Source organism: Atractosteus spatula, chromosome 26 (genome assembly GCF_055471065.1).
Source record: "Atractosteus spatula isolate fAtrSpa1 chromosome 26, fAtrSpa1.hap1, whole genome shotgun sequence".
NCBI lineage: Eukaryota > Metazoa > Chordata > Actinopteri > Semionotiformes > Lepisosteidae > Atractosteus > Atractosteus spatula.
In genome coordinates, this window is record NC_142731.1 from 10779285 (window position 1) to 10922183 (window position 142899).

The 142899-nt window shown below is 43.4% G+C and overlaps 6 protein-coding genes, 3 non-coding genes and 1 pseudogene across 11 annotated transcripts; 3 read left to right on the top strand and 7 right to left on the bottom strand.

The window, feature by feature from the left end:
• Nucleotides 1–1069: 1069 nt before the first annotated feature.
• Nucleotides 1070–27336, bottom strand: socs7 (suppressor of cytokine signaling 7). 3 transcript variants are annotated; one of them, XM_088906061.1, is made up of 10 exons: nucleotides 25158–27336; nucleotides 14430–14494; nucleotides 13329–13433; nucleotides 9528–9650; nucleotides 6787–6938; nucleotides 5933–6101; nucleotides 4468–4596; nucleotides 4040–4175; nucleotides 3453–3596; nucleotides 1070–2312 (listed from the first exon to the last, which is right to left on the bottom strand). In XM_088906061.1, the coding sequence occupies exons 1-9, from the start codon at nucleotides 26687–26689 to the stop codon at nucleotides 3476–3478; spliced, it is 2532 nt and encodes an 843-aa protein (XP_088762187.1). In that variant the 5' UTR covers nucleotides 26690–27336; the 3' UTR covers nucleotides 1070–2312; nucleotides 3453–3475. The 3 variants fall into 3 exon arrangements, with proteins under 3 accessions (XP_088762187.1, XP_088762189.1, XP_088762188.1); XM_088906062.1 differs by having other exon boundaries at nucleotides 1862–1895; nucleotides 25158–27333; XM_088906063.1 differs by lacking the exon at nucleotides 9528–9650 and having other exon boundaries at nucleotides 25158–27074.
• A 5961-nt stretch (nucleotides 27337–33297) lies between these two features.
• Nucleotides 33298–54291, top strand: gpr179 (G protein-coupled receptor 179). Its single transcript, XM_088906065.1, has 11 exons — nucleotides 33298–34268; nucleotides 39175–39283; nucleotides 40386–40476; nucleotides 40794–41017; nucleotides 42531–42599; nucleotides 44550–44659; nucleotides 45952–46190; nucleotides 46469–46607; nucleotides 47544–47646; nucleotides 47899–48045; nucleotides 49181–54291. The coding sequence occupies exons 1-11, from the start codon at nucleotides 33298–33300 to the stop codon at nucleotides 51842–51844; spliced, it is 4866 nt and encodes a 1621-aa protein (XP_088762191.1). The 3' UTR covers nucleotides 51845–54291.
• On the bottom strand, nucleotides 47192–47249 carry LOC148814873 (U7 small nuclear RNA). The gene has a single exon (XR_016086114.1). It is a non-coding gene; the product is annotated as a U7 small nuclear RNA (small nuclear RNA).
• Nucleotides 54292–54331: 40 nt separating the features above from the next.
• mrpl45 (mitochondrial ribosomal protein L45) lies at nucleotides 54332–59619 on the bottom strand. The gene is made up of 8 exons (XM_088906064.1): nucleotides 59552–59619; nucleotides 58726–58918; nucleotides 57991–58108; nucleotides 57504–57602; nucleotides 56519–56567; nucleotides 55829–55978; nucleotides 55149–55322; nucleotides 54332–54704 (listed from the first exon to the last, which is right to left on the bottom strand). The coding sequence occupies exons 1-8, from the start codon at nucleotides 59612–59614 to the stop codon at nucleotides 54606–54608; spliced, it is 945 nt and encodes a 314-aa protein (XP_088762190.1). The 5' UTR covers nucleotides 59615–59619; the 3' UTR covers nucleotides 54332–54605.
• A 3672-nt stretch (nucleotides 59620–63291) lies between these two features.
• On the bottom strand, nucleotides 63292–81101 carry kpnb1 (karyopherin (importin) beta 1). The gene is made up of 22 exons (XM_088906058.1): nucleotides 80846–81101; nucleotides 80030–80088; nucleotides 78415–78597; nucleotides 77868–78068; nucleotides 75998–76150; nucleotides 75101–75160; nucleotides 74555–74644; nucleotides 74237–74347; nucleotides 73610–73711; nucleotides 73023–73247; nucleotides 72401–72592; nucleotides 71698–71828; nucleotides 70726–70873; nucleotides 70285–70356; nucleotides 69339–69483; nucleotides 69159–69241; nucleotides 68441–68548; nucleotides 68081–68224; nucleotides 67675–67780; nucleotides 67116–67230; nucleotides 66139–66300; nucleotides 63292–65805 (listed from the first exon to the last, which is right to left on the bottom strand). Coding segments are annotated over exons 1-22 (2631 nt in total). The 5' UTR covers nucleotides 80886–81101; the 3' UTR covers nucleotides 63292–65804.
• On the bottom strand, nucleotides 67507–67645 carry LOC148814876 (small nucleolar RNA SNORA79). Its single transcript, XR_016086116.1, has one exon. It is a non-coding gene; the product is annotated as a small nucleolar RNA SNORA79 (small nucleolar RNA).
• Nucleotides 67884–68026, bottom strand: LOC148814877 (small nucleolar RNA SNORA79). Its single transcript, XR_016086115.1, has one exon. It is a non-coding gene; the product is annotated as a small nucleolar RNA SNORA79 (small nucleolar RNA).
• Nucleotides 81102–83244: 2143 nt separating the features above from the next.
• Nucleotides 83245–113003, bottom strand: npepps (aminopeptidase puromycin sensitive). The gene is made up of 23 exons (XM_088905925.1): nucleotides 112609–113003; nucleotides 109128–109212; nucleotides 105992–106069; nucleotides 104198–104319; nucleotides 103619–103726; nucleotides 102311–102511; nucleotides 101591–101687; nucleotides 101478–101511; nucleotides 101191–101305; nucleotides 100790–100954; nucleotides 98938–99042; nucleotides 97126–97186; nucleotides 96736–96845; nucleotides 96418–96481; nucleotides 96075–96214; nucleotides 94427–94561; nucleotides 93574–93793; nucleotides 92621–92763; nucleotides 92280–92336; nucleotides 91660–91767; nucleotides 91375–91530; nucleotides 90991–91038; nucleotides 83245–84587 (listed from the first exon to the last, which is right to left on the bottom strand). The coding sequence occupies exons 1-23, from the start codon at nucleotides 112906–112908 to the stop codon at nucleotides 84432–84434; spliced, it is 2808 nt and encodes a 935-aa protein (XP_088762051.1). The 5' UTR covers nucleotides 112909–113003; the 3' UTR covers nucleotides 83245–84431.
• A 20226-nt stretch (nucleotides 113004–133229) lies between these two features.
• LOC148814879 (uncharacterized) lies at nucleotides 133230–135589 on the top strand (annotated as a pseudogene).
• A 266-nt stretch (nucleotides 135590–135855) lies between these two features.
• On the top strand, nucleotides 135856–137873 carry LOC148814880 (uncharacterized). Its single transcript, XM_088905961.1, has 7 exons — nucleotides 135856–135936; nucleotides 136144–136278; nucleotides 136397–136531; nucleotides 136780–136845; nucleotides 137320–137413; nucleotides 137537–137659; nucleotides 137761–137873. The coding sequence occupies exons 1-7, from the start codon at nucleotides 135856–135858 to the stop codon at nucleotides 137871–137873; spliced, it is 747 nt and encodes a 248-aa protein (XP_088762087.1).
• Nucleotides 137874–142899: the final 5026 nt, after the last annotated feature.

A 142899-nucleotide genomic window follows, 5' to 3' on the forward strand; every position in this document is an offset into this window, starting at 1 on the left:
TTTTCCTCTCTGTCCCGAGGACTCCGATGTCCGCCGCATTTACACCGGCAGCCTTTACAGTTGTAAGAAGACGAAAACATGGAATAATAAACCAGGAAATGCCAAATTAATTTATGCATTTGTTTATTCTGTTCCGTATTGAAATAAATTGGCATCCGATGTGTTCGTCGTTCGCAATTGTATTGTATTTGAAATAAAAATACAGGTGAGAAAGACTGGACTATAAAGGACGATTCTCACTCCTCACAGTAATACCTTTTTTACCATTGCTTAATCATTCCATGTGCCTCTTGACTCTACAGCCTGCACACTAGCCCATCACAGGACACACACATTCAGACAATCCACTCAACATGTCACTGATGAGTATGATTAGTAGTATCCAAGCACCCAGTGAAAACCTGCACAAACTGAGGAAGACCGTGCAGGCTCCCCACAGAAAGGCCCCCAGGATGGAATCGAACCCAGTTGCCAGCATGCCTTCCTGACTCGGGCCTCCACGCCACCCCCTCAAGTGCCTCCTGGTCCCGTGTTCGTCAGGAAACTCCTGACAGGCACTGCTGTCAAAAACACAACTGGCTTGTTTGTTCTATTTCGTTTATAGTACTTGCTTACAGCAACTGCTGCAGTTCCCATGGCGTGTCGGACCCCCCCCCACTGTCACACGGAGCCTCCGCCCTCAGCCCGTTACCATGGGAACCGCTCTGCCTGCAGGAGCTGAAGGTCAGGATGAGAGAGGATGCCGGGGGATGTGGGAAAGGCGAGAGAGGATGAAGGAGCGCAGAGAGGTCAGGGGTGAGTGTTCAGAGTGCCGATGCGAGGGAGGGAGGAGCCTGTAGGTCTGAGCTGTTGTGAGCTCCCAGGACGTGTCCCCGATGGTCCGGCTCTGCTGCCTCCCTCCAGTGGGGGTGGGGGGGGGGGTGGCGTTGCCATGGCGACAGCAGGGAGCACTGCAGAGGAGCCAGCAGGAGCACAGCTGCAGTTCCTGCTTCCTCTCCCCCTCCAGCCCTATACTGAGCACGGACACACCAGCACACAGAAACGAAAAAAGGGACAACAAGCAAAGTCCTTTAAAACGGACTAACAAACCTGTTTTATTTGGAAATAAAACACGTGCATTGTCGCACAGCCACGTCTGTCATTTTGAATGTATTTATCAAAAAAGGAAAAAGTAGTTTTTAGCCTACTTTAGGCTATCAGAGAGATGTCCCCAGTGACAGGTGAGCTGCTGGGCGGTGCAGAGATGCTGACAGCTTCTTGTCTCACCCACGATGCTCTTCACACGCACTGCTGCCACGCCACCTCCCATCGCTGAACTGAGGTCCCCATCTTTCACTTTTTTTCTTCCTTTTTGGTTTCTTTAGAACAACTATTTACAGATCAGTCACCACAAAACAGAACAAGAAATAAATAAGAAAATAAATCTTCTAGACAGCAGACACTTACACAGCTCCATATCCCCCTCCTAGTACAGCAGGAGAAGTCCTTTGCATTTTATACAGTCAGGCCATAAGACACTGGGTACAGTAGAAGCACTTCTGAAACAGCTCCGCTCACACAGAACTACCTCTAAGCGTTAGCAAGAGACGTCAGGCATTCAGCACTGAGGTGAGACTGAGCTTCACATCGGACTCTTTTTACCCCCAAAAGAAGCAGGGTCCTACTCAGGAATTCAGGTTCATACCAGACGAGCTCACAGTGTCCTCTCTGAGAGCCCAGCTGTGGGAGGCAGGCCAGGTAGTGTCCCAGGGGGAGTGTGTCAGTGTTGCAAGCTGCCATAACCAGTCGGATGACAAGAGCTGTATTCACCCGAGAGACAGGAGTGAGCTCAGACAGGCGCAGTGCAGAGAGGAACCGCTGACCTCACCATGTCTCTCCTCTGCCCCTCGGAAACACTGAGGAGAGAAAGAAGTGCAGGGTGTCTAGAGCTCTGAATCATTTCAAAATCCACAGCAGTCCTGGGGTTTGTTTTCAACTCAGTTCTTTTTTTCTTTTTTTAATTCCAGTGTCCAAATCAGGATCCAGTGTGCATTCGCCAGTCACAGCACTCCAGTTCAGTAATACTCCAGTCTGGTGGCAGTGCCCCCTGCGCTGGTAAGAGAGAGGAGTCTCCCACCAGTGAACCCCCCCCTGCTCCCACAGTCCGGGGAAGAGGGGGGGTGTCCATCACCACAGCAGCAGTGCTGACCGCCAGCAGGGGGCAGGGTTGGGCTGCTAGTGGGAGACACGTCCCCGTCAGTAAGGGCTGGTGCTGCCCCCTGCTGTCAGATCACAGCCCAGCCTCGGTCACACTCTACAGCACAGCCTGAGATCTGGAGGAGACAGGAAACAGAACAGTAAAATTGCACACTGGCAGCACACAGGCCTGTCACTAATTTTAGAACTAGAGCCCAACATTAAGTGAATAAAAGCCAGCAACAGTGTGCTCACAAAACAAGTGCATCTGCGCCCTCTGGACCTGAATTAAAAGGGGAGCGACTGAAAATGACTAAATATAAAGAAATCTGCCTTCAGAGTGAGAGACCACTACCAGGACAGTCTGGCATTGGAGGGCTTGTTAGCAAAAAGTGTCAGCATGGCTCCACAGCAGTGAGCACCAGAGCACCCTGCTCCAGGAGCTGGGATCCTCCCTGGGTCCCCTCTACAAACGTGAGGAAACAAGAGATAACGTCCGAAATGGCCCGAGTCCCAGTCAGCAGGCTGACCGTCATAAATCCCCAACATGCGTCTGCTTCAGTCGCAGTGCAGAGACACAGCCAGCTCACACCCCCAGCTGGAGGCAGCAAGGTCTTTCTGTTGAAACCTCAGCCTCTCCATCACCCCCGAGCAGCAACGCTGTGGGAAGCCTGCCCAGACCACTGGTGCTCCAGCGGAGGAACCCCACTCTGGGGTTGGGAGAGAAGGACGCAGGCAGACATGATTCAGGGCCAGGATGGATGTGTTTCTGGAGGCATGTACTTCCCTCTCGGACTTTCTGGCACAGTCGGACACAACAGTCTCCTCTCTCCTGCCGGTGTCTTTATTATTATATTTATATAACATTATAATAATTATTATAAAATTGTCCTCCAGATATTTACACCCTCACACTTCCTCTAGGAACACCAACTTGTGAGCCACAAAAGCTAAGGACAGACACACTAGATTCAGGCATTCCTGTTTAGGACTCTAAGCTGCTCTAAATTGCAGGATCAGTGCTAAGGCCATGCTGAGTTGATTAAATATAAGAAGTCAGTATTTCAGACACATCAAGAAGATTAATTCTAGATGAATTACATTAAGGCTCCAATGACAATCCTGTGACACCATCTGCAATTTGCAGTTGAACACAATTAAGGTTTTATCCTGGTCTTACACATCATGCCCATCAAGTCAAGTATCTCCTGTGACAAACGTACTCCCCGCTGCTTGAATGAAGAGCTACAGTGGGTAACGGCCACATGGAAACTTACTTGAGCCAACATGGTTCCAGCAGCTACGTCTGAGACTCTGCCTCCTGCTCTGCCCTCAGGCTGCTGCGCGCTTCCTTGAGCGACAGGTACATCTCCTCCTCAGGGTCATAGTAGTAGAACTTCCGCAGGTATGTGATCAGGGGTCTGAGTGCAAAGGAGAACAGGATTCAGGCACAGAACAGGGTAACCCAGTGTCACAGGGCACAACTGCATGGCAGAGCTTGGCTCTCCTGTCGAGGTTGAGAGCAGACTATCTCAGTTAAGGTGTGCGCTGACTGTTGCAGTAATGTACAAACATCAACTTGGCCATGCATTTCCAATTCAAGACAAAGACCTGTTCAGATAGAACTCCTCATTGAGAGAATGCTCTCCGACAGGTTAACAGAGGCAGATCCACAGACAGGAAGCCTCAAATGAGTAAGAAGGATTAAAAGATGGAGGTGAAATCAGCCACAGACTGCAAGAGTAGCACAGTGAGAAATCAAAGGGAAAAGGAGAAGGACAGACTGTGTCCTTCTCGTCTTTCTGTCTGAGAGGCGGGCAGGAACGAGCCGGGAAGCACACAGAGAAAGAGAGAGGCGCGTTACTTGGGCAGGGGCAGCTCCTGGATGTGGTCGATTCGGACGAGCTGTCGAATGCGAAACCGACAGAGGTGCTGCAGAGACTTCACGTTACTGAACCGAGAGACGGGATACAGCAGCTGCACGGGAGTCGGAGGCAGCCCTGCGGAGACAGGTGGACAAGGATCAGTGAGGCGGGCTCGCCTCCACCTGGCTGCAGAGGAGAAGCATGGGGGAATCTCCTCAGACAAGACATCACAACCCTACCCTGCACATGTTTTGCTTAAGTGCATTAATGCACAGAGAAATTTAAAGCATTTTTCCTTGTTCCTGTGGTCTGTTGGTCTTGGACTTTTTAGACTGCTTTCACTTGGTCTGACTGTGAAATGGATTTACATGGTGTCCACTGGGGAAACAGCCGGGAGCTGGGGCAGAGCCCAGGCCAGCGCACTCACCAGGCACTCGGGAGCGCAGGAAGTAGAGGAACTTGCCGTTCTTTGAGTGCATGATGGCACGCTCGATGAATTCCACCACCGAGTGGCAGCGGTCCTCGAACTTTGGGTGACACCACAGACTGAAGGTCCCTGCAGGGAGGGAGCGACAAAGTTAGAGCAGCACTGGCTGAGCCACACACACAGAATGCTATAGAAGCAGAAAGATTTAGAATCAAATCTAAAATAAATGATACAGAAAAGATCAAATCTTACATGCAGTTCATGGGTTCTGTTTTTTAGAAGCTTCAGCCCATTTCTGTACATACAGCACAGATGCAAGCTGCAGTGTGTCATACCTCCTAGCCACAATCTGCTGGTTTACTTGGGGCTGACTAAACCTGACCTTACGCTGCTCAGCCATGCTGGCTGAAGGGCGACATCACTTCCTGGATAAGAATTACCATCCACTGCCAAACCTCAGGCCACAGGGGAGTGGAGTCATCAGCTCACAGCATCCCTGCAAACCCTCTCCAAATCACTTTTAGCCCGGTTCCCCCTTCCTCTATCAGCTCTGCAGTCTCTCTCTCTCAGTTCTGCCACCCCCTTTTCCTTCTCAGTGCTCTCCTGTCTCAGCTCGCTCTTCCTCAAAGACACGGCCTCTCTCTGCAGCCCAGCATCTGTTTCTGTTTTCATTTGCAGGTTTCGACTTCACACCTCTCTTCACCTCTCTGGACTCCCTCCTGCTCCCGCCTCCTCTACACTCCCAGCTTTTATTCTCCTATGCTATATGAGCTGCTGACTTCCCTGTCTTTCTCACACTCATAGAAGGCTCCACAGCCGAAACATTGCATTTCCTTTCTTCTCTTTTCAGCATGGAATAAACCTTTACTTGTTCATCTGTTTCTCTCTGCTGGTTGTGGCTTGACCATCCAGGTCAGGGGATGGGTTCACTGCAGGTGAGCCTGGGGTTTTCCCCACTGCTCAGTCCCTTGTCTCGCTGTGTGTGTGTGTGTGTGTGTCACTGTGTGTGTCACTGTGTGTGTCACTGTGTGTGTGTCTGTGTGTGTGTCTGTGTGTGTGTCTGTGTGTGTCTGTGTGTGTCTGTGTGTCTCTGTGTGTCTGTGTGTGTCTGTGTGTGTCTGTGTGTGTCTGTGTGTGTCTGTGTGTGTCTGTGTGTGTCTGTGTGTCTGTGTGTCTGTGTGTCTGTGTGTCTGTGTGTCTGTGTGTGTCTCTCTCTCAGAGCTGTCATTTCCTCTCGCATGGCTGTGGTTTGGGGCTGAGGTGGCCGGCAATGACAATGACCAGACCACCACGAGAAACAGTTTCCCGTAAGAGGAGAACCAAACTGGGTCAGCCTGCCCACAGGGACTCCTGACACTTCCCCTCAGCGCTCCTCTCAGTGGAACGTACCTGCTTGTTGTTTTTCAGAGAGCAGATAAAGGCCTCTGTTGGCCTGAGGCCCCAGCGCCCGGGAGCGCCCCCTCACCTCGGTAGTGCTCCATGCGCGTGTGGTGTGTGATGCTCTGGGAGCGGAAGCTCAGGCTCAGGATGTAGCGCGGGTCGGAGCTGTCGCGCACAAGGAACGACCCATCCGGCTTCCCCTTCAGCTTCATCTCCGCGTCCTCCCAGTTCATGGGCCCCCAGTACCAGCCGCACTGCGGGCATGGAAACAGGGTTAGGGCAGGGCAAGGGTGCACAGGGCGTGGGTCTCTGGAGTTTTCCTTCATACCCACACAGAATACAAAGCTTCGTGTATATTGTCAGCTGCCTTGGATAGGGGATCCACTGACCACATAAACAATAAAGAAAATAATACAGGCTTGTTTCCAGGGGATTCTCACTCTAAAAACCAGGACCCTTCAGCCTGTGACCCAGCAGTACTGGGTCCAAACCCTGATTCTGAACAAGGACACCCTGAGAGCGCAGTGCTCATTACATCTTTTCTGCAAGCAACACACTGAGGAAGGGGCACTCCTGTGCATGTGTCCATCAGGGTGTGCACAGTATGGGGGGTGCAGTTGTGTGTGCAGTGGGGGAAGTGGGGTGCGCAGTGGGGTGTGCGCAGTGGGGGTGAGCGCAGTGGGGGTGAGCGCAGTGGGGGTGAGCGCAGTGGGGGGAATGGGGTGCGCATTGGGGGTGTGTGGTTGTGTGTGTGGTGGGTTGTTCTCAGTGGGGTGAGCGCAGTGGAGCGAGTGCATTGGGAAGTGCAGTGGGGGTGTGCGCATTGGGGTGAGTGCAGTATAGGGTGCGCAGTGGGGCGTGCGCAGTGGGGCGTGCGCAGTGGGGGGTGCGCGCAGTGGGGGGTGCGCGCAGTGGGGGGTGCACGGCCGTCAGTCTCACCTTCTCCAGCTCCCTCAGGCTGGCAGCGAAGCTGCTGGCGTCCGGGCGGCTCAGGGGACACAGCAGGGACTGGGAGGTGGGGGCCGCTGCTGGCGGAGGGGGGGCTTCGGGCTGTGAGGGCGAGGAGCGAGGGAGCGCGCGGAGGAAGGTGTCTGAAACACAGAAAGACAGCACAGGCTTCAGTGCACAGCTGACGGCAGGAACCGGCGACTGAGCGCACAGGCACACACCACAGCAACACAGCGCTACTTGCCTGGGCATACAGGTGTGACCGTGCAACAGGTCATCAAGGGTGTCTTACATATTCATGACCCTCGCAGTCACACTGCCACACTGCCACACTGCCTCTGCCACTGTCACTGTCACTGTCACTGTCACTGTCACTGTCACAGTGCCTCTGCCACTGTCAATGTCACTGTCACACTGCCTCTGATACTGTCACAGTCACACTGTCTTTGACACTGCCTCTGACACTGTGCTGTCATACTGCCTCTGCCACTGTCACACTGCCTCTGACACTGTCACACTGCACTGTCACACCGCCTCTGACACTGTCACACTGCACTGTCACACTGCCTCTGACACTGTCACACTGCACTGTCACACCGCCTCTGACACTGTCACACTGCACTGTCACACAGTGTTGACACTGTGCAATATTCTCCTTGACATTGTCTCTGTGGAACCTTTTTTGAAGTACAACATTTACCCACCATTTTTTTAGAAAGTAACTGTAAAAGTTAATGGTGTAAACACCTCGTGATGCAATGCAGGTAAGAAAACAATAAATCACTAATGTAACTATCTAGCCTGGAGAAATATTGCAGTGCTGTCCCAGTGCCTCACACGAGAGCACAGTCTTTTTGTAGATATGATCCTGGGGTGCAGTAGCACAAAAACTGACTGTACATAAAATTAACACATGCATACACTGAAGTGAAACAGATTGCTCAGCTGCACACCAGACTACAACCAGTGGCACACCTGAGAAACCTACTCTCTGCACACTGCGGGGCAGGCTTTTGGCACAATATGATCCGAGCAATTGCATGTTGGAATATGAAAATGCAGGCTGAACAGTTTGAACTAGGATATGATGGGGGGGTTGCCGTGGCTCTATGACTAAGGATGGAAGGTTGCCGGTTCGTATCCCGCAGCTGCCAGAGGAATCCTACTCCGTTGGGCCCCTGAGCAAGGCCCTTAACCCCAACTGCTCCAGGGGTGCTGTATAAATGGCTAACACTGCGCTCTCACCCCAAGCTTCTCTCCCTGTCTGTGTGTCTCATGGAGAGCAAGCTGGGGTATGCGAAAAGACAAATTCCTAATACAAGAAATTGTATATGGCCAATAAAGTGATCTTAGCTTATCTTACTGCAGCTGTGGGACTTCCATTCATTACATGCAGAAAGAGATGATGAAGGAGAAACAGATTTTATTAATGGCCTTATCACACTCACTACTGCAACAGAACAAGAGCACAATTACTGCTAGTGCCGTACTGACATCTGTGACAGGATATGGTCAGGAGGTGACCAGATCTGAAAAGTCATGACTTTACAACCAACTAGACTGCTACCGCCTCCACACAATCCATTCAGCCGCATTGAGAGAGAGACTGATTGCAACACTCATGAACAACAGATGCTTAGCTGTTCAGGGAACCCCAGAGACTCTGCTGCTCCGCTCGGGGGAGCTGCCCCAGTGGGCAAGAGGTAGACTGGCTCGTGCCCTGGGAGCCCCAGCCTGGCCTCCACACTCCCAGCCTTGTGTCAGTGTGAGCCACGCCTGCAGAGCACCACCCTCTCCCACTTCCTCCTTTTAAAGGGATGAAACCTTAGCTTTCACTAAAGTTCAGATCGGATTTCCCTATGCTGCAGTGATTGTGGCATTTAAACTGTAAAACACAAGAAAGGCTACCTGTTCTATCCCGTGAAGACAACCTTGTCTATCAGGGAGACAGTCCTATCCTGCAGAGATACATCCCTTCACACAGACCTTTCCTTGTACCAGGTGCTTGACAGCACACTGCCCTTCTGCACAGAGTCACATGTCACAGGGACACCTTCAGCTTTGCCTGCGATTTGTCGTTTTTAGTACAGAATCAAACACCCAGAATACAGTCCAGTAGTACTCAACACTGCTGTACCAACACCAGCTAGTCCACAGTCCCAGTGTTAATCTTGAGTGTGCAGCCAGCACATGCCACTTGGAATCACTGTCTCTGTGTCCGACTCTGTTAGTCCAGCTCTGCCAACACATCTAAGTGACATGAACCTAGCACAGACCTCCAGATGCAAGTAAGCTGGAGTGCTCAGAGGTATAGACCACCCCAAGACAAGACATCTAAGAACGGAGCAGGACCTGGGCTAGTCCACCTGTCCCCTGTGGTTGTTCACTGCATAAAGACCTTGACTTGACAGCCACGGTGGATAAACTCTTTCATCGTAATATATTTAATTGAAAGTGCAATACCATAATCAGCTGCAATTCTCTACGCCAGCTCACTTCTGAACTTCCTTAACATTTGATATAGTAACAGACTCTTCTGCTTAAAGCAAATTATTAGCACTCTGCCAGCTTATCAAGGGAAACAGCTGTCCCCAAGGGGACCTGTACCAGTCCAATGCAAAGCAGTAGCAGGGTAAAACCCACAGGTGCAGCACAGCTGGACTCTGAGCAATGGTGTGCTTGCTCCGCTACTGCCCCCGTGCTCAGACCCCTGCGTTGGCGGCCGGTCTTACCATTCAGGCTGAGGCTATGCTGGATGGTGACATGGGGAGGAGGAGGAGGCAGAGGGAGGGACTGCAGGGAAGCCCCAACAACATTCACTAGGAAAGGCCCTGGCTGCGGCCCACTTATATCATCTGCAACAGAACAAGAGTGCACAGTTTCAAAGGCGGCCAGGTCAGGAGGTGATGCATGGTACAGCCAGCCGACCGCTGTGAAGGCCCAGACAGCGATGGGGCCCCTAGTCAATCAGCTGACCTTTCACCTTTTCTTGGCTGTTATGCTCCACTGGTGCAGAGCCCTGCCACATTAAAATGGTTCCGCCATCTAAGCACTGTGGATGTCTCAGTTTTCCCATAACACTCCCATAGAGTAATTAGGAGTATCATGTGGAAGTATCTGCATCAGGCCCTGCACGATGCTCAGGGTCGAGCTGTACCAGACAGTGCTGTCTGAAAATGATATTTTTCATTGCTCCTGACTTCTCCACTGCTGGCATAAGTGTTCTCTCTCTGTAAAAGCAGCCCATTTTCAAGCGGTGGGACTCTGTGTCTGTCTGTACTTTCTGCACAGGCATCAGCACTGACACACAGGCAGACAAACAAGAAGCAGTAGCAGGACAGAGCACAGTCTGCACTGGGCAGTCCACAGACACACAGACCACAATGCCACTACACAATCCACGCTCACGTCTGATCCCACAGCTGCACTCTGGGATTGTGGACTACAACCATGGTGTATTTTCAGCTATAAAATTACTTATACTCCCTCGCAAAGTTGCTTGAGAGCTGTTGTTGACTGCCTTGAACAAAAGCAAAAGCAGTGTAAGTCTCAGTATTTTTTATGAGTTGGTCTACGATACCTAATTAACACTCCTTTCTTCAAATAAGGCACTAAACAAGCCTGATTCAACAACTTTGGAATGAGATAAGGGCAGTTGACAAATAAAGGCCTGTGGTCAAAACACGCACTTCAGCTCTACAGAGACAGCAAGAAGTGTGACAGTTCCGCCTGCTGCTGAACTTCAGCCCTTCAGGAAAGCAGAAATGGAAAAATGTTTGAGGACGGGCTGCAGGAATCTGAAGATCGAGCACATGACTTAACTGCGGCTGTGAAGATTAGAAATCACGTCTGAAAGTGATCAAGTTGGGAGACGGAGCTGCCCAATGTTACAAATAATGTAATAAATTGCGCACCACAGAAAGCACTCTGCAAGACTGTCCGCTTTTCAAGGAGACTAAATATACAACAAGAACAGGCCAATCAGCTACTGACACTGAACAATCTCCTGCCCAAGGTATCTTATATACAGAAATTTCACACTGGACACAGCAGGTCCCTCGTGGCTCACAATAATCTTCTCCCTGTTGCTGCGCCACAGCTCACTGTCTGCACTGAAGCAGCCAATCCCTCCCAAACAGCACAGAGCACTGACCCAGCCTGCAGGCTTCACTGACACCCTGTCTTTAACTGCCTGCCTTAGTAAATAAGAACATGACTCAACGCAGATATTCCCTATCAGTAAAAGACATGGAGACGTGTGGCTGTTTCTGTCCTGTGCTTTTGCTCAGCCACTCTACACTTGCACAGCTCTGCAGTAAAACGGAGCAAACAATTCGGCCGGCTATTGCACTACACTGTGACCCACTTCAGTTTTTACCGGGTGCAGGACTCTTATACAAATTACAGCAATCAAACAGAAAGTAATGTATCTAAAAACATTCTAGCTACTGCTGATGTATCTATACAAACTTCGTTAAAACAAAGTAACGGCTTGCACAGTAGCACCCTAGAACAATTTAAAACTGCAGTAAAACGGAATCTGATTTGCTTTCCGCACACAAACAGTGATGACAGCACACAGAAACCGGGCCCTGCGCTGGGGGGCACAGATGGACTCCTACCCTCCCTCTATCTCAGTATTTCTGTGGAAGAAGCTGTCCACTGTCCTCGCCCCCCCACCCCCCACCAGGAACACAGTGGAGGGGCTGCAGCGATGAGTGATGGCCTGTCCCAGGAGGGGCGCCCAGACACGCTGAGCCCCCCGGTCTCAACCGTAGAATTATCCAAATCTTCCTCTAAGGGGGCAAGAAACTAAATTTCCCTTTTTCCTTAACAATATTATCACCTACTAGATCAGCGTCTTTTATAGGGCACTAACTAAATGACAGGAACTGTGAAAAACGTATAACTCACTTGTAGAAAAATTTAAAAATGTTGTCAGAAAGTATATTACTGGTAATAAAGTACTTTAATAATTAATATATTACACCAGATCTAATTGTAAGATTTTTAATAATAAAATTATAAAGTAAAAATGAGCTGAAATGGCAAGAACACTGAGCATTATTTTGCATGACCACAGGTGTTTACCCACAACAGGGCGTCCAAACAGCATAACTATTCTCACCAGGGTCTGTCAGCAGATATGTTTCCTAGACTATTCTGCCGTAAAACGTAATGTTCATTTTTACTGTTTGTTATTTGTAAGATTCTGTGCTGGTAAACCACAAAACACATTTCTGAGAAATAAGACAAAGTATTATTGTATCATACAAAAATAGAATGAACCACAATTCACCGTGTTCCGTCTTTCTTTTGATATCGGATCAATGTCCACTTCTCATTTGGCATTTTGTATGTTTTTGTTTAAGTGCACATCAGCACTAAAACTAAGAACTTAAGAACAGTTACAATGAGAGGAATCCATTTGGCCCATCTAGTCCTTTCGTAGTAACTAATTTATTAATTCCAATTTAAGCATCCAAAGATCCCATGAACTCATCTAGCTGTTTCCTGATAGACGCCAAGGTGACGGCTTCAGCTATATTGCTGGGCAACGTGTGGCCCACCTGTTTATGAGGTCTCACTGAGAGAAAAAACTTTAGGAAACATGGGCTGCTGCTTCATTTACTTCAGTTTTTTTTCGAAGAATTGTTTTTCAAAAGTTTCATCGTCTGCATGTTTTGCAGGAAAGGTTCAGATCAGAGAGTCTGAATGAATCTCTGGACATGCCAGCAGTGAGGGAGGACAGACACGGGACTTGCTGCTCTGGTTTTAAAAGTCAGTATTACAAGCAGCACCACACTTCATGGCAGCAGTCAGAGCTGTGAAGTCAAGTCCTCGGAATGTCTGCCAGGCAGAGTGTTGCAGCCTCACTGCTAGAGCTGCAGGAGAACACTCCAATGCCCGCAGTATCACACACAGGGCCCTTATGCTTGACCTCATAGAAAAACAAAATCACCTAGTTTTTAGTAAACAAACTACATAGCAGGCCCGCTGACGGCCCGACCCCGCAGTGCTGTAGAAGATGTTCGAGCTGGAAGCAGAAAGCGATGATGTGTCCTGACAAGCACGTAAGCCCTCCAGTGTCTGATGTGTTTCTTACAGAAGCGTGCTGGGGGTGGAAGACTGGCAGTAGACAGAGCAGCTGTAGTGCAGTAGCCAAGGCACAACGACAGACAGACAGACAGACAGAGAGACAGAGAGACAGAGAGACAGAGAGACAGAGAGACAGAGAGACAGAGAGACAGAGAGACAGAGAGACAGAGAGACAGACAGACAGACAGACAGACAGACAGACAGACAGACAGACAGACAGACAGACAGACAGACAGACAGACAGACAGACAGACAGACAGACAGACAGACAGACAGACAGACAGACAGACAGACAGACAGACAGACAGACAGACAGACAAGTGTGGTGACCGAAGTCATTTCAGTTCGGGTTTAAACTCCCTTCACTCTGAGAAGTTCCGTTTGGCCTCAGTGCAGCTCCAGACACAGAGTGAGGTGGGGCAGCAGGATTTTACCTAACAGGCTCAGGCTCCGACGAGGTGGGGGAGGTGGGGTGGGAGGGTGCAGAGAGTTCGCTCCCCTTCGAGAGATATCCACATCCACAAGCGACACAGTCTCGCCTGCCGGTACCGGAGAGAGGGAGACAAGAAGAGCAGTCACTGACAGTCACCCTGAAAGGGTCATAACTAGTTCAAGAACTTCAGGAAGGGAAAAAATGAGTGGTGGTCAATTAGCCCAGCTTGCTGGTCTGATTGCTAGTAACAAACCGAGAATCAGATCCAGCTGGAACACCTTCAAGAGTGTGTTTGGAAGGCTTGTGTCTGAGTGGACCTGAGTGTCCTGGATAAGATTCCACACAAGAGGTTGAGAAACAGTGAAGACATTATAAAACGATTCAGACACCATCCGGCAGTGCGCAAACTCCTGGAAAATGGTCCTTAACTCAGACAAGTGCGAAGACCTTGTAAATATGAAATGAGTAGCACTGGGCTCGTGGATGTGACCTATGAGAAGAATTTAGGTGTTGTTATGTGGTCTGAGGGTATATTGTGAAAAATAGCAGAATTCAAGTCAAGAAAAGTTATGGTAACTACATAATATGTTGATACAACCTGATTTAGAATACTGTGTACACTTGGGGTCATTAAAATTACAAAATATACATTACTGCCATGGAATCAATTCAAAGAAGGGCAAAAATGTTTTATACATACAGGTCAAATGAACCAAAACTCTTATGAGGTGCACAACTTCAGTACTAACTGTGAAACGAGGACAAAAGGACACTAGAGAAAACTCAGAAGAATGTCAGTGCATTCAGGTCTGATTCAGGAGGCACATCTTTACACAAAGGGTTGTAGGGGCTTGGAACAAACTGCCCAGCTATATAACTGGAGTTAATTCTCTTGGATCCTGCTGGATAAGATCTTTGGATTAATAAGTTACCAGGAACAAAATGAACACATCTGATATGTATGAGGTCTTGTCCACCTGTATAGCAAAGTACAGACAGCAGCGGTGTGGAGTAGTGCTTAGAGCTCTAGACTCTGGCTTTCAATTAAAAAAAAAAAAACTTTAGTGGCCTAGGCTGTCAACACAATCAGGGAGGCTCTCACCTGTGAAGACGGGGCTGAAGGAGACAGAAGAGAAGGCACTTTGAGTCCTGGTCAGACACGGCTTCCTGCAAGGGGACAGAGACAGTCAGCATGACAAGTCTTAAAATTAAATTCAATTTATTTTTTTTATAGTGCTTTTCACAACAAAGTTGCCCCAAGGCACTTAACAATGCAAGTGACCACACATGTGAATACAGAACAGAAAAGACCAGAAGAGAACAGAGGAGAGGAACTAAAAACTCCTTAGTAAGGAGAAAAAAAACCTCTAGGGGTCCAAGGTCAACTGGCTGCCCAACTGACTACAGATCTCTGTAGACCAGCAAAATGCTCCTAAACGATAGCTATATCCATGGTGTCCCTACGCACTCTGATATGTGATCTCTTCCCCCTTTCTTTTCTACCCCCCCCCCCCCCCCCCCCCCCCCCCCCCCCCAACCACCCCCCCCCCCCCCCCTACAGATGTATCTACCTGGTGGGCCAACACAAAGACAGACAATGGCATGTACAGCATCACCAGCAGCCATGGTTGCAGCAGGCTATGATGTAAGGTGTGAGTAGGCTAGGCTGAACTAATAGGTTTTCAGTCTGAATTTGAATACTGAGATTGACTCGGCATCCCGAACATGGGGTGGGAGACTGTTCCATAAGCTAGGGGCCTGTAACTAAAGGCTTTACCACCAACTGTTTTTTTATTAATGCGTGGAATATGAAGAAGACCTGCATTCTGTGATCTAAGCGGGCGACTTGGATGGTAACATTAATAAGTTCCATTAGATAGACAGGTGCCTGACTTCTGAGAGCCTAATAAGTAAAAGGATTTTTAAGTACACCCTGTAACTGACAGGAAGCCAATGAAGAGAGCTAAGTACAGGGGTTATATGGTCGTACTTTCTGCTCCTAGTAACAATTCTAGCTGCTGCATTCTGAATTCACTGTAAGGTGTTGAAAGAGTGATGGGTGCTCCCTGATAGTAGGGCATTGCAGTAGTCTAACCTGCTTTATACAAGAGCATGTATTTATTTCTCTGTGTCTTGAGTGGAGAGAAACTACTTTAGTTTTGCAATATTTCTTAACTGTAGGAAGCATGTTTTCAATACATAGAGAGTTAAACGATAAATGAGAGTTAAACGAGAGCCTTGTGTCTAATATGACGCCTAGGTTACGTGCAGAGTCTTTGAGGCAAATTTTTAAATTCTCTGAGTTAAGTGCTGAAGTTAAAGTAGTCCTATCAGTATTGTTGCCTCCAAACAACAGAACCTCAGTTTTATCAGAGTTGAGTAACAAAACGTTTTCACACATCCAAGTCTTTACTTCATTAATGCAATTAACTAAAGTGATAATAGACGAGTTGTTGTGAGGTGTAAACGAAATGTATATTTGAGTGTCATCAGCATATGAATGAAAGTTAATGTTTTTGTATTATCCTACCTAGCGCCAGCATGTACAGAGAGAACAATATTGGTCTCAGCACTGATCCCTGTGGTACCCCAAATTGAACTGGTGACATCGACGAAGCAGTACAATTATTAGATATTTGAACAAAATGAAAACGATTAGTTAAATATGAAGTAATCCACTTAAGGACAGTTCCACATAAGCCAACCTCAAACTCTAGCCTGTGTAACAAAACAGAGAGGTCAAAGGCAGCACTAAGATCTAGAAGCACAGGCACTGCTGCATTCCCCGCGTCAGTAGCTAACAGAATGTCATTTATGACTCTTGTTAATGCTGTTTCAATGTTCTGGCCTAGGCGGAAACCCGACTCGAACTTCTCAAGTATATTATTTGAGTCCAGATACGACTGAAGTTGGGGCCACAACTATTCTCTCAAGAATTTTAGATAGAAATGGGACGTTCGAGACAGGCCTGTAGTTGTTAAGAACTTGTGGATCCAAATTTGGCATCTTAAGGAACAGTCTAACAACCGCTACCTTAAATTGATCGGGTACAACACCTGATGCAAGGGATGTGTTCATTATACTAATTATAGGTCCTGCCACTACTTCGAGGGAATCTCTGACTAGCTGAGTGAGGATGGGATCTAGTGGACAGGTGGATGACTTTGTCTTATTAATAAATTTCTTGAGTTCTTGTTCACTAACTAATTGAAAAACACTAAAGAGGTGCTCATATTGTTTCTGTACCAGAATTCTTTGCGGCTTATTTAATTGTGTTTGGTGTTAATCTTATTATTAAAGAAGTTCATGAAATCGTCACTACTAAAGTTAGATGGTACTATAGGATCAGTCTTATTTATAAGATTAGCTATTGTCTTAAATAGGTAGCGAGGGTTATTTTTATTGGTTTAAGTTCAGAGTAGTAGACCAAACGAGCTCTATATAGGGTTTTCGTATATTGCTGCAGGCCATCAGTCTGCTGACTTGAATACTTGTAGATCAGTAGACCTTCATTTGCACTCTAGATTGTGGCACTCCTGTTTAAGGGATCGTGTGTGATCATTACACCATGGAGAGTGTCTAGTGGCTTTGACTACCTTAGTCTTTAATGGGGCAATTTCATCAAGGGCCTGTCTGACCACTGTATTATAGTTATGTGTGATTTCTTCAACATTATTACTGGAGATGAAGTTAGTATTGTTCATTGTGCTCATGAAATTTAATGAAGTACCCCTGTTGATGTGTCGTGTTGTAATAGTCTTCTCCTTGGGAGCTATCAAGAGCAGTCGAATCTCAAAAGTAATTAAAGAGTGGTCAGAAAAAGAGTTATTGATTGGATGGACTAGTACATAATGAATATCAACTCTATGATAATTAAGTCTAGTGTATGACTGTATACGTGTGTTGGTCCTGTTATATGCTGACTACAACCTACAGAGACAAGGAGAGACAATACATTTTTACTGAAGGTGTCTGTCTGTATGTCCATATGTATGTTAAAGTCGCCTAATATTACAACTTTGTCTAAATTCATAACAATCAGAGAGCAGTTCACCAAATTCGGCAAGAAACAATGCATATGGTCCTGGGGGTCTGTACACTTAAAGAATGTATGTAGATGATTCAGGTGCTATTTTAAGAAGCATTGCTTCAAATGTGTGAAAGTCATTAATAGTTTTTAATTCAATTCTCAGAGACTCACTGAAGATGGCTGCTAGGCCACCTCCACGCCCTGAGCAACGAGCTTTCTGTAAAAAAGTATAGCCATTAGGTGAGGCTTCAACTAAAGGAATAGTGTCAGTGAGCCTAAGCCAGGTTTGGAATCAGTTGGAACTGATTTGTTGCTTAGTGAGTGAACATTTAACAGTGAGCATTTTATGGTTTTAACTGATTTACGCTTACCAGTGGAATGGAGATGAAATTGTCAACACAAGAGCCCCTAAAGGAATGAATTCTAATCTAGGTCTAGTGATAGTTGCAATACTGTGTTGCAATATAGTTGCAATGTGATTGGTGGGATGCCGTGTGGTAGAGAACCATAAAACAATACATTCTTGCAGCTTTCTGTGCATCCAGGTGTGGGTCAGTGCAGGGCGCTGTGTGCAGGTGTGGGTCAGTGCAGGACGCTGTGTGCAGGTGTCCAGGTGTGGGTCAGTGCAGGGCGCTGTGTGCAGGTGTCTAGGTGTGGGTCAGCGCAGGGCGCCGTGTGCAGGTGTCCAGGTGTCCAGGTGTCGGTCATTGCAGGGCGCCGTGTGCAGGTGTCCAGGTGTCCAGGTGTCGGTCATTGCAGGGCGCCGTGTGCAGGTGTCCAGGTGTGGGTCAGTGCAGGGCGGCGTGTCTAGGTGTCCAGGTATCCAGGTGTGGGTCAGTGCAGGGAGCTGTGTGCAGGTGTCCAGGTGTGGGCCAGTGAAGGACACTGTGTGCAGGTGTCCAGGTGTGGGTCAGTGCAGGGAGCCGTGTGCAGGTGTCCAGGTGTGGGCCAGTGCAGGAAGCCGTGTGCAGGTGTCCAGGTGTGGGTCAGTGAAGGACACTGTGTGCAGGTGTCAAGGTGTGGGTCTGTGTTGGGCGCTGTGTGCAGGTGTCCAGGTGTGGGTCTGTGTTGGGCGCTGTGTGCAGGTGTGGGTCAGTGCAGGGAGCCGTGTGCAGATGTGGGTCAGTGCAGGGAGCTGTGTGCAGGTGTCCAGGTGTGGGTCAGTGAAGGACACTGTGTGCAGGTGTCCAGGTGTGGGTCAGTGCAGGGCGCCGTGTGCAGGTGTCCAGGTGTGGGTCAGTGAAGGACACTGTGTGCAGGTGTCAAGGTGTGGGTCAGTGCTGGGCGCTGTGTGCAGGTGTCCAGGAGTGGGTCAGTGCAGGAGCTGTGTGCAGGTGTGGGTCAGTGCAGGGAGCTGTGTGCAGGTGTCCAGGTGTGGGTCAGTGCAGGAAGCCGTGTGCAGGTGTCCAGGTGTGGGTCAGTGAAGGACACTGTGTGCAGGTGTCCAGGTGTGGGTCTGTGCTGGGCGCTGTGTGCAGGTGTCCAGGAGTGGGTCAGTGCAGGGAGCCATGTTCAGGTGTCCAGGTGTGGGTCAGTGCAGAGAACTGTGTGCAGGTGTGGGTCAGTGCAGGGAGCTGTGTGCAGGTGTCCAGGTGTGGGTCAGTGCAGGGAGCCATGTTCAGGTGTCCAGGTGTGGCTCAGTGCAGAGAGCTGTGTGCAGGTGTCCAGGTGTGGGTCAGTGGTGGGTGCTGTGTGCAGGTGTCCAGGTGTGGGTCAGTGCAGGGAGCTGTGTGCAGGTGTACAGGTGTGGGTCAGTGCAGGGCGCTGTTTGAAGGTTAAGATATATTTGGGTTGTATGGAGAATCTGTGGCTTTGCCGAGGCCCATATGTTCTCTGTCAGCTTAGAGGTTTAACAGTGACAGACTACCAGGTAGGGTGAAAGTTAGGAGAGCAAAAGAGAAGATGATATTTTTTTAAAAAACTCATAGAGCTCCTCAGACTGCTCGCATTTTATGCTAAAAAGCATAATTTACAGAACATTGAAGATGATGTGAAACAGAATTATTATTATTATTAATTCTTTACACAAAGGGAGGTGGGTGTATGGAACACTCTACCCAGCCATGTTGTACAAATTGATCCTCAGCTTAATGGCCTCAACTAATTTCTGACCTTTTTTATATTCTTTTGTAGTTATGTGTTATGAATAGTTTTTTTTTAATTATGTTTTTTATTTACTAGAACATGTGTCATTTGTAATTGATATTACATTATGTAAATAATTAGTATTATTGTCTAGAATGTACTAGAACGGTTATGTAAATCTTTGGATCAACTTAGTGGCGGGAAGAGTAGAGAATAGAGAAGAAGGATGGAGAGGGATCCAGCACTCTTTAAGATCCCCTCACTTACAGATAAGATTTATATTTGGATTTACTGTTTGTTAAGAGACTTTGGACATTGAACTTTGTGACTTGTTTTTACTTCATTTTGGTGGACACACAAATCAAAAAGGAAATCCTAAGAACAACTTAATCTACAGAAAAGTGACGGAAGTGCATTTATGGACAAAGACTCTTTGATAAATGAACTTTTTTGTTACTCGTTATAAGTAATTGTTATTATAATTATTTTATTTTTCTTTTGTGGGTATTATAAATAAATTTGTGAATACAAAAGAAAAGAAAAGAAATCGCTGACTACCTTGATCTTTCTGTACCGTAACATTGTAAATAAGGAAACAGCGGAGCACAGCTCTGCTGTGAAAGCTGAGCTCCTAGACCTGGGCCCTGAGTCAGGCTGAGGGGGAGTGATCTCTTTAAGGAAGGAACTGGGGTGCCTGCTGTGCTGCAGCACACACTCCAAAACACTTCTCTTCTCCAAACCACAAGATAAGCTATATTTCTAGAAGTGATAACAATGATCTCACATGCAGCCTTTAACTTTAGTAAGCAAATGCAGCCAGGATCCATCCCAAACACTCTGTACTGTACATACAGCCTCCGATTAAAATGGCAGAGAGTCACATTGAAGCAAGCAGTGGAATCTAGTTTGAACAGAAACATTACTGCAGACTAAGTTCTCTGAACTAAAAAGCAGACTTGGAAATGATGGTGTTGTTAATAAGCTCGGTCTGAATTCCTGCTGGCTCCCAGACTGATTCCAGGGTGTGTTTAAAAACTGGTTCACCGCACTTCAGACACCTCTGTTCCAAGATGCTCACCAAGGGTTTCCAGAGCAGTCTCACACTGCGTCAACACGTCTGTGGCCAGGGCTCTGCGCTGCGCATCATGTTTTTACTCTCGACAGTGCTGTCCCACAGGGGAAACAAGACAATAATCTGGCTCTGTGCTCCCTGGTGTTTCACCCCACTCTCAGCCCTCAACCTAACCCTCCACCACACCTGCGCCCCGAGGCTAGAGGGGGAAAGGTAGTCAGCAGGGCCGGTTGTAGCCCTGTAACATTTGAAAAGCTATTTTTTGAACAGCCAGGCAGGCTAGAGGACAGCATTATTTTTCAATCCTGTCAGGCGTAGCATTCAACTCCAATCCCACTATCTGCTCAGGACTGATCCGTTTTGACAGCACCTGTGATCTCTCAGCCCTCAGCCATATCCTTCAGTAACTCTCACACTATATCGCACTCATGTCTATTATGTTCAGTTTGGATATTTAATTTGCTGGACTCATTCGCTGTAAACATAGCACACAGACAATGGGATCTCTACAATACATGAATGCTTTGTTCCACACTACCTTTGTAAACTTGCTACAGTTTTTGTATTTAATACAATTTTCAGATTTTTTTTGTACAGCTCTTGTATTGCTCTTTCTTTCCAACATTATTATGCATACACCACTTTTCTTAACTGTCTTCCTTTGAACAGATGAGTAAACTGGGAAGGTGGTGTGAGTTGAGCTTCATATTAATGCTGGTAACGCCAAAGAACTGGATACTTGTGATAGTAAAACGTTAGATTTTCAACCTCTCCCTTTTATTAATCAGCCTGTGGAGGTTGTTCGGTGCTTCAAGCCCCTAGGTAAATTGATAGATGATCATTTAAGCTTTACAGAGAATACCAATGGCATTTTTAAAGAAAGCTAGTCAGTGTATGTTTTTGTTCGTAAGGCTGAAAGGGTTTGGAGTGAGACAAAATGTTTTAAAGTGGGTTTACAGAATAGTAGAAATCATTGTTACGTTTGGTATCACGGTGTGGTCTGGTAGCCTGAGTATTAAGAGTAAAGGGAAACTGGCCTGAATTGTTCATATTGCCAGTAAAATAATTGTTTGACCACAGAAACCGCTTAAAGACCTGTATTATACTGCAGTTCAAAAGAAAGCTCAGCTGATCTTTGACAACCCCTCCCACCCTCTTCTTTCTCATTTCCAACTGCTACCTTGGAGGTGGTTTAGAAAGCCTGAGGCCAAGAAAAATGTCTACAACAAATCTGTTGTTCCCAGTGCAATCAGTATATTAAAAACAGTTAAGTGTCTGTTTCCTGTATGAAGCTATCAGATTAAGTGAAATGGTAGTGTAATACAGGCAGAGTGAGATGTGTATATGCAGTCGATATAAAAAGTCTACACACCCTTATTGAAATTGCAGGTTTTTGTGTAAAGCCAGAAATCAAGATTAATCATGTCAGACATTTTTTTCATCTTTAATGTGACCTTGCAACCAACAAAATTCAAGAGAAAAACAAATAGATAAATATTAAGAAAAATAATTTGAATTAAAAACCTGCAATTTCAATAAGGGTGTGTAGACTTTTTATATCCACTGTATGTACTGTAGCATGTCTAGGATTATTATTTGTTTTTAACGTGTATTTATTTTATGTTGAGTGTTGTTTGTCTTTTTGCTATAGTTTTGTATGGTGATACCATACAATGACAAATTCCCACTGTTTTGGACGGATGATAAAAACATAGAAAGATGACAATAAACTTATTTCATAATGCGTGCTTGTAATCTTTTCTCTTATTTCCTGTGGACTCCACTTAAAGCACAACTTTTTGAAGCATGTGTTTAACAAAGAAAAATAAGTATTCCTAGTATTATTTATTGATGATCAAATATGTGATGCTGCCCTTCATAAACAGGGTTAGACTGGTGCCACATAACGCCCTCATACAGAAGCCCACCTCCATGTCTCACGGCTGTATGGACTGGGGATGTTGGAGCCATAACAGCACAGACTGAGAACCAGAACAAGGAAAATATTAAAAGGAAGAACTATCAGGAAGCATCTGATGGGTCAGGAAACATTTGACAAACTGCAGCAGCCCCTGTAGATCCCAAACAGGCTGCAGGGACACTGACTCGGTGCTCTGCAGCCAATACGACACCTGCCCTCACGCCGGTAGTTGGCTGCAGAGAGCCGTTGGACTGGGAGAGCAGCAGGCCTGCCAGCGAGAGGCACTGCGGCGCAGCTCTGACCTCCCCCTCGGCCCTGAAGGGACATGTGGCGGCTGCCAGTACTGACCTGGTCTAGAGATAACCAGCGGACCTCAGGCTGAGAGCAAGGCCCAGCCATCTGCCAGCCCTCACAGCCCTCAGCCAACATGGAAGGCTACATCTAGAAGATCAGATACCACTTCTGTGCTCCCTTTACTCGCTCACTACTGTGCATCCTGCTCTGTGTAGACTTCTGTAAGGCACAACCTCAAGCTGTAGCATTACTGCATCCCCTTACATCAATATTGCATTTTACTGTAACATTTGCTCTCCTGAAAACAATGGTGTCAGCCAAATTAATAATTTAAAAAGTAATAAAATGCAACTCAACACAATGAAATGATGTACAACTTAAAAAAGGTTTGCAGTAAAACTTAAAGGATTTCTACATATATCTCTAACAGACTACACAGAGTCTTCTGGCACTCCACTTTCTATTTACTGAATGAACAGCCTATATATTATATATAGATCTGTATGTGAAGCTATGATTGTCAAGCAATACACCATTTAAAACTGTAATGATCCTGTTCTAACTGTATGTTTTGAAACATTCAGTCCTTTCTTCCTTATACAGATATTCAGACATGCAAAAAAACAAGCTTCAGAACTTATCTTTTCAGAAATAAAGTAACAAAGCAATAAGATTTTAAAAGACCAAATGACAGCAAAGCTAATATCAGAAGACTTTCTGGTCATCCACAAAGTGAATGAACTGTACTAGGCCACTCTTCCCCCAGTGCACACAGTGAGGCAAAGGAAGAAAGTCTCTGTGCTGTTAGTGGAAATGCTAACAGAGCCCTGATCTTTATCTCCCTGGCATTTTGAGAACACAGCAGACATGGGCTTTGTAAGGCTGAGATGCTGCACTAGACATGGTCTAATCTCTGAAAAATCTCAGGTGTCGGGAGCTGGGACAATGTTACATAGATGAAAGTATTGCAATATTACCCACATGGATTTCATCAAACTGCTTTGCAAAACGGAACCTTTTCCCATTCTTTACAAGCATCATTCAACAGCATTTTTATAGTGCAGAAACATTAAAGTCGAAGCAAAGACTGATGAATAACCAGTCATTGAAACAGCAGCCAGTCCCCTCAGCAGTGCATGTGGGTGTCTAGTCTGTGTGCTTGATCACAGCCCACTGCAGCACACCCGGGCCCTGTGCCCTGTGCATACACTCCCCCAGCAGAAAGCCAGTCACAGCCCACTGCAGCACACCCGGGCCCTGTGCCCTGTGCACACACTCCCCCAGCAGAAAGCCAGTCACAGCCCATCAGCAGGACAGCGGAGAACTGCGTCTAGCTGCCACACGGTGCATTGTGACAAGCAGCTGCAGAGAGAAGGCTGAGCAAAAGAGCTTAAAAACTCTGTAGCCTACTGCCTCACCATCTAAAAATCCATACCAACACAAAGTAGGACTGACCCATCTTTCCACCACACTTTCACATCTGAGGTATAAATGACAGTGTATTGCAAAGCTGTCTGCACAAGGCCCACCTTGCAAGATACAGAAGTGTTTGTGCCCTTTTGATTTCATGCTTGATGTTGTGTCTCACTATAAATGTTCTAAAAGTTAAGGAGGCTCACTTTCTACTTTCCACAGTGCTCCTCTGCTCTTCATTTACACATGCAAGCATTTCCTTCCTCTTTTGAAAGTATTTTTTACACTTGCTCAATTTTCTTTCATCCCTGTTGCACCTGACTGTTTGAACTGAAGACAGACATTTCCTTCAAAGCACCAACAGCCCACAACCAACTACAGTAATAACAATGATTGTGTAAAAATCACCAAGATGCGAGACTGGTTTTCTCTCGTGAACAGCAGCTGGGTGGTGCAGAGGTCAGTGCTCTGGACTGGGTAACTATCAGGTTGTGGGTTCGAATCTCAGCTGAGACACTGCACCCTCGAGCAAGGTGCCTCACCTGTACTGTCCCAACAAAACAAACCTGTAGACCTAGGTGCAAACACCAATCCCTTTGGGTAAAAGTGTCAGGCAAATAAATCAGTAAATAAACTTCCTTAGTGATGTCCTGTAGTGAGAATTACAGTTTTACATGAATCATGTTAGCTTGTCAGAGTCAAAATGAGGACTTTACACAGAGCAAGTGTGTAGGACAGACTCAAGACACACACGGAGGCATAAGGACACATATAGGAGCCGGATGAGCCGACTGATGCACACGGGACACGTGCAGTCCTCCAGAGCCTTCTGATGCTCTTGCCCTGTACAAGCAGAGCCGTGCTGTAACAGCAACCCCAAACACACCTCATGCCCCCTCCCATCCCACAGGAACACACACACCTTCACACCTGCACCACCCCGGTCAGGCGAGGCCTCCCAGAAACACCTGCTGCCACGTCACAGACCCCGGCGGCTCGAAACCGTGGCCCTCACCTGCACGCGTCCTGCTCCCCGCCGCTGGAGGTGGAGGTGTCGCTCAGGCTGCCGGCCGAGGCGGCCAGGTCCACAGAGTGCCGCTTATCCAGCGGGTCACTGGAGCCGTTGCAGCTCCTAGTTCTGAACAGCTTGCCCAGGCGGATTTTCAGGGAGCCCTTCCGTGACTTCCCAGGAACCCTGGGGACTCTGCCGGGCTCCACGCCCCCTGTGGCCTGGGCCAGCGGCGAGCTGGCACACCTGCCCACCCGGACCTTGGCGGCCGGGGCCAGGCCTGGGGCGGGCAGGTCCAGAGTGGAGCCGCAGGGTGACGAGCCCACGGGCGTCGACGCTCCCGAGACGGGGTCGCTGTCGAGCGGGCAGCAGGGCTCTGCGGCCGCCCTCTCCGCCTGCCGCATCAGCCCCGTCAGGGCCCTGCTGGACAGGCCGCCCGGCAGCCCTTTTCCACCGACTCCGAGAGTCCGAGCCGAGCCGTCGGCAAACTCCTCCTCCAGGCAGCTGTGCAGGTCCAGCCCGTCCACCTCCTCGGACCCCAGCCCCTCCAGCACCAGCAGCGCGTCGCTGGTCTCCGTGGGGTCCTCCCCAGGCCCCATGCCCGCGCTGGCGGGGCCCAGCACACCCTGGCAGGGGCAGTGCGGCAGCTCTCCATCCTTGAACAGCATTTTCGAGGTCTTGTCGACCCCCAGCTCCCCAAATTTCCTCGCCAGATCAATTACGGGGTCTCCTAGGGAAGGCAGCTCTGTTCCACCGAGCGTCGAGGCCCACCTAGAGTCCAGGAAATCGTGAGGGTGGTGGACTGATTTTCCGTCCAGTAAAACCCCGGGCAAAGGCAGCCAGCCCTGGGTATCGGAAACCAGGCGGTGCCGGTGACACAGCTCGGGCCCCTCTCGGTGGAGACTACCTGTATCGGCAGCCGGCCTCGCCGGCTTCACCCGAGAGTGCAAACTCCATCTCGGCTTCTGAGACAGATGAAGCTGCTGTGGCGCATCTCCACCGCAGAGCGAGTTGTTATTGTTGCCGACACTCGCAGTGGAAACGGAGCAAGAAGACGCCTCTCTCTCCGTGTCGCTCACCTGCAAAGCCGTGTGCTCCGGTCCGCTTTCCCTGGTACCGTCTCCAGCCCGCAGCAGGTTCCGAAACACCATGAGCTGCGGCCGTGAGCCCCTGGCCCTGTGAGCGAAATCGAAGCGCTGGGCCAAGGCTGAGTCGGCGGCAGGAGGCGGCAGAGGCTGCGGTGGTCGAGTTAGCATCACACCGTTCGCAGGTGCTGCTGTCCCGCCGCCCGGCGGCAGCCTGAGCTGCTGGGAAGGGCTGCTCGGCCGCGGCCGGCCGGCCGTGCTGCCCAGCTCGAATTCAAACCCGCTCTTCATGCCGCTGCTGTGGTGGTGACCCAAGACCGGAGTCCCGAACCCGGCCACAACACTGCTGGCTGACGATAAATTACCGTTCTCCTCGTCCAAGCGGTCATCCTCGGCGGCGGACACCAGGCGCATCAAGACAAAATCCGGAGACATCTCCTGCCCGTTACTCATTATTATTCCTCTGATCGGGAGGAGAAACAAGGGTGCTTGCCGATTAATGTCTGTTGCTGTCCTTTTGAACGGACTGAAAAATGATAATTTATTTTGTCAGTGCGAACGCACAAAATCACCTTTTTGTTAGAAACCCGTCCTTCCTTTATACTAAACCGGCGATTTCAAACGTTTCTTCAGCATCGCTGACACCGATACCCTTCTAATGACACAGGGGTAAGGGGTGGCACTCCGACAGACTGCGCGGCGACATCAATACTCCCCTTCTTGCTCTAGTCAAAGGAGGCCCTGTAGTCGCACATTGAACGCTTCCTGCTGGAGAACAGAGCCCTTTCTCGGCTCGGGTTCCTTCAGAAACCCCACCCGCTCCCCGACTTCCGCAAATTCAATGCTCCTTTCTGTTTATACCTCTGTCCCCTCCTCCTTCTCTCCGCCGCCCTGTGCAGAGCTGCTGACTCCGACAGTCCCTGACGCTCGGTGTCGCCTTTCCGCCCCGCCTCGGATCCACACGGGGCTTTGGACGATCTGCGAGAGCAGAAAGTACCTTTCTGTGCTATCGCTGTCTCGTTACTAATCTGGTTTGTATTCGCACCGGCCCAGCAGAGCCCTTCAAGCTGCAAACGGACCGTGCGGAACATCAAGCCTGTAACAGGAAGTGGCTGAGTCTTAAGTCCAGCAGAGAAGCGCACTCTCTCACCCACCAACAGGAACTGAAACAGGTGGCCACGGGCTGCTGGCCCAGGCACACGCAGGAAAGTGTGAGGCCTCAAAAATGCAGCACAAGGCACTTAAAAAATGCAACCTGTGCACAAGTCCATGCATGCCCCCACACTGAAAGACACCCCATGAAAAGACATGATCTGCATCAACTACTCCTTTGCCTTGGCTTCCCCATGGGAAAGACTGGTGCTCTCTGTGTCCTCATGTCAAAGAGCTTTCCATGACCTCTACCTTTTAGAGAGCATTGGTTAGCACTGGGGTCTGTGTGGAGTTCGTATGCTCTCCCTGTGGTTGTCCAAACATGTGCAGGCAGGTTCACTGACATGTGTGAAAATTGGCCCTGGTGTGAATGTGTGTGTCTGTGTGTACCCTGCGACAGACTGGTGTCCACCACTGTGGTGCCCAGCAGTGGAATCACAGTTATCGTGAAACTGGCCATTACAGGACTAGGTGCTGCACTTGAGAACATCAGTGCGCAGGTGGAAATTCTGAAGAAATAACACAGAGTGTGAAATCACTCAGCGCCTGTTGGCCAGAGCAGCAGAGGAGCAGAGTTACTGGCGCAGCACTATGGGAGGGTGAGAGGAAGAATGGGCCGAGGAGGTGGCAGCACAGTCAGCATGAATGACCTGAACCCTTTATAGTAGCACAACTGTACTTTTCTCCCTCTAAGTGCTCGTATTGAGGATATTTCAAGAGAATAACTTTAAAATAGATGTGTGCTATACAGTAAAGTCTCTGCAGAATCTAAATCTGTTACTAAATTAATTGCACGTAAATCATTTTGCTCAAATGTAATCAGCTATACACAGGTCTTAGATACTGCCCTATTTGGCTCTTGTTGTTCAGGTTTTTTCTCAATGCAGAAACACACTTTTATGGAAATTTTATCCCTAAAAATCTAGACACTTTGTTTTATGATAACAGTTAATCCCAACATATGCTTTCCCACAGACTCAGAGAAAAAGCTACAGAAGGCAAAAAAAAAGAATTGCAGCTGAGAAAAAAAACTCATAATTGACGTCAATTTGTCAGTGAAACTTTTAATTTTTAGAGCAGCCTAAGTGCTGCAATATGTCGAAACCAAAACTGCTAAAAATACACACCTCCCGAGCTGCTGAAGTGCAGGCCTGGCTCCGACAGGGCATGTCCCTAGGTCCAGATCTCAGCCCCGGGCGTCTGACCCAGATCTCAGTCCTGGGGCAGCATGTAGACAGCGATGCTATCTGACACAGAACTTCAAGCCTCAGATAAGATCCTCCTCCCCAGCTAGTTCTGATTACAATAGACATTGTTTTTATTTTAAGGTGTGATAAACAGCTTGTAAATGTCTGTAGCCCAGCTTCCTGTAAAGCTGGAGCTCATCGAGTTAAAAATGCTAAAAGTACCAACAGTAACAGTCTGAGATAACTGACAATTATTTGAATTCTGGGTGGGATAATTAAATTCAGGGATTAGGATGGAGGATGGGGTTTATCTTAGCATGAGGGTTAAGCTTTAAAGGCTGTACAAGGCCAGGAGGCCCAGTGCTGTCAGAACAAGGAATGCAATCCCACTGATGTCAAACACTTCGCTCTTCTCCTTGTCCTTTGAAATCCTGGCTTATGACATGCAGAGGAACACATCTCTGAGTCCAGCTCACTGCAAACAATAAAAGACTGTAATCTGCATTTCACTGGAAATAGGAAATGAACACTGAGATGCTTTGCATGTACTTTTTTTATAAATACTGTAATTGAGATAGAATTTTCTTTTGTTTAGTTTTATTATTGATTTGATAAAAAAAATGACAATTAATTAGCACAGGTTCATACCTGACAGGAGCATAGCAGCACTGAACCTGTGTTTCCAGAGTTACACAGTGCTCTGACTGGAGTGGAGGTGAGGAGATATACTGTTTCTTCAGGCAGATAAGATGCTGGCTCCTGTGTCACGTGACAGAGGCTATGAGGATAAAGTCACCTAAAACACGCAAGGATATCTTTATATGTCTTTTAACAGGAGGTTTAGTTTCTTATCTTTTATAGTATAAATGTGCCTGTGTAAATACGGCTACAGAGATGTTTTTCTGAGAAGTTGCACTTCCTGTAGGCAACGGGTGACCACAGTGCTGGGGATGAGATGCTCTTAAAGGCACAGCCGTGCCTCAGATTGCAGTGGGTTTTCTGCACAGAACTTTTCTGTTATTTTATACCTTTACATCCTCCTAATGGAGATAAGGAAAAAACATTCTTTCAATGTTACAGAATCAAAAGCACCATGTAAGAGTTTTTAAATAAGAATATTGAAAGACTTGCATGTTCATTGTACTCTTGTCATATTAAGCTTGACGTTTGGCTGCTGACAGATGTTTCAAACAGTCAGGCTCTTGCCTCTGGTATGTTTCACGCCTGAAGACGAACTGTGTACGAGTGGACCTGTGCAGTACGAGTGGAAGCAAGAGTCACTTTGAAGACTCTCTCTAATGCCAAGGTGTGGAGGGGACAGGCCTTGTTCTGCTTGCTGTAGAAAACAGTAACAATTCACAAAGGTCCTGAATTTCCAGCCCCAAATCAAGTTGATGAACAATCAGCCCATCTGGTCCATATGGTCTCTAAGCTAATAGATTCATGGATTTTATTCAGTCATTTGTTGAAAGAAGTCAGTGTATTGGCTTCAGCATCATGGCAGGGCATTTTATTCCAAATTCTCACAGCCATTTACAGGAGGAAGTGACTCCTGCTTTCAGTTAAAAACACACTTCCCCTTAGCTTCCACTTGTGAGCTCTGGTTGTGGTTTCTCTCTTGTTTCTAAAGACACCTACTGGGTTGATTGTCAGTTTGTAATACTTGTTTGTGGACTCCTTCTTGTCTTCTCTGTTCTGAACAAAAGTATCTGTTTTATATGGAGATGACTAAAAGCATAAAGTATATTCTAAATTAGGTCTTAATAGTGCATTTCACAATTTTAACATACTGTAACATAATTTGTACATTTGTTTACATCCTACACTTTACATTTTGTAGCTTAACATTCTAATACTGTCAAGCATGTTTTGATGAATGAACATTTTTGTTGTTCATAAAATATTTGATACATTTAGTAAGTAAAATCCATATCTGTACACCATCTACTTTGTGTACTGTCTTGTCTTGTATTATTCATCTGGCCAGTACCCATATCACCCTGCAACTCACAGCTGGCAGCCCACTGAAGCTAAGCAGGTGTGAGCCTCGTCAGTACCTAGATGGGAGACCTCCTGGGAAAAACTAAGGTTGCTGCTGGAAGAGGTGTTAGTGGGGCCAGCAGTGAGTGCTCACCCTGTGGTCTCTGTGGGTCCTAAATTCCCAGTATAGTGATGGGGACACTATACTGTAAACAGGTGCCTTCCTTTGGATGAGATGTAAAAGTGAGGTCCTGCCTCTCTGTGGTCATTAAAAATCCCAGGGTGTTTCTCAAAAAGAGTTGGGGATGTTACCCCAGTGTCCTGGCCAAATTTCTATTGGCCCTTACCAATCATGGCCTCCTAATAATCCCCATCTCTGAACTTCTCTTCATTACTCTGCTCTCCTCTCCACTGATTGCTGATGTGTGGTGAGCATTCTGGTGCACTATGGCTGCTGTCGCATCATCCAGGTGAGGCTCCACGTTGGTTGTCCCCATTACCTGTAAAGCGCTTTGAGTGGAGTGTCCAGAAAAGTGCTATATAAGTGTAAGCAATTAATTATGTGATCTGTGCAGAAACAGAACAGAAATTATTACTGCTGCACTTTCCCATTCTTCCCAGAGGGGGTCACTGCAGACAAAGACATTCAAATTGAGAGTCCATAGCTCATGTGATTCATGTTCCATAGCTTTAGATGCACAAAGACATGCTAGTGCTGTGTGGTAAACACAGCCTGGACATACATGTATAGTGCTAGTGAGGATATATACCTCTTGATATTTTCCTCACCCAGGTGAGGGTCAGGGCAGGCTATAGCCTGTCCCGGATGTATGAAGCACTTGGGAACAGGCAGGAGTGGGAGCACATGACTGTGCCTAGCTCCAGAAGCCAATCCATTTTTGGGTAAAATATTCATTAATAACAATACAGGTAGGGACAATATGTACGCAATCTAGATTATGCCCACCAGTCTTATTTCAGCTACTGTGCTACAGCTCCTTATTTCACTCTGTTATAGCTGCAATATTCCCAGCGATCCTGAAGCCGGTTTGAGTATTTTGCTGTGCAGCCCCTGCTGTTCTGGAGCCTTGAAGGCTAGAGATACTGGAGATGCTGGGTGATTCTCCTGATTCTGCTTTGAGATAAGAGCACCTTGATACTCTGTCCAGAGACCCGGAGAGAGGAGCTGCTCTGTTATAGATACTCACACATAGACATATGGTGACTCTCACAGAAAATTCATTCTGAGATGTATAAGCAGCACTCATATACAAGGAAATATAAAATCTGCCTGTTTTTGTTTCAAACACACACACCTGTCTGCTTTCACTTGAAGCCCACACACTCCTCACCTCTGTCCTCTACAAATGGGCTGGACCTGCCACCCGGCACATTCTCAGTGCGAGTGTCTTCATGCATTAACCCGCCCCCATCCTCAGTGATGCTCTGCAGTCCTGATGGAGTCCTGCTGACTGGGGGTGGGGCACAGAGGGATGGAACAGAATTCTCTGGCTCCTGTTGCCATGGAGCTACATCCAGGATTTGTCTGCATCACTGGCAGTGGTTAGCACTACCTTCTTCTCAATCACACAGCCTGGGAGCATCGCTGGGAATAGCTGTGCATGAAGTACAAACTACTGGGTGTCTGTATCTTTTCTGTTTTTTTTTAGCTCACTGCTCATCTCTCTCTGTTATAAAAGCTCTTTTGTTCTTAAAATGGGCACCCACAATTATCAATAACCAATAACAATTACCATCTTTACTTTGAAGCAATCTTCTCACAATGCAAAATCTATCATGTGTATATTTAATAAAGTAGTATACACTCTCACATGACACAATTGCACATTAACAGGTCTGACATTATTCATTTTTGGTGCATAGACAGACATTTAACGGCTCCAGGAATTAATACTTGGGTGGAGACAGGAGATTAACCTTCATCTCACTGGCTCATCCTCCTACACTCTCATCTCTCTCCTGATGGCCTCCCCCCTATCCCACCCCTCTCCCCCACACTACTGGACACACACACCGCCAGGCCCGCCTGCCTCTTAACCATGTACTGCCGATGTGACGTCTGCCACCAAGCAAAGAGGAAAAACAGCAGAGAAAGAAAGAGAGCGAGAGGGAGAGGGGAGAGCGAGGGGGAGAGGGAGGGGGAGACACAGAAAGGCGTAGAGATGCTCTGCAGCTAAGCAGAGTGTGTGATGGTAATGGAGAGAGCGCAGTGCTTGTCTTGCACGATCTCACAAGTGCTGATCTGTCTTTCTCCTTCGTAATTGCTGACATTTTGTCAGAGCCACTGTAATTATCATATTACTACAGTAATTATTACTGTTCGGAGCACCAGGCTTCCAGCGCTGTGGATCTCTAGCTGCTCAGTGGAAGTCATGGATGCTGTGGGAGGCTGAACAGACACCAGCGTGAAGCTACACTAAAACATAACTGCTGGTACTCGCTGATCCTGTCTTTTAAAAAAAATATCCAGGATAAAAAATACTTTTTTCATAAAGGCAGAGAAAAGGATTTCTGTACTAAGAAGGATTTACAGGAAGAGTTGGAGCATCATGCATGGGGGGACAGGACTACAGCCAGCATCCCCAAGCCCCCTGGACCTCCTCGCAGACTCCAGCCTGCAAGATATGTGGTGGCTTTTAGGCTGAAGGGGAGGACAAATAAATAAAACAAAAATAGAAAGCTTTGCTGGAGGTGGGGCTCGTGAGGAGTCAGAGGGACCAGATGCTCTTGGGAATGATGGAGATGTTTCTACTGCAGCTGTTCCTGTTAACTCAGGTGCCACTGGGCTCTGGATTCAGCACTTCTAGGTACCAGAGGGCAGAATCTACCAGCCAATCTGGGAATGGGGATCTGGAAGGAACTTTAAAGACCACTGGGCTCCCAGGTGAGACCTGGTCAGTGACAGAGGATCCCACTGTCAGGAGCACCCTGGCCAGCACCCCCACCGTATCTCCTGGGGTCACAGTTCCCACCCAGTCCAGGGAGTCAGAGAGGTGGGACACTGACAGCTGGGAAGCAGCAGAGACCTTCCTGTACAGTGGAGACTCCAGCCGCCTGGCCTTGGCCAACTGCACCCAACGATACCGCCTTCAGGGGTTGAGGGGCTCCCCCAGTGCCAGTCTGCAGCCTTTCCTGCACAGTGCTCTGGACACCCTCACCCATGCTGCCAACTTCCTCAACATGATCTTCCAGGCCAATGACATCCGCGAGTCCAGCGTGCGCGAGGACATCGAATGGTACCACGCGCTGGTGCGCAGCCTCCTGGAGGGTGACCCCAGGATCTACCGTGCTGTGCTGACTTTCGATGCTCAGCCCACCTCATCACGGCCCCAGCTGGTCCTCCAAGCCACTCGCGAGCCAGGCCCTGGGGACATTCTCCTGCAGGACCTGTCCTCTGCCTGGGAGCAGCTGCACGCCCTTGCCAATGGCTCGGACTGGTTCACTGCGCTCAAGTTTGCTGAGGGCCCCCCACCTGCCAGCTTCCTGCACAAGCGCATCCTCCGCAATGACCTGCACACTCTGGACACGCCCAAGTGGAACCGAGGGGACAGCTACATAATGGACCATCGCCACGTGCACTGGGCAGAAGCTCCCTTCCTGGAGTGCCAGGCAGGCAAGTTTGTTCCTGGCTGGATGCTCTCTCTGTCAACCTCCTTCTATGGCCTGAAGCCTGACCTGAGCCCCGAGTTCAGGTGAGTGACCCTTCTCACAGCCTAGCCTCCTCCTGCATCCCTCCAGCTCCCTCCCAGCTCTCTCCCCTGGGGCAACAACCCCTGACCCCTGCAGCAGAGCAGCTGCTTCACTCTGTAACTGTCACAAGTTTGTTAAATAGCGCAGGAGCTGCACTGCGATGGATTGGAAAGACCACATGTTGCTTCCTCTCACACAGCTGCTTTCCATCCAGAATATAAAACTAAACCAGTCACACACATCGCAGGCTTGGGAAAGATTAGCAGAAACACTACAAGGTCTTCTTCTGGGTCTACTGTCTGTTCTCTCTATGGTTTTTCTCTGGCTACCCTTGGTTAGATATTTCATCTTCCTACTATGACCTGTTCTTTCTGCTCAAATGGTTCCTTGATATCTTGACTGGCAAATCTTAGCTCAGTATTTATAGTGAAACAGAATTAGACAATATCTGTAGCAAAAAGACAAACAGCTTTTTAAAAATGTCCTCAGACAAAGTCGCTAATGGTGGTGGGGCTTGTATGTGTGTGTAATACTAACACACTGTAAGGTACACACAGGAGAAAATATGCTTTCCATAAAGCCATGTAAAACACAGCAGGGTGTGGACAAGCTCTACGTTGCTCTTATTTCTCAAGTCTTCCACAAACACACCACACAAATGCACAGCTCACTACACACACCACATACCCCTGTACATGCACCATGCAGACTGCTTCTGTGCACCACACACACTACACACAAGAACACCACATATGTATGTAACACACACGTACCACAAATGCACTCACCATACACTATGCACATCACATACCCCTCACACATACAACACACATACATGCTCTTCATAAGCATGTACCACACGCGTCATACACACATACAACCACACCGTGCATATTAGACAAACGCCAAACACACACAAACATACACTCACTACACTCAGTACACACGCATGCGTAACGCACACACACTTCCCACTCATTGTTCTCTAATTACAAATTAAAAAAAAAAATGTGGAGAGATTTTAAATTAAATGAGTTGTTGAATGTCTTGATTCTGTCTGTCATAGATGCTGAGGATACCTTCGTTCAGAACTTACGTAAAAGATTTTTAATCGATACAGGTTTTCTGTTTTAATGCATTTCAGGATGCTGAACATCATTGTGCTGAACAGTATTGTTCTGAACAGCACACAGTAGAGATTTTAAGACTACTCCTTCATTTCACAAGAGAAAAATTGTAAACTCTTTGAAAATGAACATGGAAAATCATGTAAGCAATGCTAGCAATGGGCAGCACACTCAAGTTAAGCCTCTGGAGCTGCCTGCTCTTGGCTGTTCAGAGTACTTTACTCAGTGTCATAGAAACTGCTGTACAGTGCCAGCCTTGCTCTTGGAAGTGAAATATCACAGCTCTACAGTATGGACTCAAGGTATGCAAATGACCTTACCCTGTAACCCCAGGGTATATCTGACATTTTGTAGCTCCACAAAGGGTATGTTGTTTTTGTTTAATGAATGAGCTCCTGTAAATCTTTTACATTTTCACACTTACACCTACTCACCTGTTCCATTTCACTGATGTCCAGTTTCTGCATTGTTAGCCATCATCTCAGAGTTCTAGATACTGAAGAAAAGAACATTATTCTTTTCATATGCATATACATCATTATTTTTATTGTCTGTTACCAATTATTGTAAATCCACAATAGTTCTCCATTGCTGTGTTAGCTGTTCTCTGTCTGTTCTCTAGTTCACCATGTTGTGTTGGGTTACAGACCCTGACTATTTGTTTCCAATGGATTGTTACCTGTCCATCAGGGGAGCACAAGTAGAGCTTGGCGTACCTACCTGGCACTCATGGTGTCGCAGTTAGTCATGTAACTTAATCTGGTCTGTCAGTGTGACTCAGCCTTTTATGTTTGCTGTTTTTACAGCTTGATTTTTCTTAAAGCCCAATTTGATAATTTCAGCAGTGAGTCCTCTTCCTCTGTTGTGACTTCTCTGTTTCTTTTGTAAATATTTTCTGAAGTGGGACACTTTATGAAATGGGCACTTGTTTAACAGCTCATGTTTTGAATTCCTTTGCAGTTCATTATGTGGCTAACGACGGCCCCTGGGCTTACAGCAAGGTGATTCAGTCACAGCTCACCAAGCACATGTAGATACTGCACTGCTCAGGGTATCAGAGAGCTGTTTGTGAATTGAATCTTAGAATGATATCAAAGGCAGTCTGAATCTTGGGACCTAGTGCAGCTGGAAGGTGGTTTTGTGCTGTCAGTCTGCATGTGATAAGAACAGCCACCTTTCTCCTCTGATATTGCAGCATTTGCTCATTGAAATCAAAACTGCAAATGCATGACATTTTCAAGTTTCGGGTTTATTGTTATATGTACCTGAGTGCAATGAAATGCTTACTTGCGTGTTTCCTCACATGACAAACGACACAACAAATGACAACACAATTGTTGAACACAAGAACATAAAACTACATAGGGGAAAGTATCAGTGAAAATACAGAAAATCGGTATGCATAAACTTACAGTAAGCAGCAAGATGAGATTAGTATTACAAGAGATTAGTATGGAATACAATTGCAACAGTACACATTAGAAGGGCGAAAACTCAGATATTGACAGATATTGTGTATTTGAGAACAAAGTCCAGAGTAATACCATGAGTGTATCTCAGTTAAACAACAACCATTAATTTCTAAAACCCCTGCAGAGTTTCCCTTCTCTAGGGAATATAATGTAGCACCTGGACATGATGGATGACTTCATCAGAAATAGCACCTATTCCTCCATTGATTTCTCAGGGCTTGCAGGCCAGCATGGCTGACAGAGTGTCTTGTGCAGCACGTCTGGGAGGCAGAGACAGGGAGGAGGAGACCCAGACAGTCTGAAGGAGACTTGCCTTCTGCCCTGGTTGTATAATGGATCTCATATAAAAAAAATCTGACGTCAAGGATGTGAACTATTTCAGACTTATTATCCTGAGTCCTAATGTCAGATCTTAATATCTTGCAGTCTTGGAATAAGACAGATAATCTCTGCGTGACAATCATCAAGAAAAAGCAAAAAATGAACTGATGAAGTGTTTGTGCCTGCCACATTTTGTATTGTTTATTTTGTAAGAGTTTAATATGGCTGGGGTTGGTTTTTTTGCACATTTCTGAGTGAAGTGCTTATCTTTAACACTTAAAATGAACAACTCCTGGCATTTAAGTAGTTTCATCCCTAGCAATCCCAAAGTGCTTAACACATGTGAAGGGAACTTCCTTATCCTCCAGTGAAGTGCTGTTTAATCTGAACGACACGCAGAGGCCATTCTGCACCAGCAGCCTGAGTCTGAGAAAGAAGTGAGAATTAACTTCATCAGTTGAATTAGGGGTAGGCCAGACTGAGAGACTCAGACTGGAGTTTAGCCTGGACCCCCTGCACGTACTAAATGTGCTCTGTAATCTGTAAGCCTTGATTGAATGTCTCTGTCAAGAGCCTCCTACAGTACAGAAACCCCAGTACCCCCAGTCAACAAACTGGGCCAACAATTTGGAAATTCAGATTCTGAGGAAAGAGCACCACCTACCAGTCCACCAACACCACTGACAGCAGAATCTTTGTTTCCCTAGAGGTTTCCCATCCCTGTACTGAGCAAACCTGGCTCTGCTGAGCTTCTGAGATCAGGCTAGAAGGTAGTATCACTTTTGCCACATTTACTGTGTAAATCTAATAAAAATAAAGTGTTTATGTTGGTATTTTTGCAAGTGCTGCCTTTGGAGTAGCCTTTGGTCGATTCTGCCAACTCCAATGTAAAAGGTGGTAGAAATTGTCTCATTTATTCAGAACAAATTCCCTTATACCCCTTTACACTTCTGAGCATTTTACTGGAACAATCTGTTTGAAACACCTTTATTCAAGGGTGAAACTGCAGAGTGTCACCTGGCATTAGAAACACATACACATCTTGAGTCTCCAGTTTTCCTCACTGTTGTTGTGTTTAACACCGATTCTCATTGTTTGCACAAGTACAGTTAGCATCCAATCCTGTTCACACTTCCTCTTCCACACTGGTGCTAATTACAACCAAGAGCTCCTTTGCTGCTGACTCACATGTGTGTGTCTACATGACCCCCTGCACACAGACTCTGGGATCCCTCTCAGCCCCTGGACCAGCAGAGCCACAGTGTGGCAGGCCGTACAGCCTCCTTTACATATAAAGCTGCCTTAGATCAAGAGACCTGCTGACTCAAGTCAATTTATTCATTAATTACTTCAGATGGGCGAACAATGATCTCTGGTTGGGGAGTACAGGGCTGTGGGAGGTTAGGAACTGTGAAAGATAGTTGTGTTTTGTACTCACTCTCCTCTCTGCTATATTTATCTGTGTGATGCTATATGAGATTAGACAAATTCTTCTTTTTTCTGTAAAGTCCTCTGCGACACCACTTCTAACAGGCTTTGGTAAATTTGCTTTGGTTAGTATTCTCTGGCATCAGGTTTCTCAAGTTAAAATCTACTCTGGGATCAAAATTCTCTGATTTCTGTATTCTCTGGTGTCTGGTATCAAATGGTATCTGATATCCTGTGGTGACATTATTTTCCAATATCAGTATCCATTGGAGTCAGACCATCACACCATAGATATAAGGCTATCCATATTTTTATTTTAAGCATCTGCTATAGTCTGCCTACAAAAGAATACATGTAAAATTAAGAAAAAACACTTTAGAATAATGTGGTATAGCTATTTAAGAGTGTCTGACATGATCTAGAAGCAAATGCAACACAGTAGTAGTTCCTGGTGTTTTCTTTTCTACTTGACCTGGACGTGCAAAGTCTAGAGAACTGAGGTGGAGGGGGGCAGAGTGCTGTGCAGGGCCTGACTGATGCCAGTCTGTCTTCCATGCCAGGGGTGTGATCCGTGTGGATGTCAATCTGCAGAGCTTCGATGTGGACCAGTGTGCAGTGGGCGAGGACTGGTTTTCCAACACACACCAGTGCAATCGCACCAGCATGGAGGTCAGGTCTTTTCTGCTTGAAGTGGGGTTGTAAAAGATTTCCTTCACTACAGCCCTGCTGTATAGCTGCTTCTGAGGTCTGCAAATACTATACACAGACATTTTAGCTATACGATTCTTGCCTCTGTCAAAGTCTCTTTTATCATGTCACCAAGATCACGCCACCTTGGGATACCTACTAGTTATCCTAACCTTTACCCTAATCCCAACCCTTTATCCTGACTATAACAACCTCACCCTCTCCTGGCCTGTACCTTAACCCTTCTCTTAATCCCCGACTCTTACTCCCACCGAAGAGCAATGCCCAGATGCAATACCTTGGCTCACACTATCAATAAATCAATAATTTTCCATTCTCTTTGAATGACACTTTGGGAAGCTATACCAGGAATCAGGGCACACCTGACAGACTCAGACATCTATAGTGCTGGCCTGCCCGCACCAGAGCAGCTTACTATTTAAAGATTATGTGGTGGACAGGATAATCTTGGGGATTATGCTCATAATCCAGTGGTTGTGACATAGTTTGCCAGAAAACTGTGCTGCTGCTGCAGCTGTGTGCCAGCCAGCCCGCCCCTGCCTGACAGATGTGAGGCTGGGTGCTGGCACAGGTACTTCTCTGTGCGGCAGGGATTTCTCACACTGTTCTGAAAGGTCAAAAATTCACAAGCACATAGCAGGAGAAAAGATAAAGGTAGTAAGCAGGTGGATAAATAAAATAAACATTAGACTCAATGCAAGATTCCTAACAGCTATGTGGGAAAATAATTATTTCTGAATGATAACCAGAGAGTAGAAATGTAGTCTAAGTGTGTCTTTGACCACTTCTTAATGCAGTGTTTCTAAACAGTGAGAGCTCCACCCTGACTGCTTGATCTATATGGTGGATTTCCTGGGGAAAGGCATAATGCTCTTTTCAGGGCATTAGATGTCCATTTAGGTTTTAGGATGGATTTACACATTGAGCCTCTGCTGTTCAGTTTTAATATGGAGCAGTGTGGAGTTGATTCTAAAGTAATTTAAGATATTTGTGCTACCTGTGAATGGGACAGCGTGGACATCAGACAGTGCTGGGTTTAGGCTTGTCTCCTCTTCCTCCACAGTGTCAGGCCCTGACAGGACAAGGATTCCGTCTGGGGCAGTACCAGTGTTGCTGCAGAGAGGGCTACTACAGCTCCACAGGACAGGACTCACGTAAGACTCCCCCTCCCCTAACAGGGCTTTCCGGTCCAGACCCTACACAGGAACATAGACAAGTGGTGCCGCAGACTACAGAGCTGCAGGTTAAGTGGGATGTGTGAGATATACTCAAGGTAAAAGCTAGAGTGTTACAGAGGAGACAATATTTAATTGATAGCATTATCTTATAAAACAAAGAGAATCAATATTTTTACCAAGCTGCAGTAGCGTTACTGCCTTTAATAATTCTGTGTGTTTGTGAAATAGTGTGAGAAGAGCACTAAAAGTTTCTTTCTGTTTCTGCCCGTGTCTTGCTCCCGGGTGTGAGACAGGTGGAGAGGAGCCAGGCAACAGCAGCCGTGTGTCTGCGGACGGGCGCCCCCAGATACCTGTGTGCCTGCCCTGCTGGCCAGGCTGCCTGCGCTGTGAGGACGGCTCCCCCTGCAGTGTGCAAGAGGACTGGCTCCTGAGGGCTGCAGTGCTGGCAGTGCAGGCCTTCTTCATGCTCCTCATCTTCATCAGCATGCTGGTGGCGTACGAGTTCCGCCATAGCAAAGTAAACATCTTGTATCCCTGTATCCATGCTCCTGTCTCCACTTATCCCTGTATCCCCGCTCTTCTGCATCAGTAGCCATTCTCCCACTGCACAGAGTGGACTGGGGGGTCTGATTTCAGCAGCAGCAGTCACCAGTGGCATATCGGGTCTGTGTTTAAGGCGTGACTGGCCTTTCATTCAGACAGACTATGACAAGTGCAGGAAATTGTACAGTATGTCTTTTGCCAGAAATATGAGTGTTATTCTGACCAGCTCTCATTGTGAAGGATACATGACATTGTCTGAAAACCAAAACCGAGATCTAGCTGTCTGAGAACAGAACAAGCTGAGGCTTTGTAGAGAAATGTACCCAGCACACACTCGGTGGTTTCCTTCCAGAAGAAGTTGGACTGAACCCCTAATTCATCTGGATGCTTTTAAGTTTTAACTTACATACTGAGATTCTTCTGCATTAGAAATGATGTTATGTGTTAGAGCACTTATACATTTTACTTAGTAACTAAATAGGCAGTGTAAGGAAAAATGTAATATTTAACATGCTAGCAGTTACAGAGCAAATTTTTTTATGTTGACCCTTCAGTTCTGAAAACTCAGCTACATGTACTTTTATTCTCATTATCATAATAATAATTGCTTACACTTATATAGCGTTTTTCTGGACACTCCACTCAAAGCGCTTTACAGGTAATGGGGATCCCCTCCACCACCACCAATGTGCAGCATCCACCTGGATGATGTGACGGCAGCCATAGTGCGCCAGAACGCTCACCACACATCAGCTATCAGTGGAGAGGAGAGCAGAGTAATGAAGCCAGTTCATAGATGGGGATTATTAGGAGGCCATGACTGGTAAGGGCCAATAGGAAATTTGGCCAGGAACCTGGGGTTACACCCCTACTCTTTTTGAGAAACACCCTGGGATTTTTAATGACCACAGAGAGCGGTTTTATGTCTCATCCGAAGGACGGAACCTGTTTACAGTACAGTGTCCCCATCACTATATTGGGGCATTAGGACCCACACGGACCACAGGGTGAGCGCCTCTTGCTGGCCCCACTAACACCTCTTCCAGCAGCAACCTTAGTGTTTCCCAGGAGGTCTCCCCCATCCAGGTACTGACCAGCTTCAGTGGGTTGCCAGTTGTGAGTTGCAGAGTGATATGGCTGCTGACAACATGGTGTTATAAAATACAAAACTGACTGAAAATATGTAGCACAGTTTGATTGTTTATTTAGTCATTTTATGGATTGCCCAGCTGTTGTGTGGGATGCTTGAGGACGCTGTTGTGCTGTAAGATCATCACTGCACTACCTGCATAGTGGGAGGCTGCAGAGAGGTGAGATTAGACCTGAAATTTCTCTGCAGAGGAGGTGGATGAAAGCAGACATGCTAAAATACGGTACTGCTGTTAAACATTGTTCTGCCTCGTCTGAGGCTGATGGTAAGAGGGGGCCTTGTACGTACAGTGACTAACAGCTCTCCTCTCCCTGTCTTTATCTCCTTCCACCCACAGAGGATTCGTGCCTCAGGCCTGCTGCTGCTGGAGACCATCCTGTTTGGCTCACTGCTCCTCTACTTCCCCGTGAGTCTGGGCTCATTCCTCTGGGGCAGCTCTTATCAGGCCTCTGCTGCTCTGCACTGCTGCCAAGTTGCCTAGAGGAGAGAGCAGATCTGAAACACGAGCAGACAGCAAGAGATGGTGCTGTGTGGGCAGGAGCTGCTGTCAGGGCTCTGTGATAGCGAGCAGGAGCCACAGTCAAGAGCACTGGGCCAGATTCACTCTCTTGATTTCCCCTGGTGTCACACTCTGCACAGAGGAATTAAAAGGCTGGCAGTGTCTGAGATGAACTAAGCATCTCTAATAAAGCAGCAGCACCCTTGGAGGGCTCCTGTTGGGAGCAAGTCGTACACTGTGAGGGGCTGTAGAGAGAGGGCTTCTGGGCCGAGTGTCCAGGAGTGTCCACTCTGGGCAGAGTGCAGGATCCCTCTCCACAAGTCCAGGAGAGAAAAATTCACCTAGAAAAGCAGGAATACACCTGATCCAGTACTGGTTCTCACTACAGTCATTGCTGCTCTTCAAAAAGAAGAAGCTCAGAAACAGCAACAGAGAGACTGAGCAAACAGGTAGTCGTGTCCTCACAGCACGAAGAAGACAGAGAACAACTTAGCAGTCAATTGAGAAGTAAAGAATATCAAGTGACTGGAGTTCAGAAAACAATATTTAAATAATAAGCACAAAACAACTTAGATGAATAGCTAGAATCCAAACAGTCTCAGTTTATTGAATTTAAACAAATATTTGCTGTGTAACATCTATAATGTATAGGTACTGTAGCTAAAATGGAAGATGTTTCATATCAGTTGGCAACATGTAGTTATTTGGGGTCATGCAACACTTAAGTGAACAAACAAAGAAACGGTAACAAAACGATCACGTCAGAGAGAACTGATGAGTCTGCACCAGGCAGGAGCCCGAGCTGCAGCTGGACCAGTGGGCTCCCTGCTGCTAGCCTGCCAACAGCCTCTCTTTGTACTGGACCACCTGGCCTTTGGACTGCTCCTCCCAGGCTCACAGAGGCACCTGGATAAAAAGACAGAGACGTGACATTTCCTCAGATCCCCGCAGGAGCAGCTCCAGGGAGAGCAGCATCCTCTTTTTCAGCCCTTTGATCCCGTCTATTTTCCTCTTGGTGCCACCCTCCTGGAAACACAAACAGAGGAGCAAGACAGACAGAGGAGACACACTGTCGCTCTCGCTGTGCCACCTGAGACAGAAGCACAAACGCTCTCTCACACAGTGCAGAATCCAGAGCACGCAGAGCAGCTGCACAGTCATCTCCTGCTCCCCAAACACCACACTGTGAGGCTAAATAGTCAGCATTCAAATAGCCAGAACAGATATTCAGAGACTCTTCAAGTCTTCACAAGAGAGATCAGAAATCCTGTTTTATTATAATTATTATTGTTATTATTATTAGGGATGTGTGTCAGAATAAGCTGGCTACATCCTGAAATGCCCGCTAAACTTAGATTAAACCTAATGCATTGCAAAACTACATTTTCTCCACTGCAGATGACAATGAAAGCAGGAACATCTGTGATTCGTTTGCAGACTGGACTTGCCTCTGAGCATAGCAGTGAGCAGTGCACGCTCACAACTCCTATGCAATTAGGGCCTTTAGTTACTTGATTTAATTATTCCATTCAATTTAATTAATTTGTCACAAAGACCTTCTTTCCTAGGTTTTTAAGCAGCTTTACAATAAACAAGATATTATCTTTAGCACCAGGGTTAATTAAGCGAGGATTAATTCAGTGTCATGGCGTGAAATAGAAGTGCCAGAGTACTACCCTTGGACCAGTTGGACCTATAAAATGTAGCAGATCTAGAGTTTCAGATCCCTGGTTTTCAGAAATAAGCTTTTTGTATCTTGGAAGAATACATGCTTGGCTGTTCTGATTAAAGCATGTAACAGCTGGGCTCTGGAACCGACCTCAATGACCTCACCTCCTTCTTTGCCTTCATCTGCAGGTGTTTATCCTGTATTTCAAGCCCAGTACTTTCCGCTGTATCCTGATGCGCTGGGTCCGACTGCTGGGCTTTGCGATCGTCTACGGAACAGTCACGCTCAAGATGTACAGGTCTGGACTCTTCTGTGCTGGGAGGCGGGGGAGGGCGGTACTGTGTACTGGCTGGGCTAAGCACTGTAGCTCATGTCATTGCCAGTGGTGCCTGTGAGAAGAGACCATGCTTCTGAACAAAACAGTTCAGAATAATAATACTAATTGCTTACACTTATATAGCGCTTTTCTGGACACTCCACTCAAAGCACTCTACAGGTAATGGGGATCCCCTCCACCAATGTGCAGCCCCACCTGGATGATGCAACAGCAGCCGTAGTGCACCAGAACGCTCCCCACACACCAGCTCTCAGTGGGGAGGAGAGCAGAGTAACAAAGCCAGTTCAGAGATGGGGATTATTAGGAGGCCATAATTGGTAAGGGCCAGTTACACCCCTACTCTTTTTCAAGATTTTGAATACCACAGAGAGTCAGGACCTAAGTTTTACATCTCAGCCAATGGACAGCACCTGTTTACAGTATAGTGTCCCTGGCACTATACTGGGGCATTAGGACCCAAATGGACTGCAGGGTGAGCGCCCCCTGCTGGCCCCACTAACACCTCTTCCAGCAGCAACCTTAGTTTTTCCCAGGAGGTCTCCCATCCAGGTACTAACCAGGCTCACACCTGCTTAGCTTCAGTGGGTTGCCAGTTGGGTGTTGCAGGGTGATATGGCTGCTGGCCATATCAATAAAAGAATAAAAGTTGTCATGGCAGTGAGGTTTGATTCTATAATATTGCTAAAGATTACAAGCATGTAACTCCTGCATTGGTGTCGTTTGGAATATGCAGTGAATTTGAAAATATTGTTGCTTTTAAGAGCTTGACTGGATGAGCTCCTGATTATTTGCAATCTCCTTCTACATCTCCAGCTTCCAGCATTTCCTAGACTCTGGCCTTATTCTATCCCCAGTATGAGGTGGCCAAGTCTGGTGGACTGTTCTTTTATCCTGTTGCTCCTAGGCTGAAGAATGTTTATTCAGCATGTTAGATCCTGCTAGACTATTGCCATCAAATGTGCTCACCATATTGGCGACTTCATTTGTAGTGAACGAATATATCTTTCCAATGTTTAAAAACTGTTTTCATAAAGCCCACGCTGCTGTCATGACCTCAGTCTGTTGATTGATTGAATCAACTGAATGATAAGGCCTCTTCTTCATATCCTTGGCTAGGCACAGCAGTGCTGGGTGTCAGTGCTCTGTCAGTACTGGTTTGCCTCTCTGTGATCAGCTGATCACACCCTTCCCCTGTTGTCTGATGTAGGAAGCAGAGAAGGGTAGTACTTGTGTGACAGTCTGTGTGTCAGCAGGGTTCTCAAGGTGTTCCTGTCGCGCACTGCTCAACGCGTCCCCTACATGACCAGTGTGCGTGTGCTGAGGATGCTGGGAGTCATTGTGTTACCAGTTACCTGGTTCTTGGCCGCCTGGACAGCCAGCGTTCTGCAGAATATGGACCGCAATGTGCCCATGCTGGTGAACGCGCGGACCCAGGAGGGGCTGAGCTTCAGTGTGTGTGACCTCGACCGCTGGGACTACATGATGGCTGTGGGTGAGTGAAGCCAGGAGTCCGTGAGGAGAGCAAGGATTGCTGGCATTTGGGTACAATGGCTTACGTCTTTTCTTCTCTTGTTAATTCAATGTCAAAGATGCAGCTCTGTCAGACTCAGTCACTCACTGAATGTGCGTGTGAGTGTGGGTGTGAGGCTTTTATTTAAGAGAAGGCAACTCCTCTCTCTCTCCTTCTCTTTCTCTTTGTCACTGCAAGCAGTATTCAGGAATGCAGTTCGCAACTGTAACGACCTGCCTTTGCCTCTTCCTCTCTCCCAGCGGAGCTGCTGTTCCTCTGCTGGGGCAGTTTCTTGTGTTACGCAGTGCACACAGTGCCCTCGGCCTTCCACGAGCCACGCTACATGGGCATCGCCATTCACAATGAGATGCTGCTGTCTGCTGCTTTCCACTTGCTCCGGTAACACCCTGCTGCGGCCATGGCTGGAGGGGGGAGGGGTGTAAAGGGACCATACAAGACTTAATAATAACTGCTCACACTTATATAGCTCTTTCCAGGACACTCCACTCAAAGAGCTGTGCAGGTAATGGTGATCCCCTCCACCACCACCAGTGTGCAGCCCCACCTGGATGATGCACCAGCTCTCAGTGGGGAGGAGAACAGAGTAATGAAGCCATTCAGAGATGGGGATTATTAGGAGGCCATGATGGGTAAAGGCCAGGGAGAAATTTGTCCAGGACACCAGGGGTAACACCCCTAGTCTTTTCGAGAAACACCTTGGGATTTTAATGACAACAGAGAGTCAGGACCTCGGATTTTTGTCTCATCTGAAGGACAGAGCCATTTTACAGTAAAGTGTCCCTGTCACTATACTGGGGCATTAGGACCCATACAGACTGCAGGGTGAGCGCCCCCTGCTGGCCTCTCTAACAGCTCCTCCAGCAGCAGCCTCAGCTTTCCCAGGGGTCTCCCATCCAGGTATTGCTTAGCTTCACTGGGCTGCCAGTTATGAGTTTCAGGGTGATATGACTGCTGGCAAAGAAATGGGCTTTCTGACCTCAGAAAGCCTTCTAGACGAATAATAAAAGAGTAGAAATTCAATTTTGGCTTGTTAATACAAACGGTTCCAGACACAACCTCAATTCATTTTCACTTAACAGATTTTAATTGAAATAACAGAACTTATGATGGCTGAGGCAGCCTTGTAGCTGAAGCAAATTCCTGTTAATTTTTTATACTTTCATTCCACAGGCGCAGGGTAACCACACTGTTCTGACAATGAGAGCAGTAATTTCTGCTCTCCTGTAATGGTGTTCGGTCATGTGGGACCCCAAAGCTTTGGTGTTGTTGCTGATTTCATTGTGATGAGTGACAGGAGGTCTCTCCTCCATGCAGGTTCATAATGCCCTCGTTGCACCCCGACTGGACGCTGCTGCTGTTTTTTACACACACTCACGTCACCATCACTGTCACTCTGGGTCTGCTCTTCATCCCAAAGGTAAGGGTCTGTCCGCCACCTGTCCTCTCTGCTCCACTGAACGCCTGCTCACCTATCTACTGCTGCACTTTTCTAATGCCCATTAGTACCTCTGCAAAATTGAGGTTACGTGTCTCATAAAATCTTTATATATGCTTACTTCATGCTTCACAAAAATCTTAGAACATTTACAACTCTTTTTCTAATGAAAAAATCAGTACCATGAAGTATTGGTGTAATGCACAAGCCTGCGTGTGTCTCTGTGTGGGCCAGTTCCTGCATGCAAGGCGGCCGCTGAGGGAAGAGATCGCAGCGGAAGTGTATGAGGATGAGCTGGACCTGCGGCGCTCCGGCTCCTACTTGAACAGCAGCATCACGTCCGCCTGGAGTGAGCACAGCCTGGACCCAGACGACATCCGGGTAACACTTCCTTCTGCTGCTCTAGCAGGATGGCAGGCCAGGTGTCTGCTAACCTGCGCACAGGGAGCCACAATGACACCTGGGTTTCATTCCAGCTGAGCTCTGAATCACATCACTGAATTATGTGGTAAACTAGTGAATGTTAACCTGCTTCTCAGGCTTACCTGTTACTTAATGATTATTTAAAGAACATATAAATCCTAAAGGACTGAGGCTGTCTGTATACAAGGGATGCAGACATCTTTCCTAAACTCAGAAATCACAATCACCTTCACCTCTTCATGTAAAATATACATTGCATTTCTTTTTTTATCAAATACTTACTACATATACTTTCTTTCAAACGAAATTTTATAGAAGATCATAAGAAGGTTAAATTAGGAGGCCATTTGGTTCATATAGCTTGTTTGATTACATATATTGTACAGACTGTATATAGAGTATATAAAGGAACAAGTAATAGGTTTATTCCATGCTGAAAAAAGAAGAGAAAAAACTTCTTCGTCTTCACGGCCAAAACGTTGTGTTTTCTCTCTTCTCTTTTCAGCATGGAATAAACCTATTACTTGTTCCTTTGCAGACTACGCATGCTGACGCAGCTACCCATCTGAACTACTATAGAGTATATAGACTGTGTATGTAATTTTTTATATACAATCCCTGCATGCATGAAGACCATCTGACCACTGGGCAATGCATGGTTGACTTGAGGAGCATTAGACCAATTTCCATCACCTTCCCTGGCCAGAACAATCTCTAGATCTTAGTCTTTTGAAAACTGGTTCAGTCTGTCCAGTCCACACACTGTTTCCTTCTTCACACTTCAGCTGATTCTAGGAAATGTGTGAGATGGAACAAGACTGTAAATACATCAGATCTTTGGGAAACACAAGCCACAGCCTGTTTAAGGTCTCCCTGCTACTTTCAGAGGTCCAACGTTATTTCAATTCAATTTAATTTGATATAGCACCTTTCACACCAAGGTTGTCCCAAGGCTATCTGATGGGGGGTTCAGAATAAGCACTTATTATTATCAAACATTCCTTTAAAATAAGTAGTAAGGAAGAGCTCTGATACCGTTGATACTCCAGACACCAGATTGATGGCTGTGTGATTTATGTTCCCTCTCCTGCAGGATGAGCTGAAGAAGCTGTATGCCCAGCTGGAAGTCCACAAGACCAAAAAGATGACAGCAAATAACCCCCACCTGCAGAAGAAGCGTAGCTCCCGCAGGGGTCTGGGACGCTCCATCATGAAGCGCATCACCGAGATCCCGGAGTCCATGAGTCGTCAGTGCAGCCGCGAGGACAAGGAGGGCTCGTGGGGCGGAGGTGGGGGCAGCCACCCAGGGTCCTGCAAGAAGAAGGCCTTTGAGTCGAGCAGCTCCAGCATGAAGGTGAAGGAGGACTCCATCAAGCACCGCGTGTTCTCCCTGCGCAAGTCCCACAGCACCTACGACCACGTCCGGGACCACAGAGACCACCACCCACGCTCCGTCGACACCAAGGACCCCTCACTGCTAGACTCTCTCATGAGGAAGAAGCTGGCCAAGAAGGCTTCTGAGCGCTCTGACTCCGAGTCTGTGGATGCTGCTCCTCTTGTCTGCAAGTCCGCCAGCGCTCACAACTTGACAGCAGATAAGAAGCTGCTCCAGCCAAAGCCTACCAAGCTGCAGAAGTCCCTGAGTGTCATCACAGGCAGCAGAGACAGGGCCCACCTCCTGCCTAGCAAGGCCTGCAGCCTGGAGGACACCTCACAGGACCTGGAGGGTAGCAACACACAGGGAAGGAGTCTTTCCGACTCAGGCTCAGCACTGGAGACATCGCAGTTGCTACGGTCAGAAGAGATTCTGCCAAGAACAGTTAATGCCCTCCTCAAAGAGAAGTTTGACAAGGCAGAGGTCTGCCCCTGGGAGGTAGAAGACCAGCATCCTGAGGGCAAAACCCAGAAGCACGTCACCTATGCTCTTTCAAAGAACGATACTAACGGAGAAGCAGGCAGGCAGCGAAGCACAGTAGATAAGTACGAGATCTGCCCCTGGGACTCCTTTCAGCCTCAGTCCACTGGAGATGTCTGTTCCAGGGAGGGTGAGGGCTTCTCAAGCAGAAGCCAGAAAAAAGAGAATCTAGAGGATGTCAAAGAAGGCCACACAACTGGAGAGATCTGTCCTTGGGACTCCGAAATGGACGATGTAAAAGCCAGGGCCCCGATTTCATCCAGCGCCCCAGGCTCTCCTGTTACTGGGCAGGGAAGGAACAAGGAATCCAGAGGCTTTTCCTACAGGGGACCTCCCAGAGGGTTTGGACTTTCCATGAAAGGCCTGGTGGGGCCAGGGAAAGGAAGCATAAAGGCGAAGGCAAAGAAAAGCACAGAAAAGAAAAAGGAGAAAAAGGAGGAGGCTGGGAAGAGCAAGGAAAAAGGAGCGGATTCCCCTGTAGCTCCCAAAACTGATCCTCAGGCTAATAAATGCAGGCAAAGGGCTCCACCTGGTGGGGAGTGTGAGGGACGACTGCAGACAAACAGCAAAACAGTAATTGCACACCCAGAAGACACTCAAACTGCCAGTCCAGCTGCCCCAGTGCACAAAGTCTCTCCCAGTGACACTGAAGCTGGAGTCCAGAATATGATAGGAAAACCAGGTGAATCCCAGGACGCAGTGTGCTATTGGGAGTCTGAAGAGCCTGGAACAAGCAGCCATGGTACCACAAACACAGAAGGGGCTGCAGAGGTCTGCACACAAGATACCAGTGCAGACCCTTCCAATCTGAATAAGCAGGAAACCGTTGTCAAGAACAAAGGCCAATTTGAAAGGCAGGAGAGTTCAGTGAAAGATGTTTGCCCATGGGATGTTGATGAAAATAAATCCTTTGTGGTTAAGCAAGAGGCTATCAAATTGTCAGAAGTGGTGTGTCCCTGGGAGCGAGTTGAGCCTGCCAGCATGACAACAATGAGACACAAGAGCAAACTGGCAGAAGTCTGTCCCTGGGAGACTGAGGAAGAGAAACCAAGTCTTCAAAATCAAGAGAGAAAAGTTTCAGAATTGAGGAATCTGGCTGGACAGCATGTACCAGCACTGATGAGCAAGGGTCAAGAGAGCACATGGGCTGACATCTGTCCATGGGATGTGCAAGATGAGAAGCCAGCACTCCAGAGCCAGGTAAACCTCAAAGCCTCTAATAGAGTGTGGGAGAGAGCCGAGGGCCCAGGAAGCAGTACAAAGAGTTCTTTGGCAGAGGTTTGTCCTTGGGAGATCGAGGAAGCAAGGACAAATCTTGACAGCAGCAAGACCTCCAAGGTCTGTCCGTTGGACATTCCTGAACCAGTGACCAACACCAAAAAACAGTGTGAGAAAACAGCAGTGGCACTAAAAAGCATCGTAGAGGATGTATCTTCCCTGGATGTGGAGGAACCAGAGGAAATGGCAGAAGACAGAAATAACAGCACTGGGGCTGTCAAACACAAGGAGCTCCCTGTGCCGGCCAGGCAAGGCAGCAAGTGTGAAGATGTCTGGAAACCTCAGTCCAATGGCAAGGCCCCTGGCAGGTCCAGAGAGACAGACTTGGCTCTGTGCCGCAGAGATGCGCTGTGTCCCTGGGAGATGAGGCTGCCCGAGGATGACAACATATCAGACATCCTGCCTAGCGAGGCTGTGGACACTCCTGAGGAACAGACTGGCCATGTGGAAAGAGCTGCTGAAGACTGCCCATGTGGATCTGGGACATCAGAGACAGATGAGCCTACAGACACAGATCCCATTATACCGAAAAAGGCTGATGTCAGTCCGAGGGAACTGGAGTAAAAATTAACCTTGCCTGCCAGGCCTGGGTCTAGATAGTAATAAGTTTGAACAGAGCTCTGGATTCATACGAAATGCACTTAATTTGTGGAACAAACAACCCGGGTTCTGCTCTATATGCAATACCACTGGACTGCAGACTGGATCTATTGTCACTGCCCACTAGGGTGCTTCTGTTTCTCCCCCCTCAGATGGAAAAAAAGAGATTCTGTCTATTTTGAACCCATGGATTCTCATCACAGCTAACTCTTCTAAAGGTCTGGATGTTCTCTCTTATTTCAGTATGCCTTCAGGCATATGTACAGTAATATCATATCCTACTGTAAAAACTTTCAGCAGTAATATAGTCAAGCACTATAGCTCATATTACCTGTAGAGGAAAACATGGTAGTAAGAATGCAGTTAAGAATAGTAACAAATGCAGCAATATTTACCAAGGCAAGGATTAACATTTAGGATATTAATTAGAGGATATTATTCCATCAGTGCAATCTAACAAATGTCTTAAAAAGCCAAGATCACTGAACCATATAAAAAGGGCAAATTAATTTATGAAAAATAAGGCAACACCTGAGAAGCTTTTAATGTGATAATTTGAATCTAAGGAAGCACATTGCTGCAGTGCGCTTCTGTATGCATCAAAGTGTCCTTAACTCCACTGCCAATCTTTTTTTTGTCACATTCCTCTGCCTGCTGCTATAGAAGCTGAATGAGGCCCCAGCTTCCAATAACTTTGGGAGATATAGCTTTATGTTCTGATTGATACAGAATATCAGAAATACACTTTTTTTCCCAACTAAATGCACCAAAAAGTAACAAACTAGATAAGTGTATTAAAATGTCCCTAATGACACATCAGGAGCTAATAGAGCTCTGCTTGAGGAAGAAGAATCCATGGGGTTAGCAGTGAAAGGCAGGTCCATAAGAAAATAAATTCCTGACAGTCCTGCGTAAGAAACTGTTGCAGGAATCTGCGCCGTGAAAGACAGAAGCTGCCGCCTGATTTCATCGGACAGAGAGCTGCCCGGACACCAGATCAGTATTGTCAAGTCTTACAATGTTTACGTTCTCAACCAGAAGCATTCCACAGAACTGCGCTTGCCACAGTTCTGCTCTTATTCTGAATGTTTTTCATTTTTATATCTAGCTCAGACATTAGAAATGCCCATTAAACATGGTTTTCTGTAATAATGTAATTATGCATTTCTGACTGCAAGGCTCTAAGGTGGAAAGCTAATAGACTCCAGAGAAATGGTGTACATACTCATGGATGACTGTGACCAAATCCTTTCCATTCATTAAAGCAACCATAGCACCTCTTGCTATGACTGTGGATGGGACTATCTTGGAACTTACAGCAACTGTCCTATGGGTGACTCTGATAGGCCATAGTAGGGTGATAACTAGCCAGATGGTCTCATGTGAAGAACTCAATCACATGGCTCCATTGTAACTTTCACTACTAGCAATGTAACTTACTCCTTATTACAGTGCATTAACAAACACCACCAGATATTTAATAAAAGAATGTCAGCACATGGACTAAAGTCAAACAATATAATGCAAAATTATCGTATGCAATTGCAATTGTATTGGATATTCATAAACACTACAACAGGGCTGCCTTTGTGAGCAAGCAATGAAGTGAAGTTAAGAAAGCCTGTTTTCTAAGCAGGTGCAGGTAGAAATGTGCTGTATCCACCAATATACATCATGGTTCCAGTATACCGAGCCAAGATTCTTCCCGAAGGGATACAAGCTGAATACAGGGTGAATACATGAGCCTTTACAGTATAGTGCCTCCTGTAGGTCAGGGTAGACACAGCAGTCAAAGGCTAGCTCTCGTGTATCTCCAAGGCTTTTATATAGTAACTCCTCAGATAAGAATCCAACAAGCATTGTGACATCGGCCCTTGTGTTTTAAGTTCTCATTACTGTGAAGCTGTCCGACCAAGTGTAAGGCTGGAAGTGACCATAATAAAGCAGATGGCCAGGGGAGTGCAGAAACACTCACAAAAAACCCGTCATGGCCTGTAGAAGCGTAACCATCTCCTCGTTCATTAACATGAATGTTTTTGTGAGGTTTCTGGATGTTACTGGCGTTTTTTTGTTTAACGACTCTGTGGTGTTGCATCAAATCATTTTAGTACTTGCATGCAATTCAGATAACCTAAACTATCTCAATCATACTGTCAGTCTCTGGCCAGAAAAGGCAGGTGTGAGTAGGAAAGGCCTTTTCTCTCATTACTTCTTCTGAAATTGTTTATCCTCAGCACCCAGCTTGTGGGCGCAGCACTGACAGTGTGCTTGACCACAGAGAGAATGACACCTCCTTTGTGCACACAGCTTCCCATCTATCCTGTACTGTGCTTCAGCTCCTCTTATACTGTATGTCTGGTTTCATACTGTAAAAGAATTGGGGTATATTTGTAAAAAAATTAATAAAAATGTAAAAATTATTCCAAGTGTAACAAGTAAATGTACTCTAAATTTCTAGGCAATAAGAGTATTTATTTTACCAATGGACACACAATCATAACAAAAACATGGTTTGTCCTGTACATTGTTTACTAGAGGGAGCTTCAAGTCACGAGGCATGAAGACCACACAGGCATGTAAAGAAAAAGACAGTATTTGTGATGCCTCTTTTAATCCAGTCTCTGTATCCAGAACACTTGATGTAAGGTCCTGAGACTTTCTGTCCTGTGCCTACGTACCCCTTTTGAGGGTGTGCATTGTTTAGACAAAGAGTTGTGTGTGAGAGCTATTTGTGCCACTGGACTTGTTTGGGCTTGGGGACTTCATAATGCATCTCTTCAAACTCCTGCCAAGGCTTCAGCTCAGGGCCTGGAATTATAATGGTCTGAAAAACAAAATAAACCAGTGACACACAGTTAACCAGTCTTGCTGAAAACCAAATTTGTCAGATTGCAAGAAAAGCTGTAGAGCACCTTATCAGAACAGTGTGACCCAGAACCTAAACCATGCAACAGTATTAAAGTTTTTTTAAGAATTTCCAAAAGTACACTAAAATGTCAGTAGCATGAGAGGAGCAACACTGGAAAAAACAGCCCCCACAGTTTCCCGCTCTCCCTATGTGAACAGTCGGTCATAGGAACAAGATCATTTTGACGACTGACGACCTCTCCAAGAAATCAGAGGAAGCGAAAACAACAATACTACCAGAAAACAGATGTTCTGTAAGAGAGCAGGGGAACTTTGGAGATGAGCACCGATACAGCAAACAGAGTATGAATGGCATGGTGCTCCACAGTGCTGTGGGTTCTGGAGGCGGGCAGCAGGTTACCTTCACAATGGGCTCTTTAGGTGGCGCCCAGGCGGGGACAATCTTGCCGTGCATCCGCCAGCGGCTGTAAGGATTAACCAGGTGGCGCTCAAAAACCACGTACTCGAGCACATCACGCGGATCTGTCTCGTTGCCCAGCATCAAGCGCCCAAAACGGTCATAGATAGCCAGCGTCTAATGCAGAGTGAGGAATCGACAGGGGAGAGGGAAGGAGAGACAGTAAGAACAGGAAGAAAAGGGCTTGAAGTGGTCAAAATACAACAATTACATTGACTCCATACTGTCCAAAGCTAAGTTAAGTAATCTCCCTGCATCACAAATACAGCAATCAAAATAATGAGTTTCTGCAGGTTGCACAAAAAGTAAAAAGACAAAAAAAAAGTGTAAATTGTTGTCCCCTTGTGGGCAGAGAGGAAGTACCAGTTTCTTAAGGTCCACGTTCCCTTGTTTTATAAACGTCTTCAGTTAATTGTTAAAGATGACTAATTTCAACTGTAAATAACTGTTTAAGAAATGAAGATCTAGGTTATACTGAAAAGTAGTACACTGCAACCCTCCAGAAGCGGGATTAGACCCCTGCTCCAGAGCGAACAGGCTGCTGACTTCATAGTAAAACAGCAAAGACTTTGACTCCCAGACTGAAACTGGAGATCTGCACGACAACACGCAGAGTTACTCACCTGCCTGGAGTGCATCCGTAGCGTCACCTGGCCGTACAGGTTGCCCTTACTGACCATATGTGGACAGCGCACATGCACCACTCTGGGTGGCTCCAAGGACTCTACAAAACTCCACCGCAGCGTTTTGTAGCGATTGCCTCGAACCATCTCCTGCAGAGACAATGGAGATCACAGTGCCAGGCTCAGTGTCATGGTCTGCTTGCCACGGGGCACAGCAGCACAGCACCCTGTTCTTAGCACATACTGGGCACAATACCCCCACATACTCTTGAAACCAAGACCATGCAGGCGTTCTATCTTCACATTAGGAATACACAGACTATCACTTTAACGCTACTTTTTAGATAAAATCAACAAATTGTCAGTGTAAGATGTCTTTCCTGTGACTCTACGTGTGCACGAAAGCTGTACAAACAAGTCCCAATACTCACATCAGAGGCTAAAATTAGCTTTTTACTGACATTTAACACAGTTATATAGAAGCATGCACCATTGTAAATGCTAATACCACACAATGCCTAGAAAAACTATAAATATATCACTAGTTCATTCCAACTATTCTTGTACTATCACTGCTAGTGTAAGAAAGAAATCTTAGTCACTCAGGTCTTTCAAGAAGAAAAACAACGGTACAGTAAAGGGTCTAGTAATATTCACTAAATTTGTGCAGAAGGAAAGCAGAAAACTCACAGGGTAGCAACGTTCTGTGACCAAGCTGTGAAGTTTCTCCTTGTTGAAACTAAAACAAAGAAGGAAACTGACATCAGCCCAAAGCTGCATTCTTTAATCAGACAATGCCTATCAATCCTGATCTAATGCCCCTTGACTGCAGACTCTATCCTAAGAGTTCCAACCTTCCAGAGTAACATCTCACACACTGTTGCACCCTACAGGGTTTTTGTATCCAGCATCGTATTCTGGTGTGTCTTTCCTTTACTGTGAATTTCACATAACCTGTTCAGCAGTACAGCAGATTAGGGAGCTGGGGGACAGTGGGGAGGCACTGTAGCCTGTATCTCTATATCTCCCACAAAATACAGTAAAAGATTTACAAGTGCTGCTTCACAAAAGCAAAAACCAGCAGCTTTCCAGAAATCTGTTATTGAGTTTTGTTATGTTTTTTTAGGTTATGTTTCTCTTTATTATTACTATTTTGAGTATATTGGATGCTGTTCTGATGAACACCAGAAAAGCCACAAATGATAGGAGGTCATTCAGCCCACCATGCTCATTAAGTTTGTCTCTAATCCCTTACATAGTATTAGTTGAGGGAAACATTCCCAATACATACAGAATCCCCTTTAAATCCCCAGGAAAGATATACGTGTCTATACAGACTGGAGCACCTGGTGAAAACCTACATGAACACAGGAGAACATTCAAACTTGATATGAGTGCTCAAATCATAGACTTAGCTCAGGACTGTGGAGCTTTAAAATAGTAGTGCAAACCTCAATGCTGTCCGAACTAATCTGTACTTACATTGAGTATCAGGAAGCAAGCCACAAAGGAACAAGCAGAGGCTATTACCACACTGAGAAGAGGAAAATGTACAACATCTCATCTGTTGAAGAAGGCTCAGCTGTTTCTAATCTGGACTTAGTCTGGAGGAGAATTATAAACCTGGCTGTAGTTAGTACAAGCCGCAGGCCTAAGAGGAGAAAGGAGATCTTACTTCACAAGACTGACATGAGCTTCAATAAATATCTCTTGGGCTCTAGCTGGGAAATCCTTTGTGTTGAAATCAGGATCATGTTCCTTGACTTTACGGATCCTTTAGAAAAAAAATAAAAATAAAGACTTCAGACTAAAATAACCAAGTGAATAACCATAAAACAGCCTTTTTGTCTTGTAGTAAGAGATCTTACAAGGTGCTACTTTACTATAATAAGAACAAAAATGACATTCTGACCCATGATTCATTGCTGAGCAATCAATGCTGCATTCCTTCTCAGGAAGTTAAAAATACAGTTACCTGTAGGTAACTTTATTTATATTTACAAGCTTTTTAAATGTATTAAAAATATAAACCTTTTGGACATTTATCAGTCTGATGTTTAAGTACTAATATGAATATATCCCCTGTTGTTCAGCATGATCTGTTAGGAGCTGTAATGGGAGAATGCAGGAGACAGAGAATACGGAGGAGAAATCAATCTCACGCCAGCTGGGAGGCAGCGGTCTGCTTTATCTGTTCTGTCCTCTGCTTCAAACCCTCTCTGGACAGAGAGGACAGCCGAGCGTCTCCCTCAGGAGGGATGTAAGGGTCAAATATCCCCGCTAGAAAGAGAGGGAGACAGCCGTGTTACAGTACATCCATAAGGTTATGAAACAGCCAGCAATATCCTGTGCTGTGGCTTAAAGCTCCAGAGCACATTATGTGAACTTCTTGAGTAAGAACAAACAGCTGATGTGAACACATTTACAGGGCTGTTTCTAGTGTTATTCTAGCATTACAGACATTTTCGGAGTCAAAGCTTTTGTTATTCCACTAAGTCCTATATGACTCTCACCCCTTTGATCACAGACAGCAAATGTGTGATGCTGCTAAAAAAAAATTCTGTTAAATGTTTAACCAAAACTGGTTGACTCAAGTTTAAGAGAAATAGCCATTATTAATCTGATTTAGTACCATAACCATTTAGAAGAAGAAACATTTTTTCATACAATACATTAAAATGTTAGTACGGCATACAGCTCAGTCCAACATGGAATCATTTAGAACTGTTGCTGCATTGTGGAAGCTGGACAAGGCACTTCAATCCAATAGATACTAACAACCACAAGAGCAAGAGAGCTCAAATGGTGTCCTTGTTTGTAAGCATTCACACGCTCTTAACATCCAGGAAGAACAAGACTTGCTGGAGGGAGCAGCCTGCTGGCCACGTCTGCCCCACCTGTGCAGGCGACGTTGATGGACCTCTCTATGTACTCCTGCCTGACCACCAGCCCTGCTGCTCGGGCCTGCTCCTCCTGCGTCCTCTTCTTGACCCCCACGGCAGGAGGGATGAAGTAGCGCTTCTTGTTCCGCACTGTGATCAGAGTCGGAAGGTGACACTGCTTGACTGGGTCCAACAGCGCCTCCGCACGCTGAAGAGGAGGAAACACGCAAGATAATACACCTGTGTTCTAAAAAAAATACTGTTCCCTTCACTCGAGGACAGCTAGACCCAAGTCCTTGACTTTTTCAACAACTGATCAAGCACTGGAAGACAGGGCTGCAATGTGGGTGACTGTCCTTCCTGAATGTCATCACATCACCTCAATATCACATCAAAGTGAAGAGATGTCTCCGACCCCAAAAGCGGCCTATATGTGCAGCGACATCCAAAATACAGGTCTTTAATCACCCTTTTAACTCAACGTGTTGAGAGGCATGCAGGGATGTCAAAAGAGTAAAACCATTTATAATACACATGCGAAGCACCGGGAACCACACGTAACTGCTCTGCTATTCACTCAGCAACCCCAAAAGCGCCCATTTTCGATTTAGCAAATTGGTAAAAATGTACCCCTCGGCGAGTACAAGTAAAACATCTCTATAGTCGGAACCTGCTTCCAAATAAAACTTGAAATTAAATCTGATTCTTAACGGGTCGGTCTAATAAACCGAGGAATACAACGTTAACTTCCTACATATCGGTTAACTAAACATTACTTTAGTTAGTTTATAGTTTCTAACAGGTTTTACGACAGACTGCCTGCTATGTGAAAGGAACCTACTTGCACATTCCCACCCAACGGGCGCCGAAGAGACAACAGCACCCGACTCATGGAGGCAGCCATCTTGACAGCGCTGTGGAATTGTGGGATTAACGACAAGCCGGAGAGGGTGGGCGGGCATTACTGGGGAGCCAGCGACTGTGATTGTACGAGATGGACGGATATACTCTTAACGTAGTGCAGCATGCCGACACCTTTCTGTAACTTGGTCTCTTTTTTTCCTTTCCCGCTTTGCATATGCTTCTCTTTCATTGGATGTCACTAACCCTATATATGTTATTAATGATTTTGATAAAGCACTTTATAACTTAATTTGGAAAAACAAACGCCATTATATAAGGTTATCTAATTCAACCTAGGAATCAAGGTGAATTGAATATCTTACATTTGTATACCTCTAATATTATCTTTAAAATTAATTGAATTAGAAATTATACTACAAACAAAAATAATATATGGACTTTGATTGCCAAGTTGGTTTTGCAATATAGGTGATCTTTGTTTAAATGTAATTTTGATATTAATAGAATTCCCCTTAAATTATCTAAATTCCCCTATCATCTAACTTTCATAATCAAGTTTTATGATGTTGGAATTAAATATATATGTTTCTTCTGATTTCTCAGATAATTTATTTTTGGATGGAGTGGATATAAAAGAAAAAAAATCTGCAGTGATGACATGGATTTCCAGCACTCCTTTTTCATCAACAGAGGATACCCCACCCATGTCATTGACAGGGCCCTCATCCGAGCCAAAAACAGCCCCCAGACCATCAACTCGATCGGGAACTCCCGGCCTAATAACTGCATTTCTTTGGTGCTTCCCTTCCACCCTAACACATTTTCTATCCCCAGGACCGTTAACGACAACTTTTCCATCCTACAGGTTGATCCCTCCACTGGGGCCCTCTTTCCTAACCTCTCCATCATCTCATATCGCTGACCACCTAATCTGCGTAACCTTCTTGTTCTCAGCTCCCTTGACCGCCCTCAGCAACCATCCACACCAGGCACTTTCCCTTGCAACAGAGCTCGCTGTATCACCTGCAAGTACATATCTAACACCACACTCATTCAAGGCCCCTCAGGACAATTCCGGATCACCCAAGGCGACCTCTTGTACCTCCAGCAACCTCATTTATGGTATCTCTTGCAGGAAATGCCCAGTGATCTACATTGGGGAAACCGGAAGGAGACTAGGAGACCACTTCAGAGAACATGTCAGGGCTATGAGGATGAAAGATTTCTCCAAGCCCATAGTTTCTCACCTCAGACAGCCATGATCACACTGATCTCTCCATCTGCTTTCTCAAAGAAGGGTTTCTCAACTCCCATAGTAGAAAGACATCAGAACCAAAAATTATCCTGAAACTTGGTTCACACCTTCCCCCTTCTCTCAATGACAGTCTTGTTTTCATGTAATCTTTTCTATTCACATGCAGGTTTTGAGTGCACACCTCTCTTCACCTCTCTCCACTTCCCACCACCTGAGTGGCCTCTCTGCCTCTCCCCTGCTCCCAGTGGAGGATGTCCTCCATTCTCTCAGCTTTTGTTCTCCTATGCTATTTAATCTTTGCTGTCTGCCATTTCTTTCTCACACCTGAAAAAGGCTTTCTTTCTTCTCTTTTCAGCGTGGAATAAACCTATTACTTGTTCCTTTGCAGCCTACACATGCTGACGCAGCTACCCCCCTGAACTGCAATAATAATTATATTAGCAAAGGAACAAGTAATAGGTTTATTCCATGCTGAAAAAAAAGAAGAAAGAGAACACAACGTTTCGGCCGAAGGCTCCACGGCCGAAATGTTGTGTTCTCTTTCTTCTTTTTTTCAGCATGGAATAAACCTATTACTTGTTCCTTTGCGGCCTACGCATGCTGACGCAGCTACCCACCTGAATAATTATATTAGGACTTGCAATTTATATTTTATACATTCTTATGTCTCTTTTTGGAATACTATGTTTAGGAATATATATTGGAAATTAGTTTGGAGAATTATTGATAGATACTACTTTACAAATAAAGTTAAAGAAATTTCATTAAAGATTGTTCATAAATTTTATCCTGTTAAATTGACACTTTCTAGATTTAAACATGAACAAGATGACTTATGTGTATTTTGTAATAATGAGAAGGAATCTTTGTTACATTTGTTTGTTAATTGCATTTATACAAAATTATTTTGGATAGATTTGCAAAATGTTATTGTTAAACATTTAAAGATTGGAAAGATTTTGATATTATTTTATATTTTGTTAGACCTGATTTGGATAAAGGATATGTTTTTATTATTAATCTGTTAATTATTTTGGCAAAATACTTCATCCACAAAAGTAAATGGTCTAATACTGCTCTCTCTATTAATGCTTTTAAGGTAGAATTCCTTTTTTATTTAAATTCTATTAGAAATTTAAAGAACCAAAAGGCAAGACATACAATGGAAATATGTAAAAAGCATAATTTTCAGCTTTTATAATTGTGAATTCCTCTGGCTGTGAAGTGTGTCTATTTCTGTACCTGTTTTAATATTGTCTCCTTTTTATATTTCTGGTGTTTAAATAAAAAAAAAGAGAAAACAAATTACTTGGTCTCTTTTGTACTTTGTGTAACCAATGGATATTTATTTTGCCGCCAGAACTGAAAAAAAAACATCAGGTATTTGTATCATCTTATAGTGGCTGTTCTGGAACAAGTTGTAATTTAAAAAGGCCATACTTTACAAAACCACTAAACTGAACTCTCCTGCACAAGATTAATAAATTGTATAGGTTTTAGAAATCAGCCTTGACAAACGAAGAAAGAAATACAGCCCAGTCAACTCCAGCTCAAGGGTTAACCGGAAATGGAACATTGAATTCTGTCTAAACTGTGGGAAATCTGGATGATCATATTCAGTACAACATTAAGGAAAAAGTAACAAAGGAGAATGTTAAATTCATCACATTCTAAATCTTAATATTTTGCCTTTTGCTACACAGAAGGAAAACATCTTGCATTATGGTAATAAAAAAGGAATAAGATCTTAGTGCTGGATTATCATAACAGATTCTACACTATAACAGCTAGCAGGTTCAATGATCATTTCTACATACATTTAATAATTCCTTATAGCGCTTTTCTGAATACTTTTACTCAAAGCAATTTATAGGTAACGGAGATCCCCTCCACCACCACCAGTTTGCAGCCCCACCTGGATGATACACCAGTACGCTCCCCACATACCAGCTCTCAGTGGGGAGGAGAGCAGAGTGATGAAGGCAATTCAGAGATGGGGATTATTAGGAGGCCATGATGAGTAAAGGCCCGGGGGAAAATTTGGCCAAGACAGTAGGATAACACCCCTACTCTTTTCGAGAAATGTCTTGGGATTTTTAATTATCACCAAGAGTCAGGACCTCAGTTGTATGTCTCATCCGAAGGACGGTGTGGTTTTAGTCCCCATCACCAGGGCATTAGGACCCACAGACCGCAGGATGAGTGCCCCCTGCTGGCCCCACTAACACCTCTTACAGCAGGCACCTTAGTTTCCCCAAGAGTCTTGCATCCAGGTACTGACCAGGCTCACACCTGTCAAGCTCCAGTGGGCTACCAGCTGTGAGTTGCAGGGTGATATGGCTGCTGGCTCAAATACTGACTAAAACTAGTGTAGCCTCCTACTGCTAGTGTAGATTCATGGAGAAACCACTAGACCCCAGGTCACAAAGCAGAGTTTGGAAATAAGTAGAGAGACAAGGTAGTCAGTATCTCAGTGTACTTTATTCTCCTGTTCTCTAAAGCTGAAAGCACACACAGGACAGAAACAGGTAGCACTGAGGAATGGTCAGAATTCCCCATTTGCAGAACAGTATTTTTCCAATTGTCCCCAATAAGTACAAAATAACCACAAAGGCAATAATAGCAATTAAAAAAAAAAAAAACCTTGAGCAATCAAATTCAGGGAGCTGGAAAACCCCTATCATGCCAGCGTGCAAACACACCAGTGCTTCCCTCTCGGCAGTGGGTTGAGACCCCACATCATGCATACTGACAGCCCAGCTCTGGAAGGCACATGTTCGATACCCTGTACGAACAACAAGGGGCAGGCAGAAGAGTCGAGGATCATGAACTGCCTGCTTGAGACTGGTAACAGGTAAGAAATGCCACCCAATCCTCCCGGACATGTAACCTGTCTACAAGAGAAGCACCTGATCAGTTTAACAGGAGACTTACAGCAGGACTTGTCCCCTTCAGATCTTAAAACAGACCTTTTACCATGCCACTAAAAATATTTCTATATTACATTTACTGCATTTGATATGTAAAAACCAGCACAAACATTTTGCACAAAAAATGCACAAAAGGAATATGAAATATGAAGGTTCATAGAAGTATCTAAACTGCAATGCATGGAGTTCAAGTCATGTAAAAATACAGACTTATCTGTTAGGATCAAAGACCTGCAAAATGCAAAACAGGGCTCATTAAAACCCAGTTAAAATTCCTGCCACTGGTTACAAGATCATACTGAGACAGTCACACCATCTTCCTCTCTTCCCTCAGGACCGTCTCGTTGCATAAGTGTGGTTATGGTGAGTATGTAAACATAGCAATCACCACCAAATATATAAAAATTTCAAATACAATAACAGAAGGGAAAAGGATCAGCATCTTTGACATTTCAGTGTTTGTGCATTAGATATCAGGCATTTAACACCAATTATAAAAAAATGCCACAAATATATTGCTGAAAGGTATCCGGTTTAATGAGGATAAAAACATTCTCCCCTTCAAATAGAACCTAGTTACCAGTCTGAAAGAGACAAACATTTCGCCGACTCCAGAACACCCCTCTCCTCCCCAGCAGCCCCACAGCCTTCTTAAACCACAAATCTCTCATAAAAAAAAAGGTTTTTAAAGACCAAAGTACAAAAAAGTGCTAGGGGAATGTTTGATACCATTTTATTCTTTTTCATTGCAGTGGAAAAATAGAACCTTTTACAAGTGCCTCTGTTTCTTTTAACAAGCTTGTAGACTTTTAAACTAAGTGCAGCAAGAAACCAATATCACAATGGAACCATTTTAATAAAAGCGCAGAAAAGGCCAAAGCTGTTTCCAAGTGGCAATTTTGCTCTTACAGGTCTACTCAAACTCCTTTGACTGATTTTTTTCATTACAACAATCCAAAATATTACCTGATTTGCTTTGTTTCAATATAAATTCTTTGGCACACTACTATTGTTTGGATTGATGTATTCAAGTGGGGCTGTTTCCAAAGTGTTACCTGCCAAATTAAAGTTTTTTTTTTAGTTCAGCTGCTAATGCTTTCTCTCCTTTAAAACTTGGTGCATCATTAGACTTTACATTGTAATTTCACAGTCTGGAACTGAGACAGGCAGAAAGGGTTTATTTTATTAGGCCTCACCTTAAAACGAGATCCCACAAACCCCTTTAAACCTTAAAAGGAAGGTCTGAACATTCGTCAGTGATTTTTCTACAGAAAAAGCAACATCTTCTCAATTTTTCATGTGCTGCCATTATCGACTTTTTATAGTTTCAGAAATGCGTTCACTTATTTGCAATGAGTTTTGTTTCTATTTAATATTTGAAAGTGAAGAAAGTGAATACCTCCTCACTCACACACACGCACGCTAAACTGGAGCTTGCCCTTTCAAACCCGCTCACAGGAATCCCATGCACAAACAGAGCAATGGTCTAGAGAAAGGTTAAGGGAGACGGGCAAGGGAGTCCAATTGTTTTCTTCCATTTCATTTAAGCTTTCTTCAACTCCAGCAGCAAAACCCATTTCAGAACTCTTTCCATGCAGTTTGATGCATTCTTCTATTCCTGGATCTCCGTCATTCTTCAAGTACTTCAATATTATCCACAGACCAGCCAAAGAAAGAGTTCAGTCCTTTTATTAACGTTTAAAAAAAACAAACTCCAGGTTTGGCGGTTTCTTCCTAGCCTGGTGATCCTTTTTGGAGAAAGATACCCTTTAGTTCGTGAACGAGCTGGCTACAGCCGTCCAGTTGTCGTTTTCTAGTCGGTTCCGCCTTCAGTGAGTGGACGCTGCGGAGGCGGAGGCGGCGGCGGCTGCTGCTGCTGCTGGAATAGTATTCAGAAGGTGGTGTGATATCAAGCCTCACTCACTCATTCTCACATTCCCAAACACTCATCCGAGCACACTCCTCACTTCTGCTTAGATTTATTTTTCAAAAGATCGAAGAATTCCAGTGGGGTTTTCTCAAGATGTTTTCCCAATGGCATGAAATCTGAAGGAAAAGAAATTTAAGCGTTATAGATGGAAAGACTGTAGTTCTAAAGGAGTACCACAGATCCAGCTCTTGAAATACAGAATACAGGGCAACATCTGAGCCATAAGGACAGCTTCACAAACTTCAGTCCTGCTGTAGGGTCCAGACCAAGAACAGGAGTCTCATGAGTATTTGTTTACATTAACAATGTGAGGACACGCAGAACTACTTCATTCTATCAAACTGTTTCGTATGGGACAGAACTGACAAAGCGCTTTCATGTAGTATAAAACAAGAAACAATCACACTAAATTTTAAATACACCCCCAGCTCCGAGATGGCAGCACTTACCAAGCCTGGTTCTTTAGCTTCCGCAGCTCTTTAGTAGCCCATGTGGCAAGGGTCTTAGTTTTGCTTGTCTTTGATCTTCTTCCTTCAGTTAGCAGTTCGTTAATTACAGGCCTCACTTCTACTAACTTCATGACATCCTTGCCAAATGCTGTGCACAGGTCTCTGTGGATGTACAGAACACAACAGGATTTATAATCATTTTTTTATTCTATGAATTGGATCTATGGATTGGCTTCATTACTCTGCTCTCCTCCCCACTGAGAGCTGGTGTGTGGGGAGTGTTCTGGCGCACTACGGATACCATCACATCATCCAGGTGGGGCTGCACACTGGTGGTGGTGGAGGGGATCCCCCATTACCTGTAAAGCGCTTTGAGTGGAGTGTCCAGAAAAGCGCTATATAAGTGTAAGCAATTATTAATTTATATACACATATAATGTATGTTTGCGACCCGTTCCTGTCAGGGCTCCCACTGTACTAGGAGCCTTCTTGAGATTGAACAGTACAGTGGAAAGTGGTTGCAGCTCTTTCATTTATTTTCTCAGCCGTCACCCAGTTTGTGCTGGTCAGTGACAAGTTTTACTGAATGGCTTCTGTTTTCCACCTTGTAACCCCAAGAAAAGAGGAGAGGCTTCTTTACATTTACAAGTAGCTGAATGTTACTGCAGATTTACTGCTTTTTTAAAAGAAAAACTAGCAGTGTGAATAAACATGACACTTATGTTTCCTGGAATCCAGTTTATGACAAGATTTTGTGCAATTATGATTACAGTATCATTATTAGAATTTTTAAAGAAGGCAGTAGCCAATCTTTAACTCATTGTGTTATGTGCTACCTGATGTTCCTATTTCATTGGTGGTATGAATTAACCAGGATATCACTGTAGGAATAGTGACCAGAAAATCTTTGCGCTTAGTCTGGTTCAGCAAACGGTTACTCTTATCAAATACATGAAGGGAAAAAGACTGGCTCTTACCCTATAAGGCCAGCAGCATTAGCCACCACCCCGTCAGAGTGATCCTCGTCCTCTGCGATGTGGTGAATGAACGACAGAATGAATTCAACTCGCGGCTGTACAAGCATCACGTCCGCTACAAGAAAGGTAACACAGGAGAGGCACTTTAACTAAATACAATACGTCAAAAACAAACATTTGCTTATCACCACCTGCTTATATCCTACATGGACCACCTCGCTATTCCAGGAATGAAAAAGTCAATATTAATGAAGTGAATACTCAAGCGCATGTCCAGTGACAGTCAAAGTAAAACATGCTTCAGTGTTAAAATGAAACCAGAACTCAACTGCCATTTAACCACTCTTGAAAACACAGATCAAAAGAAGTTAATTGCTCAAATCCACACAGAAACTGTCAGATCCCGCAAATTTCAGTGTACAGGCAGCCCCGCTGCCTCATATACCCTGAGTGAAGAAGATCTAGTATACTCTGTGATGACCTAAAATCCTGTTTGCCAAGACTCAGAGCAGCAGGAGGAACGGTCATCAGGAAAACCAAAGTAGTAGTCGAAACTTACGATGCACATTTTCCTGGTCACCCTTAAGGCCTTGAATGATGCCAGTGTAGGCTTCCAGACATCCTTCCCGCAGCTCATTGAGATAGTCCACCATGTCATAGTCCGTCTGCAAGAAAAACACTTGACAAGTCAGCATGTTGCACAGTTAATTTTAATAAGATTTTCATGCACAACAATAAATGCTGATTGTTAATGTCACACTCAAAGATGTCTGTCAGATCCCACAAATTTCAGTGTACAGACAGGCAGCCCCACTGCCTCTTGTACCCTGAGTGAAGAAGATCCAGTATACTCTGTGATGACCTAAAATCCTGTTTGCCAAGACTCAGAGCAGCAGGAGGAACGGTCATCAGGAACAAATCTCTCCATGAGAGACAATCCTGATCACAGCCTTCCCAGTACTCACCTTATCCACCTGAGCCTGGGATGCCTGCTGCAGTGTATCCAGCACAATGTCCAGGTACTTTTTGAACTCGCCTCCAATGGCCAGAGCAATGTCCCCAAAGGCTGAGAGAATCTGTGGCTTCACAGACCTGTGCACATTCTCATTCTACGAAGGAAAACACAATCTTCATGAATATAAAAACAATCACCAAAGTGGAAAAGGGGAGCCTCAAGTTTAGGTGAAAATCTTTCCTACAATCAAATCACTAAAAATAGGATTTAAATATGTACGTAAAGTCACTCATGCCTAACGTGGTGCAAAATGCATCAGGACTTTAATTACCAAACCATTTTAAAAACCCAAATGCAAAAGCAGTCGTACCCCCAGGTTTTCCAGCAGCAGTTGCATTATCTCATCACAGTAAGGCAGGATATTTGACATGAGAGCTCTGCACAGGTCACACACTAGCCCCACAGCAGCCAGACAAACCTGAAAGAAATTGAAGTGGTATCTTGCAAAATGTTTTTAACCACTTAAGTACACTTCTGTGTACATTAAGAACATTTCCATAAAAAAATAGTTTATAGGCTACTAAAATGATTTATGTGGATTACAGACTACACCATCCAAAAAGATTAATTTTAAAGGCATGACCCATAACGCAACAAAAAGGCTGAAACAGATGTGCGATATACACAAATTAGTGCTTTCTGGCTGACAGAGTGTGCAATAAACGGGGAGAATAAGCACATGAAGGGACTGCATTTACAAAAGCCTGTCAGAGCACTGATCACAAGCTTCTGCGTTTATACCCCATTCAACTTTCACTCCTGAAAGTAGCTTGGGCAGGTCAAAAGACCGGACTTCACCATTCACCTAAGCAGCAAAGAACTGTAGTGTGTGCTTCTTCAAGAGTGATTACCTTGAGCAAAGCTTACTTGAATTTGGTAATTCACGATCCAGAATGTTGCTTCAGAAAGGTGTGAGGCAGCAAGAATAGCTGGAGGAAGGCTGTCAGAATAAGCGCTTAAGGGATGTAGAGCAAACTGGGGAAAGCGAAAGACAAAGGTAAACAGGGTAAAAAGGGACGTGGACATACCTGATACTCTGCATAATTTTTCAGCCCTATAGCCAGAAAAGGTTTAAAGGCATCCATATACTTCAGGAAATCACTTCCCAGCACTGGAAAATACACAAAAAGATTTTTCGGTGAAGGAGCGCAAGAGATGAAGGGCTCGGTGCGCAGAGCAGCCGGTCCGGAGCGTGGCGCAGCTCTCACCTTCTACCAAGGTGCTGACGGCCATGAGCGCGTCCTCCTGCACGCCCCCGGAGCCGGCGGTGCTCTGGAACATCCGCAGCAGGGACGCCATGACCACATCGGAGATCTGCAGGGCGTCCTGGTGCTGGACCTTTCGCAGCACATTCTGCAGGGGCGCCGAGAGGAGACAAGCGCACATCAGCCCGATCCCACTAGATGCTTCTAAATGTCTTAACTTGACAGACACCAACACCATTCCCAGCTACTTCCCACAAGTGACTGGCACGAATCATATCAGCAGGAAACACTGAAGCATTTTGTTTAAAGGCTGTTTACATCGTTAACCTTTTATATTTTATGTTATGACTACTTCCTTTCATCTATGCAATTAGCAGTCATGGTGTTCACTAGTTATAAATTTAGCAAAATGCTTTCACTGCCCTGAGTATAAGAGAATTATCAATGACAACTTAATGTTACATTGGCAATCCATGTACATTTCATGGGATCTTTTGAAAAGAACAGTTTGTCTCTTTCCATGACTGCTGAAAATGTGTAAAATGTGTGTAATCTAAATTATTGGACTGAAATGGAAATTATTAATGCGAGTTTTCAGAATGAAAAAGTTCTTCAATTGGAAACTAACTGACCTCAAGCAAGTTTAAAGGGATGTCATGTGCCAATACCACTATAGACTAAACAGCCATAGGGGGTAAAAAAGCTAGTGCTTTTCCTTGGCTAAAAAAAGTACAGAAAACATTTCATCTTTAGCGATAAGCACATATTAGGAAAGTAAAAAAACAAAAGATGGAGAATTCACAAGTTTTTACCTGAACCTGAAAGTCACACCGATATCCACTACACTGCTAGCTTTAGAGATATGGTTGGAAAGGCCAAGTTCAGTTTATGTTCTGGGGTATGTCTGGGGGCCATCTGAGGTTCAGGGACATATAGAAAAATCTCTCACCTGAAGGGTAGCACACAGCAGCGACTGCAGGTCATTAAACTGGATCCTGTCCGATGTGCTCTGTATGTGAGACTTTAGGGAGAAGATAACATTTGTTAGCTACCTTAATCAAAGGTCAGAATCCATTAAGTTATGATTGAATCATACACAACACAAAAAACAATTATAATAAGCCAAACCTGTTTAACACATTTGTATCTTTATCAAATATGAAAGCACCATTCTAAAACAAGAAACACGAGACTTTATACAGTATCTCCATGATAAAGTTTTACACCGTTTTTTTGGTTATTCTGTTTGCCCTTTGAACAAAGTGAAAGCACTAACAAAGCAGACTGATTACAAACTGGATGTTTCAAACTACTATAAATATCACAAAGGATATTTAATGTCATATATAGTAGTTATGTCTCCATATCCTTCCTCAATTCTTCAACGTACCTCCATCTGTAACACTTGCTGCAGCCTTTCCATGATGACCAGTGTGGTTTTCTGCACAGCTGGGTAACAATCTTTCGCACTGTTCTTTACAATTTCCATTAAGGCTTCATACGCTGCACTCCTTAAGTTATTCTGATGTCCATCAGGCCTGAAAATCATGAAAACGGTGTAATTATTTTGGAAAATCAACCAAATCCTAGTTTGTTCTGTTCATACTCTTGACAGAATATCAGAAGTAAGAAAATGACCAACATCTTGACAGCCTTTGATGAGAAAAATTTTAAATGGCCAACAGCCATATCACCCTGCAATTCAAAACTGGCAAACTACTAAAGCTAAGCAGGTGTGAGCCTGGTCAGTACCTGGATGGGAGACCTCCTGGGAAAAACTAAGGTTGCTGCTGGAAGAGGTGTTAGTGGTGCAAGCAGGGGGCGCTCACCCCGAGGTCTGTGTGGGTCCTAATGCCTCAGTATAGTGACGGGGACACTATACTGTAAACAGGCGCCGTCGTTCAGATAAGACGTAAAACCAAGGTCCTGATTCTCTGTGGTCATTAAAAATCCCAGGTACCTTGGCTAAATGAAAAAATACCAAAAATACCAATCATGGCCTCCTAACAATCCTCATCTCTGAACTGGCTTCATCACTGTGCTCTCCTCCCCACTGAGAGCTGATGTGCTGGGAGGTGTTCTGGCGCACTATGGTTGCCGTCACTTTATCCAAGGGGGGCTGCACACTGGTGGTGGAGGGGATCCCTATTACTTGTAAACTGCTTTGAATGGAGTGTCCAGAAAAGCACTATATAAGTGTAAGGAGTTATTATTTAAAAATACATTTACACAATGTTCTGGATATATACAGATCAGGCTGTCACCTGGGAAGCCCTAGACAATGTATAAAGCTGTTCACAAATGGCTGAAAACTCTACATGTGAAATTATCTGCTCATCATCTTGCCCATGTGTTCACACACCTGTCTGTTGTCTCTAGGAGCTTCTGCACAATCAGCTCAAAGGAAGAGGACAAGCAGTAGGTCTCCGGCTCCTCCTGATCATCAGCTGCATCTGCGGCTTCATATGCAGCTTCAGCCAAGCTGGAGAAAGCCTAAAACACAACAGAAAACACCCCAGTTAGAAATGGAGGTGCACAGTTTATCTCAATTAAATCATTAATGACTAATTCTTTAACAGTTCACTGCAGTAACAGGTTGACCTGAACACAAATTGCCTTGAACATAAAACGTGTCCAACTCTAAACATGAAGTTTACACACATTGCCAATCATTATAGTTTATATTATAATGAAAATAATTAAAAAAACAGAACATTAACATAATAAAGTTGAAAAACGAACATAAGCAACTGCTGACTTAAAGCAGCAGTTAGGTTTTAATGAAAAGTGCCATTTTACTCAAATAAACTATTTTACTGTGTGGCTTTAATACACTGAGGTAAACTCCAGGCACTCTGAACTTGAACACATACCCCTCTTCAGTCAGCACAAGGGTCCAAATCTAAGCAGATGTAGTGAGTGGAATTGGCCTCAAACTACTCACAGGACTGCAGCAGACTGGAGCTTTACCACTGTCATGTTTTAGAGTCAATACCGTGATGAATGACCAGTGATTCTGCAAAGCAATAATTCTAGTCTAGTAGTGCAGGGATATGGGTACTCACCCAGCAGACATTGGAAGCTACTCTGGGCTCAGCCCCTAGGCCCTCAATCAGACACTGAAGGAGGGGCACCAGGTAAACCTCATTGATGGCAGCTTCAGGGAGCAGCTCACAGATTCTCCCCACAGTCCAGGCTGTGGTGTCTCTCACCACCACACTGGGGTCCTTCATCAGATCAATAAGTGTGGGCATCGCCTGTAAACAAGATGGCAAGTCTTTACTTCAGGCAATTTCACCACTACAGACTGAAGTATTAGGAGCCTCTGACTCAAAGCGGTCCTTTTAACAGAAAATAATTTGATCTGTGCCCAACACCCTCAACTAGTGCTGTTTACGTATTACCTTAGCATGAGAAACAACAATCACATACTGCTTGAACAAGTTAATATTAGTATCCATCAGTTAAGCACTCTTTATGAACACTTGGTACTATACTAAAATTTATTTTTTTTTATCTAAGCACCATAAACAAATTATAGGCAGAAGGTTTGTTCTATAAACATAACTTCAATTTTTGCTAGAATTTTATTGGCTTTCTTCCAGTTCTGGAGTTTGTAGTGGTGATCACTGATCTTTTAAAAACCAGCTGTAACACTGACTGGGGAAGTTGGAGCTCTGTGCTGACCTGGATGACGAGGGGCTTGAGCTGGTTGAGCTCCGGACCCTCCAGAATAGACCCAAAGGCCATAACAGAGGCATCCCGGTAGCGCCAGTCCTGGTGCTTGATGTGCTCCTTGATGAAGGGCAGCACGTGCGGCACCACATCATCCTCGCAGCAGGTGGCCAGCAGCATCAGGCACACGCCCGCAGCTTTGCAGGGGTTCCAGTCATCATCATCGTCGTTCTCATCCTGCAAGACACAGGCCAGGAGTTATTACCCAGCTCTGAGGAGCACTGGTGTCACACCCCAGCTGCTGTCTGCCACCTTCCACATGGATCACAATTGCAGATGACAGCCCCGTCAGTCTCAGATTTGCAACATAGCTCTGCATCACACTACTTGCATCAGAGTGGTGCATGATTTCTCATCAAGGACCAGGGGCTGGGACTGAACCATGTTTCATCATAGACATTAAGAACTAACCTTAAGGGTGAACGTGAATGATTATAAATTAATTTAAATTTAAACTGTGGCCCACCCTGCAAAAACTTTAAAGAACTGCATTGGAAATCTCCCTTTTCACAAGATGGTTAGAAGGTAGTTTCTCTTACCTGCTTGGTCAGTGTTTGTGTAAGAATGGGCACCAGGTACTGCAGGGCTCCTTTGGCATAGAACTTGCTGGTGTGCTCTGGAGGTCTTCCCTGCTCAGATGCCTAAAAGAAAAATTCTGATCAAAATCGTACAAGATATAAAAGTGTGTGCTTTGTTTTAAAAATCTAATTTAAAAATTTAAAAATTTGTGAAAATGTGTCAAACTCAATCAACATTTCTTAATTTGCTAAAATCAGACTTTTTTGCCTCTAATTACAAAGTCTAGTTTTATTTCAAAATACATAAAGCTGATAAGTTCTTAATGTTTATGTAGGTTATAAATGCATAACCTTCTAATTGCTCCTTCTAATCTTATCTGTATTTTGATTAGCGAGACCTTTCCAACTACCACACAGATCTCCAGCTGTCTGACCGGGAGGCCACAAGCATAACAGACTGTGCAGTGAGCAGCAGTTCTTCAATCACACCAACACTGGAGTACAGGCAGCTTTGAAACAAAATCCTACTAGAATGTAGAAAGAGCTAATCAACAAGCCAATCAAACAGTGATCGGTTTGAACAAGATCATTGATACAGTGGCAAGAGGGACTGGAAACAGGCTCAACTTTCGCAAGACAAGGACTCACCTCAGATGCCTCAATAGCCAGGTCCATCTCCTCATCACACACGTTTGACCAGAACTCAATTCCTTGCAGGGCAACTTCATCAATATCACTTTTCATGGCTTCTATTGTTATCTTGGAAATTTCCAAAAAGGCACCAATCAAAAAAAAAAATAAAAGTAGACACTTTTTAAATCAAGCAATCACTGCTACAGTTCAGTGTAATGCATTATTTCTTGTAATGGCAAATACTGGCAATATACAAAACACACAATTTCTGCTTCTTCTAAGCAGTTACATTGAGTATTGCTATTCCGTGAATTTATAAAAGTGCATACATACTGCAAATAGAGCCGGACCCATGTATGTTTCCATATATTGGTAATACAGGGACATTATCTTCACAAGGTTCTGTAAAGCAGCTACTCGTACCTGCAGAGAGAAAAATACTGTTAGATCAAGTCTGTCACACACCTACAGCTGTCCTTCCCATTATAAGGAAAGGAAGCATGAAAAAACAGAATAAGAGACACTCTGGCCAGGTTGCTAGTAAGGGACAAAACCCAGATCACTTATTAGCACTGATACAAACTCAAACAGGGTGAATAATCTTCTCAATGTTAACCTCTTATATTTTTGCAAAATAGTACATTAAATATTAATTTACTCAAATTAGCTAAATGCATTAGAAAGGAGATTTTACTGTTATCGAGTTCTGTATTCAGTCAACAGTAATATTATCTGAATTCAGAAAGGTGACCAATGCAATAGCAGGCTCTAGTAGTAAGAAAAATTGTAAACTCACTTATAATTTAAGGTCTGCTCTGTGTTCACTATATAAGATCATTCACTAGTCAATAACACCAATGAAGTACGCCAGATACTCACTCTGGTGTCTGGGCACTGAGTTGCTTCGCAGACTACCTGCATAATGAAATGTCTTTCAGTCTGTAAAACAAAGGAGTCAGATTAGATCACTGCCATAAAATCATACTGAAAAGCCTTAGGTTATTCATACAGTCTCAGATTTAGTGGTTAAGATGTACATCACACCAATACTTCAGCGTGGTGCATGATCTTTCATCATAGACTGGATACAACTGTGGTTAAAACTTTTATTTTGACTTTAAAAATAAATTGTGGTTAAAAATGAAACGCTACTATTAAACATTTATAAGAACATGAAAAGGAAAAACTTTAAAAAATGGTCTACGATCAATGACAAACTATGAAGGTTGTCCAAAAAGTATCTTTTCATGGGCACAGAAGACAGTTGTGTTAAACACAACACCAATATGCCACCTCAACCACATTAGTTTTGTTTTGTTAGTTTGTAATCTATCACTACAATTTGACACAAATTATGCAAATACCGCACACTGGCATTTATATTCAAAAGGTGGCTGTAACTGGTGAAAAAAAACATAATTTATCCCTATATACCAAGTGTACAATTTCTGTACTTAAACTACACAAACAACGATAAACAACCTGCATAGTCTGAATGTAAAAAACGTAGGCTACTTGATGTCACATTCCAGCACAGTAATCTAGGCAAGAACTTTTTGGTAAAGATTATTTATTAAAGCTTTCTTGAATCTGCGGTCCACAGCAATATTTTTTTATAAACAAAAACTCGATTTACACCACAGATTGCAGGTTACATTTCATTTTGGGCTGTATCAGGTATTTAAATCAAACTATCAAAACGATACCATATGTTAACTGAATGCACATCCCTTTACCGATATCACTGTAAGGAATCATAGGTTGCGCTGAACACACCTCTTTGTCGAAGTTACCCTTGGTGAACTCCAAGGAGTTGAGCAGGGCGTTCGTAGCTGCCAGTTTGACATTGTTGCTCGGCTCCTCTTTGCGCATGCCCTGGATGATGGCTGTAAGTATCTGATTGGCATTATCCTGCAGCTGCTCAGGGTCCTGTGAACAGAGCACACCCTCATGTACAGGGCTGGACAGCACATCACCATGCAGGCGACAGTTAAAAACAAGAGAGCTTGCTGTGCGTGCCAGGAGATTTCTTTCATTAGTGGGTACTGAGGCTCTCAAGAAGAGCAAATCACCCTCAAGTCAATATGTTAAGGAATAATTCCTGCTCTCGTAAAATCAAACTACAAATTGTAATGCGACAAAGTTTGTACATAAATGCTTTCCACCTGCTCATTTTTGCTCAGGCTGAGCTCTGTTACAGAACTGAACCCTTAACAGCAAGAATAATAACAGATTGAACAAGAATTGAACCATTTCCAGATCTTTAACACAATGCAGGAGCTTGATTGCAATTTTTTTTTCCAAAAGGCCACTTCCTTTTACCCAAGCAAATCCTGCTTTTAAACACTGAACTAGCAAAGACTGGAAATTGCATCGGTTTAGATTTATCCCAAGTCTTGGTTATTCTCATTTGCACAGTTAAGTGCAATTAAATGGTGCAGAAACATCGAGGGCTACAAGTCCCGAGAACAAAAACTGAACACATTGCCTAGTGACTGCTGAATATGTAAATCAACTCATTCTTGAGAAGCTGCACCCTAATTTGGTAGATTTCCCTTCCCTGCCATTAGGAACAAAGACTACAAGTGAGAGGATGACATTGGGCTATGCAGACAGCTTTGTTTCCTGGAGACAAACTCCTGGACCTCATGTAGCCACATCTCAGAGGAAACATCCACTCAGACAAAATGGCTGAGTGAATTGTGCCAGATACCCACAGCCCTTTGTGAAGAGGTGCCTGCTCCATTTACGTCATCTAACAATAATGTGGGAAAACTGAGAGCTTGCATTAAATAAATCCGCACAAAATTAACAAGCTGTTAAATGCTTATGTGTATTTTAAATACATCACCAGTAAAGCATTGGTTGTTTAATCAAAACAGCGACAATTTCTCAAAGTGGCCAGTTTCAGTCTCAGTGTAGAAACCAGTGGTGCATCAGTCGTCAGAGTGGTGCATGGTTTCTCATCATTGACCTGTATGGCTGGACTATTTTTACACATTTCCCTGTAGCATGCACAGGAGAGAAGTAGCTCCTTACCCTGACATAATTCCTGTGCTCTGCTTATCATGTCTCCACCACTAGATCAGACCTGTTGGGTACTGAAATCTTAAATTCCCCTCATCAAAAGCCATTTCCTTCCAGTATCAGAGAAGTGAATTTACTCTAATGAAAACTGCACAGACAACTATGCAACCGTGAGGAAAAAAATGTTGTCCTTCCAGTGTTAAAAATCCATGTCAACATTTTATCATGGTAAAAACATGAGAAGCAGAGACTTGGCTAAATGAAAAAAACCCTATCAGGTCAGACCCTAGGTTACACAGGGATGCTGAAACCATGTAACTCAAGGTGTAAAGTCTACTGAAAATGAAGGAATCAATTATCCATGAAAGATGGAACAAGTGAGAGGATACAAGAGCTCACCACTCTCCTGCATGGAGCAGGGCATCGGGTGAGTCTGAACATTGCTCAATCTATAAAGCATGTTCACAAAAATCAGCTTGACTTGAACCTGTGTAACGGGTGTCCAACTGTAATGAACCCTTCATCTGAAAACGTATACAATTTAGTGCTTTTGCAATCAAACCGACAGATAGAGGAATATCAATCCTTAATATGACCCCTTACAAAGAGAAATACTTACTATGTCCTGACATATGTACCCAATGGCCTCCAGTGTGGACTCCTTCATGTGTTCAGTGCTGTTGGGATCTGTGACATTTGCTACAAGTTGGGGAATGAGCTCAGGCCACTGGTTCACTGGGATCTCAGCACAGGCTATCCCAGCCACACACTGAGAGGCTGAACTGGGCCTGTATGTTTCTGTACCCAGAGTCTGCAGCACCTGTAACAAGGAAAGTTGTCAGTATTCGGTTATTAATAAAGGTCTGCTTATGTCTGCAGTGATTCACAATTCCTTTAACACCAGTTCAATAATAAAAGTTTAATGAAACTGTCCATTTAACACCAGTGTCAAAAATAATAAATATGAAAGCTAGAAGTATTATAGAGCACTATGATGTAATTCAAAAGAACACAACAGGCTCCACAACAACACAACCATACTGGCTTGATACACTTGTGTCTGCTATGAAGCCTGGTGAATGAACCTACATCGTCTCATATAAAGAGCCGAATAACTTCAGCTGGTAACTGATCAGTTCTGAATGCAGCAGCTGTGCCAGACTTACATAGTTCTTTATTTCTCTCCGTGCGTTGGCATCTATCGCGAGCCACCTCTGCTGATACTGCGTCTTCACATCAGGGTCTTTGGAGGTCAGGGAATTCTTCACCTGGAGGCCAGCCGCCACCCGTGCCACCTGACTGTTCCCCGGGTTCGCCAGCACTTTCGACAGTTCCACCAGGAAGGTAGGCTGGGAGACGAACAAGCCACAGATATGAGCCATCGCAGCCAAGGCAGGAGCTCGGGGACTCCTGTTTCCTGCCCGGCAGCACAGGACTCCGCACTACAAAAAGCGCAGCATTCCAAGCGGTAACCCCTTCCCTCTCAGAACAAACAGCCACTTCTGTGTTTATTATGTCCACTACTGCAAGACCCTCAGTTAACACCCTCAGTCACAGCAGGCACCTGAGCCGTACTTTATCACAAAAATGTGTCCGTTCATTTTTGAATAAAAAATGCCTATTCTGCCATTACGGATGGCTCTAACCAAACCGCTCGGCTGAGACCTAGAATGCGGATGCCTGCACGGCGTGGCAAAACCACGAACCAGGCCGAGCGCTGAAAGGTCAACTCCTCAACTTATCCACAGTGTGTTCTCTGGGAATGCTTCTGGACGTCACAATCAATCTCTCCCTACTATTAGTTACCATTAGGCCTCTTCGTTTTTGACTTTCACAAGTGTTTGCCCTACTAATTAGTTATTAGTTAAAAAAAGGGCAGTTGCCATACTTATCCATACTGCTAGTACTAAATGACAAAGAGCTAAACCTTATTACGTGTCTTAAAAAGATTTCAATTACTTAAAATAAAATGCAACGGTAAACGTGAAATGAGACGTTAAGCAGATTCATGGTAATCTTCAAATGCCAGTGTTTTTGTTGTATATATAGACACACAGCACTGCATGGTTGGAACAGAGCTTGCAAATAGCAGCCTGCACTGAAAAGGGTATTCTCATGAAGGTGGCTCTGAACAACATGAATGGCCTCGTAGATCAGATCTTTATCTTTAAACATATAAAAATCATAGATACTTTAAAGACCCAATTATAACGCGTTCACAGTAGTATTGGAATTTGCACTCAAACATATAAAAGCTAAAAAAAAATGACTATCGACGCTGTACACTGCACATATAACCATCAATCCGAACACTCTTCTTTGCTGAAAATTAACCTTTTCTGTCCACGCCTACATCTGCAGAACCTGGGGAATAACTTCAGGAGATCGATGTGACATTCTTAAATAACTCTGTACCAGAGGTGAAAGCAGAAATTACTCTCGGTTTCTAAGCCAGATGCACAGACCACCAAGCCCGTCTGTAAGCGGTCAGGCCCCGCGGATCGGCGCTCACATGGCCCCGGACTGGGCCCCTGCCTCTACCGAGCCCCCACGCCCTGTACGGGAGCCGCCATTGGACACGCTGCACGGGAAATCCGGGCCCGCGATTCTCCACGCAGCGCGTCAATCAAACTCACAGCCGATTACAATGGAGTGGGCAGCGGGGGCATGGCGCTTTTTCATTCAGGATCTTTTCTGCGTAATGGAGGACTTGGGCACCAGACAGAGGGCAAGAAATCTACGCAGAGCACAGACTGGGCGGGTGAAAAAAACAATACAAACCAAGTTCTCAATAGCTGCCTGCTCCAGAAACTTCTGCGCAGCCTCCAGCTCATTTCGATCTGAAATAAAATGAACAAAAATGTCGCTTAATTCAGCTAACGGGTACTCAATGAAAATACCCTTATAGATCAGCAATTTAGACATCTACACGGAGGCCTAGAATCGTACAGCTAGAAATCTCCATTTTCCTAGAAAATCACTCCCAGGTAGAGCTCGCAGGCGGCGGAGCGCCCCAGGCCGCGGCCGGCAGCTCATGCGGGACCACACGGACCCGGCCGGCGGACCGGCCGCCAGCGCTCACTGCACAGGCGGGCACGCCGGAAAAGGGCACTTAGATCACCTAGTTAGTGACACCACTAATCTGCAGCCCCATCATTCGACTTCGAGCTTCCCACAGACCCACGATTTAAGTAAATTGTACAGGAAACCACCGGTGAGATGCAGAAGTTACACCGATCCACGACCCGGCCTTTCGAGCCCTACAATTACACCTCCTGTTCCGATTAGGCCGCTCTCCCAGACAGACCTCGCCGGGCCAGCCGCTGCCCAGAGGCGCCCCTGGACAGGCCGAGGAAGGCCAGCGGGAGCCCAGGGGCCGCGCCGGGAGGCCGGGCGGCGTGCGCGGGGAATCGGCCCCAGAAAGCCGGTCCGGCAGGCTTGCAGGCCGAGTCCACCCCTCCCTCCCTTTCACAAACAACTTTCCGTTCCGGAGCCCGATTCTCCCGGGATCCACGGTTTTCAAGCCGAACAAGCACCGGATTGAAAGCAGTTGTGAGGATATAAAGAGAGGTCCCGCGGCTCCGGGGGTATAATCACCTGGAGAGACAGTTTTTTCGAGGATGGTGATGAGCTCCATTCTGCCCGAGCCGCTCCACACAAGTAGTAGCTGGTAGCGCACCACAGAAACCGGATCAGACTCCTTCTGTATTCAGGCGATATGACATGAAAGTTTCCAAACGGAGGAGGGCGGACGATGAAACGCGTTTCCCCAGCGAGCGCCCGGCGAGGCGGTAAGTGCTCTCCGAGCGGCAGTGCTGCTGTCTGGGGGGAAGGAGCTGCTTCACGCTCCCGCGGAAGGATATCACGCGCCGCCGCAGTGGCAGAGCCTCCTCCCCTCCGGCGCGCCCCCGTCCCTGGCGCGCCCCCGAGGCCCGCTGCTGCCCGCGCCGCCGCGAGAGCCGGCCTGTCCCCCCCGCCAGATGTGCGCGCTCCTGCTGACGGGGCGGGGGGCCGCTGTCCCTAACAGCAATATTCACCCTAATATTCATTATAATATAGACGTCCTGTCTGCAGGATTACATCCACAAGCCTGTATATAAACTATAACAGATCTATAGTCTACAGCAAGCCGCATTATTAGCGTGACATGTAACAACATGGTGCAGTAACAGATGTAGTACAGAGCGAGGTACTTTAAGATACAGCAATACGAGCAGCAGGGTAATGTGATCGGGAGAAACAGAGACAGGCGAAACGTGGGCTCAGGGACTGAGGAAACCGGCAGAGCGCAGCGCAGCGCAGGCCTGGCCTGTAGACACGGGCACACCCAGACCCCGGCACGACCGGCGGTCTGTGAGGGAGGGCGCTCACATCGTCCTGCTGGCTCCTTCTGCAGCTCCAGGAATAACTACTTAGGGGGTCTTGCATGTGAGGAGCGGAGCCACAGTGAATAATTTTAGTATGTCTGATTTTTTTCCTTTGTACCTCTTAAGTAAGCAATGCAGTATGCTGAATTTATGTTTTACCAGAAAGAACTGTAGCCGTCACAGATATCTATCACAGTATGCAAAATACACTTTCCCGGTGGGGTGACTTAACCCCCCCCCCCCAGCCTCATGAAAGAGCCCTGCATATCAGTATTTTTCTTAAGACTTGGAAAATGAGGTTTGCTCAAACATGGCAACATCCGCCCTGTCGACGTTTAGCACGCCTGTTCTTTCGTAATCTGCATTCAAAAACGAAAGTCAGAAAAGTAAATGTAGGAAGCAGATGGGAGCATTTTAATAGATCCAAAAAGGCAGATTCCTTGACAACCATCAACTCCGCGGCACTTTCCCGTGCCTTGTCCGTGTGTGTGCGGGGGGACTATTTGACTCCGTCTGTGCAAGGATACACGGCCCGCAGGGCGCGATGAGGCGCTGGAAGAGTTTGTACTTCCCGCCCGGCGGTGCGGCTCGCGCAGCTCGCGGCCCGAGGGCGCTGGGTTTACAGACAGGGCAGGGCGCGTGGACTGCGCCGAGCTCGAGGTTTGCCCAGCGGAAGGCAGTGCGATTTGCTTCCAGGTATAGCGCACAGCAGCTATACGAGCCCTGTTTAGTATAAAATATTCAAATCAACATTCTCAAATATTAAGAAGTAATTTTGTCAGAGAGTTTAAGATTGTTCTGTTACATAACATTGATGGATAGGGCCATGGAAAGGGTTAGATCAGTCTCCAGCCATCACCAGAGCAGGCCTGAAATGCTACAGAGAAGCAGACACTGCAGTTCGGTGGTATTGCAGCCATAACAGACAGCTCATTTACAGCTGGTTGCAGAGCACAAATTAGCTTGACCTCAAATTGCAAAAACTGTGTGCTTTGGTGTCCTCCTTCTGCAGGCTAAGGCTGATGCAAGTCAATCTTTTCTGAATAAGAGGTTACCGAACAGCTCGACTGGTGCTAAATGGGCCAATTCTCTTCTGGTTTGGTTGCTTGCTTTATGTTCAATGTTCACGGCAATCAGATTTTAATATGTAAGAATAATAAAAATGTCTGTTTTTGCCCTCATAAAAGTATTTAATAGCGACTCAAAACTGAAAAACAACTGCTTGGCATGCAGTTCTGTGGCCCGTGTGCGTGAGCCCGAGTCTCCAGTGTGGAGAAGCAGCTTCAGCTCTTGTGGCACTACTGCCAGAACTCACAGCAGCAGTGCCAGTTCCCGATTCTCTGTGCTCAATACAGCAGCACGGTCCGAAGACTGGACACACCCCAGGGAACTGGGTAATATGGAGATGCACTTCTCAGCTCAATCTCCTTTGGCATGAAGGATAACTGTTCCAGGTTTGCAGACATACACATCAACACTCTCATTGAAGAAAGGAGTGATGTTAGCATTCTTTCCTTTTATTACATTGCTTTATAGCAATATTTTGTTTTAGTTGCCAGTAACCTACGACTGACAGGTCCTAACAAGTTTGTAAGAGAGCGAAAAAGAAAAAGCGATTTCACATTGACATTTCTTGTTGATTTTTTATTTTATGAACACCAACCGTTTTTTAAACAAAAGCACAACAGATGTTTCAGGGAAGCAATTTGACAATTAGTTTGATGACCTTCTCCGGTATGGTTCAAAGCCACACTAAATAGCAAATTTGATGTAAATATATCCTTTCAACAAGTCTACACGTAGATTTGTAATGTTAGTACAACATTGCTTTATTTTCAGTGTAGTAACTATTACCACTTCACAGTGTAATAATTATTGCAAACCAGTTCAACCAATTTAAGGCTTCTTAATTCAATAGCCGTGAAATCCTAGTTACTTTGTGGCAAAGTTCTCAGGGCCTGACAGTTTCATTTCTTTAAAACTAATTTAATATGCAGCATTATCTGTAAATGTCATCTAAAAGGCCCAAATCGCTTTGTAGAAGTTTTCATGAGTTTCACAACTTTAAAACAATTGCTAAATCTACTAAAATATCTGTATCTAATTTTATTTAATGTGGCTGATACACAGATGTGTTTCCAGGGCAGAGGCTCTGTGCTGCTCTACAGAGGACGCAGCTCAGGGTCAAGGAGGTGTGGGACCATGGAAAAGAGTCCTTCTGGAAAAGGGCTACGAAACGGAGGAGGGAAGAAAATCATGTACATCACCATTCTTGAGTGAGAAGTCTTGCGTGAATAAACACTGGATAGATACATATCAAGTTCCATGCTAGTTTCAGCCATTCCCACTGAGCTATTCTCAGCATCACCCTTCAGCGCTGCTGTGTGCTAACGGCTGCTCTCCGCGCGAGGAGAAGTTAAGCCCATCCTGCCCAGCTCCACTTGACCGCCTGACCCCCAGCGAGGTGCCAGAGCTGCCTCGTGGTCGCTTGACGCTTTGTTTCCTGAAAAGCAAATTCATCATTGCACAGTATGCTCAACAATGCAACATTTCCACTTATGTCAATATGAAACAAAATTGGCCAGAATCATTTCACACCAACATGTTATGTTGTGTGTTTTAAGTTATGTTGCTTAGTTACTTGCAAGCACGGTTCCGTCTGGGAAAAACAATCTGGCGTGGGCAGAATGGGGTTAACTACATTCATTTTCCAACCAGTCCTGTCTACTTGATGTGGAGAAGTGGAGTCAGGAGAGCGTGGCTGACTCCTCCCTCGGCCCCTGGCCCGGTTGCGGGACGGCGCGGGCCGCAGGGCGTCAGACGGCGGCGCTGGGTGGGGCTCGGCGCTGCAGGATATACTGGTGGATGTCCTCGGCGTCACGCTTCAGCCAGGCGGTGTTCAGGAGGATGTTCTCGCAGCACTGCTGCACCGTCCGCTCGGCTGCGGGGGCGTGGTGGCTCTCGAAGAAGCTCTGGGGGGGAGGGCAGACAGTTGTGGTCAGTGTGAAACACAAAACTCCCCCTGGCAACTTCCAAAACTACACTCTGATGGGGTAATTAACACATTTTAGTGCACAGTAACTATGGCTGATACAGGGGATGATGTTCTATTAAATTTCACAAGGGAACCTGCAGGCTCTTAATTTCTGTGTCCAGTATAGCTTCCTCTGTGTGCTCTGTGCAGCCCCAGGGCCCAGAGGTGTGAGGTTTAGATGTGTGTTAAATGGAGACGGAGCTCCCTCACGAACCTACACAGTCTATACACCCCCACATCCTAAAAATATTAAATCCTTAATGTTCACTGAAGAAACACTGATGAAACACGCTAACCGTTAGCAAAAAGGGAGCGTGCGAGTTCATTCAAATACAGTACATATAGTGAATTTATAGTGGTTGTTGTGAGCTAATTAATGTGTGAGGAAAACGGGCTTTGAAACGAACAAAAATGCAGATGACTGGAACTATTACCCCATTTGATACTAGCACTGAGGACTGGGCAACGTACATTGAAAGAGTGGAAATGTACTGCGAAACAAATGATGTAGCAGACAATAAGCGAGTGTCTGTCTTGTTGAGTGTGATGGGAGCAAAGACATACGGGTTGCTCCGTAGTTTGTTAACCCCTAACAAACCAGCAGAAAAAACGTTTAAGGAAATCGTTGACACTGTACATGGACATTTAAGCCCAAAACCTCTGGTAATAGCCGAAAGGTTCAGATTCCACAAACGGAACCAATCTAAAGGTGAAAGTATTTCAGAATATATGGCAGAGATGCGCAGACTTTCAGAGCACTGCCAGTTTGGAGCTGGACTTGCAGATGCATTAAGGGACAGACTTGTATGTGGGATGCATAGTCAGAGCATACAAAAGAGACTGTTAACAGAGAAAGATTTTACACTGGAGCATGCTCTGAATATTGCAATATCTATGGAGACAGCAGCAAAGGACGCATTAGAGTTGTAACAGAGAGCAACAGAATGTGCAAACAATAAAATGTCAGTCAAACCAGGGAAAATGTTACCGCTGTGGCAAAGAGTCCCATGATGCAAATGACTGTTGATTTAAGGCCAAAGTGTGTAGAAGATGTCATAAGAAAGGCCACATTGAGAGAGTGTGTAAATCAGAGAAAAAGAACATACATAAATATGACAGAATACATAAAGAGAAGTGTAAAACAACTAATGTGCACCAGGTGACCGAAAATGAATCAAATACAGTGAACCCAGTTCAGATACTGATGATCTCTCGTCTCGAGCTGCATAGCATTACCGAAGCAGAACGCAGGGTAATTTGGATAACCCCAGAAGTGTCAGGAGTTAAACTCAAAATGGAGTTAGACACTGGGTCCACTTTATCGGTTATCTCTGCAGCTGAGTACAAACGATTGTTCTCAAAATACCGCTGCAAAAGACTTCAGTAATATTAGAGACATATACAGGGGGAAAAGATGTCCCCAAAGGGCAAAATAGCAGTGAATGTGAAATACAAAGACGAACAGCAGCAGTTAGACCTGTATGTACTGGAGAGTGGAGGCCCTGCGTTACTCAGATGCGAGTGGCTACAAAAAACACCGCTGGACTGCCATGCTATAAAAACACTGAATGTGTTCCCACACGGCAGTAACAAGGACACCAGCAAGAGTTTGGCTCAGATACTAGCAAAACGCTGAACAAGTGTTTGAGAAAGGGATAGGAACACTAAAAGGAATAAGGGCAAAAACTGAACTGAAAGAGGACACTACTCAAGTTCCATAAGGCTTGACCTGTACCTTATGCAATCCTCCCCAATGTGGAGGCAGTGTTAGAGACTTTGGAGAAGTCAGGGTTTCTATCTAAGGTAGAGTGGAGTGAGTGGGCCACACCCATAGTCCCGGTGATGAAGAAAGGAAAGACAGGAAGCGTGCGCATCTGCGGGGACTTTATAGTGACTTTAAATCCAATACAGTATCCCTTGCCACGTATTGAAGATATATTTGCAACATTGTCAGGTAGAGAACATTTCACAAAAATTGATTTAGTCCAAGCTTACCTTCAAATGGAAATGGAGATTACCTCATGAAGTTCTTAACCATAAACACACATAAAGGGCTCTACCAGTACAACCGTCTTGTTTTCGGAATTGCCTCGGCCCCTGCCCTCTGGCAGAGGGCAATGGACCAAGTGCTATAAAGCATTCCTGGAGCACAGTGTTACCCTGACGACATAATTGTGATGGGGATAAACGACGAGGACCACCTAAATAACTTACAGCAGGTCCTGGCTAGGCTGCGTGAGTATGGACTCAGACCCAATAAAGACAAGTGTGAGTTTATTCGGAGATCTCTTACTGTGGACACGTGATAGACAAGGATGGTCTCCACAAGTCACAAGATAAAACTGAAGCTGTACTTAAGGCAACACAGCCACAGAATGTGTCTCAACTCCGTTCATACCTAGGACTTGTAAACTACTACCATAAATCTCTACCCAACCTTTCTACTGTGCTGCATCCTCTAAATGCACTGCTGCAGACAGGGTCACATTGGAAGTGCACAAACAGCTGTGAGCAAGCCTTTTAAAAGACAAAGAGACTCATAACTTCTGATGTAGTGCTCGCGCACTTCAATCCATCCTTACCCACCAGACTGGCGTGTGATGCATCGCCATATGGAATTGGTGCTGTGCTGTCACACAAATTTCCACATGGCTCAGTTAGACCAATAGCCTTCGCCTCCAGATCACTGACGACTGCTGAGGGCAACTATGCTCAAATAGACCGAGAAGCCCTTAGTCTTGTATGAGGTGTAAAAAAATTCCATCACTACCTATATGGTCAAAAGTTCACCATGGTTACCGACCACCAGCCCTTGGTCTCAATATTCAACCTCAGGAAAGGTGTCTCAGTGATGATGTCGGCATGGCTACAGTGATGGTCACTCTTCCTTGGTGCCCACCAGTATGACACTGAATACAAAGGGATGAAACTACATGGTAATGCAGACGGCTTGTGGCGCTTGCCACTGAAAACTAGAGGAGTCAAATGTTGTTGATCCAGCTGATGTATTCCACATCACAATCATCGGTCAGTTACCTATCACAAACGCCCTCATTCAGAGAGAAACCCGTAATGACCCAACATTACCTAATGTCTATGACATAACTGTGAGAGGATGGCCTGCACACGGAGACTCATTGTATCTGGCATTCTCAGCGAGACCAGCTGTGACCAGTGTGCCAAGGAACACTGATGTGTGGCTCTAGAGTGGTCATGCCCTCTAAATTGCGCAGCAGAATGTTAGACACACTACATGAGGGACACTTAGGCACAGTAAAGATGAAGAGCCTTGCCCGTAGTTACATGTGGTGGCCAGGAATCGATAAGCAAATTGAGGGTTTCACAAAGGCTTTCCCTGGATGTCAGAAGGTTCAGAACACACTGCCTTTAGCTCCCCTTCACCCATGGGAGTGGCCTTTGGCACTGTGGCAGATAGAGCACGTTGACTTCGCTGGACCGTTTAAAGACTCAATGTTCCTAATTGCAGCTTACAATCACTCTAAATGGCCTGAAGTCGTTCCAATGAATACAATTACATCTGAAAGGACTGTATCTGTATGGAGAACTATATTCTCCAGGAACGGGTTACCAGAACAAATCTGCACTGACAACGGATGTCAGTTTGTCTCAGATGAGTTCCAGATATTCATGAAGAAAAATGGTATCAAGCACATTACCTCTGCCCCATACCATTATGCCACCAATGGCTTAGCAGAGATTTATACAGACTTTCAAGAAAGCAATCAAAGCAATGGCCAATGACAAAATACCACTGCAGAACAAAATAAACAACTTCTTATTTGTGTACAGGAATGCAGTGCATGCTACCACCAGCCAAACTCCAGCGATGATGTTCCTCAAGAGAAACTTGAGATCACACATGGTCCTCATCAAACCAGGTGTCAGGCGAGATGTTAAAAAGAAACAGTTTGCACACAAGAATGATAAACCTACAAGAAGCTTTCATGTGGGTTAGGAAGTCCTTGCACGGGATTATTGGACTGACAAGTGGGAATCGGGAACAGCCACCAGAACAGGCTCTCTGACATACACAGTGGACACTGGAGAAACTACTTGGAGGCGTCATGCAGACCAAATAGTGGACACTCAGGAGAAATCCATTCCATCATGTGTCTCTGATTCAAGTGGCCATGATAAGGATGCTCTTGAAATCACTACTCCAGTCTCAGCCAGTGTTGAGGACACTGTGCAGCATGATAGCACACCTGATATGACTGTTCCCAACCAATCCGAGGGCCCAAGTCCACCTTGAGAGGTGTAGAAAACCTCCACAAAGACTTGATATGTAAAAAAAAGGAAAAAGTGGAAGTTTAATATTCTGATACACTGTTTATTTAATTTTCTTTAAGGTTAGTTTAAGTTTAATCTGATATAACTTGTATATTCACTTTTTTTTGTATGGTTAATTTAAGAGGGGAGGAAGTGTAATATACGCAGATTTGCTCACTGGATCTATTTCCTTTGGCGGATGTATACCTCCTTGGAGGCTATATTATATGGAATGTGTAATTGGAAAGAAGTTCCATGCAGTCCAGTAAGTGAGAAGAGCAGGCTGCAACATAGTCCTTGTCTCCCGTTACTTTGTTTCTTTCAGTAGTTTGTGTTGTGGCACATACACGACAGTAACTAATCAGCATTTTTCAGAAAAAAAGTGCAGGTGTGTTGAGGCACAACAGGCAGTTCTAAAGTAAATCCAAAGATGCTGTTTTATGAATCATGAATGAATGCCCACAACTCTGGGCAAGGTTATAAAAAAGGAGTACTGTGCACAAACATGGCCTTCATCTGAATGTTTTATGAATTAATTTTGGGGGGGTGCGGTGGCTCTGTTGCTCAGGATCTGCGCCTGTGGCTGGAAGGTTGCCAGTTTGTATCCCGCAGCCAGCAGAGGAATCCTACTCTGTTGGGCCCCTGAGCGAGGCCCTTAACCCCAGCTGCTCCAGTGGTGCTGTGTAAATGGCTGACCCTGCGCTCTGACCCCCAGCTTCTCTCCCTGTTTGTGTGTCTCATGGAGAGCAAGTTGGGGTCTGTGAAAAGACAAATTCCTAATACAAGAAATTGTATATGGCCAATAAAGTGATCTTATCAGGACTTGGTAAAAATGCTTTTTCCAACAATAACGTTGCACCTAAAATATCCAACACAACTCTGAGCAAGGTTATAAAAAAGGAGTACTGTGCACAAACATAGCCTTCATCTACCTTGTTTTTAATACACTTTGTAATGTGAACCCCACAGTGATTTTCTGGGACTAAAGGTCATGATAATGTGCACTAATGCATTGGTATCACTGGCATTTCAGGACCTAAGACAGAATACACTCTATGAATAGCTCAGGGTATTAATAGCTTCCTTAAATAAGGTCATGCTTGAAAATAGGTTTTATGTATAGACCATGTGTTCAAATTCATTTTTTAATACAGTAGGTACACGATAAATAGGTAAAATGTAGAACTTAAAGAGATTTCATGCTAAAACTGTACAATGTACCAGTAAAGCCTCATTTACAAGACAGAATCAGGAAAGAGAAAAATGACCAAATACATTCCTGGGCTGAAGAGAAAAGACATACAGTAACTTGGATTTGACCCACTCTAGCCTGTGTGATAGTTAGTAGCTAACAGATCACATTATTTTACCCGACCATCAAATCTTATTCCATGCTCCCACAATCCTTTGAGAAAAGAAGTGCTGTTCTCTGTTAGAAATGCACTTCTACAGAATTTACACCTGTCTCCACCGATTCATGTCTTACTGCAGGGTTGACTTTCTCAGTGCCCCAGAGGATTTCGAATACTGGCATCAAGTACCCTCACCAGCTTCTTGTTTTAGCCTTGAACTCAAAAGATGACAAATGGACTCGATTGAAGTATTCAAAATCTTGACAAACACCACTGCCTGCTTAATGTTGACCATGTGTTACTTCACTTTGCAGAACAGTTTTGAAAGGTGACGTAACTGAAGTGTTTTTGTTAAATCTAAGACGGTCAAACCATGTGACCAAAAAACGTGTTGTGAAAAACACTGCATCACAGACATGGCACAGAATGCTTCACCACCTTTAAAGGCAATTTAGGAAAAATCCCAAATGGAAAGCCACGTGCAAACCTGTAACATCCACTCTGACAGGACCTCACTTGCCTTTACACACCTGCCACATTTCCTGAGTTTCCATCTGGGGGGGGTTGGATTTCATAATTATTTGAAAACAGCAGCACAAAATTTAAAACAATGACAACTGAGTTATAGCAACCTTCTTGATCAACCAAATATTCACTTGAAATATGATTATAATAATTGGTCAGCAGACATACACTTACCTTCACTTCTGCAGCCATCTTATCTACAGCAAAACCATCTACAGTAAGCTGGAAGAGGAAGGAGAAAGATTAATCAATTTATTTGATACAACCCCTCTTAAATTTATAAAGCCACAATTACTGTATCTTGTATCTGCTGTGCCGATCAAATGAGTGCTTCATTAAAAGATTGCAGCAGTGTTATGGTCAAACCATTAATAAATATCAACAAAACCAACATTTTTTTCTGTTCAAAAGTAAAATATACAGCCACAGAAAACAGGCAGGTCTAAAAATAAAATACAGGGGTTAGTTTTTTACAATGCACATCTTTAGGAATTGCTTACTGGTCCCCAAAACCACTGCCCTTGCCACAGCTCAGACAAGAATGGGATTAACACGTGCCTTGATCAGCCTGGATATCAGAAATCCGCCCTGGTAGCGGTTGTGCAGCTCCTCCCAGTTGTCCTTCACAAATTTCCAGGCTGCCTTCCGGCCCTGTTTACTGCTGCCTGCCACGCCCCCTATGACGGACACCGTGTCCTGGGGACGCACCTCCTCCTGCAGAAAGCAAAACAGCCTGGTGGGACAGCAGCAGCGAGAGGTGTGTGCCCGCGGGCAGTGGCACACTGGAGGACAAACTCAATGAACACCGGAACACGCCGACACTCCAAACCAAAAAACACGTACCGACAGAGCGAAGTTCAGCACTTTTTGGATGAGGTCAGGGGCAGAAATGGCTCCCAGCACTCTCTCAATGCGATTTTTCTCTTCCTGCATGTCTGCTTGTTTGTGGAGCTGTTGGGAGAGTCAAAGTTCCTTACCAATCACCATTCAATTCACCACAGGCCTCTGCCTGGCAGGGCAATTACCTGCGTACTGGCTGACTACAGTTTGAGAGAGCTGAACCATGAACTAAATAAAATTCACATTAACCAGAAGATTTAAAAACAGATGCAAGTCATTGAATATATACTGTAGCAATTTGGTCTCCTGATAAAGCCAGGAAGCATGGATGTTTTTTAAATATAGGATCACTTAGAAGTAACATTTTAAATGATCTACAAGATAATCCATTAATTGATCAGTGAGTGACAAACATAACTTCACAGCACAGCAAATGATATTGCTACAATGCAGTAATGTGTTTACCTGAAAATAATCTGCTGGAATTCCACAAGGTGGCACTTGGGCACATCTGTTCTTGGAAGCACCCCACAACATCAATAGTTCAAACCCTTCTAATCTTCCAACAATCATTCCAGCAGTGCATTTTGTGCACAAAATACAGAGATGGTATATATTTTTACCTTCAGCATAGTGTCCAAAGTTGTACTGTCTCCGTGCTTCAATACTGTTAAATAGACCTGAAATGAGAAACATGCAGGCTATAGTCTCATCTGCAATAGAAACAGCAGTGTCCCTGAGGACGTATGAAAAGACCAGGGAGGTTTGCCTTGAGAGTCCTAGACTGCAAGTTTGGGTATGATAGAGGATCAGAGATTTCTGTCTCCTGTGGCCTTTGCTGACTTGCACCCCAGTCATTTTACCTTTCAGGGACAACAAAGTCAAAGAAACCGCAGTCTTCTAGAAAACAATAAAATCAACAGCCCTGGAGCCGCAGTAGAACATGCTCGTGAGCGAACCGTACCGGGCTCCTGAGGTCAGCAGAGAGCATCTGTTTCCCCTCAACATGATCCTTAAAGCGGCGGCGTGCCTCGTCCAGGGTGGGCTTGTGTCCGGCTTTGCCCAGCTTGCCCAGCACCAGGCCCCTGAGGAGAGCATCCAGGTGTCCTGGAGCAGACAGGCAGGTAAGGACTTGGCAATACAAGTGCAGGAGCTAATGAACTAACCACTAATTGCACATGTGGAAGCTCAGTGGAACTGAAAACAGAAGGTACTTGAACAAGCCATGTCTGTGAAGCCGATATCCCTGGATCAATAACTACCAACTGAGCTGCATGGGCTGAATAGCCTCCTGTCGGGTGTAATTGTTCTTATAAGCTGTCTCTGAACTAACATGCCAGAGCAGCAACTACATAGCAGATGAAATTCTGCCTACAGCTGCATGGATATATAATTCTCATTATGTAAGTTAGTTTTAATACCCTTAGATGGAAGAAGTATGCTTTGTCAAAACAAGACTTCATGTTCGCTTTTATTACCACTAAATATCAAAGATATTTAATATACAGATATAGATGAAATGAGACCTGGCAATCGATACAAAAACTTTTTCACATTAAAAAAAAATCTTTAAAGAGGGAAAAATGCCATATTAAACCAGCTCTTGTACCACCTGATGCAGATGCAGGCAGAACTGTATTCGACAGTCACTTGTCTGCGGTCACCTAGCACTCTAGTTTGAGGGAAAACTAGATTTGTGCAAAGCTGTATGGCTCAAGTGCTTGGCATATCATTTCCTTTTAAAAAGAAAAACAGAACAAAACCAAACCAAAGAGCAGGTTAAAGAATGTCTGTCTGTTTCCTACGTGAACAAATGTTTTTGCATTGTTGTTTATGTACTTTTCAGTTAGTGATGTATGTAGCACGTCCCGTCTGTTCAGCCTGCAGTGAGAAACGGCCTGGCTGTGCTCAGCTCACCCTCCCCCTGCTTGGTGTCCCAGCCCAGCTTCTGCCCAATAGGGGTGAAGAGGTCACGGATGAACTCCTGCAATTCCTCGTGATAGTCGGTGTGTGACAGAAGGGAGGACAGGACGCCCAGGTTGCAGCTCAGGTCACTCCACACGGTGTAGTTGGGCTCATTGACAAAGGCCTCCATCAATTTCAGCACCTCCACTGTGCTGATCATACCGGCCCTGGCCTGGGGAGACCAAGCCAAAACAGGAATGCTCACCATTCAAATCAAAGTAAAATTGAGATATTTAAGTTGTGAATTATACTGATCAAACTCGTTGCATAAATACCATGCCCTGCCATGCCACATTGACAGCCATCGCTTTAAACGATTGGTTAAACACAGAAAACATTATTTTAATTACAAGGCTGAAAAAAATATTCCAACATGACAGTGTGTATAAATGTATGGGTAGAATTCACAGGTAACAAGTCCAGTCTGAGCTGTAGCTGAGAGGATTAAAAACCACTCCTGTTCACGGATGTCAGGCAACTGAAGCCTTAGAAATGTCTGTAAGCCTGGCTGATCCCAGGAACATAAACCATGGGAATAGTCCCACGCAAAGTCCAGCTTGCACTGGATCCATGGTGCTTAACAAATGAATGGGTGAAGAAGAGACACAGATCCATGAGTAATCAAGCCAGGCCAGACAGACTCCTCTTGTCTACAGAAAGTTCAGGGGAGCTCGGAGACCAGAAATAATAATAATAATAAAGTAATAATGATTGTGAAAATATTCTAAATCGATGGAAGGTGTGTAAACCACCAATGCCTTTTCCAGCCGGGCCTGTATTCCTGAGGCTGCCGGGCGTGTCTCACCAGGGAGAAGAGGTCGTTCTGCAGGCCCAGCCTGTCCACGGGTGGCAGCGTGAGGTCGCGGATGCCGGGCAGCAGGTTCTGCAGCATGGCGGGACTGTACTGGATGCGAAAGAATCCCACCGTCCCTGGGTTGATCTGAAATTAAACACGTAGAACATTTTCTCTGAAGACAACGCATTTTGAAAACTCGCACAATTGTAATGCATGCATTATTTAAATTATTTTAAGAATGCAGAAATGCAGATAGACAACAAGCCTTTAGTTTACAAATAACAAAAAAGAGGTCTGAGGACTGAAACCAATATCCAGCAAAATGAAAACTGGGCTATTTTCTCATTTAATGTAAATTTACTATCTGCTTATTTCTCAAATGCTGCAAGAAAAACCTAATTTTATTACTTTTTATTAAATAGTATGGTTTTCATACTGTTATTTGCTGTTTAAGCATGTCCCTCTATGAAAAATTCCTTGTATCAGTTTTCTTATATATGTTAATAAATTTCTACTTCTAGCCTCCTGAAACATGGCAGGAAGGGACTGGAAGGGTAAGCCCATTGACAATCTGTTGAACACTGAATGCTCAGAGATCCAAGAGCGCAGCCAGGAACAACAGATTCTCCAAGAGCCCTGCTCCTGCTCCTTAAAGTGCACAGCAATGCACACATTTAGAGCCACATAAAAACTGACATGGAAAGCTTGCTTTTAAATAGTGACTCTAATCCCACATTTCTCTATAGCCAATTATGACTATAAACTGAGAAAAAATGTATTTTTCACCAACAGCACAGGGGTTTGCATTAAATGCAAAAATTTCAATTTCAAAATATCATGTATTCTCTCTATCTCTATGTATTCTCTGTATTCTCTAAGAATATCTTCTATTATCAGAATATGAAGATTTAGAAAAAATATGATTGATATATAATTTGGTTCTAAACAATTTAATACCCCCAGACATAGTAAGAAAAGTTCTAATAAAAATCTAATGATGTGCTTGACTTAGTAGGTTTGCAACTTTAAGATATTTTTCCATTTGTAGGTTTACAGAACCACCCCAGCACAGGCTGTAATTTTGTAAAACAAAATTCCATTTCCAATTAAAAATTGCAGACAAAGAAACATCTGAACAAAGAGGTGAATGAATAGGGCTTCAATTTAAATACTGCCAAGCATGAACAGAGGGTAAAAAATTGTCTTAGTGATCAGTGACGAAACCTTATTTAACATTGGGGTTTATTTCAATGTTATTTATTGGTAATTATGGTTATGAACATCACCATATCTGGGCAAGGTTTTCACATCCTGACAACAAGTGATACATGTGATGAAGTCAATAAATCAATCAACATGTATAAGCAGGAGCAGCCTCACTGTGGCCAGCAGCTCTGGTAGGCTCACTTTAGTATAAGTGCTGACCTAGACTAGACTATGGGCACTGATGGCTGCAGGGTAATCACTCAGATTTGTTTTTCAATTATTCCCAGATCATGGCCTCTGACTGGAATGCTGCAAATCCCTCTTACTATTAAACAGAGATTACAAAGAACATAACAGTCAAGAAATAAATTGCAAAGCTTCTGGAAGTTAAAATAAAGAAAAAAATATTCGCTGGACCTGAATGCTCTTTCCTCCCTCCTACTCTTCTCACCTTAACCCACTGATCTGGCCCCACATTTCTCACAGTGACAGTGGTTTCAGGACTGTCCAGCAGCACACTCAGCTTGGTGCAGCTGGGGTCATCACTGGAGCAGATACTGATGGGCACCTTCCAGCTTGGACACTCATCACCTGAAAGATGGGTATTGGGTTTCATTAGTCTCCGACCTCGGGTCTTGTGCAGAATCCATGGCCCTCTCCCGGCACCCTGACCCCCCAATCCTGGCTTTCTCACGACATCATGCACAAGTGGTAAAACATGCCAGAGGCTGAGGTCTCTGAATGTGACACGGCTGCTCTGTGAGATTCACAACTGTAATCGCTGTCTGGCTTACCATTGTATGGCCCACTGGCACAGAACTTCTTCTGGGACAACTTCAGCACCCTGTCTTCTCCTTGCTGGAAAATCGGCAAATTTTATGACTCCTTGTGCACGTGTAAACTTCTTTAACAGCAAACAGAAATGTGTTCTATACACCGTATGCACATGCAGGGTAATTGCACAGCAAACTGCAACGCACATGTAATGACACACAAATGACAAACCATGTATGAAAATGACATTACATAAATGTATGATTCAAATTCTTTCTTCAAGCTGTAAGGTTTGATATTGAAATGTCTAGCACATTTGTATGGGAAGGCCAAAGCACCTGCTCTTGATCCACAACAATAATGGGAAATCCCATTTGTTTGGTCCACGTGCTCATAACAGCAGCTATTGGTTTTCCACTGGATTGTTCCAGGCACTCCCACAAGTCCTCTATAAAACACAACAGGAACAGTGAAGAACAATGCAGCATGAAGATCATACTGATTAACATGCAGGCAGAACAGAGTGAGGCTGAACATCTGAGGGTAACAAGGTACAAGTACATACAGGTCTAATTCCACCAGGCTGGTCAAACACACACAAGAATGTAAATAATGCAAAAAAGGAGATTAAGCCTGTAACAGTTTTCCTGTTTCTATACAAAAACCATCTCACCTAAAGAGATCCAGAACAATCATCACATCAAGTCTCACAAATAAAACTTCACTACCTGTTGATGCGTTTCTGTGTTGAAACTTTGTAAGGTAAGCATTCATTCCTTTCCTGAAGTCCTGAGGAAGAAAAAAGTTCAACAAAAAAAGGTCTGCATGAAACATGTGCTATTGAGGAGGAGCTCAGCTGAAACCAGGCAGATTCCACGGGGCTCCAACTGACTCTAGAAAACTTAGCTCTGGCTCATCCCAACAGGGCACTAGACTGATCAAATCAGCCTAATAACCTTAAACACAAGGTCTGCCACAACATCTCTTGCCTGACCAACTTGTTAAGAGTTCTTTGAACAAGCATCAGCAGTGACAGATACAGATAGGGCATATTATATGGTGCATTCAGATTTTCAAAAGGCTTTTAATAAGTGACCTATTTGCAAATTACAGGCTGTAGATGTTCAGGGAAATGTGTGTGTTGGTCAGAGAACAGGAAACCAGAGTACAGATAATGGGTAGATGCTCAAATGACAGTGATGTGATTATTGACATACTACAGGGATCTGTACTGCGGCCACAGCTTTTCTCAATTCATATCACTGATCTATATCTATATATAAATGTAGTAGTCTACTTTATATATGATACCAATGTAGGTGTGTAACCCTGGCATCCTTGCCAAATTTCCCATTGGCCCTTACCAATCATGGCCTCCTAATAATCCCCATCTCTGAACTGGCTTCATTACTCTGCTCTCCTCCCCACTGATAGCTGATGTGTGGTGAGCGTTCTGGCGCACTATGGTTGCTGTCGCATCATCCAGGTGGATGCTGCACATTGGTGGTGGTGGAGGGGATCCCCATTACCTGTAAAGCGCTTTGAGTGGAGTGTCTAGAAAAGCGCTATATAAGTGTAAGCAATTATTAATAATTTTAATAATTATTATTATTAATGTATGAGGGTAAACAAACTCTTTAGAAGGAGCAAATGAAATTTTAGCAAAATAAGCTTATGAAAAAGATTTACACATTTATACATTCTGGACAATGTGCGACAACAAAAAAAAGGCAAACAAAATGTTAGGATACGTAAACAAAATGTTTTCTTATTTGGCTGATGCTTTTATCCAAAGGGACTTCACACCAATATATGCAGCTGGGTATTTTACTGCAACAATCTGGGTGAAGTATCTTGCTCAAGGACACAACAGTTGTGTGTCACTCGGGATTTGAACCCATAACCTTCCAGTTATGAGCAGAGAACCCTAAATGCTGCTCCATACTGCTGCCCCATTTTGGTTTTAAGTGTAGAACTTATATAAAAGGATGTTACACCTGTCTCCTGTAATATACTTATGAGGCCTCTTTGAGAACACTGTGTGCAATATTGGTCTCTATATCATAGAAAAGATATTGCTCCGGAAACAGTCCAGAGAAAAAAACATTTAAATTCTGTGGCTGAGGGGACTGAATAACACTGACAAGCTAGAAGGAACTGAATCTTTTTAGTCTTGAACAGAGATGATTATGAGGGGATCTGATACAAAATCCTTAAAGGCACCGATAAAGCCCACCCAGAGGACATATTTAAAAATTAATAGTGAAGCAGGGACTGGAAGACACAAGTGGAAAAGACACTGAAGTGCAGTTAGGTTTGTGGGAGAACAGAATAAGCTGCCCAGCCAATAACCTCACTTCTGGAAACAGCTGGATGAAATACTGGCTCCTTTCATTTGTAACATTTCATATATACCGATTTAAACTTAAACACCAATTATGTACTGTGGTAAAGGTTATAGATGCAAACCTATTACACTCCATATAAAATCTTAATTGGATAAAAATAACCATTTCTTTGAAATGCCCCCAATTCCTCACCTCATCCCCTATGTAGTTATGAAGCATACGGATTACAGATGCTCCTTTACTGTAGGAAATTGCATCAAAGATCTCATCAACTTCCGATGGGTGTCCTACACTGACCTGAAAAAACAGAACATAGATATGTACTTTAGTTATATATAACTAAATTGAGAAGGAATTAAAAGAGGAAAGGAAGTAATGCATGAGATAACAATACAAGTCTCTTCCACTGTAACATTATGTACTGTATATTCAGTGCATCTACAAGACTCTTAACTAGTTTTACCAAAGCTATTTTACCTCTTAAGCTTGTGAAAGTATTCACCTTTCTCTTGTTAATTACAGCTTCTTCCAGGTAAAATACACTTTTCTCAAAGACTTGTGGAAATGTATGATGAGGAATTTAAGACTGTCAAAGAAGGGTCTACGTTTAAGTTACCTAAATGTTATAAAGCATCCTTTTATGGTTAATTTGCAATACAGAAATTAAGTCCTACTCGAAAAGCAAGACAAAACTAATTTTAGACAAAATCTATTTTCAGAAAGATGTCTGCAGCTTGTGAATATGACATGTTTTTAGTTTCACACAAAGTATTAAGTTACAAAAATTATCTCCATCTTTATACATTCACATCCAAAGGCTCCACGGCCAAAACGTTGTGTTTTCTCTCCTCTTTTCAGCATGGAATAAACCTATCACTTGTATTTTTATACATGTATGTTTTTGAAAACATACATGGATTTATTAGTAGTACTTAAAAGTGTTTGGTGTCATTTTGATGACAATGATTATTCTTTACTGATGCCCTTGACTTGACAATGTCTCATTGAATGAGCACTAAATCACAACATTAGTGACTAGTACAGCTGCTGAGGGAGGTGCCCTACTGAATGATAATCCTGGTGACAATCAAGGAAGGAAACCCAGAAATAAATAACTATAGCCTTCTTATCAAGAGAACAACACCTTCATCCCATGGTATGTCAGAGGCTGAGCAAAGTCAGAGCACTTTCACTCTTTATACGGGTGTTTGTAGCCAGCAATTGCAAACTTGGCAAGATACTGCAGCCAAACAAAATGTCTGCAACAAGCCACAATCTGGGAGTCCACAAGTCATGATACCTTGCCAAGCTCAATGGCAGATCAAAGTGTGATGGTCTGGGGAGGAGTGTCCCAACAGAACTCCACTTGCAGTACTTGTATGGTGCTACATAAATTAAGTCCTGAGACCTCACTCAGTACTTTATCAGACAGACTCATCCTAACAGGGCCACATCCAACAGGATAAGGCCCAGTCTCATTCTGTAACAGTGGCTTTCCTGTGAGATGAAAATTTGACAACTGTATGGTTGCCCAACACACCAGATCTGAACCCCACTGAATATATGTGGGATAGGTGGGGCTCAGAGCCGACCGAACAGGCACATGCCTGTCTACACTCTATGGGAGGAATGAGACAGAACCGCATGAAAAAAGTATCCATAAACTGCATCTGTCACAGATGTACAGACTGTATTGCTGTAATGGTGGCCACAGACACTACTAGTTTGTCATATTAACACTAGACCATCTGTTGTTCATCAGCATTACAAATGTAATTATGCCATGTCTATTAACTACAATGTCAGTGGACTTGTTACAAAGAAGATGGCCATTTCTTGACAGTAACTTTATGAATTTGTTTGGTTGTATGTGATAAGTTTCTTTAATGCTCAGCACACATTTTATTAAGTGTACAGGAATGTTGTGTAGTAGTGCAGCACTGCATTTGTAAGGGTTAAAGTACTGATGTGCATGACTGATTTGGAGAGATGGTTCTGGAGAGCTTGCCCCAGGTTATTCCAGCTCATGTTGGTCACTGTGTACCTCAATGGGATGGCTGTTGTCCAAGGCATCAAGGTCTAGTGCTCGTGTGTAGTCAGCCGAGACAAACTGTGTCCAGATGTCGTACTCCGGAAAGCAGTGGTCAACACACAGGTACTCAATCCAGGAGGCAAAGCCTTCATTTAACCAAAGATGGGTCCACCATTCCTATACATCAGCAGTCATGGGAACACAAACAAGAACCAGACTTGTCCCTGAGCCTCACATGACTAAAAGCAATTGTTACTGATGTCAACAGACAATATCCTTAAAGAAACAAATGAATAATGTAATAAATTTGGCAGTGAATACAAAAGATGTAAACGGAGGATACTGGATCAATGCCCCGAAATGGTACTCGCAATGTGAGCACAGAATCTGCACAACTTGTAATAAGAGATTACCATAGTGACCAGGTTTCCAAACCACTGGTGAGCCAGCTCATGGCCAACCACTAAGGACACCCACTGTCGCGAGGAGGAGCAGGAATTCTTAGGGTCAATGAGCAGCGCTGTCTCTCTGTGGGAAAACACAATCCTCGGGAAAATTATACCAACCAAACTCACAACAAACAAAACACTACACAGATTTATACAGATACAAGTCGCAACAGGACAACAAGATGGTTCCTGCAGGAATTGCAATTATCAACACATATCAGGTATCAATATAAAACATATCAAGTACATACCTGTATGTAACTAGGCCCCAGTTCTCCATGGCACCTATTAACAGTTCAAAAACAAATTAATGGAAAGTCTTTTTCCATTTAGAAAAAAATAAAAAAAAGATTAGTGTACTAACCAGCAGCAAAATCGGCAATAGCTATAAGATCAATTTTAGGCAGAGGGTATGGAACATTGAAATAATCTTTGTAGAAAGGTAAGGTCTTGGTTGCTACCTAGAAAAAAGAAGCCAAGATGTAAAACAATAAATAGAAAAACTGTTTTGTGTGCACAAATGACCCCTCATTAAGCTACCTCGCCACATCGGTTCTCATCATTAAGTTCAGATATACCAACAAACAATGAACAGTGATTTCCTGATTCTGTTATCAATACAGAATAATTAACCTCTACAATTAGTAAGGTCAGTGAGCTGCCAGGAGTAAGACTCTTAATACCACAAAGCTGGCACTTGAGGCTGGAATCCTTAAATAATGCTACTCTGTCTGAAAGGCTCCTACAGTCCAGGAATAGAAAAACTGCCTATTCTATTTGCCAGCTGCAGGTAGTTAATGTAATGAATTATAAAAAGCACCTAGCTAAACTCAGAATTGAAGTGACAATATGATTGTCACACCTCTTTGTTCAGAACCAGGTAACAGCCCTAAGCTGGAATTGAAACTGTAAGATTAAGATGGAAGTACACAAGTATATTAAACATTTAAACTATAAAGACAATTTAAACAGGTTCTAAGACTGATGGGGACAAATAATTTAATTGTTTAAAAACATTATTTCTAGCACTGTAAAGAAAACTGAAAATCAAATAAATCAAGACCAACTTGAAGGAAAAACTTACCTCTAAAGCAAATTTCCCTTGTTCCGCTTTCCCAACTGGTGTATAAACACGAACTATCACACCATCAGATGACTTGCTTTCAACAAAGTCATACTCCCCTACAACAAATGCTACTAAATACGTGGACATTATCGGTGTTCTAGCAAACTTTATTTCTAAAAGGTTATCATCTTCAGGATATGGCTTTCGTTCAATAACATTCTGCAGTGAAGAGAGAGAAATGGGAAGTTTAACACTGAAAAACTGCTTTTGTTACACAAAAAAATTGCTTAAAAAAAACTTAAAAAATGCACAGCCAGGACTTTCAGTGTAAAACCTGATAGAAAATGTTCCAAGAATTTATATTACTAGAATCAGAACAATGTGTTGGTACAAGAGCTGCTTTTTCCTGTGAAGTCTACAGGGCCCGCCCCTTTCTCACTAACTTGTCTACACGATTTCCAGTCCAGTTCCTGGTGCTGTCCCGCCTGGATGACTGCTGAGCTCCAGGCCAGTGCCATATGTCCTCTCCAATTCATTCAGAACTCTGCTGCTTGTGTGATCTTTTCTCTGCCTTGTTTCTCTCATGTCACACAGCTACTCTTGTCCCACCTCTGGCACCCTGTAGCTGTAGACAACTGTTTCAAAACACTTGTTCTTGCCTCCCGCTTCTTGAACCCCTCTGGCCCATTCTGTCCTCAAAACTCCCTGCCATCCTCCCTCCACTACCTCTGCCAGGCCGTTCCCCCACCCCCAAGCCCGTTTCTTTCCCATCCCCGACTCCGCGGTGCTGCAATGAAACAGGAATTGCCCAGTCCTTACACACTGGTCAGCAGCTCTGCATTGAGACGCATCTGCTTAGACAGCGTCTCTGATTTCTCTCACACTGACAAGAACTTTCACCACCAACTAAGGCTGCATTCCTGTACTGTTCACCCCTCTGTGGAAATTTGTTTGACACCTGAAGAAGGCTCAGCTGAAGCACTGTGTTTCTTCTTCATATTCAGCAGGGAATTAGCCTTAACTTGCTCACTGTTTCACTCTGCTCTGCGCTATGCTATGGAATTGCTGACACCCGCCTGCCTCACTGTTTTTTCTTCTTTTCCCAATTATTTATTTTGTAAGGACTTGAGATATTATTGTACAGTTTCTAGGTTGAGCCATATTAAGCACATTTACTAAGCAAATAAAAACTACTGGACACAAGTTCCAGCATGATTCTGACACAGAAATAGAAAAGCTTGAAATGCCAAAACAATATAAAAAATCTCTTAAAAACATATTTTCTAACTACTATAGGAGATTCCACTGCTGTGCTCAGTTTCTCACCATATTTGACAAAGCTACCCTGTCCTTTGGAACAATCAGTATGATGTCAAACGTAGCTTTGATCGCTGGCTCATCCCAACATGGGAAAGCTCTGCGAGCATCGGTAGCCTGAAACACAATCACATTATACAGTGAAAAATCAGCGATTTACTCATTGGTAATTGCGACCATGTTAGGCTGAAGCAAAGGTTTTCAAGTGTTACAGCCCTGTGCGGGGCAAGTCTGTCGCATGCCATTGCAGTGATTCATTCTGCACAGCCTGAGGCACTACAGTAAATCCGCCAATGCCTACACATGGCATGATAAAAAAAAAGTCAAAAGTCTGAATTAATTACAATAGGCTATCAAATTAAAATTTGTGCTGGAACTGGTAGGAAAACCATTAAGATATTATGTAAAAAAATCAGAATGGGTTGGAGAGATACGAACATCTTCTCCGATTTTTTCAAAAATTTATATAAACACTCCAAATCTGTGACAAAAAAACAAAAACTTTCTTGAAAATGGTTGCATTAATACTGATCCCTCTAGAAAAGCAGATATAATGTTTATTGTGTCTGTACTTTAAAAAGCATTTACCTCAAATTGTGTGACAGCAGCATAGCGTATTTCTCCTGAAGGAATTGCATATTTACTTCTGTAAAAACCTTTCATTTTGTCATTGAGTTCTCCAACAAAATCTATCTTTAGAGTACCAGAACCTGCAACAGATGGTAAAAAGATCATAAGAAACTTTCTACAGTCAACATAACATATATTTTTTTCATTTCATACGTTTTTCAGAAATCTCTAATCTAAATCTTACATTTTAATGTGCATATAAAATAAATCTGAACCAATCCCACTGTTTTATATTTTTTATAAAAAAGTTGTTCTTTGATATAAAAAAAGATTTTATGATCTGTATTCACAACATGTATGGTCACTTGCTTTGTTAAACGCCTTGGGGCAATCTTGTTGTGAAAGGCGCTATATAAAAATAAATTGAATATCAAACCAATACTTTTGCTGGAAATTAAACTTTCCTCACCAAAAGCACATTTCTTTCACAGCATCACAAACAACCCAAGGTGTTTCAGACGTGTCTGACAGCTGCTCTTTGATCATAGTATATAATGCACGTCTACAATGTAGTACACTGGATTCTCATCCATACGGCTGTCACATTAAATTAGATCATTACTTCTTATTAAAAGAGCTACGGAAACTGACATTTACTATGATAACTTGGTCTAAAAGTTACAACATTCCAGTCCTCACCTTCACCTGCTGTAGCCTCAGGAGTAAAGGAGTAAAAGTGATTGTTACTGTACTAACAAAGCAGAAGTCAGCTCTTGACGCAAGGCAGTCAGAGAACAGAGGCTGTGGCACTGGCCTATGTGGGGCTGCTTTTCTCCAGCTGGAACTGCAGCAGTGTGCTGAGTTTAACAGTGCATTCACAGTGGGAAACTGCCTGCTGTCTGCATTACATGCAGAAAGTTTGAAACTGTTAACAAAGGATGTTTGAACAGGGGGTAAGGACAGTGCTGTCTACCTGATTGCTGCCCAAGTGTGTAAAATACCTGCTTCCCTGTTTAACACCAACACAAAGGTGAACAAGTGCAACAACATCCTTAAGTGACCATATTTTTCTATGAAACAGTATAAAAACACAGGATTGCAAGACAAAGTGGCATTGTTTTTAATGTAGAGAGACAACAAACATTGAAAAAGCCAGTATGAACATTGTAGGAAAACCCTGAACCCAGCAAGAAGATTTAGCTGACAATATAACTCAAGGGTTAAAAAATGCTTACATAAACAAACATTGGTGTTTATCCATCTCCATTGCACTGAGCCATTTCACAGTGCTGACCAAAGCAATGTTACAAACCTACGGTGCTTAGAACGCTATAGACCCAAACTGTAAATTGGGGCAACATGTACTTCAAAGAAAAGTTAAATTCCACTGCTGTAATAAAAAAAAAGTTCCATTTGACTCATACCTGCTGAGGAAATACTATACTTTTACAGAATTATTTTCATTATTCAACAAAACATAGTGTATTAAATGAATGCCTGCAGTCCTATTAATGGACTGAATGCGATTCAAAAATGCAGAAGGCCTCTAATTACTTCTGCTGTCTGGTTTTTACATTATAGTAACTGAAGGCTTTGTTGTGCGGAGAATGGCACTTCCAATGCATACACTTAAACAAACATACTTCAGCTGCATTTTTCCTGTACAAAGGTAAAGAATACATTCAGTAAAGGTTTTAATTAGTAAAGGTTTTAATTATATAAAATGTTAACAGTTAGCAAAGTGTTTTCAACATGAATTATGGAACTAATCTGGCTGCGTAATCAGTGTAAAACATCATATACACAACATACCTCTTTTTAAAACACTGGGGAATGACAAAGTAACTTTTTCATCCTCATTTTGATAGTTGAATCCTGTAGCATTTATTTCTAACAGAAAAAGGAAAGAATTAAAGTTTATATGCCAGAGGAAACAGTGAACCAGCGATGACATCCAACCTTTGAGAGAAAAAAGCTATAGTGGATAGTTAATATTCCCAGAGCATTGAGATTTTGTAAATCTTTCTATAAAACAATTTACACAAAGACAAAATGACTGACATAGTTGCACTCTTTGGGACTTGTGCATGAATTCTGATTCACCCCAATCTTTCATCTGAACTCATTTAAGACAGCAATAAAAGCTGAAACTAAATAACCTATGCCTTTAAAGTACTTGCTTTTTAAAAAATATCCTTTTAAAACAGAAAATACACTTTTTCGACACTTTAAAATTCTATATAGGAATCAGTTAAATGGCACAGCTTCTATTGTTTATAACCTATATAACAATTTCACTTCTTTTGAAAACTATTCCCTTTTTGTGGTCTCTGTCAGTGAGACCAGAAGAGCTGAAGACTTATTTTCAGAGCTACCGCTGTGCTTGTGAGAATGTGTGGGTGGGTATGCGATTGTACCACTCACTCTGTCCCAGAAGGGAGGCATTAATAAAGAGCAGTGACTGGCTGACGCGATAGAAGGCAACTGCACTGATCTTTCCAGCAACAGCAATAACAGTCACTGCTCTTTCCCATCAGTTCTGCTACTAATAGCTGTACTAAACACTCCCAGAACCATTGAAGAAACGCGGTAGCTGCCAGTGAGGACGTGAATGGGGGGTGCAGAGACAATGGGAGTGCCAGTGTGTGCCAGGAGACTCAACCAAAGGTGAAACTGGAATGGGAGCAAGGTGGAGGATTTCCATATATGGTGTTAGGGAGGGAAAGCACCCGCTGGTGTTTGTTAAAGAAGCACCATCATGAAGAAACAACAGTAGAAGAAAGGGGGTGTGTTAAATACTTAAGCAAGGCATTATAAGCTGAAACCAGAAGACAAGGTCTTACCCACCTCCCCAAAGAACTACACTTAGAGAGGCAAAAAGCCCTGTCCCAGACACCCTTTAGATAGCTGTCATTTGCTTCTGTGAAGTGGACTAAGGTAAGAGGAGACAGTGATGCCTGATGTAAACAGTTCAATAATGTTCTAATTCAACTGCACAGAAAGAGGACTGTCACATGGAGTTCACTTGTATTGAAAGGTCTTTTCTCCTTTTTTTTTAAAAGTTATTAGGATTTCTTAGAGTAAGGATGGTACGGGACCATATTGTGGTAGCCACACTGTTCACAAGTTTAGTTAGTGCAGTGTTTTGACTGGAGAAGTTTATCTTTCAAAATTAATAAAGCCAGACACCAGTAAGGAATTTTTTTTTTCATCACCATATCAGCGTTTTCATGTGCAAAGGACCCGAGACAGGAATCCTCAGATGAGGATCTAATGTGCGCTGAATTCTCCATGATTTGGTCTGATGGTAAACTGTAAACAGAATCCAATCGCCCGTCTGAGAAAAAACAGCTTAACTACTAAGATTCAATCAAAAAGCCTGGATACATTTTATTCTTACACAAGCTACACTTGTACCATAATGCTAAATTCATCTTTAACAACCAGAAAGAATCCAAATTTATATAGCATTACTTACAAATGTTCAGATTATATACTGCCTCTAGGTTTTCTTCATGATGGAAATATTCTCTTAACATATATTTAAATATATCTATAAGTAAAGCCATGACTAATGCCCATGGAAAGGAATGCACAGCTGACTAAAGCCTAAATGACTAAAGAAAAGCATGAAGCTGTGTGAATGCTGAAGAATTAAGATTGATATTGGACCAGCAGCATTCAGTCAGCAACTTGCGAAAAGGCCACCAAAAACTTTTTTCCCCCAGTATTATCAGACCCTCAAAATACAAAAGCTGCTATATTTAGAAACACATGGCCTGTGCTCTCTGTCTGTGGTGCTGTTCACTGTGGCACATTGTTACTTGCTGGAAATGCTTTCGCAAGCAAACGGTTTCTGCTCACATGAACAAAGTCAGGATGCACTGTTACAAAAATGCAATACACTGCACTTCATTTAGCGTGTAAGGCTCAGATAAAGTCAGTAGTTAGCTACTGAAGAGGAATTTCTGTATTACTTCAATGAGAATAGAAAAAGTGCAGAGATCCCAAGTGACTAAACCCTTGGCAGGATAACTCTAAGTCTATAGCAGCACAGAAACTACAGTGCATGAAGATTTACTAATGATAGCAGCCCCTAAGCGGTGTTTTGTGGACTGTATTTTTGTCGGGTTTAAAACATTATGTACTTTCATGAGACATTAACATTAATGGTAGTTAAAATGCTTTGCACAGATAACATAAGCTCTGTAAAACTTACATTTAATACGATAATAGCTACTTCAGAAAACTATGAGAAAATCACAGGATGAAAACTAAATCTAACTTGTTGGAGGCTGTTAATTAAACAAAAAAAAACTTTTTCCATGACTTTATTTGAAATTAATCTAAGAAAATTACAGGAAAAAAATACCGGTTACAAAAAAGGGACAGTTTAGTTGACATATCAGTCATGATCTGGGAAACAATAAGCACAATTACACTGCCTGCCACGGTCACTATAACAACAGTCAAAGGTTGCCTAGCACGTTCGGAAACAAGCAACGGTGAAATGAAATGACTGTACTTCCTACATCATGGGACTATTGGTCCGCATTGCCTTTTTACATGTTGTGAAGTGTGCAAGTAAGTCAATAAAACTGTTTTTTTTATTACTTTTATAGAGAATTTACAAAGGCAGAAGGAAACACTATAAATGCAGTACCTCCAGTCTAACCCTTTCAGTCTGTGCTGCTCAGCTTCTTCTGTGTGGGGAAGAGGAACTACATGATGTTGCATGCTGTTGAAATCCTTTACTCATGTTTTCAAGGCATTTCTGGGAAACCCCTACAGGCATGCAAAGTAAAGCACTGTTTCACTGTTAATCTGCCCCAATGGTGTAGAGGAAACATGCTCAGGTGGTTACTCCTATCTGTCCGAGTGCAGACAGCAAGGTGCTGGCAGGGCTTGAGTGCCCCAGGGCCCCCAGATTTATATGTAGATAACTCACCTTCTCCTCCCTCGGGCACAAATGATGCTGTGATTATGTCGATATCAGCACAGTTCATTACAATCTGATTTGTCGCCTGTGTCACCTACAAATAGAAAAAAAACAAATGGAGTTAATAATATGGATTCCCAATCACAGCACTGCTCGAAATGTATAACGTACATCGAAACAGGTCACTTTCACTCAAGCTAATCATACATCTGCTGTTCTGACAGGTACTGTACCTTTCTGCACACCTGGTCAGGGAAAGGAGTTTGGGGTAGAACTGGAACCCTTCGCAGTTCCCTCAACCAAATTCCTTCACTACCTTTACTCTCCCAAACTCCTCAAACTATGATCGATTCACAAATAGTAAAAAATAACTTTATATGGCAAAAGAATACAATATATTTCTGACCCAGTACGCTGAGCAAAGCTGTGAAACACTAATGAGAAGGCGAAGTGAAAATTAGGGACGAGTGCATGCACGATCAGGAGGCACTTGTCTACACTACAAAAGTGACCTAGTCATGTTGTTAAAGGCAAAATCGTAGGATATGATAAGTGAAACCTCAGATTGCTTGACTAAAACAGAAAACAGACAGTTTTGACTTTGCTCTCCCAATACTTTTTGAGGGTGCTGTATTTAACCCCAATGCAAACCCTACTAAGTAGGCCATGAAAGATCACACCTCTTAGGAGGTTATTTTGATTATTAAAACATTTTCTTCTAATTTTCATTTCTAGGAAACTGCATGGCAATAGGAGTATTAAATATACTTTGCATTGCTACCTGAAGCACAGGCTGACTGGTGTAAACCTGCTGGATTCTGTGCACTGTTTTCAGCTCCACTCCAAACTGGAAAAGAGGTGGCATTTCAAGTCCTGTCTAAGTCAGGACTAAGTGGATAAAGCAATAATACTTTTCTTGATTAATACAGTCTACACAATGTAATTTGTACTTTGTGTTAAAAAGGGCACATTTTTGATTGATATGAGTGTCAATTATTGATATGTAACATGGTCACCAGAAAAATTAAAGGGACCCTGTTACTTTTTTTAGGATATGGGAACCAATAGTATTATTACTGCCACAACTTAGCAGGTTCTCTCCCAAAAACTATTTACTGCATTGCGTTGGTAATAATAATGCTATCAGTCTCCTTTGCTTTTTTTTTTACCAGTCTGCTTGGAGCTGATATAGCACTGCCTTCAAACACTAGTCCATCTCTGTCTGAAAACAGTTTGCAAAAAGGAGTGCTTTAACAATAAATGCACACAACACGGAGAGCAAAAACACTATAGCTCCCTGGAGACCAATTGAGAAAATGCTTCAATAACCTCAAAATGTTAATGTACCACAGAAGACTTTGTGATTTCAATGAATACAAAATGATAATTTAAGAATGCAAACATTCAGAAAATAAATGAGAGAATGCTGGATTGGTCCACGAGCTCAGTCCAGCAGGGAATTCTGCTACAATGCCAAATCTGCGAGACCCTTGCTGAGAAGTGCTGACTGATGTAAACTGGCAGCAGGGAGCTGGTTGTGTCACAGCTTGGAGGCCCAGTAATGGGTCAGTGTGATAAGCTATCAATATAATCTTCCACGGGAGCTGTCAGGAATCACAGCCTCATCGGCACACATGGAACATTCACTACTAAACACAGCATTTAATTATCCGTCATCAGTTAATTATATCCGATTCCTATATCATCATTACAAATTCTACTAGTATTCCAATAGTTGCCATTACTGAAAAAGTGTCAAAATCATGCACCTTTTCAGAAGGCCTGAAGATCAGAAAGCGCTGTAGTTGAGTGTGATTAAGATGTGACGCAGGACTCATAGAAGAGCAATGTACTGTATACTGAGTGAACTGTGAAAATAAGGTAAAGCTCCCAGGAGAAAATGAGCGGTATGTAGTCCAGTACTAAGAAGAAAGAGGTTAACCTTCATCAGACCAGTCACAATGTTGTCATTACCCTGTACTACAACTGGTCTTGGGGCATTCCCATTTCCTGTAAGGTCTCTAAGTTTACAAGATCTACAGTTCAAATCCCAGTTCCGCATTTAAAAATAAATTGTTTTTCACTTGGGAAAACCACGCACATCCCATCAAACCAATCATGTCTCATGAATCGACACTAATAATTGTTTCTAAAGTTTTCTTTCATGAAACAACTGGATGAGACCCTTGAATCGATAAGCTGCTACGAGCCAGATGGGAGAAGTGTGCCAAAGGGAGTCCTCTGGTGTGTGACTGGTGTTGCTGTGGAACGTGCTCTCATCAGTCAGCCCTGCTGTCTCCTGCCGCTACATCTCCCGAGATCCAGTCTGGTCCTTTCAACTCAAACTCAGGTGCGAAATGCCAATATAATGAACATTCAGCATTTTTTAATAAAATCAGAAACTCAACCCTCAACACTTATACTTAATCCCAAACAAGATCAGATAAATCAGCCGAATGTTTATGAAGTTATCTAATTCAGATGAATCTTCCTTTTCATTTACTGGTACTACATACAGTAGATTGACAATCAAAATCAAAAACATATTGGAACTCATAGTTTGCTTTATAGATTCCTTTGCGTTTAATAAGCAAAAAACATGTTCAATGGGATTAAATAACAATACAGCTTCCTGTCTGACACTCCTCTGCATAGATTATGTTTGTACCAATAACACGAAACCTTTGCTGCCATATTATTTTAATTATTGTTTTCTACATTGAATCCTATATTCAATTTACAGGCTTCAACTGGGGAAATGGACTTCAACACTACAGGTAAATACAGTCCGAAATGTGCATGCATGTGAAATCTTGATAACGTAATAAATCTTCATATATTCCTATTCATGAACACACAGAGAACAGGATTTCTAGAGTACTTTATCGACGAAATCATATCAATGCGTTTTATAATATTTAAAAACTAAAACATCTTTAACAGACCTCAGTGAAATTTAATTTCTAAGCAGCATATTTAACCATTCAAAACATGATCGCAAAAGGCATCTTTTACAAGACGTACGAAATAAAGACAACGCAGCTTACACGTATACCTTTGGGGAAATCCGGTGTATAGCTCAGATATAACTACGGCTTGTGGTCGTTAAAATTTAAAATTGAACAGAAGTGCTGGGAGCCCCCGGAGCACGGCGAGGAGCTGGGCGCCCCTATCCAAACCACACCGAGCTGCAAAGCGATGACGGGTCCTGGCGAAGCGGAAGCTGCAACTGTCTGCAGACTAGGCTCTCGCTGCCGGCGGTGATGGTGAGGCTCCGCGAGTACCGGTACTGCCGAATTCACTGCCCATCTAACCAGGTAACATTATGTAACAGTTGCACCTATCTTTACAGCACAGCGGAGTAGCAACATTAAGCCTGTCGGGATACACGCTACGATATCACCCACTGGATACAGTCAATGACATTACGTAATGGACCCCCGGTACCCCGCTCGGCGTCCTGGCTGTCTGCTGCGTGCGAACCCCTTACCTGCACGATGGCCTCCAGCTTGCCCTCGAAGGTGAAGTCGATGAGGTCGGGCTTCAGGCAGAGCCCGTAATTGACGGGGTAGACGTCAGTGGGCAGCCGCTCGAAGGGCCTCCTCTCGGGCATGGTGTCTGCGGCTGGAGCTCGGCTGAGGCTGCTGGCGGAGACGGCGCGGTGACTCGGACTGACTGGCACCCGGGCTGCAGAGCGCACGAAAATGAGGGTGGAAAGCGAAACCTGTGTTTCAGGGACTAAGACTTTCACAGACGACACCAGAACCCGACGGCCCAGACCCAACAGCATATAAAAAAAGAGAATTACAGCCGTGGCTTTCTCGGCTCAACAGAAACAAGCAATGCGTGCGCAGCTCCGTCAGGACGTAACGTCTCCGCACGCCCGGCGCCTCCCGGTCCCTCCCTCAGCCGCAAGCACTCGCCGGGCGGCAGGCGTGTCTGCCAGAGCCAAGCTGGGGCAAGGGACGGACCTTTTCTTCAACCTGAACAATAAAGACATACTACAGCACATTAAACTATAGAAGCACGATACTTGTACATCCTTGAGTTGTGAATGTTATTCATACATTTCCCAGCAGCTACAAAGTGTACACTTTATGATGATGTGTGTATTGGTTCTCAAATAGTTTCCTATGTAAGACCTTACGTTTTTTTTCTTTTTAAGGTGGATCAAGCATAATCTCAATATGATAGTATTTACTTTTTAATTTGACTGATACTTTTACACAGAGTAACTTAGATTTTCATCGATGTATGCAGCTGCGTACTGTACTGTGTGTCTCCCAGGATTCAAACCTCCAGCCCTTCGGTTACAGGCCCAGAATCCGTGAACAGTGCACCACCTTGCTGAGCCATATTTATGAATATTGCTCGATTTATGTTCCAGCTATTCAAAGAAGCACAATAATTGTGTGGTTTAGATTAGATTCTGGTGACAAGCCAATTTCTAACCTACAAAATATACATGGTTACAGCTAACGTTTTCATGAATTAATTTCTCATGAAGTTATGCCCCATTGCTCCCGTGTCTCAGCACTTGTATACAATAGATTTTATGTGTAGCCTGTTTTTGTCAGACTGTAGTAGTGTGTATTCTCTATCCCTAAACAACCACAAGACACAAACGTATTTTAAAGGTTTAGTGTTGCCTTCAAATACATCTTCATACAGTATGTCACCCATGCAACAGAGGGAAGTACAGTGTCAGTGGAAATTTCAGTGGAAATTTTTGTTCGAAACCTGATTAAGGGATAGAAAACAGAGGATACAAATGGGAATGCTGTTAAGATAGTGTGAGGATACTGTTGAGATGAGAATGCACAAATTGAGGTGATGTAATTAGTGAAGTACCACAGGTATTAGTACAAGGACCACTGTTCTTCCTTCCCATCCATGATTCTGGTACAGTTATTAAACTAGACAGGTTTACAAACTAAACCAAAATAAGTGGATTGGCAAATATGACATAAAATTCAAGACTAGAAAAACACATGACATGATGTAGACAAATGTAGTGTAGACAAAAGCACAGTACTGAATACAGGAAGCATACATATAAACTATCAATTGAAAATAGGAGACTTGAAGAGACTATTAATGAAAAAGACACAACATTTACATTCTCTGGAAAATATGGGGGGACAAAAGGCAACTGGAGGCTGGGAAATATAGTAAAAAGTGTATAATTTACTATATTTAATTAGATTATGAAATTATATAATGCACTAGAAAGGTTTAGATTGAGAATATTGTGCACTGTTGAATAGAATTATATTCTATTCAATAGTTTAATAAAGATATTGAAATCAAAACAACCAGATACATTCTGGGTTTAAAGGCATGACCTACACTGGGAGGCTAAACGAACTGGATCTTTTTAACTACTTTGAAACAGAGAAGACCACAAGGGGCCCTGATTCAAAATCTTCAAAGTCACTGACAAAAACAAACCTTTGAATATCTTCCGAATCAACGTTGAAAAAAGAGCCAAAGGACACGAGTGGGAACTATGGGGCAGTGCTGTTAAAAGTGAGAGCAGGAGCACCTCCCAATGCAAAGGATTATGGGAGTCTAGACAAATTGCCCTTGCTATTTTGAAGAAACGGCTGGATTAGATCCTCAGATTTGCTACCAGCAATGCAAGTAGCTAGAGGGGTCAAAAGGCCTCACTTGTAACATTTCTTATATTATTATGTCTGCAACCACTAGAACTTGGCACTTTGATGACATGGTTCCTGATCCTTTTCCAGGGAATGAAATAGATTTTTAGCATATATTATTTTTAGCATAGGTGCTGCTGACTCTCTGTTCTATTTAACAAAATTGAGTTTGATTAATAAATAAAACAACAAAAAAGGAAAATAGAAAAAAGTCCAAATAGAAACTGCATCAATATATTACTGTGCGTAGTAGCAATAGAGGAAATGGGAAACTATCTGATGCTTACTGAAGTGCACCATCTTGCATTTTAAAGATACAGTCAGTTTGAAAAATATGCAAAAATAAACAATATTTGTTGAGATATTTGTGCCTGAAAATATTTGTGGGTATTATTAAAACTTTTATTTGTTTTTCTAGCTTTCCAGTAACATCAGAAGAAAATATGAATTCAAGCAATCTTACCCCTTGTGGCAATCTCTCTTTAAGATTAAAAAGACAGTTTGTGGGTCTGTCTAGGACATTTAAATCCAGGAATGTATCATCAGTCTGCTCTGGAATTTATTTCAGAACAACAACATTTTTTTGTGAATGAAGAAAATGATTTTCAATTCACTCTGATGGATGGGCATTAATTTACCTGTTTGTTTAAGCAGCAGACGTGTTGTAATCTGTGGCACAGAAAAAAAATGGATATTGTTTCTTTGGCTGTGATTAAAAATAAAAGATCAGAGAAGATCACTTTATTGGCCATATATAATTTCTTGTATTAGGAATTTGTCTTTTCGCATGCCCCAACTTGCTCTCCAGGAGACACACAGACAGGGAGAGAAGCTTGGGGTCAGAGCGCAGGGTCAGCCATTTATATAGCACCCCTGGAGCAGTTGGGGTTAAGGGCCTTGCTCAAAGGCCCAATGGAGTAGGATTCCTCTGCCAGCCGTGGGATACGAACCAGCAACCTTCCAGCCACAGGCGCAGATCCTTAGCCACAGAGTCACCCACTGCCCCGTTAGGCGTTGACACATTGATAGATTTTTATGATACAAAAAGTATAGAATTTAATATAAAAATTAGAAAAAAATCTTAAACAGATTAGATATGAGATATTCAGCAATATGAGCAGTGGCTAGAAGGTTGCTGGTTCGAATCCTGTGGCTGGCAGAGGAATCCTACTCCACTGGGCCCCTGAGATCCATTGGGCCCTTAACCCCAGCTGCTCTGGGGGTGCTGTATTAATGGCTGACCCTGCACTCTGACCCCAAGCTTATCTCTCCCCACTTGTGTGTCTCATGGAGAGCAAGCTGGGGTGTATGAAGAGACAAATTCCTAATGCAAGAAATTGTACATGGCTTATAAAATGATCTTATATATTGTGACAGCTTTTCAAGAAAGCATTTGAGGCAGGTTTGGAGCACAGTGGTGACTTAGATTAGTTTTTGTATGTGACAGAAACATTATCCTTGTCTTGTCATGCATAGATGGAGTTTACCCAACCCCACCCTTACTAAAATCTTATTTCAAATTACTTTTAATAAAAAATAATCACAAAGAAATTATATAAACTACAAAAGCATCAGGATGGTAATAATAATAATAATAACAATTACTTACACTTATATAGCACTTCTCTGGACACTCCACTCAAAGCGCTTTACAGGTAATGGGGATCTCCTCCACCACCACCAATGTGAAGCCCCACCTGGATGACGCAACAGCAGCCATACTGCACCAGAACGCTCCCCACACACCACCTATTAGTGGGGAGGAGAGCAGAGTGATGAAGCCAATTCATAGATGGTGATTATTAGGAGGCCATGATTAGTAAGGGCCAATGGGAAATTTGGCCAGGATGCCAGGGTTACACCCCTAGTCTTTTCGAGAAACACCCTGGGATTTTTAATGAGCACAGAGAGTCAGGACCTTGGTTTTATGTCTCATCAAAAGGACAGCGCCTGTTTACAGTATAGTGTCCCCATCACTATACTGCAGCATTAGGACCCACATGGACCACAGGGTGAGCACACCCTGCTGGCTCCACTAACACCTCTTCCAGCTGCAACCTTATTTTTTCCCAGGAGGTCTCCCATCCAGGTACTGACCAGGCTCACACCTGCTTAGCAGCAGTAAGTTGTCAGTTGTGAGTTGCAGGGTGATATGGCTGCTGGTAATCAGGGACTGTGCTACAGGGCTTCGTCTTTCAGATAAAACATTAAGCTGAGTTCTTTTAATCAATATTTTAAAATCACATGGTATAATTTAGAAGAATAGGGAGTTAGGCTTGTGGTCATGGCTAAATTCCACTGTGGACTTTTAAAATTAGACCTACCTACCTTATTTTAAAAGTAATTTTTTACTTCATTATCTGAACTTGTGTAGTGGGGCTACACAGCTGTTGTGCGTCACCCATGTGTTTGCTGCATTTACAGAAATGTGTAATTTATTTTCTGCATAGCTATTTAATATGCCTTTGGATAAATTGGATGAATTTATTACGTTGGAAACGCAAGTGATATTTAATGGGCTTTGTCTCCATCTTGTGGTGAGATTACAAAAGTACATCCGCAAACTTGAAAACATTGCACAAAAAACCAATTTCGTAACATCGCATTCATGTTTCGGTAATTGCAGGGTAGTGACTACAAACTTAGCCTGGACTCCAGGAAAATATAGATTTCCACGTCAACGTCAATTTTTAGAAGACAACCTCATATTCAGCTTTTGTTGTTGTTATGGGCCTCACAGGTCTAGTCACTCTGTCATCTGTAGGTCTTATGCTTCTGTCACAACCCACTGGAGCTCAGCAGGTGTGAGCCTGGTCAGTACCTGGATGGGACTCCTGGGAAAAACTAAGGTGACTGCTGGAAGAGGTATTAGAGGGATAAATAGGGGGGGCTCACCCTGCTGCTTGTGTGGGTCCTAATGCCCAAGTACAGTGACACGTACACTATACTGTAAAAAGGAGCCTCACTTTGGATAAGAAGCAAAACCGAGGTCCTGACTCTTTGTGGTTATTAAAAATCCCAGGGTGTTTCTTTGAAAAGAGTAGGGGTGTTACCACAGTGTCCTGGCAAAATTTCCCACTGGCCTTTACCAGTCATAGCCTCCTAATAATCCCAATCTCTAAATTGGCTTCATCACTCTGCTTTGCTCCCCACTGAGAGCTGGTGTGTGGGGAGTGTACTGGCACATCATCCAGGTGGGAGGTGAGGCTGCACGCTGGTGGTAGTGGAGGGGGTCCCCACTAGAAAACCGCAATATACTGCAAGTGTAAGGATATTACAAGTAAACAAACACAATGGTGACAACTTTTCATGAATATGCCATAAGATTCCAATATTCTATAATGAAACCTAAACTAATGTTTTCAATCTCTCATTGGTTTTACTGGCAATATTTTTTACAGAAACATATTTTATTAAACTAGATGTAACAAGATATACAAGGTGAATGCATATAAATTCACGGTGAATAAAAATGCTCCCATATTTTTTTAAAATAAACAAATATTGAACGAAATAATTTAAACTTTTGTTACATAACTTAAAGTATTGTGAAAGGTGAGGGTTTCAAATCTCTTAATTTCTATCTAATGAGCTTCCAGAGAAGAGAAAGATGCTCTCACAACTAAGCATTTTGGACATTCACTTACATTAATTTACCATGTTGCACTAAGGGATTTTTTAAATCAAAATAAACTTTATTTCCAAAACAACATCTCACTCCAGGAAACATTCTCACAATTAGTAAACATTCGAACATATTTTCAAACTATCATTGCAAAAAAAAAACTTTCCAAACGAGGTGATTGTCCAATCATTGCAAGTGGATGACGGGGGCAGATGATCGCAATTAAAGAGTCCCTCCAAGCCCTACCACTTGCTTTTGTCCATTCGTCCCTGTACAGGGCCCAAAGTCCTTTCCAGCGCTCCCTCGCAGCGGGGCTCCATGGACCTGATTAAAGAAATAAGAGGAAGAGGTTTCATTATTTTCATAATGCTCCCTTTGTCCCTTGAACAGGAAAGCCTTGGCTGGTGTACAGGTTGCAGAGCCTCTCCTTCAGGTCCCATGTCTGGGCTGAATTGAAGGCTCCTCCCCTGTTCACTGAGCTATACTCCTTCTCCTGTTGTCTCTGGAGCTGTGCAGCTTCCTTCCTCTCCCTGGCCACCTTCCGTCTGCAGTAGGTCTGTGTCAGGGTTCGGATCCTCTCCTTTATGGCTTCCCACCATTCCACTACAGAGCTGTAGCCACACTTCATATTGGCCCAGCTCTCGTAGAGTTCCCGGTACAGTGCCCTGAAGCCGTCTTCCTCCAGTATCTCCCGGTTCAGCTTCCAGTACCCACGACTGAATGCCGGCAGGTTGGTGTTAGCCACCACCATCACGCAGTCGTGGTCGGAATACCACACCAGGGTGTGACTCCAGGGAGCAGGTTGTGTGCACTAAGATGTAGTCTAGATGGCTGCACACTCCCTGGGAGTTTCGCCAAGTCATTCCCATGTTACTTGGGCAACACTGTCTGAAGCCGTCCACCAGGGAGAATTGCTTGAGCAGTGACTCCAGCTCTGCCAAACTGGCGTCGCTCCCCTTCTCCTGGTCGACGTTGAAGTGTCCGCCGAGTACCACCTGTCTGTTTGTGGTGCAATAGCTGACCAGGTCAGCGAACACTTCCTTCCGGACCAACGGTTCCGTTGGAGCGTAGAGGTTGATCGCTCCCAGCTTCTGCTCTCTCCAGTCGATGTCTGCGGCCAGGATCCGGCCTTGCACCATGGAGAAGGAGGCACTCAGCTTCATCTCTTGGTCTCCGTTGAGAATTTACACCCCAGAAGAGTGCACCCCTCCTATGCTGCAGCATGATACCCCTTTGGTCCATTCCTTGGAGAACATCTGTTTGTCACTTTCATCTCTCAAGTGGACTTTCAGTAAGAAACATACTGAGAATGGTATGGAGGCTTAATAGTGAAAGACTGCCTGTCTTTTCACTGGGTCCCTCAGCCCCCTGACATTAGTGGTAAGAAAGGTAAACTTCACTGTCATGGTGGAGCGAGTGAAAGTTTAAACTTCCTCTTTTTATACTAACCGTGATAGGAATTGTACATCTAAGGCACTGTCATGCCTAGATGTAAATCCTATCACTTGGAGCCTGGAGGGAGTACACCGGGCTCCCTCCCAGTCTTTTCCAGGGACTAAAAGGTAAAGACACTGCTCAGGTCCAGCCCTGTTATCATCTCTGCCTGCATCATATGCCAGCAGCCATATCACCCTGCAACTCACAACTGGCAACCCACTGAAGCTAAGCCTGGATAGGAGACCTGGATAGGAGACCTCCTGGGAAAATCTAAGGTTGCTGCTGGAAGAGGTGTTAGTGGGGCCAGCAGGGGGCGCTCACACTGTGGTCTATGTGGGTCCTAATGCCCCAGTATAGTGACGAGGACACTATACTGTAAAAAGGCGCCGTCCTTCGGATGAGACTACAGTGGAACATAGTGGTTTCAAAAGACTCGTTCAAACCCTTGACAAGTGATACGTGGTGCCCTCGAGAAAATATTTTTCTCAAATTGCGGTGCCTGACATTTACAACGCTTTAATAGTTTTGCATATTTAAAACATGATCTTTCAGCATATCATGTAATCATATAATTTCAAGGGTTTCAAAAAAAGTATAGTTAATTTACTGTTATGGAGGTAAATGTGTGAAATGATCATGATATCGATTTGAGGTCATATCGCCCGGCCCCACTGTAAGATTTCACAAATTTGACTGTCTAGTGATGATCTAGTAGTGACTCTACTAATGGGAACAGTGATGCTGTGCCTTGGACTGAAGAATCCCTGTCAAGTCAAGTGTTAGTGTTGTTGTGAAGATTTGGAGCGCATCAGAGAGGTGACTGTTATCTTGGATCTCACTCGGCTCTTGTTTAGAATCATTAGAGAAATGTTTGCTCGCATCTGTATGCCGAACAAATTCAGCATTCTTTTGGCATGGTGCCTCATCTGTGGAAATCTGGATTTTTCCAAGCTCCCGTAGAACTCTGGCAGTGGGAGCAAAGACTCGTGATGTTTTGTTTTATAATGTCTCTTTACATTATATTCTTTTATTACAGCAACTGATTCTTGGCAAATTAAACAGACATACTTGCCTCTGAACTCTGTGAAAAAGTATTCATTTTGCCAGCCTGGCTTGAATCTCCTGCATTCACTGTAAATTTTTCATTTCTTTGGTTCTGCCATTTTGAAAAGCTTGCTAATGTTAAGGTACAGAATTAAAGTTTTGAAGAGGATAAAGAGGAGGAGAAGTGGTACAGGAGCTATTCAGTTTCGAGATGTGATTTTACGTGATGGCGGCACCTAGTGTTCAAAATAGGAACTGCATTTTTACTTAATCTCAGGCCAAATTTAATTATAGTTCTAAATTAACCCGCGATTGGCCCGAGGGCTGTAGTTTGGACACCCCTGCCTAACACTGACGGAGCTGATGTCCCTCAGCACCACATCTGTCGCACCTCTTGGCCGCCTTGCAGTCGTTAGCCGTGTGTCCATCCTTTTCGCGGTTGTGACACCTTACGATGTCACAGCTCTTCTCCTTATGGCAGGACTTCCTGCATTTCTTGCATTTCTCTTGGTAGTAGAGGTACGCCCTGTTTGCTCCGATGGTAAAACGAGCCGGTGGGTGCTGGAATTCTTTGACACCATCTGGGTCCTCTCTCAGGAGGACTCGGTACTGGCGCTTGCCAGTCCAGATGCTGAATTCATCCCTCATGTCCCGGGGCTGTACCACCACGTTCACGTACCTCCCCAAGAAGGCTGTTACCAGCTCCGCTGGTACGTATGGGTTGTACATGTGCACCATGATGTTCCTCTGGTTCATTTTCCTCATCGGTTCAGACCTGAAATAAAACAAAACAGGTTTGTTACTCATTTCTCTGCATTTCATCGTTGCCTTGTGGTAGCAGGCATCTGAGGCCATGTAGACCTCTGTGTGCTTTTCTCCCCAGTTCTCCTGGATGCAGAAAATGCCCCCGGCTGCGAGCTGCAGTAGTCCACGCAGGTCATGAAAAAAAGACGGTGATTTGGCATTTCTTCTCCTGCCTTACTCCAGTGGAACATGATAAGGTTCCTTTTGTCCACCATCTCTGCATCTGAAACAAAGAGAGGTAACAAAGAGAAACCAAGTGGGGAGATGGTAGAGGTGTTAGTTGCTGAAAGAGCAGGAAGGGAGCCCTGACCTTTGTCCTTGTGGGATAAACCCAACTAGGTGCAGAGGCAGGAGGAAGCCTTTGCTGGTGTCGAGAAGGGATGTGAGTGCTGTGGGTAAGCCACACACACAGTCCCATCCAAGAGGCAGGAGAGGCAGAGAGAGGAGGGAGTGGATAGCACTTCCGAGTCTTGAGGAGAAAGCAAGTGCCGCGGGCAGCCCATGAACACCTACTCCCAGCCTAGAGGCCAAGGAGGCAGAAAGAGAGGAGAGAGGAAAGGAAAGCAAGAAAAGCACTGGTTCCCACCCAGCTCAGCTGCTGCTTGGCCTTAACCCCCTGGGCTAAACCTAGAGCGATACCAGCTCAAGCACTCTTCACACACACTTGATCTTACCCAAAAGGCTGAGAAGATCAGATCACTTTATTGGCTACATACAATTTCTTGTATTAAGGAATTTATCTTTTCACATACCCCAGCTTGCTCTCGATGAGACACACAAGAGAAGCTTGGGGTCAGAGCACAGGGTCGGCCATTTATACAGCACCCCTGGCACAATTGGGGTGAAGGGCCTTGCTCAGGGGCGCAACGGAGTAGGATTCCTCTGCCAGCCACAGGATACAAACCATCAACCTGCCAGCCACAGGTGCAGATCCTTAGCCACAGAGCCACTGCTCTACTGAAGCCTTAAGGGATATGTTTATTTTGCCCGGAGAATCCATTGTTCTTACTTGGCCTGCTTAAACTAGTTTTCCAGTATATAGGTATTGGACATCACAGGTGTTTGGGATGAGGGTTAGGTTTAGAGTTTAGCAGGTTAGTTTTTTTCACTTCTTGATTTCTATCCAATGAATGACCTTTCAGACAAAAGATGCACTCTAAATGTACTGGATTTTGTCTATTAAAAAAGGATATCTTTTCTATTTGACCATGGAGTGCATGTTATGTGTGGGACTTAATCTAAATTTTGTGGAGGTTAGTTTTGAAAAAAACGTTTCAACAGTGCAACCTCAAAATACAGAACCAAGATTACTTTTTGGCAGATATACAGTCAAGTATTCAACCAATGTTTTTTTGCTATATTTAGCAGATATATATCCAATCGAGCACTTTTTTGCATTTAGAAAAAAACAAAGAAATTAAGTACTTAAAAGATAAAATAAATTGGAAATTAAATTGGAATGGATGGCAACCTTTTGCATAGACGATTTACTCCAAGAGTCTGATCAATAGGCAAAAAACTAGCACAAATCAGCCAGAAAATTTGGTAATATTGAATTAACTTATATAAACAGAATCAAGTTTATTTAAAATTTCAAGCACCATTTAAAAAAAAGAAACAAGAGAAAGAAGGAAATCAATATTGCACTGAAGGCAAAACTAGTGCAAGACCCTGTAGTATTACAATAGCAAAGTACAAAATAAAATACATTGCTGATTTTAAGGGCCAACATATAGGAAAGGAAAGGAAAACAGCAAAAGAACTAAATAAGCATTTAATGTAGGTCTTTACTGAAGAGGAATACAACACAATGAGTAGCAGAAAATTATATGTTAAAGTGTTTCACCACTTATCAGATGTAACAGGTTTAACAGGTAGAAGAGCTCTGTGAAGTTGCACCCCCTACAAACGGCACAAACACTAAAACCCTCCACATTCGCCGGTGCTCTGTGCCATTGAAAGTAACGTTTGCGCAGCTTTCTTTACAGAATAAAGTGCCTTGTTTCGGGGTGTGACATTAGTAATGTGATGCTCTGTCGCCGTCTACTGATAGTACATTGCACCAAATACCACGACAACGTTATACCACTTAAATTAAAAATAAAAACAAATAACGAAAATAAAACACGTCCATACCTCTATTTGCCTGTCAGCTAGCTAGCATATGAAGGTACACACACACACTTTGGGCTCTGCTAGCAGTTTCCCATTTTATACACGCAAAAACATAAGCATATTTCAATTCTAAATCAGTTCCTGTTATTCATAGAGAAATCACACACACAGTCAAGGACAATGTTATGTTTATTTCTATCTGTGGGAGAAAGAGCGCTCTGTGGGCAAATTGCAACGAACTGAAAGTAGCGTACTAACAGGAGTTCAACCCGTGCTTAGTACACAGCTGCGGTTTTAACTTGTGCTCCACCTTAAGACCAATTGCAACGAACTTGCCGCTGTGCTTAGTCCGCAGCACCGTACTAAACTTGTTCTCAATTGCAACGAGCACAAAGTAACAGCTGCTGCCCTCTAGAGGTGACTAAAGTAGCGGACTGATTTAGTGGTGGAGACCCATTTAGCCAATGTCCGCCTGGAATTTCCACCCCTTAAACATTTTGTTATATCTCTGCAGCAGAACATAGCAGGAGCCTGGTTCAGGTCTTAAATTGAAGCTGTGAACAGTGAACAGTCAAATTTCTTATATTTCTTAATGTGTCCACTCAGCAGACAAACATATGAAAAAAAACCCCAAAAACAGCAGGCGGAAATGTTGTTTTGGTCTTCAGAGGTCAGAATGTTCAATTCTAGGCTTGTGAATGTCCTGGGAATGATTTGAAAACCTTGTTCTAGGTGACTACTAGCTTGGATAAAAATCTGGGACAAATTGATCAATTAGAAAAAAATCTACATAATATTTTGTGTATACTGGACCTGGAATGAAATTTCACGCATATAATAAAAAATCATAAACATATTGAAAATAATAACAATAAAAACCATTGCAATTGCTATAAAAACCTTTAGACACTGCTAGAGAGCCTTTATCTGCTGTTATGCAATGAAAAAAAACCTCAGAGTTGCCTTTTGGTGTGAAAAAAAGGAGCACTTAAAATGAAAGTGATAAAAAAACTGATTGATTACCCTTTCTGAGTCAATGATTGACAGCTAAAAGGCAGGCAGAATGCAGCCTGAGGCTTCTAGAGGAAGTCTTACCCCCTAAGGATTCTGAATGGCTGAAAATACAATAAGTGACAGCGCTTTTTACCAATCAAATCACCTTATTTCCTTAATGTTCAGTAGCCTCCAGGTCTGGAGATAAACTAGTCTAGGCTTCTGTGGATATATATTGTGCTTCAGAATAAGGTAAAAACATGGGATATATACATGTTTTTTGCTGGTTTTTGCTTTTGCGGTCTTGTTTTGCTGGCTTATTGATGACCTAATTGATGCTTTTTGGAAGTTTGGAAGTGCATCATCAGATAAAAAGTGATTTTGTGATCGATTGTCTTGGTTTTTAAAAAAAAAACGATTTTTTAAAGCTCCAGTTGTCCTTTTTCGATTGATGCCATGGTTTTGTAGTTTTGTTGGTAAAAAACGATTAAAATTACGAAGGAAATTCAAAGGTAGAATTTGATTTACACCTTGGACGTTTACGACCACGCTAAGGATAGCACACGTGTGACTATATGAAGGTTTTTCTATAACTTCTAAAAACGGTTCTGTGAAGCCCCAGTTGAACAATTTTTGATTGATAAAAGGTTTTCGGTAAAGGTTTTGTGGTTTTGGTGATGTAAAATAATGAAGTGAGACGGAAATTTTGAAGCAAGTTTTTCTTAGAACGTGGCGTATACGCCACCTGGGTAAAGTTAGCTTGAAGTTCAAAAACGATTTTGGCGTGCCTGTAGCGTTTTCACGAAACCTCTTAGAGTTGCGAGAACACTTGCTTTGTGTATAAAATACATTGTGAATGTTTTCTCAGCCTTCACTTTGTCGTTTTTATGACATTTTTTTGACAAAGCACGAATATTCTTTTGTCCATATCTTTGCAATGGAAAAACAGAACGCCTTCAAACCAAATGCATTTTAAAGACCACGACTTGTGGAAATTTCCACAGCCTCTACATCAAACTATCAGTGAGCTGATTATCTTTTTTTAAACCTCAGGTTTTTCATCGATGCGTAATTACGCACTAACTGGAACCCGGGGGGACCGCTGTGTACACAGCTTCACAACGCGAGAAATACTGCTCAATACGGCTTTGTGCGAAAAACCTGTATATGACCATAGGAAGCAGAACAGCGTAGTCTCTAATTACCCAGACTGTGAGCATGGGAATAAAGCTTTGTTTGATTTCTGAAATCCTTTCTTTATGTCCTGTTTTCATTCAGGTAAGGGTCAACTATATTCACAATACTGCTGACAGCAGAAAGATTCAAATATTCTTTACTCAGCAGCTTATTAAAAACAGCTCCCATGATGTTCAAACTGATTTTTTACACAGAACACTGACACAGCTTTGCGTTCTGAATCTCTTTTTCTCGTGCTTTTATTTAATGTGGCACAATGCACTGGGATAGGGGTATGCTGTTCACAAACCAATAGCATTTAAACCACAGCACCCACAATGCTTAGTGTTTTACACACCAGACAGCCCCCCTCACCTCAAACAACCTTGCTTTGGGTTGTGAAACTTTTTTTTATTTTTTTATGATTTTTTGACTGTAATCAAGTATTGTGCACACTAGGCAGGCCTCCTGACCTTTCACAGTCATGCTTTGTTGTGTGAAACTTTAATTCTCTTTTTAGGATTTTTTTAACATGGCAACTTCCACCAAGATGGGTGGGGTGCTCTTCAATAGCTTTTTCATCTATACACACAAACGGATGTAACCAAGACACTCAGAACCAACAGAATCAACCTGAACTCATAGAAAAACAAGAATGCCCCCGAGACACCTGCACCCCCCTCCTGGACCACTCTGGTATCAACACCCCCAAACCCATCCATACCAGCTAACAAGACTCAGAATTGGTGCAACCCTCCAACCTGGACCAAGAGCAGGATGGGACAAGAACCTGCACCACACTACGTACCCCTCATCCAGACCAGCAGGACAGCCGGACCACAGACAGCACCATCATATAACACCCCTGTTCACTCCAACAGAAAAGCCGAACTGGCCCCCACCAGCATGACTACGCTGCAGCTCTGATCACACCAGCAGACCCAATGGGCTCGGAGCTGGGGGACATACAGCACCTCGTGAGCTTGATCTGCACCAAGCCCACGAGCTGGACCAACAGTTTTTTACAACACACAGGTTTGTATTTTTGGGCTGAAGATGAAAATGCCTAACATAGATTTGTTTTGGTTCTAGCAAACAATAATAATAGTTGTTAAAATCGAGACACACATGATGAGATCACTCTCTGTCAGTATGTGTAACATTCTGGGCCTGGGCTCCTCTGTATTTGGGCTGAAGGGAGTTCAACAACATTATTAAATGGACTGACATCATAATCTGACAAGATACATTGTTTAGGGGACACTTGACCACCCACTGTCCCCCCTGGTAACATGAAGATCATTGTCTCTTGGCTTACCTAAACCAGAATCACTTGGGGCTCCGGGGGGATCGGTGTATGGTACAAAGTCTTAAAAACAGAACATTTTTGAATTGTCTATAAAAAACAACCAATATCCCTTGGATTTCCCAAACACAAAGTTGGAACAAGTATACTAACTCCATCCCCTCAAACTACAAAAGGCCTGTGGTGTAAACAGGGTAAACAACAGCATCATGTGACATAGCAGCTTGAAGGTGTGACAAGCCCAGTTTAAATTACTCAACCCCATCCTGAAGTAAGGGTGTTTCCCTTTGGCCTGGAATCCAGGACTGGTCACATCCGTCTATAAGGGTACAGACACACCTGACCCTAACAACTGCCAGGGCATTTGTGTGAACAGTAACCTGGGCTAGCTATTCACCAGTATCTTCAATACCCTATTACTGGCGCACCTTACCAAACTCAGTGTCCTCAATAGGAGTCAGATCGACTTCATATGAAGCTGGCACATATCTGACCACATATGCACTCAACACTCACTTTTAAATGAACATGTCTGTGAAAACAGAAAAATAGTGACCTGTGTCTTTGATTTCTAAAAATCAATAGGCTCTATTTTGAACAAATTATAAATATACAAACTTTCAAAGTGGGGTAAGAGGTACAGTCCAAAACTGAATTTTTTTAGTGTACTCGGAAAGTACAAGCGGTTTGAAAATACTTACATAAATCATTTTAGGAAGACGGTGTTGGTTTTTGTATCGTTTGGGTTTGTGTTGACTCTTATTGAGATCTCCAGTCATCGGCCCTTATAGATGCCTCTTTCGCTTATGTGTTAGAAATTGAGCTCTCCTGTGTGCCTGCTACTAGGGTTTTTTCTAAAAAAAAAGGAATAGGTTGATTTTCTATTTGTTTTGTCCCCTTGCCCAGTAACAGTCTACTATAGGGGGGATTCTGGGTCCTCTCCCCATACAGTATGTCTCCTTTTGCATTGTTTCCAGACCTGGGCTGATTTGAGTTCTTCATGGTACTGGATTACAAGAGTAGGTCTGACAGAAGTGAATGGTGGTGGATCTGCTGTCTGCCCAGGCAGGAAGGTAGATACAGTATATGTAAACAGGTTTTAGCATTAATGTTTTGCATACAATCACTCTTTCCAAACGGTGAGATAACCAGAGAAAACAGGACACAGCCTTTCTAGGGACTTTTTTTCCCTACAGTATTTATGGTTACGATGGATTTTAACTCTTTGTGGAGATAATTTTTCTTTAATTTGGTTTAGGTTCGGGAATGCATGGCCTTTCTTTTCTTCCATGTCTTGTTCCTTTGTTCAGTTGTTTTGTATTCTTTCTGTTTTGTCCCCTTATTTTTGTGCTGGTGCTAGAATTTCTGCTGGCTTTTCCATGTTTTTCTTTTTTCTTTTGCTCTTTGATTTAATTTTTTCCTGTCACCCATTTTTCCTTATTTATCTCAATGTGATATTTTGCTCTTCTCCTCAGCTGTTGAGTCTCTTGTACTTTCTTCCCTGGTATCAGTATTGTCTGATGTTGGATTGCATTTTAAGTTCCTTATTTTTTTAGTAATCCTGTTATTTTTTCCATTGTTATTCTCCTCTTTTATTGTACTATTGCTGTTATTGCAGTCTTCCCACATAGTTTATTTTATTCTTAAACAACATACTAAATAATATAAGAATACATGTTGTTCTCATCTCTGTCCTGCCACTTGCACTCCTGATACTGTCTTCAAATAATTCCAATATTTTAGAGCTCTATATATTCAAGCCTTGAAGGCCTAAGGTTGTTTTTTAAAGTCTTTGAATGTGGTGCACTAACTACTGTCTACGATAACAATAACATACATAAAATACCAATAACATGTATATATAAAATAGCCCAGAAATCAAGTATGAAGTAAGGAAATGGCTGCAGTTATGAATCAGAATTTTAATCTATTGGTTTTGTAGTTGGGGGGTTGCATTCGGATGGTAGTACTTGGAATTTGTTAGACAAGGGGTGTGAAGAATCGTTACAGATGGATTTTGCTGTACGCAAAACAAGTGAACAATAGACGGACAGAATTTCACAAGACAGCCCAGTTTGTTCTTGCCCTTGCCAAACCAGCACATCAGAGTGAAAATTAAAACAAATTGAAGGAAAGACCGATAGGAGAAGATCAACAATTAATCATTAACATTACAATGCTTAAGTTGCCTTTATAATAAAGACAATTTTGTCCTTTTGTGAGGATCATGTCCACATTGGATCTGTTTTTTTAAGTTGTTTTGAAATTTCACTTAGGGTTCAGAACATTTCACAAGTACTATTTTTTTTTCTACCACCTCAGCTGAATCTCCCCCCTTTTAGGTTAGGGTGGTGGTATGGGGTTTTTCCAGAAACCTGTTATCATTTCTTTGATGTTGGGCACATATGTCTTCAGGAAGTTTTCTTCACACCTCCTATCATACTCATCTGACGTGTCCATAGCTACACTCATTTACTTGCAGCAGACAAACAATGACAGAGTCGTCTGCAAATTTTATTAAGTGTCTGGAGTGGTGAGAGCTCTTGAAGATGTTTGCTTATAGGACAAAGAGTAAGGGAAACAATATGCATCCTTAGGGGAACCAGTAAAACAATACGTGTTGTTGGATAACACATTGTTGACTCTCACAATCTAAGTCTGTTAGGAAATCAGTAACCCCTCTGATGACATTAAGATCAAAACCAAAGTTTGATAATAGCTTTGCTGCCTATACTTGAGGTCGAATGCAATTGCATACAGAGGAGGAAGTATAGCACAACAAAAAGAACACAGTTCTAAATCTACCACATCACAGAAAAAAACAAGAAAAATCACTTCTAAAACCACAGGAGTACACAAACACAACACAAACTAGAACGCCACATAGACAATAATCTGTAGCAGAATATCTGCTTATGTTGTATTTGCTTTGTGAATGTTTTTGGATGTTGTATAGGCCTTGGCAACTCTGTGATTTAACAGTCATGGTAATAAAGCATTTTGAATCTCTATGTGAGTGGAACCTGTTGAATATTAGTTCAGATGGCTAGCTGCATCAGCATGTGTAGGCTGCAAAGGATCAAGTAATAGTTTAATTCCATGCTGAAAAGAGAAGAAAGAAAACACAATTAGCTCCAGGGCGACCCCGCACCGTTGGGGGCTTGAGCCCAGGACTCTGGCGTCACTCAACAGGGACCCAGCTTAGTGAGCTAAAGAGAGATCTCTCCACAGCCCAGTGGCTGTAGTCCTGCTATTACAGGGAAGGGCAGTGACGTCACCGCTCTGGTAAGCCGGCTCTTACACAATGCCTGTCGGCCATATGCGTTACAATAATATAACCAAGAGGTATTGTTATTTTTTAAATACTTTTACAGCAGTTAATCTGGCATACTCTGATATCTGAGAGACAGTTTAATACAAAATTTTTCTCTTGAACTTTCAATCTGTCATGAACCAGTTTAATTTATTTTTACCTTTCTACAAATCAGCCTTCCAAAGCTTAACTTACGTAGCTGTAATGTACAACATTAAAAAGTTTTCCTTTCTCTGTGTGGCAGGTGGAGTGCTGAGAACGCATGCTCCAAGCTGCTTGCTCCTGTAAGGAATTCACTTAAAGATTAAGTTAAATGATAAATAGGCCTCACCCGGTACATAGGGAGTTATGGGACATGTTGTGTTTAGAAGGGATTTAAAAGTAAAAAGTAAAGCCTGAAATAAACAAACTGTGCCATCTGAGACCAAGGTAAGGCATGTTTGTTACTATTTGTTTTGACTGGTTATTTAAACCATTCCATCTATTTCACACTTAACCAATTTTGGATTAGAAAGACTACAAGCTGTGCAAACTTCCAAGTCTGTAACATCATTTCAAGGGTGTATGATAGATCATTCACAAGAGCACACGGCTGTTTGTTATTATTGTAAGAACTGTAGTTTTTTTGCAACATTATTTGTTTCATGAATACCATTCATCTCTATAACAACTTTCCTGTCCCCTGAACATATGTTTTAAGTTGCTTGATCCCATTGGGTGCAACCTTTCAATTGTATTCATAATGTGTTGTTTGCATTAGGAGTCTGTTAAATAAGCAGAAAAAAGCCTGTTTCTTCTACTGCTTCTGATCTTATACAGTGGTCAGAATCTCTCATCCAAAAGCTGATGAGTGGAAAAAAAAATTAGTACAGATGCACAGTCTATAAAAAACCATTAAAGAGCATATGGGTTTTCATCACATGGACTTGTTCGACTGTTGAGGATTAATGTTTTGGTGGCGGATCAATTAAAGGACAACAACCAGAAACACTATCTTCGGTCTTTCCAGAGCTGTAAGTTGTCATTCCAAGTTTATTAACTTGTCTCTGTTTTTGTATGTACTTTTCAATAGCCACTGATGTTATTTACAACAACTATTTTTTTAAAAAAATTGCATCTTTTTGGACTAATTTTAAAGAATTGGCACATTAGGTGGAGTGGTGGCTCTGTGGCTCAGGATCTGCACCGGTGGCTGGAAGGTTGCTGGTTCACAACCCATGGTTGGCAGAGGAATCCTACTCTGTTGGGCCCCTGAGCAAGGCCCTTAATCCCAACTGCTCCAGGGGTGCTGTATAAATGGCTGACCCTGTGCTCTGACCCCCAGCTTCTCTCTGAAGTAAAAGTAAAGATGGGGTTAAATTAAGCCCTTTCTGCTTGAAGATTAGACTTCTAAGCAACAGGAGTTTATGGCAGGAAAGGGAGGATTCCAGATGCAAACTAGGAGAGGCAGGGAACCCCCTGGGGACTTAATCCCTGACCATTTGGCCAAAAAGCTGTAAACTGGCCAAACACGTGACCTCCCTCCTTTACCATAATAACGAGTGACGTCAGAAGCTGAAAGGAAAGGATATATAAACCTAAAGTTTGTACCAGCACTTTGAACAATATTTCGGTTTTGTTGTTTCTTGCGGGAAACAAGACTTCGGCTTTATTGTTCCTTGCATGCAATAACTCATCTGTTTAACTTCATCTCGGGATCCAGAACCTTATTCTTTCTGTTACAACATCTCCCTGTCTGTGTGTCTCATGGAGAGCAAGCTGGGGTATGCAAAATATGAATTCCTAATGCAAGAAATTGTATATGGTCAATACAGTGATCATATCTTATCGGCACATGGTAATCTCCCAGGAACAAGTAATAGGTTTATTCCATGCTGAAAAGAGAAGAAAGAAAACACAATGTTTTGACCATGGAGCCTTCTTCAGTTATGATTTGATTTTTTACAATCATACCCACACAAACTGCAATTTTTAAAAATCTTGCAAACTCAACCCAGATATGTTGACTTTTTTTAAAAAAAATTTGGGGGTATTTTTTTTAAAGAAATACATACTTCTTTTCTAGTTTTTTTATGTGGTGACTGTCAGGAATCCTCAGTGAAAGGGTATGCAGATCCTGTGCAGATACAGGAGCAAGTAGTTATTAAGACAGGCGAACAATCCAGAACGTCAGGTGAAGTCCAAGGTCGAGAGGCAAAAGGGAGTTCAGTAACCAGTAAGCGAGATTCAGAGTAAACGTGAAGTAGAGCTCTCAAAGAGAAGACTCAATACCGAGTAGCGGGAAGCGGGTTTGCATGGTTAAAATTGTGCTGCATGCCGCACAGTAGAGTGTGTGCTGATGGATTAACACGTGTGGCAGCACTTGTTATTATTAACCCACTGCTGGTACTGGTTAGCTCTTTTGTGAGTTGATCTCCACTGGCTGGTGGTCGTGATAGTGACAGAATGCTGTTTTGTGATTGATGCTATATCAAAATATAGGGTCCCTCAAAAATTAAACACAGAAATAAAAACATTTAATGGACTTGTACATCTGTGGCACTCCTACACTATTAACATCCATTGGGCGTTGAATTTCAATTATGTTTCCACTTCATTCAGATGTGTTCTCTATTTTTCAGATTGTTGGCAATGCCACATGTTAAAGGAGGACAGAGGACTAGGAGGCCAGACTGAGGTCAAGGACTGGTGGAGTAGGGAATGTGATCAAAGAATTTCTGAAGTTTTCTAAGCTAGAAAAAAAAATTAGATGGCATGACAATATGGGGTCAACACTGTCAAACCGAGTCCTTGGAGAGGATTGCCCCAGCAACAATGAATGGTTATCAGTGATTTGGCATGAAGATAGAAAAAAAAATTAAGAACCCAAGTGCTTAGGGCGCAGAAGGAGGAGAGTATTGGTAAGGATTCCAAACCAGATGACAGTACACAATCTATAGTCAATATTTCAAGTCAAAGTGAGGGACATAGTTTGGAAGGCAACACAGAGCTCAGAAGTTCATCAGAAGATACAGAAGATGCATGGGCAGCACAGACAGTGGTGACATGTTTGAAGGAGAAAAAATCTGTGTAGAATCAGAAAAAAAGCCTGAAGAGCACAGTGAATATTCCCAGGGGGCAAGCTTGTCTGGGACGTCACCTCAAGATAAAAGGGGATTAAGAAAGATTATGTCTGTGCCTAAAACTTTCCAAGTATGTCTAAAGACTGAACAATGGAGAAAAATAGCACCTCTAAAAGGTACATCTAAACTAAGACGACCATGGACCCAGATCTTATATAGCGAGTTCAGGAAGATAAATCCTTGCTGCCCAATAGCCTTCAAATACCAATACATCTGGAAAGAGAACAGCAGAAAAAAAAACTTTCTAGTGATAAAAGCAGTCTGTACCTTCAGTTCCTGTAATGCAAAATACATAATGACAACAAGACACAAACCAATGGGCAGTGATGACATCACAATTGATGTTGTACGAGTAAGGCAAATACAGCACAGTGAAAGGGAAACAATTTTGACAAGCACGTCAGCCTTATCGTCGAAAGATTGCCTGTGCCCTCACAAAAGGAATCAGCAATGTGTACTACAGGCAGCTGAGCAGAACTCCGTTTGCCGAAATTGCAGCAGGCAATTTATCTAAGCCACTAACACGGGATGTCCTGAAAGTCATCTTATCAGAGATCAGGAGCAGTAAACGCCTTCACTATGATACAGTGATTGAATTACATATGACACAAACAGTAATGAAAGCATGCAACTTTGACACTGTCCATTTTCCAGGATATGTACAGATTTTGCAGTTAGACACTTTTGCTGCCTGTCTTTACACAGAACAGAGTATGCAAATTCTTATTGCCCATCTAAAGATGAAGGAGAAAGTCAGCTTTTACCTGGATGCGACAGGAGGGGTAGTCAGAAAAATTCCATCGGAGAACAAAATAATTCTGTACTACAGTCTTGAGTTACCTGGAGGTGGAAAAAGAAAGCCTCCATTACCATTGTCTGAAATGTTGACAAATGACCACACCGTAGTCAATATAGAACGTTGGCTCTGGAAATTCATGTTTGACATCTCAACCAAGAGCTACCAAGAGAGTGCAACATGTTGAAACTGACTACAGCTGGGCCCTGATTCACAGTGTTCTTTTTGCCTTCAATGGGGACGCCATCCATGCATACTTAAATCGTGCAATGAAAGTCTGCCAAGGCAAACTTAAGTACACAAAACTTCAGATGTTCACTGTTCTGCACCTTTGCTCTGCCCATGTCATAAAGGCTGTCTCTCAAGCAATTAGGAAAAAAACAACAGACAAAGGACTGCAAGACTTTTTTTTGCAACATTTTCCTTTGCCATCCTGCAAAACAGCACAACTTTGAGTGTCGCCAAAAATGTTTTCAAACACATGTGCATTGTGCTCTCAAGCAGGGGGTTCACAACTGAAGTCCAATCTAGTGTCTGCCTCCTTAATGCTTACATTTCTGAAACAACGATACCAGACCAGATGGAAAAGGAAGCAGAAGTCAAAGTCACAGACGAGGTACTGTACCCAAAAATGAGAGGCAGCCTGGGCCGCTCTCCTTTCGCTGTGGAGTTCAAAGGTATTTATGAAGACAGCATATCAGCTCAAGGACATGATGACTATGGAACAAAACACAATGTGAACCCCTATTTCTGTGAAGACATAATTAGATTTCTGTTGCAAAGATACATGGCATTATTTCCTCTGTGGAGTGGAATTTTGTTGGGTTACCTGGCAAGATATGCTTCAGACAGCAAAAAAGACATATCAATGTCAGAGGTAGCACAAACAAGAGCCACTAATTGTCATGTTGAGACCTGGTTTGGCATTGTCAAGCATTCAATACTTCAGCACAGGAGGAAACTGAGGCCAGCAGAGTTTATTACGATAATGAGAAAATCCCTCCAAGGCCGGTACAGAGAACATATAATCCAAAATGCTCTCCCCAAAAAGGTTTTGACGGCACCATTGATCACCACTAAGACACGTCATGAACATGCACAGGAACAATGGGCAAAGAGAGCAGCAGGTGTAGGGAAAGAAACAAAAAATAAATTCTACAGCGTACCACAGAAAATTCCAATCCCAGGAAAAAAAAGTTAGCAATAGAAATATTGAAACAAGTGAAAGATTGAAAGATGACAGCAATGGCATGCAAGTACAGCAGGGGAAAGCAGGAACCACAGAATGTAAAGAATGGCAGCACAAAGAAGAAGGGAAAGTGTCACCCAAGCAAGCTGCCGTGGGCATGGCTGAAGTGATCACACCACACTGTGATGCACGCCCCATCTCAAAACTTATAAGAGAGAAAACAGATTTCAGAAAGAAGGTAGGATTTGTATTTCAAATATTTCTCTGAGTGGACATTTACTTCTTTTTCAGAGCTTATGAATGTCATCTTCTACTACTGTAGGTGTTCTTTGACATTTCTCTCTAACTTGTTATACTTGTTGACAGTGGTGTGTAATCTCAATTTTCATTATGTTAGCTCCAGTGATCTCTTGTGTATGCTTTTGGCTTGGTAAATCTTTTTTAGGTTCACGCCCTTTGGATAATCAATCCGAGTGAATTAGTGGTTGCAGTTTTGCCATCCATGCACAGTGCAGACACATATATTCTCAGACACTCTGAGTTTGTGTCTCTGAAACCAGATGAGTGGCTCATAGGTGAGGTAAGATGAAAGTGTTTGATTGCATGCATTTGTTAAGGTTTCTGAGCTTTTGTGTAATCAAATGTGTGTGAATGCGTGAAATCACATCTTCTTCAATTGTGTTCACTTTTTCCATAAGACCATTGAGTGTTACTTTCAAGTAGTGAAAGAATCCATGGACTTGGGGAAGAAGGTTTTCCTAATGAATCACTACACAACTGGTGTAATCATGTGTGGGAATAGAGAGCTCATGGCTAGACAACATTTGTCCAAGGTAAGGACATCAAGCACAAATGTTGATGGATTACATTAGTGAGGGGCAAACATGGTTTTTCACTAACTGGTTATTGTTTTATTAATAGAGAAACAAGGAGAGCTACAAGCAATCAAAACAGGTCACAACTGTGCCCATGGTGCTGCCTAAAGAAACTACCTTTATAGTCAGAAATCAAAATTCAAAGGTAGCACACCATCCATGTGAGGCAGCCTGTTGTGCTAATCTTGTCATTCTTTTCATTACAGGTCAACTTTGAAAACTATGAAGCCATAATTAGCTTTTTTAACACTGGTGTCCATTGGAAATTGTTGGTAAGTGTGGTGCAGGAACTCCAAAACAGAGTAGGTTTATAATTAGACTTGGAACCATTACACAGTTCAAGTGATTATCCCTGTTGCATCTAAAAAAAATACAAAGTCACAATGTATGTGTTCCTCTCCTGTTAAAAAAGGCGGACATGGATAGTGAGTATCCAAGGCAATGGTGACAATGCACTTTTCCTAAATTATTATTGTGAATACTGCTGTGTAATGAACAGACAACCAAGCAGGTCAAAGTGTCATGTAGGAAAAAAAGTACTGTTAGGTCATTTCCTGACTGTCTTTGCCAAGGTTTGCAAAATATTAAATGTTAAATAATATATAAATATAAATATTATATATATAAAATATTCAAATATTAAAAACTTTTGTTTTCACAACATAAAATTCCTGAAACTACCTGTGTGTCTGGCCCCACATTAAATGCAACTTCATGTCTGATGATGGGCCATTTGTTTCTTGCAGTATCTGTATGCTCCATCCCAGAGAGTCTTTGTGGTCGACCCTATGGGGAGTGACGAGATGGCAGACTCCATTGCAGTGGCAAAAAGGTTCAGGTAAGAAATTGAGCATTGGTTTTGTGGTGAAACACTGCATGGGCACACATACATTTCAGGTTCAAATTCAGCATGACAAATATTTCCTCATTTATCAATAACCTGTTGTTTTGATTCACAGGGACTTTTTCAAGATGCAAAGGAACATCCTAGGAAAAGAAGACTGGTTGAATATCAACTGCCAACCAAGCGTGATTGGTCACACCAGGCAAGCAGATGCCTCAAGCTGTGGGGTCGTTGTGATGCAGGTCAGCATAACCTTTCCATGCAGAAATTTTGGATTGTCTCAAAACTATTGTATGAGATATTTTTAGGGAAATAATAATTGTGACAAACTTTTGTCTGTTAGATGGGCGCAAACATCATGAAGAGTTTCCCAGATATTCCAACATACATCAAGATGAACAGCAGCGCCAAAGAAATAAGAAAGTTGCGGGAAGACCTGTCAATCAGAATTCTTGAAGCTTCAGGTATTGTACCATTTGATCCTCATTGCCTAAGTATGTATGTTGTTTTCCTGAAGTATGTTCTGTCTGTGTAACAAGTCTAAATGAAAAAAAGATTCTCAATTTATTTATACGCAGAACTCATTTGGGTATTCTTTTTGTACTATCTAACACAGAGATGAAAATTAAATCACATTTCGCACAGTTAAAATTCAATGACACTTTGGCCTTTGCCATGGTTGACACAACCATTGTCTGGGAAAAGTGTGGGTCTTGATTGCCCATAGTGAAACAAGCTGGTTGAACATAGCTGTTATCATGTGCCCCCTTAAAGTCATAGCAACACACGCTGACCCAAAAAAGGGTAACAGGTGTTGACAGGAGTATTCTGAGACATGACAATGTGCAGTTTAAGAAGCACTAGAACACCAAATCAGGAAAGTGCATACGAAAAGGTCTCAATCAAACTGTCTTCAATTATGCAACAATGATCTGTAGATTACAACATTGGAAAAATTGATCTTTTTGGCATGTTTATTATAGCTCCTCTCCAGGACATGTGTCTGATGTGTGGAGAAACACCGGTGCAGCAGACAAACTGGATAAGTGAACATCATCTCTATCTGTATGTGTAATGTATGTGTAATGTACGCACATAATAACAAAACATGCCAGTGAAATGTGATAGCTGAACTGATATAAGGTTTACTGTCTGTGTAGATTCAGTGTGACAGTTGTGAAAACTGGTTCCATGAATTGTGCATCTCAAAAGAAGAGTATGAAAGCGCAAAGAATGAAGTAACGTGGATATGTACATTTTGCCAACCCCAGTTTGGTGAGTATGCTCTGCATGCAAACTATCACTATGAAAGGGTTTATTAAGCAGGACATTTAGTGTTAGATTCAACAGAAACATAGGATGACATATTTCAGTCACAAACAGGTCACAACTGTGCCCATGGTGCTGCCTAAAGAAACTACCTTTATAGTCAGAAATCAAAATTCAAAGGTAGCACACCATCCATGTGAGGCAGCCTGTTGTGCTAATCTTGTCATTCTTTTCATTACAGGTCAACTTTGAAAACTATGAAGCCATAATTAGCTTTTTTAACACTGGTGTCCATTGGAAATTGTTGGTAAGTGTGGTGCAGGAACTCCAAAACAGAGTAGGTTTATAATTAGACTTGGAACCATTACACAGTTCAAGTGATTATCCCTGTTGCATCTAAAAAAAATACAAAGTCACAATGTATGTGTTCCTCTCCTGTTAAAAAAGGCGGACATGGATAGTGAGTATCCAAGGCAATGGTGACAATGCACTTTTCCTAAATTATTATTGTGAATACTGCTGTGTAATGAACAGACAACCAAGCAGGTCAAAGTGTCATGTAGGAAAAAAAGTACTGTTAGGTCATTTCCTGACTGTCTTTGCCAAGGTTTGCAAAATATTAAATGTTAAATAATATATAAATATAAATATTATATATATAAAATATTCAAATATTAAAAACTTTTGTTTTCACAACATAAAATTCCTGAAACTACCTGTGTGTCTGGCCCCACATTAAATGCAACTTCATGTCTGATGATGGGCCATTTGTTTCTTGCAGTATCTGTATGCTCCATCCCAGAGAGTCTTTGTGGTCGACCCTATGGGGAGTGACGAGATGGCAGACTCCATTGCAGTGGCAAAAAGGTTCAGGTAAGAAATTGAGCATTGGTTTTGTGGTGAAACACTGCATGGGCACACATACATTTCAGGTTCAAATTCAGCATGACAAATATTTCCTCATTTATCAATAACCTATTGTTTTGATTCACAGGGACTTTTTCAAGATGCAAAGGAACATCCTAGGAAAAGAAGACTGGTTGAATATCAACTGCCAACCAAGCGTGATTGGTCACACCAGGCAAGCAGATGCCTCAAGCTGTGGGGTCGTTGTGATGCAGGTCAGCATAACCTTTCCATGCAGAAATTTTGGATTGTCTCAAAACTATTGTATGAGATATTTTTAGGGAAATAATAATTGTGACAAACTTTTGTCTGTTAGATGGGCGCAAACATCATGAAGAGTTTCCCAGATATTCCAACATACATCAAGATGAACAGCAGCGCCAAAGAAATAAGAAAGTTGCGGGAAGACCTGTCAATCAGAATTCTTGAAGCTTCAGGTATTGTACCATTTGATCCTCATTGCCTAAGTATGTATGTTGTTTTCCTGAAGTATGTTCTGTCTGTGTAACAAGTCTAAATGAAAAAAAGATTCTCAATTTATTTATACGCAGAACTCATTTGGGTATTCTTTTTGTACTATCTAACACAGAGATGAAAATTAAATCACATTTCGCACAGTTAAAATTCAATGACACTTTGGCCTTTGCCATGGTTGACACAACCATTGTCTGGGAAAAGTGTGGGTCTTGATTGCCCATAGTGAAACAAGCTGGTTGAACATAGCTGTTATCATGTGCCCCCTTAAAGTCATAGCAACACACGCTGACCCAAAAAAGGGTAACAGGTGTTGACAGGAGTATTCTGAGACATGACAATGTGCAGTTTAAGAAGCACTAGAACACCAAATCAGGAAAGTGCATACGAAAAGGTCTCAATCAAACTGTCTTCAATTATGCAACAATGATCTGTAGATTACAACATTGGAAAAATTGATCTTTTTGGCATGTTTATTATAGCTCCTCTCCAGGACATGTGTCTGATGTGTGGAGAAACACCGGTGCAGCAGACAAACTGGATAAGTGAACATCATCTCTATCTGTATGTGTAATGTATGTGTAATGTACGCACATAATAACAAAACATGCCAGTGAAATGTGATAGCTGAACTGATATAAGGTTTACTGTCTGTGTAGATTCAGTGTGACAGTTGTGAAAACTGGTTCCATGAATTGTGCATCTCAAAAGAAGAGTATGAAAGCGCAAAGAATGAAGTAACGTGGATATGTACATTTTGCCAACCCCAGTTTGGTGAGTATGCTCTGCATGCAAACTATCACTATGAAAGGGTTTATTAAGCAGGACATTTAGTGTTAGATTCAACAGAAACATAGGATGACATATTTCAGTCACAAACAGGTCACAACTGTGCCCATGGTGCTGCCTAAAGAAACTACCTTTATAGTCAGAAATCAAAATTCAAAGGTAGCACACCATCCATGTGAGGCAGCCTGTTGTGCTAATCTTGTCATTCTTTTCATTACAGGTCAACTTTGAAAACTATGAAGCCATAATTAGCTTTTTTAACACTGGTGTCCATTGGAAATTGTTGGTAAGTGTGGTGCAGGAACTCCAAAACAGAGTAGGTTTATAATTAGACTTGGAACCATTACACAGTTCAAGTGATTATCCCTGTTGCATCTAAAAAAAATACAAAGTCACAATGTATGTGTTCCTCTCCTGTTAAAAAAGGCGGACATGGATAGTGAGTATCCAAGGCAATGGTGACAATGCACTTTTCCTAAATTATTATTGTGAATACTGCTGTGTAATGAACAGACAACCAAGCAGGTCAAAGTGTCATGTAGGAAAAAAAGTACTGTTAGGTCATTTCCTGACTGTCTTTGCCAAGGTTTGCAAAATATTAAATGTTAAATAATATATAAATATAAATATTATATATATAAAATATTCAAATATTAAAAACTTTTGTTTTCACAACATAAAATTCCTGAAACTACCTGTGTGTCTGGCCCCACATTAAATGCAACTTCATGTCTGATGATGGGCCATTTGTTTCTTGCAGTATCTGTATGCTCCATCCCAGAGAGTCTTTGTGGTCGACCCTATGGGGAGTGACGAGATGGCAGACTCCATTGCAGTGGCAAAAAGGTTCAGGTAAGAAATTGAGCATTGGTTTTGTGGTGAAACACTGCATGGGCACACATACATTTCAGGTTCAAATTCAGCATGACAAATATTTCCTCATTTATCAATAACCTATTGTTTTGATTCACAGGGACTTTTTCAAGATGCAAAGGAACATCCTAGGAAAAGAAGACTGGTTGAATATCAACTGCCAACCAAGCGTGATTGGTCACACCAGGCAAGCAGATGCCTCAAGCTGTGGGGTCGTTGTGATGCAGGTCAGCATAACCTTTCCATGCAGAAATTTTGGATTGTCTCAAAACTATTGTATGAGATATTTTTAGGGAAATAATAATTGTGACAAACTTTTGTCTGTTAGATGGGCGCAAACATCATGAAGAGTTTCCCAGATATTCCAACATACATCAAGATGAACAGCAGCGCCAAAGAAATAAGAAAGTTGCGGGAAGACCTGTCAATCAGAATTCTTGAAGCTTCAGGTATTGTACCATTTGATCCTCATTGCCTAAGTATGTATGTTGTTTTCCTGAAGTATGTTCTGTCTGTGTAACAAGTCTAAATGAAAAAAAGATTCTCAATTTATTTATACGCAGAACTCATTTGGGTATTCTTTTTGTACTATCTAACACAGAGATGAAAATTAAATCACATTTCGCACAGTTAAAATTCAATGACACTTTGGCCTTTGCCATGGTTGACACAACCATTGTCTGGGAAAAGTGTGGGTCTTGATTGCCCATAGTGAAACAAGCTGGTTGAACATAGCTGTTATCATGTGCCCCCTTAAAGTCATAGCAACACACGCTGACCCAAAAAAGGGTAACAGGTGTTGACAGGAGTATTCTGAGACATGACAATGTGCAGTTTAAGAAGCACTAGAACACCAAATCAGGAAAGTGCATACGAAAAGGTCTCAATCAAACTGTCTTCAATTATGCAACAATGATCTGTAGATTACAACATTGGAAAAATTGATCTTTTTGGCATGTTTATTATAGCTCCTCTCCAGGACATGTGTCTGATGTGTGGAGAAACACCGGTGCAGCAGACAAACTGGATAAGTGAACATCATCTCTATCTGTATGTGTAATGTATGTGTAATGTACGCACATAATAACAAAACATGCCAGTGAAATGTGATAGCTGAACTGATATAAGGTTTACTGTCTGTGTAGATTCAGTGTGACAGTTGTGAAAACTG

What these genes read in the sequence shown, in the direction of transcription:
- kpnb1 (XM_088906058.1), bottom strand. Translation starts at nt 80,885, where the DNA reads ATGGAGCTCATCACCATCCTCGAAAAAACTGTCTCTCCAG. An exon ending in TGGGTCCGGCTCTATTTGCA is followed by an intron (nt 74,348 to 74,554) that starts GTATGTATGCAC and finishes GAAATTTCCAAG; the next exon opens with ATAACAATAGAAGCCATGAA. An exon ending in TGCTGCTGGAAAACCTGGGG is followed by an intron (nt 68,225 to 68,440) that starts GTACGACTGCTT and finishes TTTCCTTCGTAG; the next exon opens with AATGAGAATGTGCACAGGTC.
- gpr179 (XM_088906065.1), top strand. Translation starts at nt 33,298, where the DNA reads ATGCTCTTGGGAATGATGGAGATGTTTCTACTGCAGCTGTTCCTGTTA. An exon ending in GACCTGAGCCCCGAGTTCAG is followed by an intron (nt 34,269 to 39,174) that starts GTGAGTGACCCT and finishes CTTCCATGCCAG; the next exon opens with GGGTGTGATCCGTGTGGATG. An exon ending in GCTGCTTTCCACTTGCTCCG is followed by an intron (nt 46,608 to 47,543) that starts GTAACACCCTGC and finishes TCCTCCATGCAG; the next exon opens with GTTCATAATGCCCTCGTTGC.
- socs7 (XM_088906061.1), bottom strand. Translation starts at nt 26,689, where the DNA reads ATGAGTAACGGGCAGGAGATGTCTCCGGATTTTGTCTTGATGCGCCTG. An exon ending in TCGGAGCCTGAGCCTGTTAG is followed by an intron (nt 9,651 to 13,328) that starts GTAAAATCCTGC and finishes GTTCTGTTGCAG; the next exon opens with ATGATATAAGTGGGCCGCAG. An exon ending in GCCTGAGGGAGCTGGAGAAG is followed by an intron (nt 6,102 to 6,786) that starts GTGAGACTGACG and finishes CCATGCCCGCAG; the next exon opens with TGCGGCTGGTACTGGGGGCC.
- LOC148814880 (XM_088905961.1), top strand. Translation starts at nt 135,856, where the DNA reads ATGGCTGAAGTGATCACACCACACTGTGATGCACGCCCCATCTCAAAA. An exon ending in ATGAGTGGCTCATAGGTGAG is followed by an intron (nt 136,279 to 136,396) that starts GTAAGATGAAAG and finishes TTTTTCCATAAG; the next exon opens with ACCATTGAGTGTTACTTTCA. An exon ending in GTGGGGTCGTTGTGATGCAG is followed by an intron (nt 137,660 to 137,760) that starts GTCAGCATAACC and finishes TTTGTCTGTTAG; the next exon opens with ATGGGCGCAAACATCATGAA.
- mrpl45 (XM_088906064.1), bottom strand. Translation starts at nt 59,614, where the DNA reads ATGGCTGCCTCCATGAGTCGGGTGCTGTTGTCTCTTCGGCGCCCGTTG. An exon ending in CATCAACGTCGCCTGCACAG is followed by an intron (nt 58,109 to 58,725) that starts GTGGGGCAGACG and finishes CTCTCTTTCTAG; the next exon opens with CGGGGATATTTGACCCTTAC. An exon ending in TACGGATGCACTCCAGGCAG is followed by an intron (nt 55,323 to 55,828) that starts GTGAGTAACTCT and finishes ACTCTGCATTAG; the next exon opens with ACGCTGGCTATCTATGACCG.
- npepps (XM_088905925.1), bottom strand. Translation starts at nt 112,908, where the DNA reads ATGCTGTTGGGTCTGGGCCGTCGGGTTCTGGTGTCGTCTGTGAAAGTC. An exon ending in AAGGGAAATTTGCTTTAGAG is followed by an intron (nt 101,688 to 102,310) that starts GTAAGTTTTTCC and finishes TCTTTTTTCTAG; the next exon opens with GTAGCAACCAAGACCTTACC. An exon ending in TGCTGAACTTCGCTCTGTCG is followed by an intron (nt 91,531 to 91,659) that starts GTACGTGTTTTT and finishes TGCTTTCTGCAG; the next exon opens with GAGGAGGTGCGTCCCCAGGA.